This window comes from Hydra vulgaris, chromosome 03 (assembly GCF_038396675.1).
Source record: "Hydra vulgaris chromosome 03, alternate assembly HydraT2T_AEP".
Classification (NCBI taxonomy): domain Eukaryota; kingdom Metazoa; phylum Cnidaria; class Hydrozoa; order Anthoathecata; family Hydridae; genus Hydra; species Hydra vulgaris.
The window spans coordinates 55962153-56106331 of record NC_088922.1 but is presented as its reverse complement, the minus strand read 5'-3'; the positions used below and the strand labels follow the sequence as shown (position 1 = coordinate 56106331).

General features: G+C 28.0%; 6 protein-coding genes and 2 long non-coding RNA genes across 11 annotated transcripts in view; 4 read left to right on the top strand and 4 right to left on the bottom strand.

Moving 5' to 3' along the window:
- LOC101235228 (uncharacterized) overlaps positions 1-2211 on the bottom strand; it is a 23258-nt gene extending 21047 nt beyond the window's left edge. Inside the window, exons 1-3 of one of the 2 annotated variants that reach the window (XM_065793748.1) lie at positions 1944-2211; positions 1262-1366; positions 896-1167 (exon numbers count right to left, since the gene is read on the bottom strand). In XM_065793748.1, the coding sequence (XP_065649820.1) occupies positions 1099-1167; positions 1262-1366; positions 1944-2015 (246 nt within the window). In that variant the 5' untranslated portion in view covers positions 2016-2211 and the 3' untranslated portion in view covers positions 896-1098. Of the gene's footprint in view, positions 1-895; positions 1168-1261; positions 1367-1943 lie in introns of those variants that run through there. The other variant, XM_065793747.1, reaches the window with a different exon arrangement.
- Positions 2212-9531: 7320 nt separating this feature from the next.
- Positions 9532-10064, top strand: LOC136077783 (uncharacterized). The gene is made up of 3 exons (XR_010637275.1): positions 9532-9658; positions 9790-9849; positions 9942-10064. It is a non-coding gene; the product is annotated as an uncharacterized LOC136077783 (long non-coding RNA).
- Positions 10065-20560: 10496 nt separating this feature from the next.
- LOC136078782 (uncharacterized) lies at positions 20561-21412 on the top strand. The gene is made up of 2 exons (XM_065794589.1): positions 20561-21037; positions 21137-21412. Exons 1-2 carry the CDS (start codon positions 20561-20563, stop codon positions 21371-21373), a joined length of 714 nt encoding a protein of 237 aa, XP_065650661.1. The 3' UTR covers positions 21374-21412.
- A 30135-nt stretch (positions 21413-51547) lies between these two features.
- On the bottom strand, positions 51548-66177 carry LOC100207279 (ADP-ribosylation factor-like protein 13B). The gene is made up of 13 exons (XM_065793746.1): positions 66065-66177; positions 58426-58496; positions 57638-57771; positions 56874-56989; positions 56494-56599; positions 56214-56271; positions 56030-56109; positions 55889-55953; positions 55709-55808; positions 54759-54812; positions 53814-54636; positions 53633-53655; positions 51548-52011 (listed from the first exon to the last, which is right to left on the bottom strand). Exons 1-13 carry the CDS (start codon positions 66121-66123, stop codon positions 51946-51948), a joined length of 1755 nt encoding a protein of 584 aa, XP_065649818.1. The 5' UTR covers positions 66124-66177; the 3' UTR covers positions 51548-51945.
- Positions 66178-75288: 9111 nt separating this feature from the next.
- Positions 75289-78409, bottom strand: LOC136078283 (uncharacterized). Its single transcript, XM_065793745.1, has 2 exons — positions 78271-78409; positions 75289-77411 (listed from the first exon to the last, which is right to left on the bottom strand). Exon 2 carries the CDS (start codon positions 77402-77404, stop codon positions 75359-75361), a length of 2046 nt encoding a protein of 681 aa, XP_065649817.1. The 5' UTR covers positions 77405-77411; positions 78271-78409; the 3' UTR covers positions 75289-75358.
- A 7900-nt stretch (positions 78410-86309) lies between these two features.
- Positions 86310-100358, top strand: LOC101235134 (biorientation of chromosomes in cell division protein 1-like 1). 2 transcript variants are annotated; one of them, XM_065793743.1, is made up of 4 exons: positions 86310-86355; positions 86732-86856; positions 86976-87100; positions 99188-100358. In XM_065793743.1, the coding sequence occupies exons 2-4, from the start codon at positions 86746-86748 to the stop codon at positions 100296-100298; spliced, it is 1347 nt and encodes a 448-aa protein (XP_065649815.1). In that variant the 5' UTR covers positions 86310-86355; positions 86732-86745; the 3' UTR covers positions 100299-100358. The 2 variants fall into 2 exon arrangements, with proteins under 2 accessions (XP_065649815.1, XP_065649816.1); XM_065793744.1 differs by having other exon boundaries at positions 86348-86506.
- Positions 100351-130204, bottom strand: LOC105847406 (uncharacterized). Of its 2 annotated transcripts, XM_065793742.1 has the most exons (8): positions 128337-129944; positions 127951-128182; positions 115871-116214; positions 114040-114225; positions 104579-104760; positions 103708-103849; positions 103564-103620; positions 100351-100802 (listed from the first exon to the last, which is right to left on the bottom strand). In XM_065793742.1, exons 1-8 carry the CDS (start codon positions 129805-129807, stop codon positions 100381-100383), a joined length of 3036 nt encoding a protein of 1011 aa, XP_065649814.1. In that variant the 5' UTR covers positions 129808-129944; the 3' UTR covers positions 100351-100380. The 2 variants fall into 2 exon arrangements, with proteins under 2 accessions (XP_065649814.1, XP_065649813.1); XM_065793741.1 differs by having other exon boundaries at positions 103564-103849; positions 128337-130204.
- LOC136078282 (uncharacterized) lies at positions 123280-139161 on the top strand. Its single transcript, XR_010637691.1, has 3 exons — positions 123280-123431; positions 123874-123973; positions 138975-139161. It is a non-coding gene; the product is annotated as an uncharacterized LOC136078282 (long non-coding RNA).
- The last annotated feature ends 5018 nt before the right edge of the window (positions 139162-144179 follow it).

Genomic DNA, 144179 nt, shown 5'->3' with positions numbered 1-144179 from the left:
AGCATTATGATCATATGTAAATGAATATAGACCGCCAGCTAACATAAGTTATAAAAATATATTTTTGCTCTTTTCTTATCTAAAATAATAAAAATAACTGTATATATTAGAAAATATGTTTTGTACAATTAAATCGCGTTTAAAGTTTTGGACCTTAATCCTAATTATTTCATGTAAGTAGCATCTAACTAAAGAAAATATGTGACTTTATCTAAATAGTTATAATAACTGATTTTATTGAAAAAAATTAGTAATACTGAGTATCGTAACTTTAATACACAAGTCTTTGCAAGATTGTAAGGATTGATTTTTCTAGTTTTTTTTTAGACAATTAGGATTGATTACAAAATAATTAGATTTTTTTTATTGATATAAAATGGACCAAAAGTTTCTATATAATATATAACAAGCTAAAATATTAAAAAGGGTTCAAACATTGCATGATTTTTTAATAATAACATTTTGGTCAAAGGAACAACGCGCATCGGTCAAAGGTACAACGTACGTGTTGTACCTTTGACCAATAGACTTCTTTATTTAAAACGCGGGAAAAAGATACTTCTTGGTCAAATGAAAAAAAAGTTCTAAGTATAATTTTTGGGCAAAATATAAGAGAATATTATAAAGTTTGAATGGTTTGGATTTACTCAATAGGCTACGCAAAAAACGCCTTAAAGCAAAAAGTGGTCAAAGGTACAACAGGTTCCCCTAAATTGCAAAATTTTCAATCGTAAAAAGTTACTTAAATTGCAAATTTGTGTAAAACTATTAATTGTTTTCAAGAAAAATAACTTTAAGATAAGGAATTATTAATATTCTTTTTTTTGTTTTGTTTCAACGAACTGCTAATTTTAAATTTGACAACCCATATAAAACTCAGTTTTTAAAGTTTTCTATGAATCTTAATCTTTAACTGTCGTTGCATACTCCATAACTTACTCCATTTTTTTGTCACTTATTCCATCAATAACTCCATTATTCCTTGCAATCTTCTAGTTAGTTAATAGCATTCTTGGTAGGAGTTTTTGGGTACTTTTTCAAAAACAATTTCAAAAAGTTTATAGCACTATAAGAACTCCAGCCCGATAATATTTACTACTACAACTTCAAGTTATAAGTTTTACTACAACGCAATAAGTACTCTTGCTCCAGCGTTATGAGTTTTTGCTAAAATATTTTTAGTCAACTTGTAATAATTAAAATTTCAGCTATATTTGCTTAATTAGATAATCAAAAATATATAAATATTTCTTAATTTTACCTTGATTAAAATATTGGTACCACAATTTGTAGACTGAAATCGATAAGTAACAGCGTCGTATATATCCAAACAATGAATGGTTCGATTGAACAGTTCTTCTTTTACCTAAATTTGAAATTATATTTTGTAAACTAAAAAGTTTTACGATGTCCTTTAAATTTTATATAGTTTTTGGCAAATTTTGATAAATAGTATTTCAAAGTTATGTCAAATGATATTGTTACGTTTCATGTAATTTTTTGTTTCTTTGCTGAGATATTAATACAACCTTGAAAAGTAGTCGAAATAACGGAAGAGTAGTAAAACGTTAACCCGTTTATGTTAACGGAAAATCAAAACGTTAACCCGTTTATGTTAACGGAAAATCAAAACGTTAACCCGTTTATGTTAACGGAAAATCAAAACGTTAACCCGTTTATGTTAACGGAAAATCAAAACGTTAACCCGTTTATGTTAACGGAAAATCAAAACGTTAACACGTTCAAATTAATTACTTTTTTTCATACATAAAAATTATTATTAAATGCGAATATAATACCAAGCCACGCACAAAGCAAAATGTCACCGTATACATTGCTAAGTAAGATTCTAGATATAACATGAAATCATCTTACATCTAACAATGTCATTAGATTTATAATGGATGATATTATAATAATGCCATGAAAAAAAAGAAACTAACCAAGTTTATTATATCTTGAACTTCAGCCGTTGCAGCTAGCCTTTCGGACAAAGCGTAATTTGGTTTGTCCATCGCGTCATAAAAAAATTTAAAATATGCTGTAATAAGTTATATTATAAAAATGGTATATTATTAGCAAACACTGATCATATATTTTATATATGTATATATATATATATATATTTTTTTTGATCTACTAAACTTAATAATAAAATTTTGCTCAAGTCTGTTTGACTTTAAATTAATAGAAGCACATTAAAGTTTAAATTTTTAGACAGTGTGAATAGAACCACGTGTATGCAGCCGTGTGAATGAAGCGATAATTCATTAGATTTTTTGAATAAATGTGGTTTTATACTCATAAAAGATTAAATTTATTTTGCTTCAAGTAATTGAAAAAGTCTTATTAAAATGTGTTTGTGTAGATAAAGTGTGAGGTGTGGATGGTGTATGCTTAATAATGCATTAATTTGATTTACATTTATCTCACCTAATTTAATTCGTTCTAAAGTACACATGCACCATTGATACACTTCATTCGAATACAAGACAATATGAACAAAATTTTTTGTTTGTTTATTTATTTTGCCGTTTAATAACATCTACAATTTAAAAGTATATAAATAAAAACACTGGCGGGGCAAGTAAAGACATTATTTTGTATTATCACCGAGCCCATATTTATAATAATCGTATTATATATGTATACTTTACAAATATTTATTGAAAATTATAAATGTAAAATAAATAACAACTAGTTTAGGAAATGCTTCAAGAACAATAATTATGTTAAAAGTAATACAAGAAAAATTGAAAGAAAAAAATAAACAAGGAAAATTGAAAGAAAAAAATAAATAAATGAATTATTTATTCATTATTAATTAATTAAAAAGCGCATATATACAAGAGCCGTAATATATAAATATACTTTACAACTTATTTATTGAAAAATATAAAAGTAAAATATATAACAGTTTGTAATAAAGTAATATAGAACGTAATAAAGTAATATAGATAATAAAGAACAAAAAATTGAATAAGTTGAACAAAAAATTGAATAATTGAATAATTTGTAATAAAGTAATATAGATAATAAAGAACAAAAAATTGAAAATAAAAGACTTTAATTACAATATATATATATCCCAGCCGGCAAATAACGTTGAAATATCGTTGAACTTACGTTGAAACCTTTCGTTAAATTTACGTTGAAACAACGTTAAGAATGACAGTTTTTTTAACGTTGATTTATCAACGTTAAACCGGCTGTTAAAAAACGTTTTGTTATCACAGAAACGGTGGCCAAGCTTCAAATAGACACAGTACAGAGGACTGCAATGTTATTAACATGTTTTCTGAAGGTTCTATGTGCTTGGCGGACAGAGGTTTTAATATCCAAGATTTGCTTTTGGAAAAAAAAGTGGTATTAGTTTGCCCACCTTTTAAAAAAAAAGGACAACATTTTACACAAGCGAAAATTCTATCAGCCAAAGAAATTGCTCAATCACGTGTCCATTTAGAACGCTCAATTTGTTGACTTAAAGAGTTTAGGATTTGTAAGAACGAGTTATCATTAACAATGCTAGACCTCATTGATCACATTTATGTTATTTGTGGGGCTTTAAGTAATTTACAACCACCAATTGTAAAAGAATTTATTTGACATAAATTAAATCTTAATAAATATATATATATATATAAAAGATTTGGTTTATAATGTAACTTTTTTATAAAAAAAAAGTTACATTATAAACCATGAAAAATATTAAGAATAATGTTTTCAAAATGTGTTCAGATCGTTATCACATATTTTCTGTTGCTTAAGATTTATGATGTCATTATTGAATGTTTCATTAAGTTGTTTACATTCTAAATCATTAACACACTTCTTAATGAGATCATATAAAATCAATTTAACCATTTCCTTTTTTTCGAGTTTCTTTATAAATAATTCAGGCAAAATAAATTCTGTAAAAAATATTTGAAACTTTTGTACATTTTTAATATAGCTAAGATCAGAATTCTTTCACGGTTTTGATCACTGGCTAAACATACATAGAAATCAGCATGTGGATAGCCACTAATAAATAACTGATGTTGTATTTGCGTACTGTATCTATGACTAGTTTTTAGTGTGTATGTGTTTGCACAAGATTTGTTTTCTAGGAAACTTTGCGCACTTAGAGCATATTCAGAGATTTTTTTTTTCCTAAATGTCCATGGGCATTTAATTTCAAGCAAACCAAAACCACAGCATGTACAACTTATAATACCATCTGGACTTGCTACAAGATAAGGTGTTTCAATTGATATTATTAGGCCGGTTTGATAACATTTAAAGTTTTTATGATTTTTTTCATTTTCTTAATATATCTTTTTCTGGCATAAGACTCAAACATGTTACCCCATTGAATTGACTTACTCTCTGCTTTTTTTTTATAGCCTAAAAGTTGAGCACAAATGCTGCTTTTTTGTTTTTCCCTATCAAGTCAACGTCAAATTTTTTCAAAACATCATGAGCGATCGATGACGATATTCTTCCAACTCTATATTTTTTCCAAAGTAAACTTTTTGATTGAGGTATTGTAGATTCTTTTATAAGTTCTTCTAGAGATTGTGTTATTAAAAACGTCCTTAAAAATTGTTCACATTTAAATGCTAAACATTCATTTCCATAACAACATTCTATTTGAGCTACTAATTGGTCTATGGTGGGTTATAGTGTTTCATTTTTAGTTGTGCTTGCAGAAGGTAGTTTTTTTTTTAAATATTCTGACTGTATATTTGGCTTTAGGCAAATTACAGCACTTTTTTCATCGGTGGCTTCTGCAACTGCTTCCCAATCTTCCAATGTAAAATCTGACTGCCTTAATGATAAGGACGAGGATTGTATAAAGATGGACTGAGTTTAAGATATTTATTTTTAATACTAGGTTTGACTTTTTTAATAGAAATATTTTGTAATATATCTGGCTCATGTAATTTTCTTTTTTAAGTTCTAGTCCCCCACTTTTGTTTTACTGACGTACAAGTTACATTTTCTCCTAATCGCACATGCTCTTCAACAAACAATAACAAAGCAAATATATGTTTGCAGCTTTCTCCATAACCGGCTATGTATTTGCATTCTGCAGATAATATACTTCCATTTTTATTTAAACATACCCATGATTTTCACCAAGAAGAATACTTCTTGCTTGAAGAAATTCTTTTTATTTTTCTACTTTCCAACTTTTTATTTTATCCATAAAGGCCTTATTTTTTTCATCATCAGAGAAAGAATCAGACATAATTTTAAGTGACTTTCTTGTTAATAATGTTTGTTGTTATTGTTTGCGCCTTGATTATCCCATAATGCTTTACGCAGAAGTTCGCGCAAAATTAATAGCGAAATGGTCTATAAAGTTTTTTTTTCAGCGTTGATTTATCGTTGAAACAACGTTAAATAAACAACGTTTAAATTGTAACGTTGTTTTAACGTTGAGACATAGTTGAACAACGTTGAAACAACGCTTCAACCAAATTTCAACGTTGAAACAACGTAGAGATGCCGGCTGGGATATATATATATATATATATATATATATATATATATATATATATATATATATATATATATATATATATATATATATATATATATATATATTTTCGCTATTGAGGGAGAAACGTATTTTGAGGTTTTTATTTAGACTTATATATTAGTATAGATTTTTTTAAAAACTAGAGTAATTAAACTTTATAAATTTGTACCTTTTTATTACAATAAAAACTTTTTTAAGTAGATTTTTAAATGACAAAAACTTAGTTATACTTTGTGCAATTAGTAAACGTTGAAGAAATGCTTGTTTTTTTTACACAATTTCTTTGCACCTGCTAAATTTCATTGATTTATTTCATGCAGCACATACTCTATTTTGTGCAGCACTTTTGATACTTAAATTTTGATTTTCCGCTTTTATTTTGAGACATGTGGAGTGCAAGGGCGGATGAAGAGGAACTTCAATCTGCTTTTAAAATTATAATAATTGGTTCAGATTTAACTAAAAAGAAAAATGAATAAAAAAAAAAAAAAATTTTTTTTGTGGTAATCAAACGTTCTCCTCAATAATCCTCTTATGGCAATCAAAGTAGTGGTAAAATCATTTTACCACTACTTTTTGTTGAATGGTATTTTATTTGAATCATATTAAGTATGATTCAAATAAATGATTTACCTAGGTTCAATTTTTATAAGTTTTTATGCTAAGTATTGAGGCAGTTCAATTATAAAACTCTAATACTTTAAATAACAGTTCAACTGTAGATAAAGTTCTTAAAATTGATAAAGAAGTATAATTAACTTTATTATTAGCACATAATTTTTTTTAACTTAATAAAAGTTAATACTCCTACAGAAATATGACAGAAGGCACTGTTAAAATGATAAAAAAAAGTTACAATACGTATCTATTATTCAGTTACGACTTTGGTTTCATTTATTTAAACTTGAAAAGTTTATAATTGTATTTTAAAAAAAAAAATTTCATTATATATTTTCATTTCTTTTATAATTTGCTATTAATTAATAATTTTTCAATTAAAACAGTTAATTTGCAATTTTAAATAGTTCTTTAACCAATTTTTGTTTAACTTTTTTTTAATATGCAGTTAATAAGATAAAAATTTGTTTTACTGAAATTGAAAACATTAGCATTGTACTTAGCATTGGTTGAAGAAGGTATTTATGCTATTGTTTGCACTTACTTTTTCTTTTATCCATTTATATTTTCTTTTTATAGTATTTCTTCTATTGCATAGTATTTACCCAATTGACTAAGTTGGTATAATTTTAAAGATAAAATGGGCCCAAAAAGAAATTTACATATATTTCGTGGCAAGTTTAAAAAGTTTTTGCTTGCTAACTTTACATTACCTTGCGAAACAAACAATCAATGTAGGGTAGGGCATATAATTTTTTGTTTTACTTTAAATAGTGAGTTGTTTATTGAAACTGTCAAACAATTCAAAGAGTATTTTGGCTTCAGCATTAACAAAAATGATATTCAGACCCTTGTTAATAAAGCAAAAAAATGGGTTTACAACTTTAAAAGAGACTCTAAACATTTTATTACATTTTGCAGTGAGACCTATGCATTCCAAAAGCCACTATTGACCAATTCATTGCAAGGTAACTCTAATAGCATAAACCTTGTATCAACTTCTTCAGTTGTGTCATCATTGGAAAACATTACTATGTTATCTTTAATAAGTAGTGAATCTTTATGTTCACAAGGTCAAATTATAAATTTTTAAAGTAGGCACAGTTCAAGAGAAAAATTAACTCCAAAGAAAATAAAATTAAAGAATAGGTTGTCTCATTTGTCTTCAAAGTTAGCTAGCTCTTCTAAAGAATACCAAAATAAGATAGCATAATAAGACACAAATGAATCTCAAACATAATGATGTCATAAGGGAAAACAAAATGGCGTTATCTAGATTAGAAAATGATATGATCCAGATGGAGGAGGACAATATTGCACTTTCAGATACACCAGAAGATAATAAGGCTCATGCATTACAAACAAGAATGATTATTTACAGCATGTTGTTGTCTAATGTCCCAACATGTAACATTCGATTCTTATTGCAGAAAATTGCACAATATTTAGGTGTTAAATTTTTATATATTCCTCAGCGTATTACAGTTGAGCAAATGGCTCGTGAACTAGGCAGTATATCTGAATTGCAAGCAGCAGAATGGGCTTTCAATAATAATAATCTAACTCTTGGGTTTGATGCAACAACGCTATAGGGTGTTCATATCAATAGCATCCACTTGACTTCAAAGAATAAATGTCAAGTCATTGCCCTTGACCAATTATGTATATATATGTATACAATTATGTAATATGTGTAATGCAGTGGATCATATGGCTTTAGTTTATTCAGATTATTTCTCACTTTCCTTCGACGAATATCGTTATTTCAAAAATATCAAACACAATGACAGACAGAGTTGCAGCAAATCATCTTATTATTACCAAAGTTTGTGCAACCTGGGGTAAGAATTTAAATGAGCTGAATTGCCATTTGCACCTGCTTGATACAATAACTATTTCATGTCGTTCAGCATTACAGTCGTTGGAAAAGGAAAGTTGCCTATTATTTGGACACAACTGTATGGAAGTTTAAATTGTTTTGGCAATCAACAAAATGAGATTTAAAGATGGCAAAGGTGATCCGGCAGGATTCGTAAATTTTTTAGACAAAAATTGCCACAAGGTACAATTCCAAGATATCGTGGCAATTGTCTTCATATACTCTTCCGTACTTGTTTCATCTTTATGAAACACTACAATGCTTTTAAGCAATTTTTGACCATTGAAACAGTAAAGTGTGGCACTTTACAAACAGTTCTGCGATCAACATTTTGTAATACAACTGCCATAAAACAAATGTGTGTGCTAGCAATATTTGGAAAACTTCTTACTGGACCCTGGATAAAAATTTTTTATGTATCAGCTGAAAAAGCAAGTTTTGATCATATTGCAGGTATCCAAGTAGTTAAAAATGTTTTGCAAACAATTAAAAATTGCAAATCTAATCCAGGTGCACTGATAAACAGTAAAAAGGATTTTTTCAAAAATCCCTTAATATGTTTTAGAACCTGTCAAAAATTTATGCTCCATCGATGAGAAGGTTATCAACATGATTTTGGCTTGTCTTATTGCGGTGGAAGATGTTTTGAACCGTCAATATGAGCGATATTTCTCACTTTCTATTAAAGAGACACTTAAGGAGGAGACAGCTAGTGCAAGGCTTCACAACATAGATAGTGAAGAGTTAATGGGTATGTTTAGTGAAGCTAAACGAAGATCTCCAAATGCAACAGTTTGTTATATATCTTGCAAAATAAGATCAAAAATGAGTAGAACTATAGATTACATAGATAGTCTTGACCAAATATCTAGGGAAAATATAGTTAAGTGGTCAATACAAGCAGCTCGTGCATTACGTTCAGAGATTTCAAAAAGACGGACATGCAATAGACAAAAAATAGATGAAACAGAAAAAAGAAAGCTGGAGTGAGAGCTGGGTGTTCTATCTTTTAATGATATGAAATTTTTATATTAGCACTTATCTATTAAACAACTTGATGACTTATATGATGTAATGTAATAAAGAATTGTTGGAAGAGAACTCTGTCATGAATGGTTTAATACAGATAATAACAAATCTGTCATGTATGATGGGCAAGTAGAAAAATTAAATAAGAGAAGAGAAGACGAAATCTATACCATTTCTTACAGGAAAAAGGATGAATCTGATTCAGAAGCTGTTAACCATCTCATAAAAAAAAATCCAGCTTGCTGCTGATGTTATTGTAGGAGAGTTGATTTTTTTATAATTTTGTTGTTTTTTTATGTGGTTTAATGTTATTTATGTAATAGTAGGAACCAATATTATTATTACTTATGTGATTTAAGTATTATAAATATATACATAAAAGTTATTATCAGTATATGTATAAATAAATTACAGCAAGTGGTGTGACTTGCAAGAAAAGTACAGCAAGTGTTATGACTTGCAAAAAAGTACAGCAAGTGTTGTGACTTGTAAAAAAGTACAGCAAGTGTTGTGACTTGCAAAAAAGTACAGCAAGTGGTGTGACTTGCAATTTTTTTCATAGACGGCTCTGGCTTACGTTCTCGTTGTGTCTATCGTTAAAAATGGTTATTATTTTTTTTCATGGATTGATTTTTTTATTGATGGAATTTAAAATTTTAATCATTTACTAAAAGCCAAGACAAAAATTAATAATTGGTTAAGTTCAAAATAATTTAGTTTCAAATTATATTTTTAGGTTGGGAAGAGGGATTTAAATGCTCTTTTTATAGAAAGAATGGATCCTCTGATGCGCCTTGTAATTTTGTTAATGTTGTTTTATTTTATTTTAAATAAAAGTAATTTAAATCTTTTTCTAAATTGCATATAAAAATTTGATTCTACTTTTAGGTTGGAGGGACGTGGTGGCACACGCCCCCTGTTTCACTGAATCAATGTGTGCATCGCTAATAGTAGTAAAATAAAGTTTTTGTATTTAATACTAATTTTTTTTTTTATTAAAAAAAAAAAATTTTATAAAAAATATTTTTTCATTTTAGGGTGTGTTTACACCTTTACACCCACTGACATCCTTACATCCACCCTAAGTCTCATATTTTGCAGTGGTCTGGAAGTAAATAATAACTACTTCTAAAAAATAATATGAAAATCAACTACTTTATCAAAAAAAACTTTTTTGTAAATAAAATTTGCATTCATTTGCGGTGTAGGTGTTGGTTTGGTACCCCTCTAGCCTCCCATATACGCCTGATGGCTAGAAACCAACATGAATTTGTAGCCCACTCTTATACCTATCTTTTGATACCAAGTTATAGGCGTTTTATATAAATTTTAGCTAAGACAAGTTTCTTCAACAAATCCATATATCAAAAAATCGGAGTTTAAAACGTTATAACTTTTTGTCAAATCGTTTGATTTTGATAATTTTTTCACTTTTAAAATACTGTAATAAAACTCATTCCAAAGATATATAACAATCTAATATCTGATCAATTAAAAATTTTTACTTAATATACCTAATATATATATATATATATATATATATATATATATATATATATATATATATATATATATATATATATATATATATATATATAAATTAGTAAAAAACACTTATCTAACTTTTATCTTCTACTTTAGGTTTCACCATTGGTGAAACTTAAAGTAGAAGATAAAAGTTAGATAAGTGTTTTTTACTAATTTATTATTGCTCTGTTCTTTAAGAACTTTTTGAGCTTTTTGAGAAAAAGTTTTTTGAGAAGAACTTTTTGAACTTTTTGAGAAAAAGTTCTTTTTAAGCATAATTTCTTCATGAACAGACGTGTTTTGCAGCGTAAAATTTAAACGAAAAAACTACTTAGTATTTTTAAGTTTTTATATAATTAATCAGTATTTATATAATTAATAATTATAAATACTATATTTCTTTATTAATAACATGGATGCAATTAAAGACTCCGAAATCTCAATTAAGTTAGTACGAGAAATTTTTCAAGAGATGTTTAAGAAACAGCAAAAAGATATTTTTAAACTGATAAGCGGTAATTTAAAAATTACAAACGATAGAATGTCAATTCTATTATATGACGTATTACAAAAAGATATTAGGAGAGATGGGGGCGCATTGATCGCCGTAGCAGTGTTTTGAAAATTGCGCAGAACCTGAAAGAGATGTAAAAACTTATTAACTACGAAACACATGTAGAACTATCTGGCTTTTGGAATATATAAATATTTTGATTTAAAAAAATGATAAACATGAATAATTTTAACTTTTAAACAACCCTCTCAAAAGATCAATGTACCCCAAACTATGGGGTACTATGATCTCCGACTTGGGGCACATTGATCTTATATGCGTAATATTATCTAAACGTTTAACACTTCTATAACTAAATCTTGTAAATAATTTAGTCAAAGGGTAATATTGTATAACATATAATACATCTAAATTTTTTAATTATTTTTTAAATATAGCAGTTAAACCCACTAGTCTAATTTTTAATTAAAAAATGTATAAATCACAGCAGCTATAAGCTACCCACTTTATATACGTTTAAAACTTTACAACAACTTGAAATTTATAAGAACTGAAATATAAAGACTGAAATAAGAATACAACTTTTAAGTTTACAAAACTTGTTAAAAGTACAATATTTTGATTAAGAATATTTCATCATTTGTGAAAGTCAAGTTGTGAAGGAGCTTTTGGTTTACATTGTTTTTTATTCCTAAGCAAGTAATTCTTAGTTTCTTTCTTATCTTTTGTGGAGACTTTTTGTTGATTTTTGGTTTGCTTCAAAATTTTCTTTTCTTTTGACAAACGAATTTCATTTCTGACAGGAGTATCAGTCAAGATCCTTGTTTTTAACTGCCTACTTTTAACACTTTTTTTTCTGGCAGATGCTTTTGGGTAAAGTTTTAAAACCTCAGGTGAGATTATAGAAGCAAAACTTGTTGACACTTTGTTTAAAATACTTGTTTCAATATTTACTATAGTTATTTTAGACTCTATGTGATTAACATATGCTGGTATCATTTCAGATTCCATGTTGTTGACAGGAGTGATAGTAACTGTATCTGGAGCAGCTCTATCTGTAACTGATGATGGTAAATATTCGTCATCTTTGAAAATTTCAGAATTGAATGGCTCAATGCCAGCTACTCTAAATCCTGTCTGTATATTAGATGGTGAGAAAGCTTTTGTATACGGTTCTCGAACTATTGAAACAATATCATAAATGGTCATTGGTCTTGGGTTTGAAACCATCCAATTATCACATGCAGAATTGTAAAACCTTTTCAATGGTCCAAAAACAGTTCTATCTAATGGCTGCAATGGGGAGGAAAACTTATCATTGTAATTCCGTGTTGAATTGCAAGCTCCAAGCCTTTAACAGAAATATGACTTTCATGACTGTCGAGAAGTAACAAAACTGGAGATTCCTGAGAACAGTTTGAATATTTAACAAAATGTTTAATCCATTCTATGAAAATTTCTGAGTTCATCCAACCAGAAGGATTTGCAAATCCCACACATCCAGGAGGTCCTTCCTTAATCATGTAATCATGAAACTTTACCCTAGGAAAAATAAATAATGGAGGAATGGAATTTCCAATAGCATTAGAGGCACAACTTGCAGTTACCAATGTTCCTCGTTCTGCAGATGTGATTCTTCCAACTTGTTTGCTTCCTCTACCAGCTAAAACCTTTACCGGCTTTTGAACGGTTGTTAAACCAGTTTCATCAACATTATATATACAGTTAGGATTATATTTATATCGATTTCTTACTGTTTTAAGATTTTGAAAAAACTCTCTTACAGTGTGTTTGTTAAAAGCTGTTGATCAAGCGAAGCTCGTTGCTTCAGGTGTTCGTAGAGACAACTCTGGTTGTCTTTTCATAAAACCTTGCAACCAATCAATGCCTGCAATTTTATTTTTGATCCATGATGATGGGCATATCTTATTGTTTTTTAAAGCAAATTCATATGCCAATAATCGCGTTGACCTAGTTGAAAGGCCATAGTTCATTTTTGATGCAATTAGTAAATAACTTGATAAACTTTTTTCATCTTCTGCTGTAAAAACTTGTCTATTGTTGTAGTTAGGCTTGAAAGCTTCATTTGGATTAAGCCTCATTTTACGACAATATCTTTTTAAAGTCATTCTATCTATGTTAAACTGACGTGCTACAACATTCAGTTGTGTTCCTTCTAAAACTTTATTAACAGCTACTTTCATTGTTTCACTTGGTATAGCAACTTAATTTGTTTTTTTAATTCTATTTCTAACCATTTTAAGATCTGTAAAAAAATATATCAATAAAAACATATGTTTTTAATAAATGCTAATATTTAACATAATAATATTATGTTAAATATTTTTTAATTATTATGTTAAATATTATTCTTTTGATATTATAAAATAATAGTATTATTATTACTAGCTTATAACATAAGTAGATTTAAAAAATGAAATGCTAAAAAGCTATTGTTTGTTTATATATAGTTTTTTTTTAAATTATAAATACAATTCCATTCGTTTAACTGTATTGCTTATAAACAAAAACATGGGGCACTTTGTCTTCTATGGGGCACTTTGATCCTCCGATCAATGGGCCCCGCATAGTCAAAGATCAATGTACCCCAATAGGTATAGGTAACATATTGATAGCAATATCTACTGTATAAATTGCAGCCAAATAAAAATTATATATTATATTATACACCTAACACTTACAAATTTAAAATAAAATTGTTGTTAACCCATACAGACATCTAAATAAAAATATATTTGAATTATAGTACGATTTAAAAAAATCACTTTTTATGACGAAAAACAATATTTTCTTTATTTTTTTTGACGCTGATAACCTTATGAAAAAATATTACGAATAATCAATTAGGGAAGCATAATGGTTAATTAAATTGCAACCTCACTTCTAGTAAGGCAAAAATGAACGAGTAAAAGCCAAAAGATCATACTGCCCCGGCGATCAATGCGCCCCCATCTCCCCTACTTTACTAAAAAACACTTGCGAATCTCTAACAAAAGAAAATGAAAACAGGAAAGTGGAACTTATTTTGACAAAGAAGCAGTTGATGAATTATGAAAAAGTTCAAAAAGACATGGAAGAAAGTTTATCGTTTACACAAGATTGCCATGATAAAAAGGTTATCGACCTAGAGAAAAAGATTTCTTTGAATTCTAATTTAGGAAATGAAGATAAAACTAAAATTCGACAGCTTGAAGATCGCCAAAGAAGAAACAATTTACGTTTCGAAGAAATTTTGGAAAACGATTCAGAAAGTTGGGATGATTCTGAAACAAAAATACAAAACTTACTAGAAAATAAACTTAATGTAACTGGAGTAAATATAGAAAGAGCCCATCGGATAGGTAAACCTGATTTAAATAAGCCAAGAACAATTGTGATAAAATTACTTGACTATAAAGATAAGATAAAAATACTAAAAAATGCGAACAAACTTAAAGGCTCCGGAATATTTATTAACGAAAATTATTCAATTGAAACAGCGTTGATACGGAAAAAGCTTTTTGAAGAGAGAAAGTTGCACAGGACAAACGGTAAATATTGTATTGTTGTATATGATAAATTAATTATGAAGGAATTTAGGAAAACGAGTGCCATCAATAAAATTCTTTAAATTTTTATATTTTTTGTTCTTAAAATTACTCTTATTTAAAATGGCTGAGGAAACTGATTTGTCAAACTTTGAATTTAAAACATTTAAAATTAAAAATTCAATCCTTTTAAATCGCAATTCTGATCCTGATATTAATTTCTATAATGACGATGAACTAATTAAAAATATTAGCCCATTATATTATAACCCATACTCAAATGACATTATCAAAGGAATGGATGATAACTCATTTTCAATTCTTCATATTAATATTAGGAGTTTAAAAAAAATTTTTGAATCATTAAAACAGTTTCTATATAAAATTAAAATTAATTTTCAAATTATTTGTCTTAGTGAAACATGGTGTCAAGACAAAAATGTTGAGAACGATTTATATTTCCAAATACCCAATTACAATGTAGTCCACCAAATTAGAGACCTGGGCAAGGAAGGCGAGGGTTTATGTATGTTTATTAAGAATTCATTATTATTCAAATTTAATTCAAATTTAAGTTCAATCACAAATGATTAGGGGTCGTCCATAAAGTACGTACGCTCATAGGGGGGAGGGGGGAGGTCTTCAAAAAGCGTACGAAAGCGTATGGGAGGGGGGGGGGAGGGTTCAATTTAAAAGTACGTACTTCGATTTTCTAATTTATCACAATTAACCAGCTAATCAATAGAAAAGTTACATTTTGACTAAAGATTCTAGTTTGCCAACATAAAAATATGTATGGTATATGTAGTAGAGGGTATAGTTTTCCTCTATGCACACACATGTATGGGTCCCTCAGAATTTTTTGATGTTCCAGATAGGACACTTTCATGCATCGTGCAAACTCATAACTTAAGTTTGTTTATACCTATGCCAAATGAGGAGTCCTTGCAAAATATCATGATGGCGGAGGCCTGTGAACAAAAGCCTTAAAACGCTTACCCTCTCGACCCCCAAAATGAGAGGGGTGTAAATTTTGCATGGTCATAACTTTTTTGTAATTTACAATATTTTTCTACAAAAATTAAAATCTGTCGATAAATTTAAATTTAGTTTTAGATGTTAAAGTTAAAAATTTTTCTATTTATTTCCCTCACGTTTGGGCAGGGAAGGGAGGAGCAAACGCTTAAGGGCTTTTTCTTCCCAGGCCTCCGCCATCCAAATTTTTTGCAAGGCCACCTCATTTGGCATATTAACAAACTTAAGTTTGCATGATGCGTAAAAGTGTTCTATCTGGAACATCAAAAAATCCTGAGGGGGCCCATGCACAGATGCCACCCCTTATATACCTATTTCAATACTACCTACAGACCTATTTCAATACTACCATGTTTTTCAAAAATACTAGAACATATTATGTATAAAAGATTGTACCATTTCTTAGATATTAATAACATCCTTTATAATAAACAATTCGGATTCAAAAACGGTCACTCCACTGATCAGGCAATTGCCTATCTTGTTCACGATATTCTGAAATCTTTTGATGAAAATAAATATACTTTAGGCGTGTTTATTGATCTCAGTAAGGCTTTTGACACTGTAAATCATAATATTTTATTAACCAAACTAAAAAACTATGGTATTAAACACTCGAACTTTAAATGGTTTAAAAGCTACCTGTCAAATAGACAGCAATACATTTCTCATAATTGCAGTAAAACTAACAATATGAATATAACTTGTGGAGTACCTCAAGGCTCTATATTAGGACCGCTCTTATTTCTAATATATATCAACGACTTAAGTAAATCTTGTAATATATTAGACTCAATCTTGTTTGCAGATGATACTAATCTATTTTATGCTCACAATGACATAAAAATCTTATTTAAAACTGTAAACATAGAACTTCAATATCTTTCTAAATGGTTTAGAGCAAACAAATTATCTCTAAATGTAATAAAAACAAAATATACTTTTTTCCATCGCTATCATGAAAAAGACAAAATTCCATTAAAACTTCCAAATCTTTGTATTAACAATTATGAAATAAAAAGAGAGGTATCATTAAAATTTCTAGGCGTACTCCTGGACGAAAATGTAACTTGGAGATGTCAGATAAAATATATTGAAGGTAAAATATCAAGGAACATCGGCATGCTGTATAGGGCAAAACCATATTTAAATCTAAGTTGTTTAAAACTCTTATATTTCTCCTTTATTCATTCCTATCTTAATTACGCTAGCATTGCATGGTGTAGTACCAATAAAAATAAATTGAAAAAACTCTTTAATATGCAAAAACATGCTATCAGAATTATATCCAATAAAAGCCGCTATACACCCTCTCGACCCTTATTTATTAACTTAAATATACTAAATATCTACCAAATAAATATTTATCATCTCCTAATTTTTATGTTCAAAATTAATAAAAGTATCATTCCAAAAATATTTAACCCGTTATTCAAAAGAAAGGAAAACAAATATCTAACTAGATATTCAAATAACAGATATATACAGCCCAAAAGTTATTATGCAGCAACTGATTTTTCAATTTCAATAAGAGGACCAAAGGCATGGAATAAAATACTTAAAACTCTAACAATGCTTAATGAGTTTAAGACAAAACTAAGACAGCTATTAATAAAGAATGATTTACCACAAAACTATTTCTGAAATTACATTATGATTTATCTATCAAATACATGAAAAGTATATTAATTTTAGAAAAAGACTGAGTTAAATTTATTTATATCCTAATATATATATTTTTATTGTTTTTGTTTTTTGCTAAGCCTATAGCGCTTATAGCTAATTTTTCACTTTTTATTTATTTATTTTTTTTTTATTAATAGATGTTTTATTTATTATTTTACCACTTTTGTACATTTGTTTATTTTATAAATTTAACGAAGTTTCTTATTTTAAAATTAAACTTTATATTTACGGAATTTATAAAGGGGCTTGGTGATAAGACATATTAGTCTTCTTCTCGCCCCTGTTATATTTATATTTTGTTAGTAAATTACAGAATGTATATTTTTAAACGGCAAAAAAAAAATATATATATATATATACTGGCCCTGAGTAAGACCTGAGGGCCGTGGTTGATGGGACGGAGTCACCCCCCAAAAAAACGTGTCAATGGCGTCTCAAAATCTTCCAAATTTGACCGCTAGGTTTTGCTAAAATAAAAAGCAAAAGGGCACAAAATTTGCTGTTGCCCCCTCCCACTGGGTTTTACCCTTTGTTTTCAATATTACTAATCTCACGTAAGACTCGTTTTATTTTTTACTAAAGAGGGGTGCCTGAAAAAAACGTCCATCTTAAGTATAGTTTAGTTACATTTGATTCGTTATTAAAACAAAAAAAAAGTTGTTATAAAATTCATCGGGAATGGAACCTGGATCTCCGTCGACAATTTCCGCCGCATTAACCTCTCACCCACTTCTCATTGTAAAATTTTAAATTTATTTAAATTATTATTTGCATATATACTTAAAGACGTTTTCAAAATGCGCAAACAAAGAGCTTTGAGGTCGTATAAAGTATCTAAGGTACCCTCCGGCTTTTTTTTTTTAAATAAACTTTTTTATTGAGAAAAAAAAATTAAGGAGGGATGGGGGGAGGGTATTTGAGGGGGGGGGGGGATTTGAGAAACGTACGTACTTTTAAGGGGGGGGGGGGGGGACATAAAAGTACGCATGGCAACAGGGGGAGGGGGGGGTCAAATTTCAAAATTTTTGGCGTACGTACTTTATGGACGACCCCTTATGAGTCATTATGTGTGGAAATCATTAATAAAGCCTCAAAAAACATTGTCGTGCATGCATTATACAGACCACCATCAGGAAATATTAATGCGTTTAAAGATCACATTAAAAATTTAATTGAAAATAAATTGAACTTGAATAAAAGTGTTTATTTCGTGGGTGACATTAACCTTAATATTTTGGATTATGACGTAACTAAACAAACGAATAAATTCTTTAATGTCATTTTTCAAAGTGGATACATTCCAATAATAAATAAACCTACGCGTGTGACTAGCGGTAGTGCAACGTCAATAGACCAAATTATAACTAATGAATTTATCAATACAAAAATTAAAACTGGAATATTTAAAACGGACATTTCGGATCATTTTCCGATTTTTATAATATTAAATAAATGCATTCAGCCTGATGCTTATAAAAAAAAAGTTACAACACGAATTATAAATGATACATCCATAAAATATTTTCATTATCTTATATCGTGTGTAAATTGGAACGAGACGCTAAAAAATCAAAATGCCAATGAAGCCTACGATATCTTCTTAACTGAATTTCTTACTCATTATAATGAAGCATTCCCTAAAATTACTAAATTAGTCAAATCGAAAACGCTTTTAAACCCATGGATAATGAAGGGAATCCTTAAATCTTCCAAAATTAAACAACGATTATATTGTAAGTTTCTTAAAAAAAGAACTTTGGTAAATGAAACTACTTATAAAAGTTATAAACGTTTATTAGTCCGGTAGAATTTCACCAAAAAAGGGGTCAACCAAGAAAAAATTATTATAAAGACATGTTATATATCGTTGGAAAGCTTATTATTTCCTCTTTAAAATGGGTAATTGGTATTTTTTTTTAATTTGGGGAAAAAAAGTTATGACGTCACAAAGATTAGGAGTAAAATACGAAATTTTAAACGTTGCTGATAAATTTTAAGTATGCTGTACAATAAGTTGCGTTGTAACTATAATAACACTTATATTTAAATAATATAAAAGTGTTGAGTATATATATATATTTTTTGTTACTAGAAACATAACTTTCGGAGCCGCGAGGGCCACAGCCCCCCAAAGGACCTTTTTTGAATTTTGCAAGAGGAATTTTTTTGATTTTTTGTTTGTTTTTGTCAAATATTTTTGTTAAACTTTGTTTCTGTAAGTAAAAATGGGTAGAGGGAATAAAAATTTCTTGTTCTACATTTCGAATTTTAAAGTTATTAAAATGTAATATTCTTTTTGTATTCGAAATGTAATCGAATTTTTTTGGCAATATTTATCAAAAACTTTTTAATAAATTATTTATCTTAGTGTTTATAATTATGTAATGATTTGCTATTTTCAGATTTTAATATAAATTATCTGATCTTGTAAGTGATAATAAAACTAGTTCTGAAACTGAAAAATTATGGACTTAAAAAATGAATCCTCTGTATGTGCATTGTGTGGTAAAATGAAATTAGAAGGAGATTCGTTGAGCCAAGTGGGGGCAAGATTTGGAAGGAATGTTGATAACCAAGGAGCTCTTGGAAAATTAATTGAATGTGTTTTAAAATTGGATTTAAATGTATTGGTAAATGAACTGAATAAAAAACAAGAGACAGGAGAAAAGGTTTTTATTCACTCATCGTGTCGAACTAAATTAAGAAACCAATCAAAATCAATTAAACGATCACAAGCATCGATGGAAACTCCTATTGAAAGAAAACGTTCAACTCGATCAGAACAGATTTTTTTTAATTTTAAAGAGCAATGTTTTTATTGTGGAAATATGTGCACACTTGACAGTCGCCATCCTGAGAGAAATAATTTCATAGAAGTAAGAACAAAATCATCAAAAATTTATCATGCAACTCTAGAATTATGCAACGAACGTAACGATTTTTTATCTAAAACAGTTGAAGCTAGACTTTTGAATATAAATGATCTTGTAGCTGTTGAAGCACGATATCACATCTATTGTCGTGCAAAGTTTGAAAAACCTATTACTACATCAAGCTGTGGAAGACCAACATCAACAGAAAAGCTTACTGTCTTTAATGCAGCATGCATAAAACTTAAGGAAGATATTGACCTATACACAGTCTCTGAGTTTTACGAGATGATGCAAACATTAGGAGAATAAATATATTCCCTTAAAATGACGCAAAATAAATTAAAAGAAAAATACGGAGATTCTATGCATTTAGTCTCGCGACAAGGTAAAAGTAATGTAATTATACTGGACAGATTTAGACATATATTATGCGAAAACTGGTACACCAGAAAAAAACACAATGCAGAGGACGAACAAATCAGAGTTATAACTGCAGCAGCAAAATTATTGAGTGATTGTATAAAGAATTTTGACCATGATGTAAAAACGTATCCTTTAATAGAAGATGTAACTAACAATGAAAACACCTGCATACCCTTATTGCTGAAGGTGTTTATCAGAGAACTAATTCCTGTGCCATTAAAACAAACGTCAATTTCACAAGCATTGTTTTCTGCAGTGAGGCCACAATCAATAATGCCAATGCAGTTAGGAGTAGCCGTTACCGTTGATAATGTACTTTCTTCCAAGTGGCTAAATGTTCTACTTGCTAAACTGGGTTTTGCATCAAGTTACGACGAGGTTTGTTTATTAAGTGATAATTTTATTTGTATTTGTTTTTAAAAAAATTTTTTACACATAACAATATAGAATACAAGAAAAACTAAATTTATTTAACAGGTCATTCGTTACAAGCAGAACATAGTGAAACACGATAAAATTAACGATATACTTTGCCCTGAAGGTACAACTTCTATTCAGTTTGTTGGGGATAACACAGATCATGATTTAGCAACAATTGATGGTAAAAATACACATCACGGATTAGGTTCCATATCAATTGCAAATGGAAATTTTATTGAGAACTCAAATAAGAAAAGATTGCCTAGGGATAAAAAGATTATTGGTCCAACATAAACTTTGACAACCAGATTACATTTTCTCAGTTTTACAGCTCTGACGTTCCGGTTTTATCTCAAATAAAATTTCAAGAATTTACAAAGGTATTTACTTGACTGGGGTTAAGAGGGATAGCGTTTCAAAAAATTAGTGTTTCAATTTCATGTACAGCTTTAAAATATAATAAAAACTTCTATAGATACAATTTATTTTGAGATTTTTGATGATATGAGACAATCATTAACTTTTAACTTTCTTTTATTTAAGGTTACTTTAAAGCCAAACCTTGTCGATATACTTTGGAACATGTCGCATATCTTTGAATTACAATGTCCAAGTTGGGCTGCCTACATGAGTCGTCAAGTTAATAATGCTCTTCCTATTTCTAAAGTATCCATGCTTCCAGTAATCAACTTACCGGCAACTGATTTTAATGCTTTATATTCTTTGTTAAGTTTCGTTGTAATACAATCAGAAAAGCTAAAACTTGGAATGCCATGTATTACATTTGATCAACAGCTTTATGTGAAAGCCTATGAAATTGCGGCTTCAAAGAAAATGAAAGTTTTTAATAGAATTGGTGGATTTCATCAGCTAATGAGTTTTCTTGGAGCTATTGGAACATTGATGGAAGGAAGTGGATTAAAAACTGCTCTTGAAACTGTTTACGCTTCCGCTTCAGTCAACCACATGTTTTCTGGAAAAGCAATTTCTCGAAGTCTTCGAGGCCATATGTTTGCTGCATCTTCTATCTTATCTATATTGCTGGAGGAAGTTTGGGTTGAACTAAGCGATGAAGAAAAAACTGAAATTAAATTAATGTACAGCTCAAATATGCATAACAAAAACGGCGACACTGACCTTGAAAAGAAGTTAATTCTATTATTTGAAGAAAAGCAAGAAGAATACATGGCAAAATCACGAACTGCAAAATTATGGCTAAACTATGTTCACTATATATTTATTGTACAAGAGTTTATTCGAGCGGAAAGAACTAGTAACTGGAACCTACATATTGCTACAACAAAATGTATGCTAAAACTACTTGCCTCAACAGGGCACAATAATTATACAAAATCATTACGTTTATATTTACAATCAGTGGATGAATTAGCATGCACTCACCCAGAAGTATATAAACAGTTTCTCAATGGAGAACATACAGTAAGTCGCACTTCAAAGAGTTGGTCTGGAATATGGACTGATTTATCAATAGAACAGATATTAATGAAATCGTTAAAGGGCAAAGGAGAAGTAGTTGGCAGAGGAATTACTGAAAATGTTTTACATGTTTGGACAAGTACAATGCATAGGTAAAAATAAAATTAAATGTTTATTGTTTCGTTTACTTGGAATTTGCTAATAAAATAGATATTTCCAGCAAAAACTAAATGGGGCAAATATTTACAAATATAGAAATAATATTTTTTATCAAGGTGCGCTGAAATGACAGAAGCAATAAATTCATTAACCTCGCCAAGAAACTCAAGTAAAGAACACAAAGAACTTTGTGCGGGAAGGATTAGACGTGACTCTGAAGATTTTCAAAAAATTAAATCATGGTTTGATTCTCAAAGCTTTGATGTAAGAGAACAACATGAGGCTCTGGACTCAGGACTTGTAGATGAGTTTAATCAGGTGACTTATGATTGTTCGGAAAGCATTGGTGCATCAATACTGGCACAAATGAATGATATGACATACACAGAAGTATCCTTCAAAAGGAGTAATCAACTCAAAAATCTTCAAGGACTGTACTCAAATATTAAAGTCAACAATGAAAATATATCAGTTGATCCCTTGACATTGTTTTTGCGTTTATCAGTTATCGTTGAGAAAAAACCAGAAAAAGAAATTGAAGACTACTTTTACTATGAACTAACTTCGTTCCCTATGTCACTTTTTAAAGATGGTCTTATGCGCAGTGCTCAAAAACACAAGCTGAAAAATTACCTAACAAAGCCAGTTATATCTATGCCATTTGCTCCTCATTCTTTAAAAGTTGCCGATGGTGGCGCTCTTTTATACTGCTGCGATTGGAACAAGGGTGAAATATTTGACAATATTTTTGAAAAGTACATCCAATTTCTTAATTACCTTAAAGTTAGTGTAGTAGTATTCGATGGATATGAAAATTCTACAAAAGACGCTACGCGTATAAAGCGTGGATCTTTATCACAATTTGCAGTTGAAATACATAAAAGCAATCCTTGTCCGTCTGATAGAAGTAAATTTTTCTCTAACTACGCCAACAAAAAATCATTTATCCGAATTCTAGAAGTTAGATTAAGAGAAAGAGGTTTTACTGTGTATGTGTGTCATTCTGACGCAGATACTACAATCGTTAAAATTGCACTTAACTTTTCCAAAACAGAGCCCGTCACAATATTTGCTGATGACAGCGATATTCTTTGCCTCTTATTACACCACTGTAAATCAGTTGAATCTTTACACAAAATATATTTAACAAGTATGACAAAAAGAGTTGATTGCCAGCGTGAATGTTATGACATTGATCAGATTATTGGCAGTACAGCAGAACATGTCATTAACAATATTCTTTTTGCGCACGTATTTACAGGTTGTGATACAACATCAGCAATTCACAATTTTGGAAAGACTTCAATTTTTAGAAAGCTTGAAGCCAAAGACTTGTGCAATGCAGCAAATATTTTTTACCATGATGATAAATCGCCTGATGAGATTGGAAATGGATCAATTCGTTTCTTTCAGCTGCTACATTCCTCAACATCAAATCTACAACAAATACGAAAGCAAAAGTACGAGGAAATGATAAACTCAGATCGAGCTCACATAGACCCTTCTGTTCTTCCACCATCTCCTAGAGCTGCTTACTACCATGGATTGAGAGTATATCATCAAGTGCGTATTTGGAGATGTCTAAGTGAAATTGATCTTGACCCACTTAATTGGGGATGGAAATTAAATGGCTTTATGTACTCACCAATAGCGACAGATGAAAACGCAGGTCCAGAGGATATCCTAAAGGTTGTTCGATGTGGGTGTAAAAACTCCTGTTCGAGTCGATGTTCCTGCAGAAAGATGGGACTTCACTGCACTTCATCGTGTGCTACCTGTCACGGGATTAACTGTACAAATATTGAAAAAGTTGACGAAGAAAATGAACCAGCCCATGACCGTCACTTCTCAGATGTTTTTACATAAATTTTAATTTAATCAGAATAAGTAAGATAAACTTAATGCATAAAGATAAACTTCTTTGTAAATATTTTTTAACATGCTCTTGGTAACATTACAGAATAATTACGTTTAACAGTATTTTATATATTTTGAATATATTTGTTTTGTAAACACATCTTTAAGTCAAATTTTCAAAAAATTGGCTAAAGTAGCGTCCCCCTCTGCCTTTATACCGTACTTTTAGTTATTATTATTTCGCTTTCAGTTCATTAAACCAACTACTAACACTTAGGAGTAATAAATATAAAAATATATTACATTTACTTGCTTAAATTATAAATTCTTTTAGTAAAAAAAACGTCAATTTTGGTGCTTTTCTGCTAATCTTTATGACGTCACAACTTTTTTTCCCCAAAATAAAAAAAATTACCAATTACTCATTTAAAAGAGGAAAAAATAGGCTTTCCAACGATATATAACATGTCTTTATACTAATTTTTTCTAGGTTAAGACTAAATTCTACCGGACTATATTTGAATCTGTTCTAAAACGCTCAAAAAAAAACTATTACTCTGAAAAATTAAAGAAAAACAACAGTACACAAAAAACATGGAACATTATTAAAGAGGTAATTGGCAAGAAAAATCTGGACCGAAATGCACTTCCAACTAATCTTAAAATTAATAATAACTTAATTGTAAATAAATCATTAGTTGCAGAAACACTTAATAACATTTTTGTTAATGTAGGTTTGAAATTAGCCTCTAAAATAGGACTATCTCAGACAAACTTTCGTTCATACCTTACACCAAATAAATCTGTCATGTCAAATCATGAACTTACAGAAGATGAATTATTAAACTCAGTTTCTTTACTAAAACCTAATAAAAGTTCGGGTGCTGATGATGTCAGTAGTATTGTCATTGTTAAATCAATAAGTTTTATAAAAATACCACTTTTACATATTTTTAATTTATCTTTAAAGCACGGAGTTTTTCCTGAAAACTTAAAATGTGCAAAGGTTACACCAATCTATAAAACAGGTGATCCTTCTGATGTCTCAAACTACAGACCAATCTCAATTCTTACCTGCTTTTCAAAGATTTTAGAACGTGTTATGTATAACAGACTGTTTTCTTTTTTAACTAATAATAAAATTCTTTACGATAAACAATTTGGGTTTAAATCTGGCCATTCAACCGATCATGCAATCATTCATCTAGTACACGAAATATTTAAAGCTTTTGATGAAAACAAATTTACTTTAGGCGTCTTTATTGATCAAAGTAAGGCTTTTGATACGGTGGATCATAATATTCTCCTGCACAAACTTAAAAATTATGGTATCATAAGTTATAACTTAGCATGGTTTAAAAGTTATCTAGATAACAGGAAACAGTACATCTCGTTTAATGATAGTAAAACTGATTTAGCGACAATTTCCTGCGGCGTCCCACAAGGATCAATTTTAGGGCCTCTTTTATTCCTCATTTATATAAATGACTTAAATAAATTTTCAAGTATCTTAAATTCAATCCTATTTGCAGACGTTTGTCTATTTCTTTATAAATATGATTTAAATATATATTCTATATACATTTCAATTTGTACATTACGACCTTGTTTTTTATCTGATATAATAAACTTTACATTTATATAAGACACATTAAGATACTAAAAATGTTTTTAAAAATGTTTTTTTGTTTTTGTTTGTTTGTTTGTTTGTTGTTCGTGTATTATCTGTTATTTTATGATTTAAATTCAAAAGGTTTATAAATCTATAACCAGTTAGGAAAAAAAATAATTTAATTAAAATAATTAACTAAAAAATCTTTGTATACTTTTGGATATATTACACTGTAATATAGCGTAAAATGTTTTTTAGTTTTTATTTATCGTTATTCTATTTTAACGCAACGTTTTGTTTAACGTTTATTTAACGAGTTACTTTGTTATGTATTTTAATTATTGACATTTTTATTTAAAGGGGCTTGGTGATAAGACAGAACTTGTCTTCTTCTTGCCCCAGCCATGTATTTATATATTTGTATTGTATAAACTTGTAAACTTTTCTTATCGGCGAAATACATAATAATAATAATAATAATAATAAGAACATTGAGCACTCTATTTGTAAAATACACTAACATAATTTACATATATATATATATATATATGTAGATGTATATAAATATATATAAATTAGTAAAAAACACTTATCTAACTTTTTTCTTCAACTTTAAGTTTCACCATTGCTGGATCATCAGGAAGAGTTACTAAACCTCAAAAAAAATTCAATTTATAGAAAAAAATATTTTACAGGAAATTATAAGTTATTATAACTAAAAATAAAAATAAAATTTTTTTTTAATTACGATATTTTTTTGGTTAACGGGAAGTTACAGAAAGTAATTATTAAATAAATTTCTTTGAAATGGGGATAATTTAATTTGGTCATTTGTTTTTATAATTTTTTTAAGAGGAGTTTATTTTCGTGCCTACATTTAGAAATTAATTCAGATTTTTTATTTAATAAATTTTCCTGACTTAAATGAGTAATTATTTCAAAATTAGCATACGTTTTTTGGAAATGTTATAATAGGCAGGGACAGATTTTAGAAGAGACCATTGTAAATTAAAATTTCTATTTTTTTCTTTTAAATCCCAAATGTATTTTGACACCATAGTCTCTTTTGAATATTTTTTGTGTATAAATGATTGTTTGTGGTTGACATAACGTTTTTTCCATTCCCCCTCAGTTAAGCCAATATATTGTTTATCAGGGTTATTTTGTGAAGAAACAATGCACTTGTAAATTACATTTTTCAAAAGGCATTTTGAAGTGAATAAGAAATAGTTGACTGACAGTAAAATTAGATCAGTTGCAGTTTATTTATAATGAAATATCTTGCATTGCAAATTGGAGAGATTTAGTTATGTCCTAAACCAATAGAACGACAAAAAGTAAGCACTTGTTTACAAGTATTCAGTGAAGAGACAGTTGCAGCTTTAAAAACTCATCCTAAAATAGGTCAAGAAAGTGTCAATGCTACTATCATTTTTTTGGAGTTGATTATATATTTTTGGAAAATAGTGAATGTTAAATGTGCTGGTGCAAATCTTATATTTAGGGATAAGTTCCGTAATATAACCAGATCTTCAGATGACATTAACTTAAAAAAATTGTTTGCTATTGCAACAATGGCTAAAAATATGAAACCTACTTCTGGTAAACGAGTTCACCAGCTTACAAACGATAAAAGTAATGCACTTTCACATACTTGTTGTGGCCTAATTGGTTTGTCTTACCATTTTTTATCAAGTGGAAATGAATATGTAATTTTAGATTGGTTTTCTTCTGATCTGATTGAGAAATGCTTTGGAAAATTACGTCAAGGATCAGGTGGTACTTAATTTATAACCGCTAAATCAGTTATTGAAAAAGTATTCAACATGCGAAGCTGGTGCTGCAGCTAAATATTGATGTAGAAGGAAATGATGACCATGACTGTCTTTTATGTTTTGAAGATTTAGATGATGGGAAAATTGATATTATTTAAAATTTAGCAGATCTAAATATTTTATTTCTATATTCTATTGTCTATATTGCTGGTTATGTTCAAAAGTATTCTACTGAAGAAATTGAAGATGATACAATTACATATTATGAAAAATACGGAACTTATTTAAATACTTTAAATAGGGGAAGGCTTACTATTACTCAATGAGCCTTATTTTTCTATATATTTTTTTTCTTTATTAGATAAAAAAGTTTGCAGAACATTTCTGATTCGACAGTTTACATTTATTGCAGAGTTGTATAGATTTTCTATTTTAAAGAAGCTATGTCAAACACTGGCAAATATTTTTTTAAAGAACTTTGCATTACTTTACACTCCCAAAAGTAATAAAGAAACTAAACTCAAAGAAATAAAGTTTATATAAACGTTTTTTTTCCTATTTAGTACAAAAATAAATTTTTTGTATTTTTTTTATATTTCTTACTATACCTTTTAAAAATTACAATTTATAACATTTTTATTTAACTTTACTTGTAAAAGTTGTTAATTAACCTCAATAAACTATTTTTACAATAAGAAATTAAGAATTTTTCTGGACTGTTATCTATTTGTATATTTAATCTTAGCAAAGCTATATAACTTTTACTAATCCGCCATTTTTTTTTAATCAGCCTTCCTTCAGTTAAAAAATTTCCCGCACGGTGTCGAGGCCTTCTATAAAGAAGACCTTGTATTATACTCAAAACAATTTTTAAAATTTTAAATGAGAGTATTACAAATATGTTTTATTAAATGGTTTTGAATGTGATAAATATTTATTTTTTATGTTTTTTTCACCACCTTTTTATCAGAAAAATCTTGATGGATTAAATTCATCATAGTTGTTGGACTTTTAGAGAGATGATTTTCTCTTTGTTGAATCGATGAGCGAATAAATTTGTTGTTTGTTATCGTATTAATCGGAACACCGTCTGTAGCTAAAACAGCTGCAATTTCTTTAAGGTTTGCTTTTAGTAAATAACTGTCCATGCTTTTAATTTTTTTTTCCGGAGGTGAATTTGAGCTGCTGCTTGATTCTCCAGTCGAAGGGGAATTGATAGTAATTCTATGACGCAAAATATGATTCCGCAAATTAGTTGTGGATTCACCGGAGCATGTTACAACAGAAATGCATCTATAACAGATGCCTTTAACATCTCTTGAATTTGGAATTTTACACCGGGCAGCCAATTTCTATACTGATGACACGATTTATCTGGAAGATATAATTTTAAAATAAATTTTCATCAAATATATTATCAAAAAATTAAACAATTGATAGAAACATTATCGTGAGTTATTTTTATTACGTATCTATACGTTAGTATTTTATTGAACCAAAATATACACTAAAAATATCCGAATGTTTTTTAAAGGAATAAAATTCTTTAATATAAAGAATTATTTGAGTATTTGAATACTTTATATTCGAATATATTTGCGTGTTTTATTCAACTTTCTTCATAGTTATCTTAATTTACACATTTTGACAAGTAAATATGCTGACTTACATTGCTTTTTTGGCATTTTAGCACCTCAAAAAAGAATATTAAGCTTATTAAATAATAGTATTTGATAATTTTTATAATCATTTGCTTTTTATACCTGGACTTATCAATTTACACTTTCCATCAGTTTTTCAATCTTTTCCTAGACGCCATTATGGTATTTTGTTTAACCTACATAGTTAGTTATCTACATGCATATTTAGAAAGCGCTTATTAATGTGACTGATATATATTTAGTTTTTTATGTCTAGCTGTTTGAAATGCAAAATAGAGATCTGTATTTCTGGTATCAAAATTTAGAAGACAAAAGCTTAGCCAATGTGTGCACAGTTTTTAAACAACACTTTTTTTCCAATTTCCAAATTGCTAAAAATGACCTTACTTTGTTTTCGAAAATAAAAAGAGTGATTCAAAAAGTTAGGTTGCTCACTAAAAAAAAGAAAGAAGAATTTTTGCTTTTAAATTTTATATCACCATTATGTGAAACAAATGTTTAACCATTCTTACAATCAACGTCATCTGAAAAAGAAAAAAATCTTGTGAAAGACCTACATCTCAAAATCAAAAATAAAACTCTAAAGCGCAAAGTTGAAGAAATCGACAGTTTTAAAAAGTTTCTGAAAACTACTGTAACCAGTTAAATGGTCTTGAAAGTGAAAAAAAAAACAACTTAAATTAGCTGTAAAAACCAGAAATGGAGAGAAATTAAAAATTGTAAGACAAGCCATGCAGTGTAAAGCACTATATACAGCAACAAACAAAAGCCTGTTGAGTCTAGAAAAAAAGTTTACCACATTGAAACTAAAGAATAAAACAAACAAAATTCGAAATTTAAACAAGAAGATTATTTATCGAGATATAAAGTTGAAAAAACAAGAAAGAGAAATTGATGCATTAAAAGCACAATTTGAAAATCTCAAACTTTAAATATGGAATTCAATAACCTTAATTATAGGTACGTGACAATTGCATTTTACGGAACCGGACTTTGTGCTAAAATTTTGTACCACGATTTTCGCAGTCTCTTCAAAGTTAGCGTGCTTGAGGAAGGCTTTCTGAAATAACTTTTTAGTATTCGTTATCAACATAGATTATTTTTAGAAAGAAGAATAGCTGAAGCTTATTTTCGATTTGGTTTTAATTATACTCAATTGATATATTACCGAGTTTATTGATGTCAAAGTTTTAGTTGTACTTCTGTGGTGAAATTAATGTCCAGGATATAGTCTATATTTTATCTATTCAATTTTTATTTTCAGGCTATTCATTTATCTATGCACCTGCCAAATTTCGTTGAAAAATATTATGTAGCAGTCACCCTATTTCTTGCTGCACTTTTGTTACCTAATTTACATTTTCCCTGATGTTAGCGCGGGAGACAGAGGGGTCTATTGATTATTTGTATATATATATTTTTTATATATAACATTCATATTACTAATATTATTAGCAATATTTAACTTATTTCATAAATTGATATTATAAACCTAGATACTTTATACTGAAAATACGATTTAAAAATTTCTAAATTTAAACGAAATTGTTTTATTAAGAGGATTTTCAGTAAATAATAAAATAAGACTTAAATTTTATATTTCATTTAGAAACAAAATGGAAAAAGAAAATAAAGGTTATGTTGTGTATTGCATTTTTTATTTTTTAGTATCAATGTATTTTAGTACGATGAAACAGATAATGAAGCTGTTGATTATTGCATGAAAAAAATCCAGCTTGCTGCTGATGTTGTTTCCAGTGAGTTACAATTTAATTAATTTAATGACGCTGCAAGTGTTGTGACTTGCCAAAAATGTATTGCAAATGTTGTGACTTGCATAAATAATACAGCAAGTGTTGTGACTTGCATAAATTATATAGCAAGTGTTGTGACTTGCCTAAATAATATAGCAAGTGTTGTGACTTGCCTAAGTTACATAGCAAGTGTTGTGACTTGCCTAAATAATACAGCAAGTGTAGTGACTTGCCTAAATATTACAGCAAGTGTTGTGACTTGCCTAAATAATACAGCAAGTGTTGTGACTTGTTAAATTTTTTGATAGACGGCTCTGGCTTACCTTCACGTGGTGTCTATCGTTAAAAATGATTAAAATAGTTTCATTTTTGGAATTAATTATTTTAATCATTCACTAAAAGCCAAGCCAAAAATATAATATATTATCTTTAAAATAGTTATATATTATTATTATTTTTTATTATTTTATTTATTATTTATTTTGAAACAGGAAATTTGTTTGTTAACCAAACAAAATGACTAGCTCGTTGACTATACTGTATGGTCCTTACTTCTGTTAATGTAATAATCACATGAAAGACTTTATTATAGGTTTTTGCTATACTTGGTTAGAAAGATGACATGTTTTTTACAGTCAATTGACTTATAGCCCCACATTAGTAGTTGTATAATTTTTTTTGTAATATATATCCAATTAAATAATAATTTTTGGTTAGAAGTGGAAGGGGCATTAGAATACCCCTTTCTTATGACATATTTGGATATGCCCTCCCTTATACTCCACTCTCTTATGACCATGGATGCACCACTAATGTATCTTTTAATCTAGTGGAATATGTTTTTTACTTCCTTGTTGTTGTACTTTAAATATTCAATCAGATATTTTAAGAATTGAAACATTTTTTGATATTATAGTACTAATACATCATCAACATATCTACTGTGAGTTTTACATTCACCTCCCATATTTGGTGGTTGTCTGGTATGAATTTATTTTCAATTTTATAATTTATTTTTTAAATTTATTGTTAAAATTTTAAAAATAATTTTTTTTTTTTAGGTTGGGTTGATAGGTGGGGGGGGGGGGAGGCAGGTGGTGGGCATACGTTCCTTCGTAACAGAAACACCACTTTTATACGTAAGATTGTATAATATAGTTTTATATTGTGTACTAATTTTACTCATTTTAGTAAAGATATAAATATTTATAAAATCAAGTCGTTTTTGATCCTAGGGTGTGATACACCCATCGCCACCACATCCACCTCTATTGCTAACAATCACCTCTCGTATATTTTGGTGGTTTACTATAAATTTAAAACAACTTTTTTGTGTATTTATATTGCTTATACATTTAAAAAAAAAATTTTTTTCTGAAAAAAGTGTTCAGTTTTATACGGGCGAGGTGGTGGTTTGGTGCCCCTTCTGTCCATCCGATACACCCGGTGGTTAGAGTTTAACATAAAGTTGTAATCCACTCTTACACCTATCTTTTGACACCAAGATATTTGTATTTCGATAAGAATTGGCAAAGTTATGACAATTTAAGTGAAGAAAAACATTATTTTGTCCACAGTTTCTTCAACAATATATAGATATTTTTCTATATATAAATCCATATATAGAAAAATCGCTACTTAAACCGTCATAACTTTTGGACCAATTGTTCGATTTTGATAATTTTTTCACCTTTAAAATACTGTAACAATCTTTTTTCTAATGATATATAACATTATAGTATTCAAACAATTCGAAATTTTTTACTCACGTACCTATTAATTAAATGCTAGAAAATAGTAATGCAAAAGTTGAAATGTTGTTTCAACAAAAAAGAAATCTCAAAAAGAAATTAAGCCGTGTGAAAAATAATTTAAGTAAAACAAAGGAAACAATTTCCTTCTTGTCAATTAAAAAACTCACTTTTTTAAAGTCAGAAGTTAAAGAACTTAGTGAAAAAGTTGAATCATTAAGCAAAGAAAACATTTATTTAAATGGTCTTTTAGAATTGTTGGAAGATGAGAAAATTGTAACATTTGAAAGAGGACGTTATTCAAATGATATTCGAGAAGTTATCATGGAGCTGTTATCATTAAATGTCAGTATGAACAGGGTCAATGATGTTATTAAATTTGTTTTAAAGAAAATTGCAAAAAAAAGAATTACAAAACTTCGCTCAGTAGGTACAAGATCTAGATTTATGTCAGAAGCTTTAATTCTTGCACAGCTTCAAGTATCAGAAGAGATGTTACATAATATTGAAAAAGACACAGGAAACTGTTTACATGGAGATGGAACAACCAAATATTACAGACATTATCAAAACTTTCAGTTGACTACCAAAAGCGATAGAATGCTATCATTTGGACTATCAGCCTCTGGAGATGCTGCATCAATTTTGAGTTCTTTAACAGAAATGTTATATGATATTTGTGATATTCTTGACACAAAGAACAGGGAAAAAAACTTTACAAAGTTAATTTGTTCATTCAAAACAACTATGTCAGATTTAGGTTCTGTCAATCCACTATTTAACAGTAAGTTCATAGAAATGAAGGAGCTATTGTAATCAAAAGTTATAGAACATTGGGATAGTTTAACAATTGAACAGAAAAATGAATTTAAGGATATGTCAAACTTTTTTTGCAAGTTACATCTTTTAGCAAACTTTGCAACTGAGACAGATAAAGTAATAGATTCATTTGAAAAAATTGCTCTGAGTAATGCTCATGAAAACACTTTTGCATTTAAAACTTTTGAATCTGGGGTTGCTAGACTGATACGCACTGCATGTAAAACATTCCATAAACGAGGTAGCGATGAAGCAGGTGTGGCAGGATATTTCAATTCTTTTCTCATTGGAAAAGGTGAAGATAAGTGTATGTTTGCTTCTTTTTTAGGCAACAGATTTAACATTTTGTTTTATCATGGGGCTGCACTGTATTATCATTCTAAATCTATTAAAGAATTTTTGTGTCAATGGCCAAATCTCCTAATAATCTACTGAAGGCAGTTGAAGAAGATATATCAAATATATTATTTTTAGCTGAATTCTTACAATCTTATCAAAAATACCTAGTGCACGAGGCACTAGGTATTTTTGATAAGCTTATTACTGGTCCTCTTTGGAGACTTATTGAAGAAAAGAAAAACATTCTTAGCATGAATAAGTATTTATTTTGTTTAAAAATGAAGTTGTCAGATCTTTGCAAAGATGCTTCTCCAATGCTCAATGCAACACCTGTATTTGACCCAAGAGATGTTAAAATACATAAAGATAAACTTTATGAAAAACTATTTGAGGATACAGACAATATAGAATTTGATGTCTTGGTGCAACAGTCATTAGAAACAATTTCCCATGCAAGACAAGCAATTGATCAGCTTCCAGGTGGTAAATATTGGAACTCAGATGATCAAATTCAAAAGGCTGCTGAAAATCTACCAACGACTAACAAAGCTTCAGAAAGTGATTTTGCAATTCTGGATCTACTTATTCGAACTAAACCAAATGCCAAAATGCAAACAATTCAAGCATATACTATGTGGTACCAAAACAAAACCTTAGCATGGCTGGATGCAAAATCAGAAGAAAAGCGTAACATTTTAATTGAAACAGCTTCTCATAGTGTTAAAAAAATGAATTTAAAGTATAAAGAGCGACAAGTAGAGTTAGTTTCAAAGAAAATGTCAATGTTGAGAATAAAAAAGCAACTCAAAGCAGACGCAGAAAAGAAGCATCACTAAAAAAAGAAAATATAGTAAATGTGCTTATTCAATTGAAATCACAAATTTGGCTAACAGTAGAAGAAGCAGAAGATAAATCTTCAAAAATTGATAATAGTACTTTAAGGAAGCAAGTTATTAGAAGTCAATTAGATTTTTATCGTTATGTAATGGGAGCAAAATGTTTATTGAAGCTGTTTTTTAAAACTAAAGTTTCTGGAAATAAACGTATTGACTTAAATTCAAGTGAGCTGATGGAGAACTTGGTAACTATCATTCGCACATGCAACTTGCCTCCACCAGAGCAAAGGAACAATACACTAAAAAAAAAAAAAATCCAACGCAATGACTTGATTAAGAAAGAAAAAGAAGAGTTGTTTAGAAAGTAAAAGGATTCTTGTCTTGCAAGACAAAAAAAGGTCCAGTTTTTACCGACTTTATTAGATGTTCCAGGTAGTTTAGTTGGGCGAGTTGTTCTTCATAAAATAAAAGAAGTTGATGAAGAAGAGTATTTTTGGTGCAAAGCAGATGTTGTTAGAATAGCGGAAGTCGGAAAAAAAATCAAGCAAACATTATATGATGTTATTTATGAATCAGAAGCTGGAAGTATTTACACATTTCCACTGTTATATGACTTTGATAAAGGAGATATGATCTTGTTATAAAAGGTATAATCACTGAAATTTTTTTTCAGTATTTATTAGTTTAAAATCTTGTGATTGTTATTTCATATCCTACTATTTAAATGTAAACAAAGATAAATCTATTATATTTTTTTAATGATAATCGAATTTATTATTAACATATTACTTTCAGGACCATATGAACTCTATGAAATGCTTTAAAGATTGAAAAAGCTCTTGTTTTCAACTAAAGTTTTTTTTTATGGTTTCCACAGAGATTTTATTGCTTATGACCCACTTACATATTTTCTTCACTTTCATAAGTGTATATGAGTATGTTCACTCTAATAATAAAAAAATAATAGAAAAAACTCTTGTTTTTTACAGCTTTCACAGAAATTGTGTTTTGTTTGTCCCAATTCCCCCAAATGGGGAAACGAGCCCTAGGATTCTTAGATATTTATAGAATTTTCATAAATTTTTATGAATTTGTTCACTCTTATAGGATGAAAAGATATTATTTTTAAACGAAAGTTAATTTTTATACTTTTTAATTAGAAATTGTTACTTTTAACCCAAATTGGAATGCCCCAAATGGGGAAAAAAAAAATCCCTTGGATTCTTAGATATTTTTAGGATTTTCATAAATTTATGAATTTGTTCACACTTACAGTTTGAAAAGGCTCTTGTTTTTAATTAAAGTTGATATTTATGCTTTTTACAGAGTTTTTGTTGCTTTTGGCCCATTTACCCCAAATGGGGGAAACGAGCCCTGGGATTCCAATATAATTTCTAGATTTTCATAAATTTATATTAATTAGTTAACTCTGACAATTAAAAAAGCTCTTTTTTCTTAACTAAAGTTAATTTTTATTACTTTTACGGTGACTTTATAGCTCTTGACCCATATGCCCCAAAAGGGAAAAACAACCCCTGCTCCAACTATATCACAAAAAGAATTTGTATAATTTAGTACATTGATTCCTTTAATTTAAAAAAAAAATAGAATGAGTATACTTAATTAATTCTGCTCAAATGTTAGTCTTTTCGTCGATGTCAATTGAAAAGTAAATAAAATTTTTAATTTCGGTGCCATAAATACTTAAGAAAAACTTAAGCAGTACATAAATCGTCATAACTCGGGAACCAATTATCCGAATTTAAAAAATGAACTCATTTTGAAATCGTCTATACTTTTCACATATTTTGGTAATAATTATAGCTAAAGATAATATAGATATTAAAATCATGTGAAGTGCCTACTATTGGTCAAATAGCTTTTGAACCAAAATAAGTTATTTTTTACTCCGTAATATTCAAGTTTTTTTATTAGTATGTTGTGGTTTACAGTATCAAAAGCTTTTGTACATGTAAATGTGGATAAAAATTGTTAGCTATATCTACTTTTTCAGCTTGTAATAAATTTGAACCGTGAATAACATTTTTTGAATTTTTCACAAGTAATTTTTACATCAAGTAGAAATGTAGTCTGAGACGCAGTTTAAAGCGTCTCATACAATACTATTAGCTCTTAAGCGTCTATACAATACTATTACCTTTTAAGCGTCTATACAATTATATTATTAGTTCTTAAGCGTTTTTACAATACTATTAGCTCAAACTAAATTTCAGTTTTTCCAATTTTAATTTTCTTAGATTCGTCTTAAGAAATCAACATATACTACAAGCGCAAACCAGTTAACTGGTGGCTGATGCAACCAAATTAAATATCAAATTCAATACCTCGATTATTGTTTATAACCCATTCAATTCCTAATGGACTTGCACTTAGATCAGCTTTTGCTTGCTGCTGACATTTAAGAAATTCTTCATAGCATATAATGCTTTGAATTTCAACCCTGTTACATATAACTTTAAGTATTTCTATTAAGTGTGACCTGTCTTTTTTTAGATTTAACCAGTCTTTAATAACATGCATACATTTATTATGGGATTCTGAAATGCAAACTTTGAGCAGATGGGTAGGCAATTGCTGAGGGCTAGTTGTCTTTATTTTATGGTAGGCCGAAGCTTAAATCACTCGCTCTATAGCTTATGGTACATTTTTTCTCAATAATTTTGAAGCGTCACCGTTCAAAACCAGTGACAGCATCACATAAAAAAAACGATGGTATCAATTTATCCTGCCTCTAAGTGCAAGTTATGTTTATCTAGATCCCATCACCTTCGTGGTTAAGCTTTGCCATAAAAATGGTTGTCACTAGAGTCCATACAAAGAAACTGCTGTGTACCACCGTAAAACTCATTGGGTGCGACAACTTGATGGTAGTTTTCAGAATTAACCATGTTAACTTTTGTTCGCAACAAAACGGTTTGTTCCACCAAGGCACTCATATGACTCTTTGACAAAGTGGTAAAGAAGCAGTATAAACGTTTTGGCTGTCTGTTGATAATTATATCGATTTTATATTCATAATATTTGTCTTTAATAAAAAAAAAAAATTATTTTCATATTAACTAAAATTTATTTTGACATAATTCATGCTGATTTCTTGGTTATTCTATAGAAACTGCCTCTTTGACATTGGTTTCAAAGTTTTCAATTGGATTGAGATTTCATGACTGTGCAGGCCAGTTCATAACTTCAATCCCCGCCTACACAAACCAATTTATTACCCTAGGAATGGTAGTTTTGGGCCGTTGTCTTGCACGAAGACCCATTTTAGAGGGATATCTTTTTCTGCATAAGGCAACATGGTGCTTTGTAAAGTTTCCAGATAAATATATGTTGGTCCATAGTTCTATCAACCTTATAAATAGGCCCTACACCGTGATAGGAAAAACAACCCCAAATAAGTTGCGTAATTTATGGACTTAACCTTAGCTTTTTTTACTAATTGTTTTTCTTTTTTGTTTTATGTTTTTGTTGATATTTATTAATTAACCCTAAATACTTATTTATATTGCATTATTTTTAATAAAACTTAACGCAATTTATTTGTGATCGATAGTTTTTATGATTATCTCACTTTTGTCTTATTTTATATTTTTTTTAAATTACTCCGTTGGAAGATTGTTAGCAAAAATTTATTTTATTGCTAAAGTTTTGTATGTACTTGCTTTATTTATCACTTATTAGTTATGTAAATTTTTAAAACGCGTGAAAACACTAATGTAACGGGGCTTGGTGATAAAACAAGTCTGTCTTATTCTTGCTCCGGCTAGGATTTTCTATTATTGTAATTTCTTTTTTTCAATTTTTATCAAAGTCGAAATGAAAAACAAAAAAATAAAAAATTCTTTGGCCCTTTAATTCATCAACTTTTTTTTATTTTGATACATTTTTAATCATCATAAAAGAACAATCTAATGTTTTTCGAATAAATTCATGTTTTCCTTCTCGTTTTAATTTTTCAATGAGTTTTCTTTTTTCTTCACTACAATGCCCATAATTTCTGTTTAAATCAAATAAAACTTATCAACTTTTTTTTTTGTTAATTCACCTCCCCAAGGTCGAGAAGGCCACTACAGACGAGGAGACTACTTAATTGTGGTTGTAACCCTCTCTCAACTCTATAACTTCGAAACACGCTTGACGAACAAGGCCGCTGCGCGGAGAAACAAGTTAAGCGCGGAGGTTCGGAGTTCGATCTCCACCACATCACTACCAGTGATGTGGTGGAATCAAACTCGGAACCTCTCGCTTATGAAGCGAGCGCTCTACCACTACACCACTTCCGCATAATAATACCAGATAAGCAGCTAATAAAGATATTTCATTGAACTAACACTAACAATCTTTGATAAATGTCAATAAACTCCTATTAACAAAAAATTTTTTATCTTTGATAAGGTAAAGTGGTGTAACTTTGACACATCTTTAGAAAAAAAAGTTTTTTCAAGCATGCGACAAAAAAAATTTGGTATCCAATATTTCTAAGTGTGTACCAATGATATTGCTGTCATAAACTGTTAAAAAATTTATTTTTTTGTGTAGTATTATTGATAGATAATTATTTTTATTGCGGTAGTACCACTATCAATGTTACCCTCTATCTGGGGTAACTTTGATAGTAGAAATGTTTTATGCTTTAAATGTTAAAAATACCTTATAAGGTTAACACAATAATTGGAATTTCGACAAATAAAATACAGAAAACATTTGAAATATATACTAGCACCAGTTTACTGTTTCTTTTTAAATATTACAACTTTTAAAAAAAACGTAAAATAGTGCTGAAAATATAACAAAAAAATGTTATTTAAAAGATATCAAATAGATTCAGTTATGATATTTTCTACTTGAATATATAAAAAAGTCATTTTTTTTAAGGTTTGCTTTTTTTGGTTGATTCCATTTCATTTAATCTTGCATGAGATTTATCAAATGTCAGACATTCTGCCAATGTTCTTTTGATTCTTTTTCTTTTTTCATCGCTTTTCACACGTTGCGTGTGTCGAAGATGTTTCAAAAGTACCGCTTCTAGTTGTTTTCATAGAGTCAGAACTTCCTGTATTTCATCTGAGCTAGTGTCTCGAATTGGTATGCAGCTTATATTTTTCATGTCACTAATTGCCGGTGTAATTTTATTTTGGTTTACATTAATACTTGCGCTAATAATTACACCCGATGTCAGAAGCTTTGCCGTTGATAATTTCTCACTGGTTACTCACTGGTTATTTTACTTCGTTTAAGCGGAAAAATTTAATAAGTTTCAAAAGTCGGAAACCAATTTCAGCAACTGTGGAAAAGTAGCTTTATCTACATTTTGTATTGTATCATAAAAGCTTTTCGAACCAAGATGTTTTGACTGTCTTGAAAACACTTACATCAAAAGGCTGTAAAAGACTCGCATGAGCAGGTAAACAAAGTAGCTTAATTTTGTTTGCAATAGCTAATTTTACCACAGTTTTTGATATGTGAGAGTTGTGTCCGTCAAATGTTAACTTCAATCTTTCTAATTAGTTTGTTTCGGCAATAAATATCTTTTCAAACCATTCAATAAATCAGGGGAATCCATCCAACCAGAAGGAGAACAGTTGTAACGTGCATTGTCCGGACTGCCATTTCACCAGGTACTGTAAAGGTGAAGATCTTTATAAATAATGTATGGTGATAAAAATTGACAAATTGCAGAACAGCATACCTAAACTGTGAACATTATTTTAGTTAAAGTAACGACCGTCTTATGTGGATTCTTTAATCCGCGTTTGCAAAGAAATCTTCTGCTTGCCTATGTCGGTTTGATATCCTGTTTCATCTACATTGAATACATTTTGTGGCTTATTCTGTAGATGAATTTTTTCAATAAAAACTGCTAGTTTTTCAAAAAATTCATCGTAACATTGCATACATGCGAACGGTTAGAAGGAAGAGATTGTCCAATCCGACGTGTAAATTCGTTTTTCCAACTCTCCTCAAAACCACGCATTCAATCAATTCCAGGCTTGCCATTCTTAAAGAAATCGGCTCTACCACTACTGTTTATGTACTCTTGCACAATACTCGCAACATTGCAACGATCTATCCCAACGACCCAGTCTCCAAGTTTCTGAATTGTATGAACAATTAACGTTTCTTCTTCTCTTGTCAAAGTAGTTGGGCGTCCAATTTGTTTACAATGCACTTTCTTAAGATAATTAATTAATGTTGTTTTATTGATATTGCACATGAATGACGCTTATGCTGACATTGTTTTCACTCACATAATTAATGGCTTTCTTCATGTCTTCCCGATCATACAATCTGTATGCTGAACTTGGTTTATTTATGTAGATGCGAGGCATGATATCATGTGGTCATAAACTCTATAAAAAAAAACAATCATTTACTTATTTACACTTTAGGCGTAATGACAATAATCACACATTATGAGTAAACTTTGACAGATTTTTGGGGTAACTTTGACAATCCTGTCAATGTTACCTCAAAACCGAAATAAGCGTTTTAAACAAAAAATACTATGAAATCATTTTAAATGCTTACCATTTAGAAATAACATCATAAAAATGCATTTAAAATTGTATTATGGTATGGTTTAACTTACCTTATAACTAAAGTTTTTCAACATTATAAAAATTAAGAATAAGTTTAGTTTGTGTTCGCCGTATTGTATGGTTATATATGTTTACAATTATGTGGATAAAAATAGCTATATTTGTTAATTCAACTATTACTGTCGTGTCGGTTAAAATAATTTAAACAATATTCAACTGGTGACTGGTAAAATAATTTAAAATAACACCTGTCAATGTAACCTCGCGTTATCTTAAATGTCAAGAAATCGCAAGTTGCGAAAAGTTAATACAAATAAAACGACGGCAAACAACCGGTATGTTATTTTAACTAATCAGATCTAAATATAAAAATCGTGGTAATCCCAAGTAGTTTGAACAATGCTACCAATATTATAACTCACGATGCTACCAATCAATGTTATAATTTCACTATGCTACCAATCAATACCAAAAAGTTTCCTTATTCAACGTACGCACCACAGTTATGGAAAAAATTATTGCTTTATCTTCAAGACAAGATTTTTATTATAAGTAACTATTTTGTCAGCAACTGTAAATGTTTTAGGATCATGTTTTTTAAATTAATAACTCTGGGCAACAAAAAAAAGTTGTTTTTTTTTCGTATCTTTAGCAATTTTATTCAAATTATACTAATTTTGGGCTGAGAAAAAAGAAATTGACAACGAAAATTTTTTATTAGCTCTAGTTTCTGAGATATACAATAGCAATAAATCTTTATTTCAGTTAATTTGCAACATAACAATATGACATATAATTTACATATTCTAATAACATTTAAAGTACATTTGGTTTTTTTTATTTCAGGTATATTCTAACAGTTTTAAACAATTAAATCATGATCATCAAGTTAATAGGTTTAAAGATGATTATAGGGTATCGTCACGAGATCGTGATCTTTTTGCTTTCCTTTTTTGACTAGTTCTGGAGCATCCCTACACACAAACCAACAGTAATCTGCAAGCATAGTCTCATTCCAACGACCCTGATATCTTTGTTCCATTACAGAAATAACTTGGAGAAACCTTTTCCCATGTTCATTACTAACAGCTCCACAATTGAGGGGGGGGGGGTCTAAGTATGAATGGAGGAAATGAATCTCGAGGGACATGTTAAATCCAAGTTGATGGTATTTTTGCAAAGTACTGTTACCAATTGAATGTAGTTATAATCTCGTTTGTTGCCTAAAAATCCACAAATCGCTCCCTTAAGAGCTTCCCAAGTTTCCTTTTTTGGCCCCTTCAAAGCTTCGTCAAATGCAGGATCCTTCATAAGTTGACGTATTTGTGGCCCAACAAAAATACCCTCTTTATCTTTTGCATCACTTATTTTTGGAAATTTGTTTCTTAAATATCTAAAAGCCTGTCCTTCTTTCTTCATACCTTTGACAAAATTTTTCGTTAAACCCAACTTAATATGTAATGGTGGAAGAAGATCTTTTAGATCCACAAGTGGTTCAGCAATAACATTTCTTCTGCATTTCTTGCAGGCCAGTCTTCTTTTATATAATGTGAACTTCTGTCTCTACTGTCCCACATACACAAAAAGCAGCAGTATTTAGTATATATATATGGTTTTTAGGCTCTCTCCATACCATAGGAACAGCAAAAGCCAAAGATCTTTTTTTATTTTTCAACCATTCTCGTAGTGTAACCGAAAAAGAGCTACAGCATATATGTGGAGCCCATGACTTATCCTGGTCCCCTACTTTCATATTGAAGTAATGCAGGTAAGAGTCTGCACAAGAGGTGTCATAGTTCTTTTCCGTGAGGAAAATGTTATTTTACCACAAATGTAACAACAATTGTCCACTAAATTTACACACTTCCTTGGCATGCTGATTTGTAAATTTTTACACTAGTAAATGAAAAAAAACAAAAAACTAATAGATTAGACCAAAAACTTTAGCAAACACACATAACTAGTATCACAAGTTTTAAACATGAATAAAACATTATGGATAGTCAAAAACAAAAATTTTTTTAAAAAAAAATGGAAATTTACACCCTTGCAAAGGTTGAATTAAGCGATCGCAATTTGCAAAATCTGGAAAAATATCTGGTCTTCAAAATTTTAGTTTATGCAAAGCCGTTTACTTTGTTTTCAAGGAGCAAATTATTTTAAGTTTGTTAGCGAAAAAACAAGTTTATTGTTTTAGTTATAAAAACCAAATCAAAAAACGATTACAAATGTAATAACACTCCAGTAACTAACTGCATTATATAAGTAATAAAACTATAATAGTATTATTACTTTTATAAAGCACTTAAAACTTTTAAGGTGGTAACCCTAGAAATAATTTATTTTTTGAGTTTAAGCTATTTATTGATATTTTGTAGTAAAACTTGACTCTATTTCAAAAAATTAAAAAAAAAAATCATTTAAAATTTTTTTTTGCCTTGATTATCCAAAAATAAATTAGTTAAACCTCAAACAATGGGGTATATTTGAAAACATAATATCTCACTATATAATAACTCTACAGCTTTGACATTTTGCAGAAATGCTTATTACATATAATATTTTCATTTGTCATAGGATTTTTTGATTTGCCTCGATAATTCCAAAGTTATGCAAAATGTTTCAGAATTTATTTATTTAGTCACTCAAATAAATACTAAATTTCATATAAATCTGAAATTTGCTCTTAATATTACAAAATCCTATGAGAAATGATTTATCTATGTCTTATGAAAATGTTCTGAAAATTTCAGTTCATAAATCCATACCATTTTTAAATAACCATGTTTTAAAATGTGTAATGTCTCGAAAATTATTAAACCTGGGAAACGAGACTTTTAATAAAGTATTTCAAAAATAATGTTTAAAAACCACCAGGTATATATGAAGTTTGTTTTTCATTTGAAACCTCAACATCCACTATGCCTTTTTTAATTTTTCTTAGTTTTTTACGCTGTTTTAACATCATATTAGAAGATTTGTGCTTCATATGTTCAACACGTTTATTATCAGCCTCCATTAGTTTCTTGGAAGTTATTTGTCCTTTAATTCCAAAACTTTCCAAAACAGATTTTACTCCTTCACCACCATCATTGAAATGAACTGCAGAATTAATTGCCAATTCAAACGTTCCTCTGGATAAGAATACATTTTTAGGACAGCGAGTCCATATTATTGCGTTAAATGCTTCGTTTGCATTTTGGGTTTGTCCATGGAGGCATTTGGTCAATAATTTATCATCAGATAAATCTTGAAAAATTGGTTTCAGCTTTAAATAGATCCATATTGGTAAATTAATTTTATCTTTATGAAACTTAGTACCATTTAGTTGATCAAGTTGCCACTTACACCAAGAATTTTTATCTCTGGGACACATAGCATGGCGACCTGCAGGATCATTAAGTGCGGTGCAATGGTAGAGAATGGCTCCTATAGCTTTCTTCATTGCATATACATTATCAGAGTTTCTCCGAATAGCAAGACCATAGTAGTTTTGCATGGAATTAATAATAGTATCAGTAAGTTTCCCTTTACCATGTATTGGAGTTTTTGTCCCTTTAAAGTTTTTCACTAAATTTCGAACTCTAGTACCAAGTCGCTTTTGCACATGGCCAATACACTCTAATTTCTCAATGTTAATTCCATTCTCCTTGTAAGGATTAGATTCAACAACTTCTTTAAAAGAAGAAGTATCTCCATCTCCTAAATATTGGGAATAAATTATATTGTTTTTCTGGATGGAACGTGCAAAAATTTGAATAGCACCAGCAGCTTCCATGGCACCAGAGGATTTAGTATGGTTTATATGACAATTATGATTTACTTTCCATCTATCATGTTCAGGTGTACCTTCCTTGGATCTCCACATTGTACAACCTTTACAGTGTTTTGAGAAAGCCTGATAATCTAAAACTTTATCACCAACAACAGCTGTAACTACACCATTCAATGATGCATGACCTCTCTTCTGCCAAGAACCATCTATTGTAACGCGTTTGCAGACTGGCTGATTACTCGCTTGAGAAAATTCACTGGCAGCTCTTTTCATTGATACTTCAGCTAATTTAGCATATGCAGTTGAAATACAGTTGTCATTTAAGTTGTCAAAAGCTGATTCACCAATACCATACATGTTAAAACAGTTAGTAAACATTTTCAATGCTGCCTTGCCCCGACCAATCTCACGAAAACTAATGACTGCTCGAACATTTGACTCATACAATTTGCGACCACGTTTAGTTTTTCGATGAGAATCATGGCACTCTTTACTTGTGAAACAGGAATTAATCCAACCACAGCTCATACATTTCAATTCTAATAAATGAGCAAATCCCATTCTTCTTTTCAGGTTATCAATAAATTCTATCGGTTGTTTGTTATCACATTTAGGACAGTACATAATTGGTAAAATTAACTTTTTCATTTGCTCAATATCCATAAACATAAAATATTTACTATCATCATTATTACTAGATTCAGTAACAAAACCTGCAGTTTTAAGTTTCCTGGAGCTTGCACATTCAGTTTCTAAATCTGCTTTAGTTTTGTTGTTGTTAAAGTTTTTTTCTTTGGTTTTAACCATGTGGCGATTCTTTGGTGGTATTTTTTTTATTTTTCTTTGTAAATTTTGTTTTGTTGAAATCATTTTTACTAACTAAAATCTAAAAAATAAAAAATTCAAATAAATAGACTTCAAAACAAAAAAGAAATTTGCCTTCGATAAGCAATTCATGTCACCAGACAAACTTCATGCTTATCCTTTTAACTTTAACAAGTGTTTTAGTTTTTAAAGTATAGCTTATAGTCACTATATAGTTTTAAAGTATAGCCATAAAAATGTTTCAAAAATAGTATTCTGCTGCATTTTTTAGGGCATTTACATGTTGCTAGCGCGTTGCTAGGGAAAAGTAACAGGAACCAATTCACAATTATATCAATATATTGACAATCATATTAAAAAAACCTATTCATGTTATACATTTTTGTAAAGGTATTAAAATTCTTAATTAAATACAATAGAAATATTTTTTTTGAAAATTTCATCAAAAATCAACTTTTATTTCTAGGGTTACCACCTTAAGGTGGTTTACCAGGAAATAAATTTTTTTTGTCAAATAGAATTTTTTTTTTCAGAATATTAAATAAAATAGTTCCAATAGCGAAATTTAGTTACTAGTTATGAAAAAAAATTTGAATTTCTGAAATTTTTTATAAAAAACATCAAATTTTAGCCGAAAAAGGCATTAAACTGTACACATGGATGAAACAAGAAAACTCAAAGATAAATTATCTTTTTCTTTCGAAATTTTGCACAAATAATCTTGCTTATATTATATAGTTCCTAACTAAAATGAAGTTCATTGCATAAGTAGAAAGGCCAATTATTAAAATTTGCTATAACTTATACCACTTTTCAGGGGGTCTACATGAAAAAATCATGAACAATGAGTAATAACACTGTAAATAGAGCACCTTATGTCTTGATTTTAGTTCAGTCTCCAGATCTAAGTTATAACTGCAAATGCTGAAAATTTCAGCTCCATATCTTAAACCGATCTGGAAATATCTTGTTCCACGTAAAGGTAAATAGCAAAAAATGACATATTGAGAAAACAGCATTCTAAAAATATAAAGATAAAAAACAGTCTAAAAACTTCCAGAAGCATACGATTTTTTAGATTCAAGTTCTTGTTCTTTATCAAACCAGCCTTTAGATAATCCCCTTAATTGAAAGACCAAATGTTCCTTCATTAAAACTCAATATAGCTGAATTCTCTCCAATTTCAAGGGTAGCTTTCTTCACAAACACATTTTTGGGAAACCTAGACCAAATTACATTGATCCCTTCATTGCAATTTTGTGTTTCTCCATGAACACACTTTTTCAATAATTGGTCATCACTTAAATCATTGAAATCACTTAATATAATATCATAAACCCATATAGGTAGATTAACTTTTTGGTTTATAATTTTTATTTCCCTGGTCATCTTCTGATTTTTTCCACTTACACCAACTTTCAGGTCCTACAGGACATAAAACATGGCGTTGTGATTGACTGTTGAAATTGGTACAGTGAAAAAGTACTGCTCTAATGTTCTTTTTCATTTGGTATATCTTTTGTGTATCATTTAATTTGCAATTTTTAGCAGTTTGGCGAATAGCCAGTCCAAAATAGTTCTGGATGATATTCACTGCCCTTTCTGTCAGATTATTTATTCCAGTTAACTTTAATCCTCCATGATCACTTGCTACTACATAATTAAAAGAAGAGGAGTCCCCATCTCCAAGATAGTACTTATATATGAGTCCATACAATTCCAATGAGCATTGAAAGATATTAAGTGCACCAATCCTTTCCATTGCCCCTGACAAGTTTGTGTGGTTTAAAGAATAATTGTGATTTGTTTTCCAGTTTTCATATTTAGAATGTTGTTTTCTGTTGAACCAAATTTGACACCCTAAGCAATACTTGCTTAATACATCTGCATCAACACATCGACCGCTACTTATAGCAGTAACTACACCATTAAGAGAAGAATGTCCTCGTTTCTGCCAAGTACCATCAAGAGAAACCTGGATTAATGGAACACCGGTAGTGGATTTTTCAACAGCATTTGCTTTAAGTTCATTTGCAGCAAACTTCATACAATCTTTAGCAGCAGAATCATAAGCAGCTTGAATCAGTTTATGATTATGTTGAAAAGCATTTATATTCATGCAACTCATATTTGTAATATAAGCGAAATGACTCATAGGTTCATGCCTTTGACTAATCTCATGAAAAGCAATAATCATTCTTAAGTTAATATCAAATGCACTCCTGCCTTTACTTTGTGTGCTTTTGCCGCAGTATTACTTGTAAAAGTGTACCATTCATATGAACATGATGTGCATTTGATTTTCAAACTTTGTGAAAATCCCATTCTCTTTGAATCATCATTTTGTATGGTTACTCCATTTTGACAATCTGGGCAGCTACCAACTTGCATTAATATTTCTTTGAGAATAGGAAAATACATAATTAAACTAAAATCATCTGAACACTGTTTTTCATTCAATCTAAATTTGCTAAGCTTTTTAGCACTACATGATTTTTTTAGAAAAGTTGTTGCTACTATTTCGGTTTTACTTGCTTTTTGGAACTTGTTCTCAGCGAATGTCCTCTTCACTTTTCTTAAATGATTTTTTTTATTTCCCATTACTTTTTATATTAGCTATATTTAAATAATAAAAGAACTAAAATCCATAAACAACTTCATTAGTAAAGGTAAACATAAATATAAAGTTTTGTCATTTATTCATCTCTTATATAACACTGAAAATAAATTTAGTTTTTTTTTTTTTTTTAATCTACGGTATAGAACAGACTTAACCATCATACTAAAATTCAATTTTTTGAAAAGTATGTCAAGTATACAAAAATTAGTCCAAAACAAGAAAGAAAAGTGTGTTGATAGGGGCCGTTGCTATGGAAAACCACCTCGTTTAAATCTTAAAATAAACCTTTTGTGTTTATTTTTCTGAAAAACAGATTTTAGAAATGAATTCAGGGATAATTAATTATCTTAAAACAATCTAAACTGAAAATTTGAAAAATTTGAAAAATATAAACTTTATTTCCTGGTAAACCACCTTAAAGTTCATTCATTGTTAAAACAACATTAGTATTTCCAAACTTTAATCAAAGTAAAAAAACATCTAAAAAAATAAAGTGGATAATCAAATATTATTAAAAACTTCATGAACTTTTACAAATACACCTAAACAACTTTACAAAAACATACTTTATAAAAAGTTTAGCATTATGAAAACGAGACTTACAGTCCGTAAAAATCCGCGCTTATTTAAAAATCAACTAATAAAAAGTTTTTTTTTGGTTTATTTCAAAATTAACGCACGTTTTTACGGACCATTAGTAACGCTTTTCGTGATGCTAAACTTTTTATTGAAGTACGTTTTTATAAAGTTTTTTAAGTTCTTTAATACGTTTTAAATTTTATTTGAATATCCACTCTATTTTTCTAGATGCTTTTCTACTTCAATTAAAATTTGGGATTACTTATGTTGTTTGAACTAAGAATAAATTATAAAAGTTATAAATGCGTTATAAAAGTAATTACACTATTATCATGTTATTACTTTTATAATGCAGTTAGTTACTAGAGTGTTATTTCTTTTGTAGTCGTAAGTTTATTATTTAATATTTTATAACTTTTTCGCTAACAAGTTTAAGTTGATTTGCCCCTTGAAAACAAAGTACACGGTTTTGCATAAACTAAAGTTTTGAAGACCAGATATTTTTCCGGATTTTTCATTTCGCGATCACTTAATTCAACCCTTGCCTTGAGAAAAAATCTTTGCTTTTATTTCTTAAACTTGAGCTAATATGTCATTTTCAATATCATTTTCAAATTCAGCAGATGGAAATACATAAGAAATAACTAATTTTGGTTCCGAAACAAAATCACTGTTGGGTAGTGTAAATACTGTCAATTGCTCAAAAAATCTGTTGTTTTTTTTTAGTTTAATTTTTGTTTTTAAAATTATTATTTTTTCGTTATTAAAAAAATTAATTGCGGTATTAGATCAATCAATCAATATATTTCTGAAATATTTGGTATTACATTTCAAGGTTATTTACAAATAGTATAAACTACTAATATAAAGTAAACACCTAATGACAATGATTAAAATAGTAATGGTAATAATAATAAAAATAATATTTATAATAATAATAGTTATAATAATAAATAATAATAATAATAATAATAATAATAATAATAACAATAATAATAATAGTAATAATAATAATAAATAATAATAATAATATGTTATTTTAACAATAGTAATAATAATAATATAGTAATTATAATAATTTAAATAAATCGGTATAACTTTCCATACATCAATCGTTTATACATACAAAGTTACAGTTACAAACAGTAATAAACTGACAAAACGTAACAACTAACGATGACATAAAAACGACAATTGCTAAAAAAATTATAAAGATTTAGTAAATGTTCTTATAATATAATAACCAAAATATATTGCAAATAATATGACTAAATAAATAAATAAATAAAATATAAACAGAATAACACTGAGAAAATCAAAATAAAAGTTACAACAAACATTACAAACAAAACAAAAGATTACCTTATATACTTTTGGCAAAAAAAAAAAAAATTGAAAAGAAAACAACAAAAAAACGACAAAATAAAATGAAAAACAATAAAAATAAAGAGAAACAAAATAATGATAATACACGTATATTAAAACATATATAATAAATGGCTAAAATGAAAATAAAAACAAATAATATATAACTGTATAAAAAATTTATATATCACTATTTAAAAATAATTAATAAAACAAAAAATAAAAATAAACTACTAAAAAATAAAACTAAACTAAACTAAAAAATAAAACAATAAATGACTAACAAAAAATAATAAGTAAAACTTTATACGCGAAAAAACTAAAGAAAAATCATTTCTATAAGACTGCATAACAGCATAACTAATAAATAAATCGTAAATAAAAAATCCTAAAAAGTATATGAAATAAAACTAAAGAAATATATGAAAAAATAATAAAATCTTGATTTGTTGTTCTTTTTTCGATGTATAAATACTTTTTTGTTCTTTCTTTTCCATTCTTTTTATTTATTTCACTCATTAACTTTTTTAACTTATATTTTCAATACTTCTTTACTTATTTTCTTTCAGATATTTCTTTTTCTTTCCTTCTTTTATAACATTTATTTATTCTTCTTTTTAGTTGATTTTATTTTTCGTTTAATTTATACATTTTTTCTTTTCCTTTGTTCTTTTTTCCTCTTATCTTTGTAATCTTTATCCGTTAGAAAAAAGCGTCCACCATTTCACCAAAAAAAACTTTGCGTGCCATAATTTAAATTAGTATTCACATGTTTCTCAAAATTCTTTAAAAATAAATATATCTTCTGTCATTTTTATTTACGATAACAAAAGATTACTTTTCACAGAGAACAACACAAAATTACAGCTATTTATAGAATATGTTATTTATTTATTTATATAAAATATATTACATATTATTGAGTGTACTGTAAAATATAATACATATTTTTAAGTGTACAGCAAATACACATTTAAAACCGTTGCTGTATTCAAATTCTTGAAATCTGGCAATAATTTCACTTTAAAAATCTTATAGTTCTATGCCAGAATATCATGTTAATATTAAATCTAACAAATCTAGATTACATTTAGTTTGAAACATTTTTTCCGAACCAGAGAAATAAACTTCCTGTTAAAATTTCATGTGATAGCCTCTTGTTCTTCACAATTGGGACGAGGACGTGCCCAAGAAGGAATACTTGCACTCTGAAGCCGTATATAAAAGCAAGAAAAAATTAAAAATACTCAAAAATTTTCTTCTTTTTTATTATATATATATATATATATATATATCTATATATATATATATATATATATATATATATATATATATATATATATATATATATATATATATATATATATATATATATATATATATATATATATATATATATACCGTTAAAAATACAAATTAAGCAATGCAATGAGATCCGACGTCAAAAAATCGATTAAATGAAGTCTAACAGGAAACTCATTTTGGACATCTGTGGTTTTTCCGTTGTAAACTTATCAACTCATAAACCACGTTAGCTTGTAACCTTTTAGAGCACTTATTTTACAACCACAACGTACTAAGTATGTGATGAGATAATAAAGCTACCCCCTCCCCCTCTTTTCATAAAAAAATTAAAATAAAAAATTATATGAAATACTTTTTTTAAACTTTATTCAAAATAGCATTGCAACCTTATCTCTTCCCCAACCTCATCTATTTACCATAGATGATTCCATGTCTTTGTTCGATCACTTTATATCAAGTTTGTATAAACCATACTAAAACCAATTGTGAACACACCGTTAATAAAAATGTGTTTTTTTAATTTAAAAGAAAAATATAATAAATTTTTCAAAAATAACTCTTATTTTGTCCAGTTAGAAAATGTTTAGCTTCAATGAGTCTTAAAATTTTTAACAAAAAATATAAAATATAAAATTTAATTATATGGAAAATTTAATTTTCCATATAGTTAAATTTTAACTAGCCTTTAATTTTTTAATTTCTCTAAATGAACATGTCTTAAATGAACAAACAACCAGGAAGTTTGGCTTTGAAACTCTGAAAATTTCAGAAACTTTTCTTGTATCATGTTTATATATAATATTGAAAAGTTATGGTTTTTTGTAATCTCATCAAGTGTTTTTGCCAGAAACTTTTGATTTGCGATGGCCATGTTTCTGTCACATTCTATAAAGGTGTCATGCCTATACAGAATGTTACAGAGTTCTAATTGGTAGTAAAACAGTAATGCTATAAAGTTTTACAGTTTTATGAACTAGATAATAAATTATAAAATATTTCATCCTATATTTTGCCTAGCACATAAGTTGCAAATCAATTTAATATCCTTTACATTTAAGAAAACTGATAATTTAAAATCATGCAGCATAGAACATACATCATCAGACCATCTGTTTCCAACAGTTTCATCATAGCAATAAAAATATAATTTTTGAGTTGAAAGTAAACTAGCATTTAATAAATAAAACATCAGTTGCCTGAAATAGTATACATATTGGTTTCAAACGTTTCGGCATTTTTTTTTTGGGAAATCCAAACAAATTACTTCACAATTAAAAGCATAATGAGTTGGAAGACATATTATTGTTAGCTACTAGGGTAGACATACCAAAAAATATATAAAATTATCATCATTATCAACATCGCCATCATCATCATCATCATCATCATCATCATCATCATCATCATCATCATCATCATCATCATCATCATCATCATCATCATCATCATCATTATCTTCATCATCATAATTATTACCATCATCATCATCATCATCATCCTGATCATGATATCAATAAAACTTACATCATTCTGGAAACTTGGTATTCCTAAAAAAAGAATATTTGAAATGATTTTTCTAATTAACTAAAAATTTTTGAAAACATTTAAAAACAGATAAAACTTTTTTGGTTTTGCATTAACCAATGGTCAATACAGTATGGTTAATAACCATGCTGGTCTAAAAAATAAAGTTAAAATAACTTACTTCCTTTCTGCTTGATTGGTTCTAACTTAAATGCATGACCATTTTGTTTTGATTCAAATAAATCTGGACAATCTTGAACTTCATTTGGACTACTGCAAGCGATTGGGGCAGTTCTGTTTTTTTTTTTCTTTTTTTTTAACTGCCTATTAGCGTCTATTTCAATTTTTTTTGTTTTTTTCTTGCATTCAACACGAGATGAGTTTCCTAAAGACTCATTGGAAGATCGAGCAAGAAAAAGATGCACACGAGAACCATTAATTGCATCAACCACAGGTTTCTCTTTGGCAATAATAGAGTCTAAATTTAGTTTATTATAACTTTTATTAGATTGTAAAATTGGAACTTCATTTATATTAGGTCCATTTATACGATCAGTACTACTGCAACTATCATTTTCATTGTAGTAAACTTTTTTAGAAAACTTTTTAGTTTTTCCAGAATGTTTCAAGTCATCAGAACTATTTATAATTTGACTACTTTGAAAGTTCGTATAGTTTGTATTTGAAATATCATTTTTATTTATAAAGTTTTCTTTAGGAATATTTTTTTTATTTGTTACTTTCTTGCAACTTTTTTCATTTTTATTATCATTGCTCACTTCACATGGAGGTGAAGGAGGAGTAACAATTTTCTTTTTGACCTTCTTTTTCTTTAAATTTCTTTTTTTATTATGCACGGGATTATCATCTAATGTATTTTTCAAAATTTCTTCATGTTTCTCACTTTCTTCAACAATATTTTTGTTTGTTTTGCTTTTTAAATTAATTGAAGAATCTTCATCAACACAAGAGTTTTTTTTTTCGATTATCTTCGCCTGAAAATCCTAAATTTAGAAATTTTAAAGCTGCAATAATAAATATAATAGAATAAAAATACAATAAAATAAAATATGATAAAAATGTAGTAAAAACACATTTTCTTCTTGTACAAAATATTAAAAAAAACCTTTATTTTACGATCTCTTTCTTTTGATTTCTTTTCTCTTTTTTCAGTGACTTTCTAAAAAGTTAAAATTTATGTCAAATTAAATTTTTTTACATTTTGATAAAATAAAAAAAAATCCTAAATCTGTTTAATTATTTACTATAACAACATTTTTAATATTACATTAGGTATCTGAATAACAAACATTAACAAATAACAATAAAAAAGTTTTAAAAAATCAGGTTACCAAAATTCAAATTTAATATAAATATAAAATACATTGTTTTTTTTTTGGTTTACTATGTTACTTTGGTTCTAACAAGTATTTATTTGGTTGTAATAAACAGTAGAATTTTTTAAATGCTTATGTCAGCACAACTTTTTATTGAAAACTTATATATAATTTTTTAGTTAATTAGTATTTATTTAATAGATTTTTATCTCTGTATTTTATTTATTCAATAGGTTTTTATCTCTGTATTTTATTTATTTAATAGCCTTTTATCTCTGTATTTTATTTATTTAATAAATTTTTATCTCTGTATTTTATTTATTCAATAGATTTTTATCTCTGTATTTTATTTATTTAATAGATTTTTATCTCTGTATTTTATTTATTCAATAGGTTTTTATCTCTGTATTTTATTTATTTAATAGCCTTTTATCTCTGTATTTTATTTATTTAATAGATTTTTATCTCTGTATTTTATTTATTCAATAGATTTTTATCTCTGTATTTTATTTATTTGAATTTCTAAACAAAAAGGTAAAAGTTTACATTAGCAAATTTTTTTTTTCAACTTACTTACACATGTGACCAAAACCAAAAACTTAACTAAATAATTAATGTATAATCATGTTTGGCTTTACAAACAAGTAAAAAATATAAATATATATTATAATGCAGTATTTATTATAATGTAATAATATAGATTTATAATAGAAAAAAATGACTTCAATTTATTTCTTACTATTTGTTCCTTAATATTTCTGAATGGATTTCCAGAAACTACATCATCTTCAGAATCTTCTGCATCAATATCAATACCTGCTTCTAATGCAGCTTTTTCCCTGTCTCATATAATAAACAAAGTTAATTAAAAAAATATGCAATGTTAATGACAACATTAACATTGACTATATAACATTACCTTTCCTCTCTTAGTTTTTTAATTCTTTCCATTCGTTCCGTTTTCTCTTTTGCTTCTATTTCTCTCTAACAAAATAGACTTTTATTTTTTAAATATGTTTTTAAAGAACAACTCAATATTATATTACTAATATTTTTACACCTGTATAGCAGATTCTTTTTCTACTTTTTGATGAATTTTTTGGTGGTCATTTTTTATACATTCTAGCAACCAATTAAGTCCTAAGAGAACCAAACAAATTTGAAAAATTTATTTACAGTATCTTAAATTTTTTAAGAATTATGCGCAAAATCCTTAAAAAACTACCCAAACTTAGACATATTACCTAAATTTATACTTTGATCTGTATTTTTACCATAACCTTTAGTAGCAGAACATAAAAACTAATGTAAAAAATAGTAATAAATTTAAATATAATAATGCAAAATACAGCATAGAAATATGTGTATAATTATTTATAAAATTACTAATACAAATAATGGTATAATGTATAATATTAAACAAATAACATATACCTCAAATTAAAAAAAATATAACAAAAATATTTTATCATTAAAAAAAAATTAAAAAATATAGATTAGAATTAAATTTTTAAACTTCCTTACTACATTAAACTTAAAGTCATGTGCTTTAGAAAGTTCATTTAAATGAAGTCTTTGAATAATCTTCTCTTTCCCTAATGCACCTTCTTTGTCTTGCTTATTTCCTAATCTAAAAAACAACAATTAAAATTTTGAATTTAATTGCAAATAAAACAAATAAAACCAATATACATGTTTTATAAATGAATATTTTCATTGCAAATTTTATGAAAATATTTTACAATGTAATAAAAATTTTAAAAGATTTATTAAGTTTTATAGTTAAAAAAAAAAAAAAAACCATACAATACGACAATTAATTTTTAAGCTTTATATTAATACTATTTTTGTTGATAAAAACTGATAAATTATTTATTTTTGCACAAAAATTATTAACAACTCACATTAAAATAGGTTTCCCATCCACTTTTGAATCATTACAAATTTTCTCTAGCACATCACTTGACTCATCGATGCGACTTTCATTTACAGAATCAACAACAAATATTATACCATAAATCTAAAAGATTATTTTATTTCACTAATTTATGAACAAAAATTTATTAATTTCTTTTTCTCATCACACTCTAACCTCTTAATTGCTCACGCTCTCAATCAACCATCTATAACCTTCTCTAAATTTTTCAATTTGTCATCCTTTTTTCAAATCTCTACCAACTGACTTTTTAACTAACAACCCTCAACTGTTTCTTAACTTTTCTCCAAAACACCCTCTTAAACACCCAACCTCGCCTTTCTCTAGAATTTTAAAAACACAAACATTGATAAAACCACTTCACTATAAAATCTGAGTGCAGCTAGGAGATACTGTGGACTTTACCTAAAAATCTTTTTAAAATAAGATTCTGTTGCTGTAGTAACACCCCTTATACTAATTTTTACATTACATATAACAATAGTTTGTGTTATTGTGAAAATGTCATGACTTATTGAAAATTGCAAGCTATGATGTAAAATCTCTTAATCAATAAGTGCTACGATTAAATAACATGTAATGTAAAAAGATTCATATTTTTTCAAGTTTGATATATCTTTAAAGAAATTTTTCTGACAACAACAACAACAACAAAAAAAAACATCAAAAAATAATTCACTAATAAATTCAAAACAAATACAAAAATTAAAAAAAAAACAAAAAAAAACATACCTCTGCATAGTATTTTTCCCAAACTGATCGCACACCATATCCACCTCCAAGATCAAACAAAGTTATATTCCACCTGCTAATGTTTAAATTAGCATTAGCAAATCCAACTGTAGGAGTTATTCCATCGGGTGGTTCTATTTATTTTAAAACTCAATTTAACAAAATCAAAACTTAAAGTAAATTCAAAAAAACTAAAAAAAATTATACTAAATTATCCCATTTAAAAGCATTTGAAACTTGAAATTTAGAATATGGCTCTTGGTTTTGGAAGTGAGAGTGGTTTGGTTTAAAAACAAGAACCAAGGTAGTTTGGTTTAAAACTAAGAACCAAAGTGATTTGGTTTAAAACCAAGAACCAGAGTGATTTGGTTTGAAACCAAGAGCCAAATCACTTTGGCTCTTGGTTTTAAACCAAACCACTCCGGTTCTTGGTTTTAAACCAAAAAAATCTGGTTTTTTGGTATCAAACTAAATCACTCTGGTTCTGACTGATTTATTTTGACAAAATCAAAATAGATATTTTTGCTTTCCTATAACACAAACAAAAATAACACGAACAAAAGTAATAAACCAAATACCATGCATATCTGCCATGGTCAACACACAAATGGTATTTTGTGAGAACTGATGTAGGATATTTTGATTTTTTAAATAAATAAAAACGCCAAAACTTTAAAATATTTAAAAAATAATTTATAGTTTCAGTCTTGAGTAAAAAAACATTTTTTTTTTTTTGTAAAAAATATTAGCAATTTAGTAATATTTGAATGAAAATAATAAAAAATAACCTCCTTGTAGACTTGCAAGCATTGTTGTTTTTCCTGCATCATCTAGGCCAATCATCATTAGCTTAACATCTCTGCATAAACAAAAAATTTTTTGTAAATATACTGTATTTGGTAAGTTAGCAATTATTATTATATACTTAGGTCATTAGAATAGTTAGTAAAGTTACAATAAGACAGGAAATAATTAAATATTTATTTATTAAACACGCTTAAAAGAAAAACTTAAAAATGGAAAAATTTGAATATTGAGTATATATTAAAACCTGTTTCAGAACAAGCCATAACCAATGAATTGGTTCACGGTGATTAAGCACCAAAATATAGTTAAGCTACCAAGTGGGCTACTTTATATAAAGGTGGTAGAGAGAGTCTCAAAGATAATCCTTGCTCAGGGCACCCTCAAACCATGTATACAACTGAGAATATTGAATGTGTGCAAGCCGTTATTGAGGAAAATCCTTCTGCAACACATGATGTAATCAAAGCCTTGACATCAATTAATCATTTTACAATCAACAAAATCAACAATGTTCTTATAAAAAGAAAGCTAACATTACGTAGTAAACTTTAACTTAATATTTGACCAGGGCCAAGTTTGATAAAATATAGCCAGGGTCGGGGACGGGGCTGGGTTTGTGACCAGGGCTGCATAAGCATTTATACATCCTAAAGTATATTTTTTTATTCAAAATTCATGTTTTATTTTGTATATATATGCACATGTAAAGACCATTACAATCAACATATTCAGCATAATCATCATTACCATTATCATCATCATCATTACCATCATATTCATCACCATCATCATCGTCATCATCATCATCATCATCATCATCATCATCATCATCATCATCATCATCATCATCATCATCATCATCATCATCATCATCATCATCATCATCATCATCATCATCATCATCATCATCATCATCATCATCATCATCATCATCATCATCATCATCATCATCATCATCATCATCATCATCATCATCATCATCATCAGGCTTTAGCCTTCCTCTCTTATGCTGTTTTTCTAATCATAGTCAATGCTTAAACGAGCTATCATCTCTATTACGATAAACCAAAACTTATTCTTGTTTGGCTTGTTATTCAACAAGTTGCATCATTGTATCTGTCCCTTCATGCTAAAAAAACTTTTATTAATCCATTTTTTCTTTGAACATTGAAAAAACTATATAACTCTTACCCATCTTCATATTTTTTTTTTTTTTTTATACAACCTACAACTTTTTAAGTCTTCATTTTACTATTTCCAAGCTTTTTTATCAATTGTCTATTTTAAAAGTAAATCATAACTTAATAGTGGTTGCTTGCAATCTTGTTGGAAGTAAATTAGAGTTTAAAAATTTATAAATATATGTCAGTATTTAATAAATAGTAAATATAAGTATAAAATTATAATATACAAAGTATTATAAATTTTTTTCTAGTCCTTACTATCAACCCCTGCTAAATCTTATAACTTTACTGGGACTGGGTTTGCAAAAAGTCTCATTTTAGCCGGGGCTCAGTTACTTCCTAGCATTACGATGGATACCCCACAAGTTAACCTATCAAAATTGCAAGAATAGAGTTGAGGTAAAGAAAATTTAGTCCTTTTCAGAAACAGCCCATGGAAGCTATGCGATATTATTACAGGGGATCGTTTTAGGGGGTCGTGGTTTTATTCGAGACAAGTTGGACACAAATCGGCTAATGCTAGTTGAGTCAGTGAAGGTGAAAGTCCATGAACTATTGTAAGATGCGAGAGATTTAGGTAAAAAAAAGTTCTAAAAATTTTAAACTTCTCAATGATAACGCTCAACCTCATGTAACTCAAACCATCACAAATTGTCTTAACCAAGCTGGAATCACAATAATTTGCCAACCGCCATACTCACCAGACTTAGCTTTATCCAATTATTGGCTATTTGATTTGATAAAAAAAAATCTTGATGGTGATACTGACGTTGAAAGTCAAAAAACGGCATAGAAAAGCTACTTCAAAGTATGCCGAAAGAAGAGTATAAAAAACGTTTGACAAATGGCTTGAAAGGATGCTAATTTGTATAGATAATTATGAAAACTATTACAAACATTTAATAAAATTAAATTAAAAAAAAAAAATTTATCTTTATTTTATAGGGGAGTTCTATGAACTTTCCTAACGACCTAAGTAATTAATCTATTTTGTATCATACTATTAAATAAAGTGTCTTTTGCATATTAAATTATATGCTTTTGTCAAACTAATTTGAACTTTTTTTCATAGTAAACAAAATAAAACTTTATTAACAAACAGTATAAATATTTTATAACAGACTTTACAAAACAATTTAAACTTCACTGGATCAAATGATGTCATCATTCTATAAATCCATTAATTTGACAGCTTAGGAGTTATTTCTTGAGATATAAGGCATTATTTTAAATTCCTTTAACATTTAAACATAAATCATTTGAGAATGAAAACTGGCCATAATATCTCCAATGTCAATATAATATATGTCAACTGTCAACAGAAAAATAACTTTATTTTAAAAACTAACTCACTTTCAACCAAGCTGCAAGCAACCACTATTTAAGTTGGAAATTACCAGAAAACAAAGAAAATTGTTAAAGAAGGAAAACAGTTGACAGAAGACATAAAACAGGGTGTTATCCAGCCCAATGGCACCATGTATACCACAGAATTCCCAATGGGTTTAAAATTCCCAAAATTAAATGACCTTCTTTTTTTTAAAGTAATAGGACAATATAAATAAAAATTTAGAACAACAAATATTTATTTTATTGTTCGGCAAAATAAATATTTTGTAGAACAATAACAACAAATATTCCCAATATTGCAAAAATGCAGTAAAAAATATATTCCTGGCCAACACCCTGTAGAAGAACGTAAACTGTATGAGTCCGGAAAACATGATGTTAAAAGAGAGTTTTAAAGCATTAATGTATAAGGAAAGAAACTAGAAGGATGCAACTTTGCTGAATAATGAGTAAAGCGAGAATGAGTTTTGAATGATGGAGCTAGAGATAATAGCTTATTTGAGCAGCAACAATGATTTATGTAAAAAAGAGAACGAAATGCAATCTTATGACAATGGGGTAGTGATAGTGACAATAATAGTGTAATGGTGGTAATAATAACAATAATAGACAATAGTGGTAAAGACAGTAGTAGACAATAATAGACAATTGATAGTGACAATAAGAGCAGGTTTAACTATATTTACAATATGATTTTAGACTTTTTCAAAAAGAAAGTATAGAATGTAAAAATAAGAATTAGCCCAAATATGACAATAGTATTCCATACAGAGACAAATAAAAGATTTGTAGAGGTAGAGAATGGAATTGGGAGCAAGAAAAAGGATATTGCAAGCAAAATGTTTGTAGAGAAGAAATAAAGTAGAGGACTCAGTGAGACCGTTGCCATTCATCAATATAGGATTATCAACATAGGATTATCAACACTCTCGCTTCATAAGCGAGACGTTCCGAGTTTGATCCCCACTATGTCCCTGGTAGTACCGCGCTCAACTTGTTTCTCCACGCAGCGGCCTTGTTCGTCAAGGTTCGTGTTTCGGAGTTATAGAGTTGAGAGAGGGTTATAACCACTATTTAATAACCTCCTCATCTGTAGTGGCCTTCTCAGCCTTGAGAAGGTGAATAACAAAAAAAAAAAAAAAAAAAAAAAAAATATTGTAATAACTATTTGGAGTAAATAATTGGGTTTTGTTGGAGTTAAAATTTACAACCCGCTACAGGCCCCAAGCTGTTACAGATAAGAGATCAAATTCAAGATTGGCTGCCTGTTCCAAGGGATCAAAAAGTGATGACTTTTTGTCAAGACAGGACACAGTGGGCCAGGTGGTAGACAAAACCTACAAAATAAATATTTATTATATTCAAAACCATATAATAAAGCATATTTGTAATACTCCATTTAAAATTTTGAAAATTGTTTTGAGTATAATAGTATCTTTTAAAACCACAAAAATCAGTTGCGGTTTCATATATAATGAAAAAAAAATTAATTTTTAATTTTTTTTTTTAAAAAAAGCCTGAAATTTTTATTTTTATGCATAGCTATACTAAACAGTAACTTTTAATATTTTTTGAGCTTATGGGATTATTTTATATATTTAAACTATTTAACAGTAAAGGGAAAAAAATGTAAGTAAAGATCAGCCTTTATAATACACTTATAATCTAAAATAATGAGGTAAATTTTTAACATTTAATACTTTTTGTATTAAATGTTAAAAATTTTTGACACGTTTTGTACAAAAAGTGTCACATAATTTAGAGAACCTACGAGAACTTATATTAAATACTTGAATTAGTAAATGCAATATGTATACAACCTATTTGAACTATATACATTGCCCCTAACTTCCCCTTTTGGGTTTCTTTAACATTTTAAAATAATGACTTGTAACTTATGTTATTTGCTTGAAATCAACTTTTACTTCTCGTAAACAAAAATACATGTTATTTTGTTTGATTCAATACAAATTGTATTGATTCAATACAAACTGTTTACCTAACAATTTTTTTGTTTTTTTGTATAGTAATAATATAAAAATTAGTGCCAATTAGGAACTTATATGACAAAATAAACTAGTTCCTAATGATACACCATTCTTTTCATCGAAATTAGTTGTTCTAGTTTCTGCAAATATTAAACTGGAGGATTCTGAGTGAAAAATTTTATAAAATTATAATGTAAAAGCTGCTAACAATAATAATACTCAGTTTGAGAGTAATGAAAATTGGCTAGCTCAAGATTTTCAATACACCTACGGTACATTAAATGCTACATCATCAGTTAATGAAGTTGGGAAACCATGTCGCTCTTTTGAAAAAGCTTATAACAGAACAAAAAGTATAAGCTTAATGTTATTAATATTTTATTCAACCATAAATTACTTCATGCAACAAAATTGAAACTAAGAAATGTGTTTAAGTACAAAACTGGCACAAAAATTTCTGAAATTTGAAATAAAACCCCCATTAAATGTGCTTAGATATATTCACCTGATAAAGCTTTAGCATTAATTATTAATGGTGATATATCAAAATCAACATACCAGCTTCTAAGAAATAGTGCTGAAACAAATGGCTGCCAAATGTATCTTTTTTGTATAATGGTATAAGATCTTCAAAAGCTAAATGCTATCCCAAGAACATTCAAATAGACGGCTATTCAGTACAAACACTGCTAAAAGACTTTTTAAAACACACCCTTAAAAAACTATGTGGTATACAAACTGTGCTAATCACAATGCTAAGGAATTAACTAAACTGATGTTTAGATGCAAGGCTGGTTTTGATGGTGCTACAGGATATAGTGTTTACAAACAGGTAAGTTAAAATGAAAATAGTGACAAATGAAGAGTGCCTGTTGATTATTTGCATAGTACCTTTAGAACTCAGTAGACTTTATAATTAAAAAAACGTTGTAATACTATTCATCCAGAATGTGCGGCCAATAGAATACAAATAAAATAAAATACATTATTACATATAGAGATGATAAATAATCTACAGACTTATTCAAATGTCGTGGACATATAATAATATCAATAATAGAGTTTCAAATCTAGTGATAAATTTTTATTTTTTCTGAAGTGCACATTTTTATTTTTAAAGTTTGTTGCATCAATTTTTTTTTAAGTTTATTCCACAAAAAGAGTTTGTTATTCAGTTTAACGATTTTAAGAAGTTATAGGATTTCAAATTAAAAAATTATAAACCCACACTTTTAAAGTTTTATAAAGTTTGTTAAATAATTTTTATTATTAGCAACCATTTAACTTAAAATTATAATAAAAGTAAGTATATCTTAATACAAAGTGATTCTTTGGAGATATAAAAGGGTTTTAGTAAAAAAAAAAAGATCAAAATAATTTTGTCCACCATTTGTCTAATATCCAGCCCACTGTGCAGGAGTATATAGTTGTGTTGTCAGCAAACAGACCCAATTTAGATGTAAGTTTGTCAAGAAGATTAATATAGATGAGAAACAATACCAAGGATAGAACCTTGTGGTACCCCAGAAGTTACTGGAAATGAAGAAGATTGATAGCTTTTGGGGACAAAATTAATAATAAACACGACTTTAATGCTTTCAAGCCTATTAAATATGACTGCCAATCATATATGACTGCACTTTTTTTACAAATACTTTTGTGTTTATATACAATACAATTTACTAGAAAAACATTATTTTTTTAACTCTTAAATGTCTGAGCTAAAGACTAGCTTGATTCATATTTTAAATAAAAACATTTTATTTTAACATTTTGAAAATTGAAGCAACAATTGTAACAATTAAAAAAATATATTCTAAGGTATTTTAAAAATATTTAACAAAGATTATATCATTAGACAGAAAAAATATATAAAATTACATGTAAAACATTAGAACTAAAATTTATATATAGTCAAAAAATTTCAACGCAGTCAAACTTACTATCCTTAAATTAATATGTGCAGAGTCATGCATAGTGAAATCCTTAAGTAAAGATTCAGTGAAGTATTTTAAGGATCTGTGATTGAATTATTTGTGGTTTTTAGAAATAAAATGCCAGACACTTTTGACTAACAACCTTAAAAATAAGAAAGAAGGTGATATGTTGCAAGTATTTAAGATAATACATAATCTTTGAAAAAATAGAACTTGTAAACAAACTTGTTGTTGAGACAAGAGTCTTTTACACAAGGTCACATGTTGAAATATATATATATATATATATATATATATATATATATATATATATATATATATATATATATATATATATATATATATATATATATATATATATATATATATATATATATATGTATATTTATATATATATATATATATATATATATATATATATATATATATATATATAAATATATCTTAGATGGGAACTGAATAAGGTATGCCAAATCTAAATACACCAGTTAATATATATTAATGCTTCATAGTTAACAAAATGCCTTATTTTAGATATAGGTATTCAATTCACTTGATTTAGCTTGCCTAATTACTGATTTTTTTGTTGTTGACAAAAGCAAGAGATGTTCATTTAATACAATGCCTAAATATTCAATCTTATTTTTATTATTTATTTTTTTCCTCTTATTCTGAAGTTAATTTTTTTTTTTGATTTGCTACCTTGATATTTAATGATAAATATTTAAGTTTATTTTTGTATTTAAGGAAATACAATGGTTAACAGTATTGAATGCCTTCTGCAAATCAACAAGCATTCCTGCAACAAACTGTTTTTGATCAGGATCATTTATTTTATCTGTTATTTTAAGAAAGCTAAATTGAAAGCTGTATAGGTTTTTATGTTGATTTTAAAAGTCTCTTATGCATAAATAAATAAATATATAGATATAGATCAATAGATAAAATTATCAGTTATGGATTCACTTTTCAAATTGGTACAACTTCAGTAAGTAAGTCAGGAAGGTCTCAAGGCACAACATCAAAAAAAAAATAACAACAACTAGTTTAACTCAATTTTCAAATAGTTATGCAACTGTTACAAAGCTAATAGTAGTCTAATGTGTAAAATATAGCTCGAAAAAAGGTCATTTACAACTTAAGTAAATAAAAATTCATTACCTTGGTGAACTGTTCCATGTTTTGATCCATGCAAAGCAGTTTGCCATTAATTTAAACATTTATGTATGTTCATAATTAACTCAAATGTTACAGTACATATAAAAATTTTACTTTAATGAAATGATCAAAAAATTTCAATTACATTATAACAAATAATTATGGACAACTTGCTGTGCATTAAAATTAGGAAAACAGAATAATAAAATAAGTAAAATTTTATTTAATTTTTAAATTTAAACTAAAAATCAAGTCCATTAATTTTTACAAAGTTTATAATGTTAAAAACAACTGTTCTATAAAACAGAATTTTTTTAAAATGAAGTCTAGCTCCTGTTATATTAGACTTAATAGATACTTCCATAAAAATACTATTAGTAATAGTATTTTTATGGAAGTCTAATATAATATTCTAATATAATAGGAGCTAGATCAAGACTTTATTTTTAAAATACCCTGTTCTATATATAGAGAATAAAAACAACGTTTATAAATATAAATGTTGTTTTTAACATTATAATAGTCTATTATAGCAGCAAATAAAAAAAAAAAAATTAATCCAAAATTATCTATATAACAAAATTCATACATACATACACACACACACACACACACACACATATATATATATATATATATATATATATATATATATATATATATATATATATATATATATATATATATATATATATATATATATATATATATATATATATATATATATATATATATATATATACATATAGATATATAATCTGATAATTAAGTTATATAAACTAATAACTTTTTTTAAAACTTTTTTTTGCTGACTCATTATTTAAATTTTCGTAGAAAAAATTATAGAGTTAAAGAGAGAAAGAACTTCAGAACATATTGCAAATCTAACCATATTGAACCATTTTTATAAACAATACCACGTGATACATAATATTTTTTTGGCTATGACAACGAGATTAACAAAGCATTGATAGTTGCAATAACTTAAAAAGATAATATATTCTATACACGGATTACATATAACTTTCTAAATCCAATTGATAAAATTTTCATTTTATTCTTGTATCTCTTGTTTTATAGTCTTACAAAAAAATATTACAAAAGCAATTGCGACATAAGTACATAAGTGTAAATAATCCTAATAAGTTATAGAAATTATAAGATAAGGGTCTGTAAAAATCCGCCCTAATTAAAAGTTTTCTGTATATTAAAACCTATTATCTAAATGAGTATTTTTTTTTTAAAGTCCAAATTCACTCGCAATAAGGTTGCAAGCAACCACTAATTAAGTTGGAAGTTAATAGATAACAAAGCGAATAAAAGTTTTTAAGCAGCTAGATCAGGTCTAATAACATTTACAATGCGTTTTAAGGTATTGTCTACAAGGGAGTTGGAATCATTAAAAGAATAAGCTCAAATAAGACAATAGCGTTCCATAAAATTAAGAACAAAAGGTTTTTAGCGGCACGAAAGAAAATCAGAAGTAAACCACTGCAAAGTACATATAAGATTGCTAAGCTTTAGATGACTTTGTTAGTTAAAAATGGCAATCACAACAGGGCCGTTCCGAGGAAGAAGGGGGGGGGGGGTCTAGCCCCCTACAAAATTATGGACAACTTTAGTTTTAATTATGGCAAATTAGACACTGAAGTCGGCAAAATTGGATCTAGAATTGGCAGTCTGTAAATGTATGCTATCGAGGACTGGCTTATTATTCAGCAAAAAACGGAAATGTCACCCCCTCCTCTTATAATCTCTTCGGGACGGCCCTAAATCACAATAATAAGAGGCAACCTTAGCAGATACAAACTTTGCAATTTATTCTATATGGCTTCTAAAAGAATTCATTAGTGAAAGAATCCAAGAGGTTGTTAAGTAGAGAACTCATTTAGAGTGTTGCTATTTATTATTAAATTGTATTGTTGTTTTATCAACAAACAGAGCTACTTTTGAGGTACTGTTATCAAGAAGATCATTAATATAGATGAAATACAACACAGAAACAAGAGTAGACCTTTTTAGCACCTCAGAAAGTACTGGATAAAAAGAAAAGTGATATCCATCAAATACAACTTGAATACATTCTATTATTGTTATTATTAAATAAAAATTGAAAACATCAAGTTGACAAGCAACCTATATATTTTTATTAAAATTTTTTCAAATAATAATAGTTGTTGTAGAAATATTTCAGCTCCTAATTGTTGGAGTCATTTTTAGTATTAATGCTGATTCATACTTGGTTTTATTAAACAGCCTTTTTTACTGATGTATTTTATTGGGCGTTTACATAAGTAAGACTCCTGGATTACTATTCTTTTTGATTTTGTTATATTGTTATTTTTTTATAATTATTATTCTGTTTTTTAAAAAGGTCTTGTGTTATTTTTTAACTTGTTTCTGTTAAAACTATTTTCAACAAAAATTAACTTAAGACACTTAATATCTTGTTGAACGCTTTGCGGTGAGTATATTTGTTTTGCTCGCGTTAAAAATCTTTTGAACACATTATAAATAAAATATGGTAACACGAATGAGTGAGGTTTAATTTATACGTTGTTATAACCTCTTTTCTAAAAATTTTAAATAAGTAACTACCATTTTTATTATTACGTAATATCCCAAAAAATCTTTAGCTTTTTATTGTTATTTTCCATTTCGATTGTAAAAATGAAGAAACCAGAAGCATCATTGATATTATTAAAATATGCATAGCTATCAAAAATACTTGTAAGATGTAGATTTGCAATTGTTAAAGTACCAAAAAGGATTTTTGAAATATGGTAAAGAATTTTTTTTTTAATATTTTTGTAATTATTACTGTTTGAAAAAATTTTAATAAAAATATGCACCTTACTTTGTCAACTTGTTTATACCTTACGTATAAATTATGACCTTTTAAAAATTCATTATTGTAATTAGGGGAAAGTCGGGATGCCCTGGACGGCGGCGAACTCCGGACACTTGATGTACTGCTTAAACTAAAGAAGTGATGTGACTTTAAATGCTGTAAAAACATTTGAGTGAAATTATGGCATATGCAAAATATCGATCATAATATGCCGAAGCGATTTGCTGTGAGTGCAAAATATTGTTTCCAACCACTATATCATTATATATTTTGATTCATATATTAATATACCTAACTTTTATGTAAACTAATAACTCATTATTGATTAAAGATACATTGACAAATGTATATAAAAAAATTCGTTTAGTACTTTAACTCGTTATCGTTTAGTACTTTAACTAAAAAAAGGTTTTAAAACTAGTTTTTGTGAATGAGGTATGATCGGGTTGTGTCGGATAAATGTTTGGAGGGCGGTTCTGGACAACTTAATCCATTTACATATTAAAAATGAGCAACTTTTTATTTAATTAATAATACATTCAATATAATACACAAACCCATAATAGTAATTCATTTAATTCCAATAAAAAAAATTTGAAAAAAATGTTTTTAAAGTGTTTAAATGATGACATTTTTATTCTCCTTCCTTGTATATCAGAGGCAATTTTTAAAGGCGATTTTTTTTTTAAATGTGTTGAGAATAGTCTATTGCTAACTAATTATATACTATATTTGTGTTACACGGGTGAAAAAAAAAAAGGTAAAATTAAGGTCCGGGGCTACCTTTCAATTTCGAAACATTTTTTCTTTTATGTTTTGTATATTATTAAGGTACACAATAAATATATTTTTATCTAACTCGATTGATAAATGTTTATACTTTAAAAAAGTCTTTTGACACTTTGTTTTTTGTTAACACATTGGCACAATCTATTTTTTTCTTAAGTATCCGTGGCTACCCAACTTTCCCTTATTATTTTTATTATTATTATTTTTGTTATTGTTATTATTATTGTTGTTGTTGTTGTTGTTGTTGTTGTTGTTGTGGTTGTTGTTGTTGTTGTTGTTGTTGTTGTTGTTGTTGTTGTTGTTGTTGTTGTTGTTGTTGTTGTTGTTGTTGTTGTTGTTGTTCTTACTACAATTATTATCATTATTATTATATTGTTTTTATTATTATTACTATTACTGTTTTAAATGATTATGATATCGAAAAGATCTAGTTGCTGTTGTTTAAGTTAAGATCTGTTACTTTCAAATTTCTAAATATGATATTTTATCTTAAATGTTAGATTATAAAGACTTTTGGAACGTTAATGGTGATAAATAATTATTGACAAAGATTAGTCTTTCCATATCTTGTGTGTGGGTCTTATTTATAACATCTCTCATAGAAAGACAAAAGTATATGCAAAGAAAATTCTAACCGTAGTAATAAGATTATTCTTAATGGTAAACGCCATTCTACATTTCCATTAACTTTTGAAGTACTACAAGTTTCCCAGTGGTTATAGTGTTCTAGACATCTAAAAACGTTTTAAAAGATTTTTTAAACTCATAAAACACGTTTTATGACCACTGCGTCCCATTTTAGGTTCAATATTGTTTTTTATCTATATTAAATATATTTGTGATATGTTTGTTCTATTTGAAAATGACAAATACTCTAAAGAATATCTGTCATCTTCAAAATGAATATATTCTTCTGTCCCAATAAAAAGTCATTTCTTAGATTAAGCATACCGCTGTTGACCATGTCATCATTAGAAGAACAACCCTAAATATGATAACATCATATTTAGGGTTGTTCTTCTAATGATGACATGTTGTAAAAAAGCATCGTAAATTTAGCATAACCTGCTTATGTTGCCAAACCCAAGCCTCTGTCTCATTGCTGTATATGTCCCATCGTTTGCAATTTCCTCGAGGACTGGAACTATATTTCATCTTAAAAAATATTTAACTAAACTTATTTAAATAATTGTTTTATAAATTAATGTTTCATGTATAATATCTAGTTTACCGGTTGTTTTTGGATTTCAACGGGCGGACATACTCTTACGGCTAACCTATGTTTACGGGCGGACATACTCTTACGGCTCCTCCTGTCCGCGGATATATTCTTACGACTCCTACGGGCGGACATACTATTACGGCTAACCTATGTTTAAATAATTTTAAGTAGTTTTTCCTAGAACATTAATAACTATGTCAAATCTCAAAAAATAAAATAAAAAAACTCGTTAAAAGTTAAAAAAAGAAATTATCTCTTACAATAATTTTTTTCATCATACTTTCACACGCATTTTAAATTTAAAAAAATGTCGTGAGTTTTATTATATGCTATGTTAAAAAAAATTAATTAATTTACCATAGGTTTTTTTATCATAAGAAGTTCGCTTTATTCACTTTATTCGCTAAGTTTGCTAAAGCGCTCTGCTAAAACGCTTCACAAGAAAGTTCCAATGTTAATGTTATGATAGTTTACATATTTGAAAAATTCCTATTTCAGCTAATTTCAGTTTTATTTTGAATTTTAATTCGCTTTCATTTTACTCACAAATCATTTTAAAACTACTCTTTTTAAAATGTTTTGGCTAAGAAAAATATGGCTTTTATTGCTCTCTGTTAAAAAAGAAAATAAAAAAACCAATCGTGCTTTAAAAAATAATTGGAAGCGGTGTCCAAAAAAGTTATAGAACGTTTTTAGAAAAAAGGGTTTTTTTATTTAACTTTCAATGAAGTTTATAAAATTTGGCTGGGGTTTTCTTACACTGTTTTTACAATAAAGATTTTTTTTAATTTTTAATTTTTATTTCTTACAAATCTTTGTAAAGTGGTTTTATTAAACCACTAAACAAAAATTTTTAAATTAAAAACTCGTGCTTGCCAGTTGCTCATTATTCCGTCAACCTTTAAGAAAACTCTTTAATTGTCAGGTTTAAGCATAAAATCAAATACGATTATACTTTATAGGGATAACTATGTAAAGTTTAGCGTAAAATTGAATAAAATAAACCTGAAAATAGAGTTTTCATAATCAATTGTTGTTCAATATTACAAAAAGAATTAGTATTTAAAATTTTCAAAAACGTTGGGTGGATTTAAACCTCTAACTTCTTGATTTTAAGCCAAATTTCATACAAATAATCTACTATTATTATTAATTATCAATGTGCAATAAGTCATTGAGAAATTAAAAATTTAAAGAGTCAAACGAATTTGCCATATTTGCATAGACACTAATTCTTTCACAGCATACCTGCGAAAAATGTACTTTCTTAACAGCATTGTTATTGATATATTTCACTTGCTTGAGCTGAGAAGTTTGTTCAAATAGGGGAAACCGGGGTAAGATGGCTTTTTATTTAACAACTCGACGAAAAAATTTAAAAATGGGTGGAAATAAAACTGTATTTATATCTTGATTTCTAAAACACCGTTTGAATTTTTTAAAAATATCTATTGGCAATAAACGAAACCAAGGCTTAAAAAAAATACCTTGGTTTCGTTTATTGCAATGGATGGTGTCCTTTAGGAGTCACTTTTTAAGGAATATTCTTTTGCGGTGCGTGTTTTTGTGTTACTTTAGTTAGAGTAGTTGGTAGTTTTTAAAATGTTACAAAACATGAAACAAAAAACACATTATAAGTTATCTTGCCCCGGTCAAGTGACAAGATGACAAATTTATGGCATTTACATTTTAGTTTTTATTTTAAATTTATCTACTTGCAAACTGAAAGGTTTATGCAGGCAATCAAACATTAACATAAAACAAACATACTGACAAAGTATTATTGTTTCATGACTGCAAAGTTTTGCAATAATTCAGAGTTTTTAAAACGTTCTCCATTGTGTCCCGGCTTCCCCTAGGTACAAGAGTAGATTAGAATATTTTGTACAAAATGAAATTAAAGAGCAAAAAAAAGCTAAATATTTTAATGAAGAATTTTGCGGTGAACCTGCAGAATTAAATTGTTTTAATTCTGCTTTATATGCACCAAGGTTATCTAAAGAACCACAGTAAAAGATTTTTAGAATTTCAAATTTTATAAAATTTCCTTTTATGTTACTTATATTTTCTGCTTGCTTTGTGATTTTGGTAAAAACAATTACCACTTTAATAACTTTAGGTTACGTGCGTATCATTTACAACACCGATTTGAAAGAAAAGATTTGATCTTTTTTTTGTTGCGTTCTTGGCGTGGGTGTTGTAAACGTGAGTTTTTTCATCTTATTTTTAAAATATTTAGTATTTAAACTTTATTATTAATGATTAAAGTTTTTATTATATGCAGGGCCAGCCCGAACAAATGCAGGGCCCGGTGCAGGATAACCTTGCGAGGCCTTAATATTATTATAGTACATATATGTACACATATATGATTTTTTACACATATTATTTACATATGGACTATATTTTTATACACGTTAAACATTGGCACTAAAAATAGTAATAATTACACCAAAAATATTATAAATACATAAACTAACATTTTAGTCATCAAAATTTTCTTTAACAAATCAAATAACAAAAAATAGAATTAAATTGAAAAAATATAGATATATTTATACAAAGAATTCCAAATTTATCTCCTTGCGTGTTTATGGCAAGTTCGGAGATGATATCATCGTAACTTAGTTTTTTAAATTTTTAAAAATTTTAAAACGTTTAAAAAATAGAGTGTTTTTTTTATCGTAAATTATAAAAATAGAACGTTTTTTCATTTATTTATAAAAACAGAATACTTTTAGTCGAAACTTATAAAAATAAAACATTTGTATCACAAGTTATAAAATTAGTACAATTTTAGAGGAATGTCAAGAAGCTTGTTTTTTAATCAAAAGTATAAGGTTTTCTTTTATTCCATTGTATATGAAATACACAATATGGTTCAAACAACATATATAGTGTGCATTAAACATTGTTACTTTGTTAATGATATACATGTTTTTCACATAAAACGAAAAAATAAGCCAACTTTATTATGCCTGATTTTAAGTCCAAATGTAAAGGACCTTTCAAAGGGCGGGACCGTCGGAATCGCGGGGCCTTGTGTGACTGCACCGCTCGCACCGTCCTCCGGCCGGCTCTGATTATATGCTCTTATTTATTTTTCCAATTCCTTTTTCATTGGTATTAAGATTTTTTTTTTTTTGTGGAAGTGCATTGATATTGAAGGCATGTTGACTTACTCTTCTAATATATTCGTTTAATTTTTTACATCTATTTTCTACATACCTGTCAAGTTTCATAGAAAAAACATTTACTCTCTCATACTTTTCGAACTCCCGGTATTTACCCAATATTATGTTTTCTCACTTTAACAAAAACCATAAATTAACAATTTGTGTTAATCTGATGTATTACGGGCTGTTCTTGATAAACTCACCCAACGTTTCGAGGCTTGTCATTATCAGCTTAGCGAACTTTGATAGGATCATGTCACTTGTTATCGCTTCAATTCTGCTTTTATATGAAAAGTTATGATTTATAAAAATTCTGACGTGTACTCCAGATTTTCAAGGTATTTACTGGTTTAAAAGGAAAGCTTCGGGATGATACGTGTTGGCTAGCGTGCTTTTAACAAAATAGTTTTTATGATGCTACATTTTATCTTTGTATTTAAATCTTTTTATAAGCAATACTTAAAAACAAAAATGTTTTGAAAATTGTTTAACTAAGTTAAATTAGGACATTAGGACCTTTAAAATTTTATTTATAAAGTCTTTATAAAAGCGTTTATGTAATATTGTGTTACGATTTCTTAATTTTTTTTGTTTTACATTTAGGGGAGAGTGGTACTGAATGGACCACAAAATTCGCCTTTTTTATAAACTCGATATTTTCTTATATTGTCAATAACTATGGCGAATGTATTAAATCAAAAGACAAGATTGATATCTTAACGAACTATCCTTAAAGGCTGTAACCCTTTGCGCTAACAGAACATAGTTAAAATGTGCAATAAATGTGACCCGTACCAAATTGTTTAGTGGTCCATTCAGTACTTTTGATTGTACTGAATGGACCGGCCCTTGTACTGAATGGACCACAAAATAAGCCTTTTTTTATAAATAAGATAAATATCTATATTTTTAAAACTATGGTAGATAAATTAATTTATAAGGAAAGATTGATATTTTAACTAACTATCCTTGTATATTGAATACTATTTTGGAAGTTGTAAGCCAGTGCGCAAACAGAACATAGTTAAAATATACTATAAATGTGACTCATACCAAACTATTTAGTGGTCCATTTACTGCCCTTGCACTGAATGGACTAGCATTTTAGTTGATTTATTTAATGAATAGCAAGTTACACTATGCAAAGTAATTAGGGTGATAAATGGAGCTTAAAAACAAGAAAACGGTATGTTGAGACATTGATATTTCTGACAAAAAAATTAAAATAAGTTGAATTACTTAATACAATTTTAGAACAATCAGATAGTCAAAGTACAATAGTCACAAACATATTGGCTGGCATTATCTGCACTTGTGCAAGCTTTATGTGCCCAGCTTGCACACTGTCTGCAACGGTACCACACTTCGTTGTCTTGACCCATTTCTTCACATATAGCACAAAAATCATTATTTGATATAATACCTTCACAAATATTTAAACAATCTTTAACACCGTTGTCACTTCTTTCAACACAAATATCATCAGCCTCATCATTATTATATGTCATTAATGGAAACTTCAGAGATTTAGAGTTATTTGATTTCTTTTTTGGTTTCCTTTGGCGCTTATTTGTACTATCTCTTTGTTTTTCAGAAAGGTTTTGTTTTTTTAAATTTCGCTGAAGTTGTTGATTTCGAAGAGCCTCTTTAATTGGAGTATCAGTTAGAATCGAAGAGGAGAGCTTTTTACGAGCACCTTTAGATTTTTCTAAACGAGCTTTTGCAGAAGGATAAGGGCGTATACTTTCTACATTCAGGGTATTGCTTACATTTTTGTTGTCTTTAACATTTCTATTTATTTCTATTAAAACTGTATTGATGTTGAGTGTTTCAGGATTGGATTTGTTTATTTCTACTGAAACTGAATTGATGTTAAGTGTTTCAGGATTGGATTTGTTTATTTCAACTGAAACTGGATTGATGTTGAATGATTCTGGATTGGATCTGTTTATTTCTACTGAAACTGGATCGATGTTGAGTGCTTCAGAATTAGGTTTATTAATTTCTATTGAAACTGGAATAATGTTGAGTCTTTCAGGATTGGGTCTGTTTGCAACCTGAGATAAAAAAAAATCCTCATCCTTCCATCGATCAGGTTGAAATGGACTTATACCAGATGCTGAAAAACCACTAATGATGTTAGCTGGCATTGATACTTTTGCCCAAGCCTTTCCAGAAATTTCTGCAATGTCATAGATCGAGACAGTTTTTCCTGGATGTGATACTAACCAGCTATCAATTTCACGATTATAATGGCATTTGAATGGTCCATAAACTGCTATATCTAGTGGTTGCAGTTTGTGTGATGTATGGGGTGGGATTGTCAAAACAATTACACCATTATCTGATGATAAGTCAATGAAGTTAATGGACATATGTGTCTCATGATTATCTAGTATCAATAGCACAGGGTTTGCCTTAGATGGTCGAACACTTTTTTTAAAATGATTAAACCACTCCATAAACGTTGATTCCACCATCCACCCAGATTTGTTGGCAGTGCCAACAGAACCAGGAATTGAATTTCGCAGAAAATAATCTTTAAAATAAACACGTGGAAAAATGTAGAATGGTGTTATCGATGATCCACTTGCATTTATTGCATTGCACATTGTTACCAAGATACCTCGTTCTGCACTTGTAACAGACGCAACTTGCCGCTCTCCTCTCTTTGCTAAAACATGCTCTGGCACTTGTACAGTAGTAACACCAGTCTCATCAACATTCCATATATCATTCAGTGAAAACTTGTATTTAATCAAAACTTTATGCAGATTATTATAAAATATTTCGACATTATGTTTGTTGAATGCTGACATTCGACCAATAGATGTTGCCTCTGGTTTTCTTATAACCAGTTCTGGATGACGCTTTAAAAATGCTCTAAACCAATCTACACCAGCATGTTTCTTTGTTTCCCAAGGTTTAGCAGAACCTAGACGGGAATGTGGTAATTTCTTCTCAAGTTTGAGAGCATATTCAAACGTTAGTGCTCTTAGCTTAATTGGACTTAAACCATATCCCATTTTTGCAGAAACTAAACAATATTGAACCAGCTCGTGTTCCTCTGATACTGAAAAATTTTTCATAGAACTGTTACTATATGGAACACACTGCAATTTATTTAAACCGTCTGGTGATAGTTGAGCTTCTTTAATTCTCCTTTTAAGAGTTGAACGTTTGACTCCAAATATCTCAACAGCTTTTCTTTCAGATAAAGTTTTTGTCAAAACATTCTCAACTGCTTGGATCATATTAATGGGATCCCAATCACCTTTTACTGCTGTTACTTTACGATGTCTCATAATTGTTCTGAAATGAATAAAACTTGCTTATAACCGTATTATAAAAAAAAATCATCAGTGCTATTATATATATATATATATATATATATATATATATATATATATATATATATATATATATATATATATATATATATATATATATATATAATAGTAGTGTGTGCTATATTAGTATAATAGTGTGTGCTATATATATATATATATATATATATATATATATATATATATATATATATATATATATATATATATATATATATATATATATATATATATATAATAGTAGTGTGTGCTATATTAGTATTATATATATATATATATATATATATTTATATATATATATATATATATATATATATATATACATATAACATAGACAAAATTCTATATTTTATAAAAGTTTGAATGTAGAATAATTTGTATACGATGATCAACAAGCTTAAGCGATATAAATAGAATAAATAATTTGCAATATTTAAGTATTGCAATTTAAACAATTGCACTTAAACTAAGTCTTAGTTTAGTCTAAGTCTTAGTCTAAGAATAATTAATTATTATTGGTTTTATTATTTTGTTTTTTATATTATTGTAGAAGCTACTGATAATTTGATATACAAGATATTTTCTATTACAAGAAACTTAGACATTTGATTAAGTCTCATTACATTCGTAATGTTTCTCGATGTTTTTTAAAAATTTTGATACTCAATTTTTTTACTTATCCTTACTTCTTGTTCGTAATAATTATCCTTCATTCAATCTAAGAAGTTAAATAATAACAACATAAATAATTTAATATATCGTAATAATATTACGACATATCAAATTATTCAAATAATGAAATAAACTGCAGATTAAATTATTACCAAGGTATGTAAATAAGTAGTATGCTAAAGTCTTTATTTTTTTATTTCCTAGTTCACACTTCCATTGTTTGTTTAAATTAAAAAATTTTGTATTTTGTTTTAGTAAGTAACATACTGAAGCGCCATAAATACTCTTACAGAAAGATGAACCGGTCCATTCAGTACCATCAATGGTGGTTCATCCAGTACACTTATTAAAATGCACATATTACCCATTTAATTAAAGCAATCAGTTAATCATATAACCTTCAATCTAATGTTATATAAAGTAAAAAATATATATCTATAACATCATTATTAATCATAGTTAACTTTACCTTAAAAATTTATTGTAAATTGAAATAAATTGAAAAGATAAAAAATTACTTTTGAGTTAAAAAAAATACAAAATAGAAATATAAATGCATTATTACGAAAAAAGTTAAACAAAAAATACTAAAGAGACTTTGGGTATATAAAATGTATATGCAATGAAAAAAAAGTAATTTACCGCTTGTTAAGTTCTTATTTTTCAAATAGTCCATTCAGTACAAGGTCCATTCAGTACCACTCTCCCCTACAGTCTAGATTATAGGGCTTGGCAATAAGACAATATTTTTATATATTTAGTTTTTATTATATATTAAATTTTCATAAATGTATTTATTATATAAATTTTATGTTTATTTAAGCTTTACGGTTCGAATAAATTTATGTGGTTTAAAAAAAATGTTTTAAATGAGCATAACTTTTTGTAGAATCATTCGTTTTTTATGAACTTTCCACCGTTGTAATACTAATTAAAAGCTCTCTTTTTAACGATATACAATAATTAAATATATATAAATAGTTTGAAATTTTTACTCGCGTGCCCAATAGCTTGGAAAATTTAAAAAAAACTTATTTACAAACTACTAAATGTATTTACTAGTTACTAAATGTGTCAAATTTATATTTTGTCAAAACTTCAGAAATAAACCTAGGTATAATTGTTATGTTTCTTATATTATTATATTTTATATACTATCTATGATTGTAAGATTTTCTAAATCGCAATCTATATTTTGTTTAAAATCTGATATTTTGTACACAAAACATATTTTTTATATTACAACCTATGATTGTATAATTTGTAAAGGTTTTAACACCATTTTGCTGGGAAACGTTATTTTAGATTTTGTTTTTTAGGCAAAGCTTTATAGCTAGAGAATGTGTATGTATTTTTGTGGCAAGTTTGTTGTTTTTCATTGCATCGAATATTAGATCTTTTCATTCCAAAGCTTGATGCTTTGGAATCAAAAGATCTAATATTCAATGATTCAATGAAGGTATTAGATCTTTTCATTCCAAAGCTTGAGGCTTTGGAATCAAAAAATCTAATATTCAATGCCTACTTTTGTAGGCTCCATTGTCAAACTATAGGAAAATAAAATTTTAATGTACCATATAAAAAAATAAAACTATCAATATTCTCTATTTCATAACGCGGCCTTTATCTTAACAACAAACTAATATTTCAAAACGCGTCCCTTATCTTTACAACAAACTAATATGTAAAAATGCTACAATTACAAAAATTAGATAACCTGTAAATATTATTGATAAAACTCGTTGTTAACATGAACAATTTTACGAACGTATTATAAACCAAAACCTTAAAAAACTTTTTTTGATAGTTTACTTATATTGCTGTACATTTATAATTATGACAATTACAAAAACTTATGATTTCAAATTTTAAAAAATCAACATTAAAAATTATTTTTCTATATCTTTTTTTAATGAAATCATTTATGATATCATCAAAATTGATGTTAGAATAAAAATTAACCAATTAGACTACTTCTGTCGATAAAAATTATATGAAAGTTTAAAAAGGGACTGATTCTTCTCAAACAGTGACGGATCCAAGGGGGTGGGGGTGGGTGGGGGTATGGGGGTATGCACCCCCCCCCACCAGAAAATACATACCCTGAAATAATCAAAATATTGAAACTATTGAAATAATCTGCGCTCTTGATCTTAAATTCTACCATAAGAAATGCCTAATGTTTCATTCATTTTTTTTTCACTTTGATTTAACCATGATTGATTTTTTGATTTAACCATACACCTTGATATAACCTTTGATACACCTGATATAACCTTTGATTTAACCATACAAAAAAGATACCATTGCGCCGAACAATTTTACTTTCTGGTACTTTATTTTTTTTCGCACTCAAAAATTTTAGAAAACATTTAAATTTTAAGGTAAGTTTAAACAATATTACATATATATATATATATATATATATATATATATATATATATATATATATATATATATATATATATATATATATATATATATATATATATATTTATGTATATATATACAGACACTTCTTTGGATTTTCTCTACCATTCCAATCACAACATGTACAGCTGAACGGAGCTTTAGCGCCATGAATATTTTAAAAAGTCCTTTGCGTAACCAAACAAATGATGAGCGTTTAACTGGCTTGGCATTATTATATATTTATAATACCATGCCTTTAGAAGTAAACAATGTAATTGATAAATTTGCAGCTAGTAAGAAGAGACGCTCCGATTTTGCATTGTAGATTTTGTACTTAATTTATTTATTACACAAAATCCTATTAGTCTAAAAAAGAAATTGTGTAATTATTTCCCGAGGAAATGTAACTATATATATAAGAAACTAACTCCCCATAGTACAACTCAAATACTATCAGTCGAATTGAAACTGAGTCGATATCTTTTGATTCGTAATTTCCAAAAAAATTACGCTAACCACTTTTGGTATCAACATCCCCCCCCCCCCCCCACTAAAAAATCCTGTATCCGTCACTGTTCTCAAATGATGATTTGAGAAGAATCAGCCCCTTGAGTATCACTTGAACATCATCAAAAAACGTAGTTGGACCTGCTTTTCTATCAAGCTTGAGCCTCTTTCCCATCGTCGTTAGATTGCATCCCTTTCTCTTTTCGTTATATACACAGCTATATTAGATTCGACTTTGTCACTTGCATCTCTTGTTATACTTCTCTTGTTATACATTGTCGTAAGACAGATCTTTACTATTTTCAAAATCAAAGTGACAAATCTTGCCTTAAAATTTAAAAAACCTGTTTTGCAATGACTGTACTAAAATGACTTTTCATAATTAAAAATGTTTATAATCGTTTGTGAGCTATATCTGGAGTTAAATCGACTGAAACACTAAAATACTAGGATTGCAGTATTACGATGTACAGAAATATCTCAAATATTTTTATATAAATTAAGTAGAAAAATAATAAATATAAATGTATAAATCATATTATTTGCATTAGTGATTAATTTACAACAATTCACAAAAATTTTAACATGTAATTTTTGTGAGCCCTTTATTAAGGACCCCAGGCCATGGCCTAATCTGACCTATTTGGTAATCTAGCATTGGTACTATGAGATCAAAAAATTATTTTAGTTGAATGAAAGGCATTGTTTATAGGTAAGCTATTAAAAACCGTAACGCTTACCGTAGAGACTTTTATTTTTCATTTTTAGATTTATTTGTTTGCATCGTTAGATTTTTATATCATAAAAAAACTAACAATTATATATGTATCGATAACAACAGAAACTACTACTAATTTTTGTTGTCATTATTTGGATGCAGGATTAGAGTTGTATGTGAGTCTATATTAAATGTCACAACAGTTACTCATATTTTTCTCAGTAATGTTTCTTCTGACGCACTCGTACATGTAGGATTGTTTCGATTCTGTGGCGTTGTTAAACATGGTCTTAAAAAAGTTGAAGTTGATTTTCAATACAATTCAGAACTTTCAGTGAATTATTATCATCGCAAGATGAATATTGGAGAAATCTTTGAAAGAACATAACATTATTTAAATTGGGATAAAAGTATTTTGCTTCAGTTGCAAACTTTTTGGGACAACTTAGTCACCATTTAGAAATGAAATGATTGCTTAAAGAATAGGAAACATTGAGTGCAGTTTTCAAGTGCTTTGAACTCTGGATGACATGAAAAAAAGGTTTTTTGACATTTCTTTTAACTTGTTTGTTAGTTTTTTATTGTTAGTTTATCATTTTTTTCCAAATTTTGTTATTGCAGGCATAGCAAATTAAGCTAGCAACAACAAAGTTTGCTTCATAAAGAACTGATATTTTGGAGAGCTGTGTTGGAAAAAAATTCTAAACGAGGCTATAGGTTTCAAGAGCAATAGAAATTTTCTTGAGGTGTTTGAGTTATTAGCTAAGTTTTATACCGTCCAGGACAAAGAAATCAAGGACCACTATTTGACACAGAATAAGTTGTTTAGATTTTTAGTCCAGGAGACTGAGTTCGAATACCTTTCACGGTAAAAAAAGGCGTTCTATTATTTTATACTTTTTGATTATTTTAACTTGTACGATTGACGTTTTGCTGTTGTTTTTTTTGGATATCTCTCAGTACCATTAAAAAAGGGCTTTTGGATAGATTTTTAAATTGGAAAAAATGGAATCTAAATATTCTTGACAGTTGAGATCAACTGTATGAAAAAAGTGCATAAAAGTAAAAGGTAGCTTGGCTTTTCGAAATGAATCTTAAGACTTTATGTGTTCTTTGTGTAAACCACTCTCTCAATTTTGTTTTTGTTGGTCTGGCACTATCATCCAATAATACGAGTTCTTATTTTAGAACTTTTTTTTCCAATTATATTTGCTCTTTTTATTGTCTTTTCCTCAAAAAGAGAGATTTCGCAAAACTGGGTTTACTGAGACGCATATTAAGGCCTCAGAAATTGCAGAAGTATTGGGTGCTGAGAAGATTTTTCCGATGGTGCGTTCAGGAAAAAAAAGCCAATTTCTTCATACAAATGTCTTGATCACACTCGGCAACTTGAAAACGGCCATGGCGCAGTGGTTAGAGCGCTTGCTTTATAAGCAGGAGATCCAGGCTCGAAACGAGCTCTGGACATATTTTCGCGTCACGGTAAGGAAAGAGGCGTGAACTTCCTGGTTAAATGTACTTCCGCGGTACTCTGTGGCAAGACCGATAGGACTTCTTGGGGCACCAAAAAAAAAAAAAAAACCCACTATAAATTAGATTTCTTTTTCCTACAAATGTCGATTGCATTAGTGAAGGAGCGTTTTGAACAGGGTGTCACAGAGCTTTATGACTTTCTTTTACGTTAAAACGTCTTTTATTATACAAAAAATAACTTAAAATTAAAAGGAGCGTATATATAATCTAAAAAAGTTTCTCAAATAAGAACTTGCATTATATTATATTTATTAACTTGCATTATTTTATTATTATGCCAGACCAACAATAACAAAATTGAGTTAATGGTTAAAACAAAGAACACATAAAGTCTTATGATTCATTTCGAAAAGCCTAGCTAGACCACCTTTTACTTTTACTGTTAGCATTTTTGTCATACTTTTGTAAATTTTGTGTGTTTATTACAAAACATGTTAAAATAAATCAAAGACACCCAGCCAAACCTGCATCTTTTTAGCCTGGAACGCTTTTTAAATAATGAAATTTTTACAAAAATAAATATTTCCTTAAAATCTTTAAAAAAAGATGTCTTCTTAAATATCTTTTGGAATCTTTTGCTATATTTTTGTAGATTCTGTGGATTTATTGCAAAAAATATAAAATAAACAGGAGGGAACCAAATGAACCTAGGTTTTGTACGTCAAAATGCCTCTTACTGTACAATAGTTATGCTTAAAAGTTACATAAAATCAAAAAAGTACGACAAAATCTTCAAAAAAACAGGTTTTCAATTAATTTCAAAATTTGCAAACTAAGCTCAGTCTATGAAAGTTGCTATATACAACATACATTAGACCATATTTAAAATTTGCAACTCAATCATGGTCACCATATCAAGCAAGAGACACATGGTCACCATATCAAGCAAGAGACACATGGTCACCATATCAAGCAAGAGACACATGGTCACCATATCAAGCGAGAGACACATGGTCACCATATCAAGCAAGTGACACACAGATTTGAGAAAAGATTCAACAAAAAACTACAAAAGTAGTATCAATATCAAAACTGCCAAAACAAAGATAGACTAAAAGCAATAGAACTTACCACTCTGACTGAGAAAAGGATCAGAAGTATACAATACAACATTTTAAAATAATACATCAGGTTGATCTCATTAACTGTCATCACCCACCAAAGACCCTTTCCTCCTTTCTTTGCAATAGACCTGCTGGTGGTACTCGTGGTCATGCTATGCAAATATAAACTGGTAAAAGTGTAAACTAGTAAACCATTGCAAACAAATGCAAAATTTCTTTACCAATCGTGTAGTCAAATGCTGGAACTCTTTGCCAGGGCAAATCATTGATGCTCCAGAATTAAGAAGTATTAGGGAGCATTATGACTATCACGTTGTGAGGAGAAACATTACAACCTGAGTTAATATTATTCATGAACATTATGGTTTCCATTCGTAGTATTTGCTTGTCTTAGAATTTGAAAATAATACTTGACCTTTTATTAATGTACTATGTACATAAATAACTTTGGGTTCTGCACAGGAATGTTGATACCATTCCTTTACATATCTTTTTTGTAAAATAACTTGTTCAGAAAATATCTATATTTAGATATAACCCTCATAATCTATATAAATATAGATTCTGAGGGTTTGGAAATGGAATTAAAAAAATATGTCAGAGTTGTACGGGAGAAAAAAAAAAATACTAGCCTGAAATCGGCAAATGAGGAAATTAACTGCATCTACAAAAAAAGAGCAGCAAAAAACTTATACTAATTTAGTTATTGCGTTATAAATCATTCTAGCTTCACCAGTAACTGTTGCAAGTGTAGAACGTAGCTTTAATAAGTTAAAATTAGATAAGACTTTAAAAGTTAGTATAAATAGGTAAATACACATGACTACATTTCTTTGTATTTTGAATAAGTCAAAAATGGTTGATGAACGTTTGTCTTCCCTAGCAATTCTGTCAGTTGAGAACGAGGTTGCATGGAAATTAAGCTATGATGAAATAATAATTTTAAAAGCATTGAAAATACGTTGTAAACCATATTTTTGACATGCGAATGCGTAATACATTTACAGTAATTAAAGAAACTCTTGGTTAGTAAGCTCTTTTAGTAATATCAATTTAACAATTGAAGACATGTGGATAAAGGTAGATGAAAGATTTGTCTAACCCTCTTTTAAATAAATACTTGCATATCTTTGCCATAGAACAAAATATATTCAAAAATTCAATTCCAGATTTCTCAGTTCCATAGAAATTAGAGTAACGTAACGCTTTTCACTTATGTCTTGAACTATTTAAAAAAACTCTTGGTTAGTAAATGCTTTTAGTGATATAATGGGAGGGAGGGGGTGAGGGAATTCGTTTTGCACTGAAAATCACAACTTAAGCTGTCCAGACTTTTTAAGATTAGAATATTTGCGAAGACATCATGTTATGCTTTCTTTCACTTAGTTTTAAATTTAATTTATGATACTTTTTGGGTGCGATTATATATATTTTAAGCTTTCTTAAAAATTTAATTCGAATGTTTTCATGTCTGAATTCAAATATAAAGATATCTCACTATGTATGCGTGGCAACATACCGTGTTTAGGGACAACTGAATTAGCGCGAATTTCATAATTGCAAACTAGATTGGTGTAAGTGCGAACTGGCATTAGTGCGTACTGGCATTAGTGCGAACTGGCATTAGTGCGAACTGGCATTAGTGCGAACTGGCATTAGTGCGAACTGGCATTAGTGCGAACTGGCATTAGTGCGAACTGGCATTAGTGCGAACTGGCATTAGTGCGAACTGGCATTAGTGCGAACTGGCATTAGTGCGAACTGGCATTAGTGCGAACTGGCATTAGTGCGAACTGGCATTAGTGCGAACTGGCATTAGTGCGAACTGGCATTAGTGCGAACTTTCGCACTTAAGAAATTCGCACTTATTCACCCGCGTGTTTGTAGTGTTTATAGTTGAACATTTTTATATTTTATATTTTTATTAAGCGATGAAAACTTGACCACGTTTGTTATTTAAAACAATAAGTACCGTTTAGGCTGTTGTAATCCGGTGAGGTCCGGTGAGTTATTTCACAGTACCGTTTTATAAAGAAAATAACAATAACAAAATAAAATAACGACCTAAATATTATTTATAATCTGTACTCTGGCACTATAAATACAGTTTAAAAAAACTATCCAAACATGGTTTGCTACGACAGATTTATACAAGTAGTTTAATTTGTCAAAAATATATATTCAATCATATTTTTCCCTTTTTTATATATATAGTTGTTGACTTATTTTTAGTTTTATCATGTTTATTATAAAAATTACCAGCCAGTTATCTACTTTAATATCCAACTTTACATAATCAACAATAATAAAATAAGTTTTATGAAATAATATAGTTCTTTAAAGTTTTGTATATTTTATGTTAAATTAAAATTGTTATAGTGTTGCGGGATAATATGGAAGTTTCAGAGCCTCAAAAAAGTATAAATGATGTTGTAAGCAGTGTTAAATCAGAAGGATTGTTTGATCAGTTTCGCAAAGAATGTTTGGAGGAGTTTGATAATATGGTATAATACAAGTTCTTCTTTATTTTTTTTAACTAAAAGATTTATTTAACTTTTAGTTTTAACAAAAAGCAGAATTTTTCATATTTCTATGTTAACTATTTGTATTATAATTATGTTAGGATAATTATAGACAGTTAAAGCAACAAGTAGAAAATCATGTTGCTTCATTTCTTTCCAAGCATAAATATGATATCAGTCTTCAAAAGAATATGTTGCGAAATGAGCTAAGAAATCATATTACCAAGTAAGAACTCTATGATTATCTAACATTTCTTATAAAAAATAAATAAATGCATAATCATTTTTAACACATTTAGAAAATAAACTAAAAAGAAATATTTGTAAATAAAAAAGTTTTTTTTTTAAACAAGTTTATCAACTTGTTTAAAAATTTTTATTTGATAATTTTGTTTATCAAAAACCACTTGTAAAAACATATTCTGTTTACTTTAATTTTTATGATGCTGATTTTAATCCAGACACTTTTTTGGACAAAAAAAAAAATAATTTGTAAGATGTCTTTGCAGATAGTAAGTGAACAGAGTTGATGTTTGACCAGGGCTGAGTTAAGGACCGGGTTTGATAAAAAATAGCTGAGACTGGGGTCAAGTTTGTGACTGTGGCTGCATAGATAATAATACATTAGAAAATTATATTTGTTCAAAATTCATGTTATATATATATATATATATATATATATATATATATATATATATATATATATATATATGTATATATATATAACTCTTATATGTTATCCGAAAGTTTTTTCCATATTTTGTTGACAAAACGTAAAAATTGAAATGCAAGACCAGAATTTTTTTTTTTTATTAATTGATAGACTGCCTGCCCCAACCAAACCCTCAGTCGATGTAGCAGCACTCCCTTGCGGGTCAGGCTAAAAGATAGTAGAAATAGCGTTTTTGTGGTTTTTTTAAAAAAAATAATTAATTTGTAATTAAATTAATGGTTTTGACTTTCGTCCAACACGCAAATGTTGGACGTAAGTCAAAAGTAATTAAAAGTGACGTATATATTGGCGTAAGAATCACTTTTTTCCTTCCATGCTTCCCAAATAAAATTTGGGAAGCACGGATATATATACATACATTTGGGAATTTATTCCCAAATGTATGTATATATATATATATATAAACTGGTTGTTTGCAGGCAACTCAACTTTATACTCCTGTCTTGACAAAAAGTCTTCTCTCTTGGATTATTTAGAACTTAATCTTAATTCTGATCTCAGCTTCTGTAACATGGTTTTGTAGTGGCTTGTGAATTTTAACTTGAACAAAACTTAGTTATTTACTGTAAACAACTAGCGCAATACTATTGGCATTCCTATATTAATAAATGGTAACCTGCTTACTGAGTCCTCTTCTTTACATCTTGGTCTACCATTTACTACTGACCTTTCATGTAAACCATATATGCAATCAATTGCAAAGTTAGCATCTGCTAAGTTCTTTATTGTGATTGCCATTGTTACTTATGATTCCATTCTCTACCTCTACAAATTTGTTATTCATCCCTGTATGGAATGCTGTTGTCATATTTGGATTGATTCGTTTAATGATACTCTTTGTATTCTAGACGAAAACGCATTGTTAAGGTAGTTGGATCTGGTCTGTTTGCCAAGCTTGAGCCACTTTTCCATCGTTGTAAAGTTGCATCACTTGTTTTTTTTACAGATACTATCATGGTTGCTGCTCAAAGGAGCTATCAGCTCTAGTATAATCAACAAAAACTCATTTGCCCTTGACTTGTCATTTGTTAAGTTGTATCTATTTGCTTTATTTGCCCCTTCATGCTCTAAAAACCTTTATTCGTTTAGTTTTTTTCCCCACACTTTAATGCTTTGAAACTCTCCTATCTTCATGTTTTTCTAACTCATACAACATTTAACTTTTTAAGTTTTCTGTCAATTGCTTCCTTGTTCTTTAACTCTATTCTTTTTCTAGTAACTCTCAACTTAATAGTGGTTGCTTTCAGCCTTGTTGAGTGAATTAGCTTTATAACCACCTAGGGAGTAAATTAGATTTGAAAAAAAGAAAATAATGACAAAAAAATGATAGCATTAATTTCATCTTATTTGTCTTAATAAACTGGGTTTTTGATTTTGTTTTTATCAGCGAGTGTTCTAATTTTTAGGGCCAATTTTCATTTATTTATTTTTTTAGTTTTGAAAGGTGAGAGATTTGAGACTTTCTTAGGTGATAGCAAGTAAAAATTAATTAATGTTGGGGGAGAAGGGGTGTGGAAGATCTTAATAAGCTTAAGGTAGGAGGGAAAATTTTTAAAAAAATTAAATGTTCCCTCTTGTATATTAGGCACCTGAAAGTGTGCATAATGAACTATAAAATCTATTTAATTTAGTAAAAGTTATAAAAAATGGACATATACATTTTGTATTGCTAATTCTTTTACTTTCATTATATACATTCATAAATCTTCTTTTCAAAAGATTATTTTTACAGAAGACTTTGCAGAGAAATATTAATGGACAAAAATAAATTTAATAAACCAATAAAATAATTACATTATGACTCAGTAAACAACCAATCAATATAATCAAAATAAAATGATGCTCATCAATTTAATAAATTCAAAGTGTTCATTAATTCTAGTTGTTAAATGTTTTTCAGACATTTAATAACTAAAATTAATGAGCATCTTGGGACAAATCCCATATATATATAAACATTTAATTACATTCCTTAATTGTAAAAACCTGTCTAATTGTAATTCATTTGATGGAAACATTAAATGAAACATCCCTTACTTAATAAACAAACTTTCCATTATAACATTATCCTATCTATTTAATTAAAATGACAGTTTATTTTTTAGCAATTCTAGGGTACCTTTATTTGAAATTATTAAAATTTAATAATTTCATGAAAAGGTACCCCAAAATATCATAGTACCACTACAATAAATTGTTTTGAAAGTTTCAATTATAAACCATGTCTGAAAAAGAGCTCTTTCGAAAACGTGTGTACAGGTTTTATGAAAAGCTTCAATTTGCAGCTGAAAGAGCAAGTAAATCACCCATTTACGATATAATCAAGTGTTATGAGGATTGCAGGCAAACCAGCAGTTATTTTTGATAAACAAGGTTTAAATTGATTGAGACAATCGACAAACAATAAAAGTGGTTTATCACAAAGAATAATTTTTAAAGAACTAACACATTTAACTATTAATGGAAATAGGTTCTATTATACTGGTGATAAAACAAATGCTCCTCTATCAATAAGAGGGCTGAGTTTTTACTAAAAAACACTGTTTCATGAGTTTCTGGTAAACAAGCTCTGCAGTCCATAATGTACAATTAAAGTTATGTGGAAAATGTTTTCGAAAAATGTCTAAAGCTCAGATGTAATAAAGTTTAACTTTCTGATCCATTTGGATATAGCTCAAACTGTCTTTTTGTGTTGAATAAATGCATTGTTTTTTACGATGCAAGTCTTGCGCGAATGAAGCCATCTATTAGCCTATTCGCAAACTTGATCTGAAGCTTTGGTTACAAGTTTGATGCATCTCTCTACTCCTTGATTATGGCATGGTAAATGCTGCACATCTGGAAGATAAACATTTGTTAACATTTCAATTAGATTTTCATCTGAAATGTGAGTGGTAATCGGAGGTTCATTTAATTCACATTTTTTCCAATCAATTAGATCTATATAGTCTTTTGCTTCAAAATTGATTTCTGGTATAGAGAACTTTCGAACTTTGTTCTTTTTCATCAATCTTGCATTCATTATTTTTTGTAATGCCAATTTCCTCACATTTGGGCGAGTATCCGATATTTTAGCAAGAAGTATGTTTTCTGGATGCGCAAAAAAACCATTCCTTTGTATAGCTGGATTGATGATACTTTTTGTTTCACAACTAGCATAACTGGATAAATTGATCGTTAGTCATAAATGTTTAGCACCTTCTGTGCATGAGGGATTATATCTTATATTGAACCAAATTTGGCAGTAAACTTTAATAACAAACTCAACCATTTCTCTTAGCCTGTGTGACGGTTCGCTATATCCAACATAATACCTCAATATTCTGTTTGCAGTGGTCACCCACCTGACATGGTTAAGTTTTCCAGGATTTCGGTTAGCCAAAGCGTTTGGACAATAACGTGTAGATATTGCTTTGCAAATATCAAGTAAGTATTTTTGGTCAAAACTTAGAGATTTTTTGTCTATTTTTGGCAATGTGACATTAACAGGAATGTAGTTGACTATTGGCAAGGTATCACACAGTTTAGTTTCTCTTTCGATTGGTTCAGACCATCCATTAGGTCCTAATGTAGGTCCATCTAGTTTTTGAATTAGATGCCTTAGAGGCAGTTCATTAGCATGTATTTGACAGATAAACCAGTGGACAGGTCTTTTTAGTTTTAACTCGAACAAAGCAATAACACCATTAAGAAATTCGGTATTGACAGCTGTTCCGTCACAGCCTATGGCAACTAATTTAGATGTATCGATGTTGTTTAAATTTTAAAATTTTTTTATACTTGTCTTAATGCTGTATCCATGCCTTGATGCAGTCTCTACATGCCCTAGACTTTGAACCTGGTTCTTGTACTAAAATGCATGTTCTTCTTTGATAGTTTTTCGTACATTTTTCTCCTTGTTTGTATCAATAATTAATGTTGTATCTTTTCTTCCATCAAAATACAAACCTTTAAACATTTGTATATTTTCATTGTCTAAATGTTGCAATTTAAGTCTTTTTCATTTGTTCTTTTTGAATCTTGTTTTTATCAATTACTTTAGATAGGTCTCCTTTTGAAATTATGTTCATATCTTCCAGCACAGCACATGCTATAAATGCAGCACCTCTGCTTAAAACACCTATTTTATCGCAGGTTTGTGCTAAGGATAGTAACGGTGATCTCATTTGTTCAGTTTTATTTTTTCTGTTCCATTTTTGCTTGAGGCTTTCAGCTGTGTCTAAACAATCAGCATCTGATTCTGAGTCAGTATTCCAAATCACAGTGTCATCAGAGTCAGAACCTTGAGATATAGAATAAAAACTTGAGTTTTGAATGCGGCTTGATGATATTGCTTGAGCTTCAATACCTGTAATAACTCAAGATTGTGTTGATGGGTTAGACAGTAAGAGACTATTTACTCTGTTCTTTCTTGCTTCTTTTCACCGTAATCTTATAGTACTTTGAATATCGAGTCCTTTCATATACATAATCCTCATAAATCTCTGATCGCTGAGAAAATCATTTTCCTTGTTGTCACTGCAGCAGAAGCATTTTTGCCATTAAAATTTTTTTTGATTTCAATTTATTTTAGTAATAAACAGATGTTAAATTAGAACTAATGAATTAAAACCTGTGCTTTTTGCTATCTGAATATTTATTAAATGTTTTGATTATAGACATAATTTGAGGTAAATAATACTGATGGTGATGGTAATAAATGACGTAATTAGTGACATTTTACATACTTTAATGTCATTTAAAATCACCGGTGTAACTGTTGGCATAGGATGTTTAGTTAATTACATTTTAATTACTTTTATTCCATTATCGTGACAGTGACGACAAGTGAAAGCATCAACAACATATATAAAATTACTTTGTTTTAAATAAAAATTGTGTTTTTTTTTTAAAAACTCAGCGGCAACTAAAGAAATTAAACTATTTTTTTAAAAATTACAACCATTTCTAACTTAGTCATTGTGTAATGTTTAAACTCTATTACAACTCTAGTAAATGCATAGAATTGGTTATTTTTATTTTGTAAAAAGGTCAGAAAACGTGTTTTTGTAAGAAAAATAAAACTCTAGCGCGAACTGAAGACATAAAAAGTATACAAAAAATTTGGCACAATTACTTTTTATAGTATTATGCAACTTTTCCGCTCTATTACAATTTCAAATTCAAAAAAAAGTTGTTTTTCGATACACTCTACTAATCAATTCAGAAGGAGAATAAAAAAGCGTTTAATTGAATTTAATATAGAATGAGTGAAAACTAAATAATTATTAAGATATATTTCATTTACATAACTAAAAGTTTCACGCAATAGCGGTCATCAGATATAACAACAATTGTATACAAAAAATGCTATGGAGTGTCCTCTTTGATGAAAGTCACCATGGGTAGTTTTGATGGAGTTAAATTGTGCAAATTAGTTGGCCTCTATATCTTATCACTCTTGCTAAAGAATATTGTCTTAATACTATTAGAAAAATCTAATCAAAATTTTTAAAGACAATTTTAATCTTAACATTACTCTCAGACCAAACTTAAAAACTGTAAATTTTTTTGGTATAACATTTAACCTTTCTGAAAACTTTTTTAAACCTTATAGAAAACCAGGAGATAATCCTTTTTACATCAAAATCAATTCCAATCATCCACCAAGCTTCATTAAATCGATACCAAAAATGATCACTAACCGCATCCGTAATATCTCTTCAAGTAAAGAGGCTTTTAATAAAGCAGCACCATTTTATAATAACACTTTCAATTCAAATTAATTGAAAGTGTTATAAAATTGTGGATTCAAAGGTAAGATCAATTTCATTCCAAATATCCAAAATTAAAATACAAAATCTCAAATAAAAAACATCTGGTTTAACCCACTTTATTCACTCGATGTTAAAATAAACGTAGCAAAAACATTTTTTAGTACAATTGATAAATATTTCCCTAAAGGCCACAAATTTCACAAACTTTTTAACCAGAACAACTTAAAGGTTAATTATAACTGCTTTTCAAACATTAAGGAGTATTATTACTTCTCATAATAAAAATATACTATTTAATTCTCATGAAAATGCCAATCAGTTATGCAATTGCTGACAAACCAACTTATGCCCACTCAATGGAAAATGCCTTACAAAAAACCTTATTTATATTTGCAATGTAAAAACTTACCAAGAAGAAGAAGGGTGCTATTACATTGGGCTTACTGAGAAAACTTTCAAAGACAGGTGGTATAAACATAAAAGCTCTTTTGCTTATGAAAGTAAGGCCAAATCCACTGAACTTAACAAATTTGTGTTGGAATGCAAAAATAAAGGTTTAGAACCTATACTGAAACAAAATATTTTCGATCGTGCTGAGCCATTCAAACTTGGTGGTAAATTTTGCAATTTATGCTTGACAGAAAAATACCACATTTTTATGTCACCATTAAATTTGCGTAATAAACGAACCGTAATAAATGTATATATTTTCCAAGTTAGTTCGTCTTTTGAACTTATGTATAACATATTTCTAGCTTTTACTTCTCTCCATGGCTGTCGACACCAGGGATAAAGGAGGAGGGGGGCATGATTCCCCCCTCCCCCAACCACTATTTTTCTGGGCAATGTTTTTGAAAAAAACAACATCAGCAATAGGAAAAGTGTACCAAAAGTAATTATTTGATGCTGGTCTTAATCTACTAAAGGCAGTTAGCATAAAAATAAAACTCAAATACAGTGTCGCACTAATCTAAAAAAAAAAAAATTAATTTTTTTTTTACATTACGAAGTAAAAATTTAAGTTATATAATTTGAAAGCATGCTTGAAGCTATTAGAGTGCAAGTTAATAAATTATAATTTATTTGAAACTAGTAATGCCATATGTAAACCTATAGGAAGTTATTTTTAAAATAAATTCAAAAATTACTTCAGTATTGTCGTTTTGTAATAAAATTACAGCAAATATAATTTTTTCTGAAATATCCACAAAGAACAAAAGTTTGCCTTTGGAAATTACAAATCAAAGTATATAAAAAGTGTCAACTCTTTTGATCATAATGACTTCAAAAATAGTTATGTCTTTTTATAAGAAGAAAGCTGTAAATGCTGATGTATATAGCAATGGTGTAAATACCAATGTTGTAAATAATAATGCTGTGAATAAAGATACAAAAAACGATGCTATAGATACTGCAGAGAATGTAAGTAGCAGTTAAATTGAAATTAAAGGCAAGTCGGAGGGTCTGATGTCTCCAAAAAAAGCAAAAAGTTGCTTAAAAAGCCCTATCATCTCTCTAAAGCAGTAATGGAGTGCATCAAATATCTTGTTTGCCAAGGGCTTCCTTTCCAAGGATCTGATCATATTAATGATAACCTAATGCAATTGTTAATATTGATATATAAAGATAACCCATTGGTTTTTGAAAGAATTTATTCTAACTCAAATTGCAACAGAAGAAAGTTCATCCATCAAGACTACCAAAATGAATTTCTTAATCTTCCCCAACATATTACTTGCTCCATATGATGGAGCAAGCAATATGTTGGGGAAGATAAATGGAGTAGTACAACATACTTTAAAAGAACAACCAAAAGCCCTTGTTGCTCACTGTCATGGTCATTCACTAAGTTTAGCCATAAAAGATGCAAATAAACTATGCAGAACTCTCAATAAAGTCATGGGGAATGTAGGGGAGATTGTAGTTTTCATTAAATTTTCCCCTAAAAGAGAAAGAATGCTTGGAGAAATCAATGAAAATATTGAAGTATTAAAGCAACTTCTCTATCAAAACTATCAGTTACTTGTTGGATAATTCGTGCAACTGTTTATAAAAAGGTGGGTTTTTATTAATCCAATTATCAAGGAAAATTTAAGATTTAGATAAGGAAAATTAAAATCTTTAGTTTATAATAAATAAAAAGAATATTTTAGCCCAAATTATGATTGTGTTAATCAGGTTTGCTTAATTTTAAATAAGTTCTTAAATACAGGTTTTACAGAACTACATGCAACTGATGAAAGTTTGGCATAACTGTCTTGAAGGAAATATCCAAGTTGATGTAAAATCTAGAATACTGGGATGCAAAGCTCAAATCGAGTCATTTAAATTTTTTTTATGGTATTAATCTATGCTTCACAATTTATTCAATTTCAGATAACCTATCAAAAACAGTCCAAGCAGAAAATATTTCAGCAATTGAAAGTCAAGAAGTAGCTTAACTGACAATCAATACACTTAAACGAATGAGATCAGAAAGTCAAGCAAAGCTGATGCTTTTTATGAAACAACGAAGTTTAAAGCTGAAAAATATCACTTTGTTAATTCACCTTCTATTCCAAGAAAAAGGAAAATGCCAAACTACAAAAATTTGGTGCAATATTTTAACGTAGATTAATTATCCAAAGCTGAAGCACGTCACCCATGATGCCCTAAGAAAATGAAGAGTACCCCCCCCCCCACTCACTTTAAAGCCGTGTCGACAGCTCTGCTCTTAACTATGATGTAAAATATTCACGAAATACAAAAAGTAAAATCTTTTTTAGATTTTTATTGTGTATTATTTTTGTAGAGTGTTTTACAAAAAAACAAAGATTTTTTATGAGTAAAGATTGCATAAAAAGGTGAGATTGAAAAATACCCATCCCCTTTAGGGATGGGGGTGCCACTTATATTCAGCCTTCAACAAAGTTTGCTATGGCAATAAACAACAATATGCTTAAGATAACAGGATAAAACAGTTTTATAAAATTTTGAAAACAAATTATCATAGTTGCTACTTATAGTTATAATAAAAAAACTCAACAAAATAACAAAATACTAAAAAAAGTGTTTTACAAAGGGGGCGAAACTATGATTAAAGAAAAAAAAAATTTCTAAAATTTTTGATTAACTCAATAATTATTATATTGAATTTTAAGAAAATTAATTATTTAGGTCAAAAAGTCATAAAAATAAGCACAGAAAAGGAGTTTTTGTGAAGGGTATTTTTACAAAAATCAGGCACTTTTTTCATAATTTAAACAAAGAATGTTTAGGTAAAGGTATTGTTTTTTTCCTATTTTTATCAAACTTTAAAAGTAAGGGGAGTTCATTTTTGAGGGGAATTTTATGGGGAATCTAAATCTAAAAAAAAAAAAAATAAATAAAATATGTCTTGTTAGGGGAACGCTTAGTTTTCAATGAGAAAATGACTAAAAAAAATTAAAGAGAAAAATCTATAAATTAAAAAAAAAGACATTTTTTAATTATTTAATGAACTCAATATATACTATGTTAAACTTTATGAGAATGTCATTTTGTTAAAAAGTCAAAAAGATAAACACTTAGTGGGGGCTTTTGTGAAAGTTGTTTTTAGAAAAATTAGTTGATTTTTTCATATTTTAGACAGTGAATTTTATCTTAGGGTGCACTATCTTTTCTAAAACTGATAATAAGTCAAACACTTTTGTTATAACAAGCAGTATATTATATACAAATTTTATAGTATATATTATATAATACTGATATCTTTATTAAAATTTACATATAATTAGCAAAAATAGTTTATAAATTTTATTTAAAATTTGTGAGTCCAACTAAGTTAGATATTTAGCACTTTTTGTGCTTATAAAACCCCTACTGATTTCTTTTGCTCTTTTATATTCTACTCGCTTCTCATGGGAATATATTTTTGCACAAGCCTCGGTAACTTATATTAAAAATAATTTAGTCATTAAAAAATTTTAAATAAGTTATTATATTCTTGTAATTGTATAAAAAAGAAACCTGCTTAACACAACGTTTGACAGATTGGGAATGGCATGGCCAATCTGGAACAACCATAGGCTTGTGAAAACATTTTCTGACTTAGGTTGTGAGTGTCATGGTAAGTAGTGGTTCATTTATTGAATCTTTCCACTGAATTAGATTGGTCAATTTATCAGCATCAGTATTTATGCATGGGGTTTTGTGAATTCTTACTAAAACTCTCCGAACTGAGTATTATCATCTCCTTTCTTTCTAATCTCTAGCACCTTTTGCAATTTGTAACTTTCATTCCTCTTCATTTTGGAACTTTGGAGTCTGAATAATGCATTCACTAAATGCAAACTATGCAGATCTCTTTACAGTTTTCATTCTATTGCAACAACCTCTTTTTTTTTTTTTTTTTTTGATATTTTAGTTGTTTCAATTAGAATAAAATATGTCGAGGTCCATCTAACTAGGAATGTTTTACCTTTATTTGAAACCAGCAAGGAAAATACACACCAACTATAAATTCAATAGTTAAATGAAGATTTCTAAAATTTTTTTCTGTTAGAAAATGAATTGAAACCTACAATCTACAAAAATGGTTGGCTGTAATGAGCCGTCTGGAATGAGAAACAGGACCTTTTTCAAGGTTTATTAAATCTTCAGGTTTTACTCTAGATCTTATTGCTGTTACAATTCTGTATTGTAACAGCAATAAGATCTGTGTTGGACTCACAAATTTTAAATAAAATGTATAAACTATTAATTGTTAATTATGTTTAAATTTTAATAAAGATATCAGTATTATATAAAATATATTATAAAATGTATTAGTATATTATATCGAGGGTATACTGCCAGAACGCACTAAGTCATTTTTCATTGTTTTGAGATAATGACAGTTTAATGAATAATTTTTTTTTCATGCAATGGTGTATATTCTGATTGTATATTTGAGAATAATCAATAACTTGGTATTTTATAGAATATAAGGTCTGGTGCGTTTTGGAAGTGATAAAGCATATAATAATGAGTTGATATAACTCAAAACCAACAAAAAATGACTTAGTGCATTCTGGCAGTATACCCTCGATATACTGTTTGTTATAGCAAAAGTGTTTGACTTATTATTATTTTTAGAAAAGGCAGCACACCCTACGATACAAAAACATTCACTGTCTAAAATATGAAAAAATTGACTAATTTTTCTCAAAACAATCTTCACAAAAGCCCCCATTGTGTGTTTATTTTTTTGACTTTTTAACAAAATGTGATATTTTCATAAAGTTCAACATAGTTAATATTGAGTTTATCAAATAATTGAAAATTTTTTTATTTTTTGAATTTATAATTTTTCTCTTTAATTATTCATATTTAAAAATTAAGCGTTTTCCGCCAACAAGACATTTTTTTTTTCAGATTCAGATTCCCCATAAAATATCCCACAAAAATGAACTCCCCTTATTTTTAAAGTTTGATAAACATAGGAAAAAAACAACACCTTGACCATAACATTCTTTGTCTAAAATATAAAAAAAGTGCCTGATTTTTGTAAAAATACCTTTTGCAAAAACTCTTCTGTGTTTATTTTTATGACTTCTTATATATATATATATATATATATATATATATATATATATATATATATATATATATATATATATATATATATATATATATATATATATATATATATATATATATATATATATATATATATATATATATATATATATATATATATATATATATATATATATATATATATACATATATATATGTGTTGATGTAAGATATTTGAAAACTTTTTTTTAAACCTTAAATTATTTTTTATATAAAAAACTGCAACTGGTTAACACTTTTATTTTAGATCCGAAGTTATATTGAACAGTGTCAAGCATTTAGTGGATGAAGTATTGAGTGCAAAAGGACACAGTTTTTGTTTAATAATTGATAAGCAGGTGGATAAATATTTAAATAAAGATAAACAGTCTCAAACTACTGCCGACACAACTTTTAAAGAAGAAACTGAGGTAACTGAAATAGAAGAAGTTCAAATGGAACTCAACGATAAAGTTGAAATTGAAGTTGATGTGAATAATGTAACTAATAATGAGAAACAAATAAACAGATGCACAGAGGAGAATAGTACTAATGAACAAATAAATGGAACCTCAGAAGAAGGAAAACATAGACCTGAAAAGCGTATGGATACTAACATACATTGTTCTACGAGTTTACCAACTAATAAATTAACTTTAGATAACAGAAAAGATGACGCTTCAGATATTTATAAAGCTAACAATCAATTGGAATCGAATAGTTTTGTTGAAAATGCAAAAATTTCTGTAGCTACTAGTTCAAACGAAAATAAAACCTTTGATAAGATGTCGATTGATATGGGTAGTAAAAATGTAAAAGAAAAAGAAAAAAACTTACGTCGGCGTTCTTCTCGAACAAGAATTGTTCCATTGAAGTACCGTGATGAAGGTGAATCTGATTCGGGAAATGAAGGTAGAAAAAAGCATAGGCGTTCGCGCAAAATGTTAGATGATACGGAATCGATATCCAGTAACGATGTTGATGATAATCAAGATAGAAGTATTGTGATTACTATTAAATCAAAAAAACATGATAACGATACTGACTCAATTTCGAGTAATGATGCAGATATGGATAGCAAACCGAACAAGCTTATCATTAAAATAGATGATTCTTTGCAAAAAAATACAGAGTCTTTAAATAAAAACTTAAAGTTAAATGATGGAACCGTAGCTCTTGGTTCGAACAAAGATTCGTCTAAGTTTTTTGATGAAAATTCAAAAATAAAACGAGGAAGACCACGTAAAAGAAACAGCACTAGCGAATATAGAAAACGTAAACATTCTTCTGTAACAAATGAAAACGAATCTGATGACGAAAGTATTGTCTCTAAAAGAGGTAGGCGTTCGTTCAGAAGGCAATGTTACTCACCTTCATAGCTTTGTACAGTTTGCAATGATAATAATTATAATAACAAAAGAAAAACAATACTTTATTTATTTTATCAATTCTTTTCCAAATTTAAGTGTTAAGTTTACTGTTAATAATTGAGCGTATCCATATAGTGAAGTTGTATACTTTTGTATAGACGCTAAACATTCCGGCATTTCCACATGTTGTGTATCCCCATGAAACAATACCTTGGAGTGTCCACTTTTTTTTAGAGCTATCTCGGAATATATAGCCTCCGCCACTGTCTCCTTTACAAGTGTCTTCATTTGTTAATTTATTGCCAGCGCAAAACATACTTTCCGTTATATTATATTTATTTTTGTATGCGTTTATGCAATCATTTTTAGAAACCACCGGAATGTTAAGCTCTTTCAGTATTTCTGACGGTTCACCACTTGATGTTTTGCCCCAACCAATAACGGTTCCAATTTTTCCGATTCCTGATAAAAATCTTTGTTCGCTTGTTGGAAGACAAATTGGAAGAACTTTGTCTAAATATAAACATTTTAAATGCTATAACAATTTTCTTATGCGCTAATTTTTTTTATAATTCAGATAGCCAATTTCATGAAGGCAAATATACCAGTGTCTACCATATTAAAGTCTGCATTTAGGTGTAATTTTTGCATTTTGGAATTGTTCTTAAACTTCCTGCTTTTTGTTACAATAAGAAAATATATAGTATTTTTTGTAACCAGTAAAAACTTTTGAAGCTCTTTGTCAAATTTTTTACAAATTATTTGTTAATAAAAAGTAAAGTTGTTAACAAATAAATGGATAGCTAAAGTGAAAACCCGAAAAATTTGGAAATGAAACATCATGCAGTAGAATCCCGTTAACTCGGACTCTGAATGGGTATATATATTTTGTCCGACTTAGCGAATGTCCGAGTTAAGCGAAGCTTTTGGTATGTATAGAGAATTCAAGGGGAATCGAAAGTTTGTCCGACTTATCCAGGGTCTATCGGGATTTTACTGTATATATTAATAAATTTTCACGGCGCGATAAAGGACGCTCGTTATGCATATATACTTGTAACATGAACGTTGCAAGCATATGTTTGTGACAAGTATAAAATCAAATTTTGTATTTAATAATCAATTTTCTTTATAAATAAACAGAAAGCTCGCGTAAAAAGTTACTTAGAGGAGCAGCTCGCATGGTTCGCCATGTTCAATATAGAAAAGTATTTCTCTGCTCTCGCATTCTTTTACTCTAGCCGAGGCCTGATAGCATAACATTTATTAAACGATCTTACATTTCTCCGTGAGCAACTCGTCAGCTCTCTTTTCTGTCATCAACTTGCAGAATTATTTGTCTATTATATTTATAATGCATATCCATAAAAAAACAACCTTAATCTTACAATTTAAATGTTTTAAATTGTAAGATTAATCGTATAACTATAAATTGAAGAGCGTTTTTTAAAAGGGAGTTTTTTTCAAAATTGAGTTTTTTTAACATTTGGATTCTTTATTGAAAAGGTTTTTAGCTATGTTAGTACGAATAAAAAATGGTTCATTATTTTTATTTATGATTACGAAATTATTGAAAATCAAAATTTTTTGCCATACAACTATTTTTTTATATTTCTCAAAACAATAAAAATATCATTTTCAGAAAAATGCTCTTCAATTATAATTAGATTAATGTCACATTAATACAAAATAACAACAAATAGTGGTAAATATCACTTTGGATTCTATAAATGACTCTAAGGTTTTGTAAACGGTGCAAGTTTTTTTTCATTAAATTGCTGCTAGAAAATTTTACATTTGAAATTGGCAATCATAGTAATAATGTAATTTTTTTGTGCTATGGTAACATAATGTCATAAAACCAGATTTTGTAAAAATTGTAGTATTTTTAAGTTTGAAATACCTAAGTAAATACAAAAATTTCCAAACCATTTCGTTAGAAGTGAAGTTCTTTTTTTTGTTTGTTTGTTTGTTTGCTTATTTTTGAAATACTAATAAGTATTAAATATCAATCTGATATAAGAAAATATTCTAAAATAATATTCGAAAATACTTTCTAAAAAAATAACTTTTTAATGCCAACATTTCATTTACCCGGTATATATTTTTTCTTCTTTAAATATTTAAGTTTTTTTTTTTTTAAGTATTTAGAAAATGATTTTATTTACAACTTAAACACTATGGTTCACAGAGCGTAACTAATATAAGTCAAGATTTCAAATTAAGTTAATTCAAATTAAGTGAATTCACTATAGTTAACTAAACATGCTTTATTAAAATAAATAGTGTCTTATTATAAAATTAACAATTAAACATCTAGTTTAATTAATGTCAAACTAGACATGACTAAAGTTAGTTTAAATAAAATTTTCTGATAAGAAATTAGTTAGATTAATAAAATAATCCCTCCTCCGTTCCGAAATTCCGATTGCATTCAATTTAAAGACTTATTGAAAGTAAATAATGTTAGCAATTTTTAAAATTATTTATATAAAATTTGGATGTTTTTCTATAATGTAATAAACATTTTTATGCCAATAATATAGTTTACTACCGTATATCATTCTTTTTAAAAAAGTCGTTTTTTTAATCAAAATTTTTATAATCAAGTAATTTTGTAATGGAGTAATTTATTATTAATTTCAATAATTCTTTACGTTAAATGCAAATCGGAACAATATTTCAGAACAGAGGGAGTAGGTAATTGAAATTAAAAAATTAAAAAAAAAAAGATCTTAAAAAAGAATTTAGACAGGAATTTATCGAAACATTTCGACAGGTTTTTATTAAAATATTTAGATTGGTTTTATTTGAAATATTTGTACAGGTTTAAGTAATTAGATAGCTTTTAATGAAATAACTAAATAAAATTGAGAAATAAAAATAAAAAAAGACACGTTTTATTAAGATAGCTAAAAATATAATTTAAAGTCTTCACATTTTTTAAATAGATAATAATATTAGACTCGAAGACAAATTAAAATTGAATAAACACTTGAAAGGCAAAAATAGGTAAAATTGACTTTATAATTTTTTGCTTTAAAACATATCAACTGTAATTTCATATTGTAACACGCAGAGTAAAAAAAAAAGATAAAAAAATAAACAGAAATTATTGCATTTTTTGCATTCAGAGTACATTAAATTACACACTTCTACTGATTTTTCTATTTTTTTCAGTAGTGTTTTATCACTTATATTATATTATCAAAGAGTAAATTGCAAACAGTTTTTGCGACGTTTGAGGTTCCTTTACACGCATGCAATTTCTTACCTGATAGTTTAGCCTTTTTTTCTAACTCAATCAAACCAATATCGTTTTCCAAAGAATCTAAATTAAATTTTGGATGAACTTCTGTATATCGAACGTTAAAAATAAGGTCAGTATCTTCACATCTTTTAGAAATATTATGAATACCAAGAAAAACTCGAAGCTCAGTGTTTTTATATTGTCTTCTAGTGATTTCATCAAATAAACAATGCCCTGCAGTTACAATCCACTTGTCATTAAGCAGACTTCCACCACAATAAAATTTCCAATCAAGTTTTGGCGGTTGAACCTAAATTAGGTTTATCATAAACAGTAATAATTTTAAAATCAGAATGTTCACTTTAAGGACAGTGTTTAAAGATCAAGAGATAGAACATATTGCTATCGAAAGTTAGACTTAAAGTTAGTTTTTTCAAAAAATAATTTAGATTACAAAGATGGAGAGTGAAAATAAAGAGGTGTTTTTAGGCGTAAAAACGTTTTGTTTTTTATATCTAAAAACGTTTTAAATTGTTAATGATTATACGGGTTCAATCTTTTTTTGTTTAGTTGCCAATTTTAGTACTACTATTTTTATTATCCTTGAAAACTTTGTCTATCTTAAAATGATAATTTTGTTGTTTATTAGTTTTTCTTTTAAGTTAAATTTAATATTTTTAATCTTAAGTATAAAATCTTATATTATCAAAATATGTTTTATATATATATATATATATATATATATATATATATATATATATATATATATATATATATATATATATATATATATAATTTTCAAATAAATAACAACTTTTTTAAAACTTTTTGACAACATGTTTCATCAATATTAATTGACATCATCAGGTATAAAAAATTAACAACAATTTTTGCATATAGACAATCTTTTTGGTTACATTAAAAATTTAATTATATATATATATATATATATATATATATATATATATATATATATATATATATATATATATATATATATATATATATATATATATATATATGACTAATTATAAAGTACCTCTATAGCAACTTGCCATGGCCAGCTATGTGCAGCGGAAGGTAAACCACCAAGAAGTCTGGCTCGTTCAATCGAGTTTCTATTCGGTTTATGTTGTGGTTTGCCACATATAGGTACGCAGTATGGTGAATCATTTTCTTCCCAACCTATTCCATTAATACAGCTCATTTCAGACTTGTCACCTACAAATTCATTATGTGAATTATTTTAACTACATGGTGTACTTATACTGCATAAATATTAACAAAATTTTTATTTTACGTTTGTGTATTTAAAAGAAAAAACATTAAAAGGTATTTATTTAGTGAATAATTTCAAGCTCATTTGAAATGTTAATAAGATAAAATTCATAAAAACACTTCAAATTTGTGCCTCTAAGATTTCATTTTTTTTTTTTTTGTGTTGCAAATTGTTTTCAATATAAAAGGTTTATAATAGATTTTTTTAATTTAAGAATTATGTAAATGTAGCTTGGTTTAACTTGTAATGGAAATGTTTAACTTGTAATGGAAATTTAATTTGGTTGTACTTGTAATGTAAATGTAATTTAATGTACAAAAATGCTGCACGTAATTGAAAAAAAAACAGGAGAAAGAAAAATTTGAGCTTGTGATATTTAAATTGCGCCAACATAAGCGTTTTCCATATTTAAAAGAGTGATTAGTGGAGGTGTGCTTTAATGTATTTTTAGCTGTAATGATAATATTTTCTCTATATTAAATCCGATATTTATATAAGCCAAAAAAATCATATTGTCACTAAAAAACGGCTTATATCAAATTTTATGTGTATAAGTCGAATAAGATTTATATCGCATGTTTTTTTTTGTAATTTATTCGTTGAATATTGCGGGGTTGTGTTTCAGATTCACTACCTTTTCGTCATTTATATTTAAATTCTGTAGACAATCCTTTGACAGCTAAACGAAAACAAATTAGAATAGTCAGCAGTAGCGTTTTTAAAAGTTGCCATGGTAATTGCCATGTAATTAAATTTATGTTAAAAATATTATTCTACTTTTATCTAAACCTTTTTTCTGTAGAAATTTTTCTATGCAATGTTTGGCATTCATAAAAAATCAAGTGTTATTAAGTTATTTTTCATACAGTTGAACAAATGGTGTCCGACTCAACAAAATTTATAATAAAGTAATGGGTAACGCAATAGATTTTATATAATAAGATAGACTGCGAGACCTACGTTAATACATAAAAACAAAAATTTTCCCAGCGCTATTAAATCAAGTCGAAACGTTTATTAACTATGTACTCTTTTTCAATATATATATATATATATATATATATATATATATATATATATATATATATATATATATATATATATATATATATATATATATATATATATATATATATATATATATATTTGCATTTTATTTCAAGTTGTCTGAATATATTCTATATTACCATCAATGTCTTTGGAACTTTGATTGTAACACATATACAAACATTTTGTTATAAAATATAGTATTATAACATAAGTTTTATAACATACTGTAGTTTCAATAATAAATGTACTTTATATTTCAAAAAAATATATTATTGTGATTTTTAAAAAATCGTTTTAGTAATAAAAATGGTTAATTAATGTGTTGTTACAAATAAAATTGGTCAAATGGCCCAAAAAAGGTTTTATTTGAAGAATGTGATTTAGCAGAACGGTAGATGCTCAAAAAAAAAAACTCGAAAATGTTGGGAAGAAATCCATCGAGATTTACAGTTAAGAAACCATATGGTTTATTGTAAACTATATTTATTATATTTATTATATAAGATGTTATATTAGATGTTTATTATAAACTATATTTATATAAACCATCAAGTATAACAGTTTATTTACACATTCTACCAATTTTAATGTATTTAATGCAGTCAAACTCTATCAAGAATGAAAATTCTAAAAAAAAGTGCAAAAAGCAAAAAAGTAACAACCTAACTAAATAAACAAACAAACAATAAAACTAACAAATATTCTGAAGTATAGTAATTTGATCAGGTTACCATGGAAAAACAAACAAGATGTCATTTTGCATTAGCAATACTTGACAAAGCAAAAACAGCTGTAATATTAGGCTATTCTCCTGAAGAATAATGCAGTACAATTTTTATCATTGTTCCATAAGTTATTTCTCACACTTATTTCAAAGTAGGAATTCAATATATTCAATCAGCCATGTAATGCGATGATAACAAACCCATATTTTATGGATGAATTCAAATTGGTTTAAAATTTTGTTAACATGTTAATGTTTTACCTTGACCAAGTTTGGTACTGCAATATTACTGCAATGTTTTACCTTGACCAAGTTTTTTCTGCAATATTACTGCAAGTAATATTGCAGAAAAAACTTTGCAAGTTTTTTCTGCAATATTACTTGTAACTGTACCTGTCATTGATGATTTGCCTAAAGTAGACTATACAATTGTTCTTTTCCAAGTTACAAAGTATTTTTTTAGAGCTATAAAAAGCTAAGTATAGCCTGATTTATTTCTTGTGAGTCTTTTAAAAGTACGGAACAGTAAATAGATTTTGGAAGTAAATCTGATAAAGGAAAATATTAATTTTTTAGAAGAAAATATTTATCAGATATTTAAAAATATTACTTTAGAAAATTTAGGAGGAGGGGGGGGAGAAATAGGGGTAATTGCCCTCCCCCTTCTTCGAGTTTTTGAAAATAATTTTTATTTATATTTATGTATTTAACTCACCATGTTATTTAAAAAAGTAGTAAATTGGGTCTAATAAGCAGACTGTTTGAAAATGATATGAAATCATAAAAAAATTTGCGCCATTATCTGCCCACAAATCCTATAATCTGAAAATCTCACTCTTACTATATGGTCAAGATCCACTAAGTCAAAAAAATATTGAATCCCCCCCCCCCATCCCTTAAGGGACGGTCTGGATCCGCCCCAATTACAGGGTCAGATGGTAAAAAATTAAAAAAGATACTTAAAAGTAATAAACAACTATATTTTTATTTAGTTCGCATATTTTGGACTTCATGTTTATGATATATTTATGTTTGTATACCTTTACCGCTAATCTGTGATTGGTTACTCGTAAATACTTAATAGTTATAAAATAAACATGTATAAAAAAAATAAAAAAATAATTAAAAAAATTTCAAACTTGTGGTAAAAAATGATTTTTATAAACCTAGGTGGGCTTTTACGCAGTGGGCACAGTACGTTTTTAAACGTTCTTTGGACGTTTTTATTGGGTTTAAACCTAAAAACGTACAAAAAACGTACTGTGCCCACTGGGTAATAACGAATACGTAAAAATATTATCCAGAGTTTGACTTTATATGCTCAATGCGACCTCTGTCTAATTTTTTTTTTATCTTTTTATTATTTCAGATATTATTTCTCCTACTCTAGTAGAGAGTTTTAAAAATGTTGCGATGAACAGATTCAGAACATTGATCTGCAAGCAATCCTAATGGCGTCATAGTTTTGTTTAAAAAAACAAGGAGATGGTGTGTAATAAAATAAATTTTCCATCCAATCGAAAGATTTTGGTTGGAATTAATCTTTACATAAGTTTCAGTTTCATAAATCAACCTAAAAACTAAAAACGAAATAGTTAGTACGTCTATTACATTAAAATGTTTGTAAAAAGAATTGCTTTCATATTTTATTCAACTTCATATTCAATAATTCTTTTCCTAAAAATTCTTCTAATTTAAATTAACCTTCAATTTTTTAATATACTTTACAATAGTATTTTTGTAACCTTCATGAAGTTAAATCCCAAAGCACTTATTAACTAATAAAGGTTGAAGTTTAGATTATGTAATAATTTCATGTTATATTAAGTAATAATGATAAATTGGGGAGCAGAAGCTTCTGTATTTTACTTGCATTTCTAGCAACCAATCTGCCTCCAAAATATCTATGCCAAATAATCATATGATTATGTAGCGAGACATCGATAACAAATACCTTGCACAATATATTTGAAATCACTGTCACAATCTTTATCAGCAAATGAAGCTCTGGTGGAGGAATTACACCAAGAACATTCTTATATCGAGCTACATCAAGTAGACATGAAAGTATAACATTTTTGTAGATTCAAAAAAACATTTTTAAAATCCATTTTTAGAAAAGCTTTAATACAGCAACTTTAACTTATTGAAATTTCTTTTTTCTACCAGATTTGACTTTTCGCTTTTACAAGAGTATTTAATCCATAGCCTAACTAAGTTGCTAAACACAATTACCTGCAATTATGTTTAGCAGCTGATAATTAAAATTTTAAATAGTTGAGTATCTTATGCATCAGATTTGCATTATTTTCAATAACGTTTTTGATAAAAGCCAATACAAGAACTTTATTAACACCAGTACTATTGGACTCTTGACAGTCAGCATCTGTTTCCATACTAAAAACATTCATTACAATTTTCAAGTATTCTCAACCACCATCTATACCCATATGAATAATTCCTTTATCCGTATCTAATCATCTAACAGTGCAAATCTGATAATATTATTTATATTTGTTAAAAAATTTGATTTAATGAATTATAATATATTATTGCTCAAAAAAGTCATTTATAAATTTCCTTCTTGTTTAAGAAAGTAAAACAAGAAAAAATCATGCAAAAAATTGCACACATCGGTTTTAAAGGCAAAGGGACAAATTTTCCCCTAAATTCCTAAGAAGTTGATTATCTTGTCAGGATATACACCAAACAATTCGTTCTATAGATCAGCCTCTTTTTTAATCCTTAATAATTTGAAGTAAACAATTTTTTAACCTAAACTGCATTTGATGAGTAAGTGAGGCTATAAAAGTTATTGAAACGAAAACTTTCAAATAAATTTCTGAAAAATTTTTTTGGTTGTTGAAAAAATGGTATTAAAATGATTTAGTTAAATTACTTTTTCTATAATTTAATTATATTAATTTGACAAGAACTTTCATTTAAAAACGCTGGGATTTTAAATATGGAAAATGTCCAAGTGGTTTTTATTGTTTCTTAAAAAACTAATTAAATATTTCGGATATTTTTCTCAAATAAATTAGTCAGAATACATTGTACACTGCCTCAGCTAGTGTAGCAGTTAGTTGTCTAAGTTGCATAATTTTTGTTTATAAATTTATAAAGCTTGTAAAATCTAACGAAGTTTGTTAGCCTACTATAGTTATGTTCCATTGCTATTGCATAACATACTTTATTGTATACATTTTTTCGCATATGGGGTAACTTTGAATAAGGTTTAAATAACCCCACTATATAAATAGTCAAAAACATGAAACAACTTAAAAAATTCCTTTGTCATACATGTATAATATATAATATATAATATTTTGTCATACATGTATAATATATAATATTATTATGAGTAAAAATTAAAATATCATTTTTATAAACAGTAAGTCACACATACATACACATTGTTTCTGCATGTGAACACATATAGATATATAAACATTTATATATGTGTGTGTATAAACATAAACGCGTACACATATATAAACATATATATGTATACACAAACAGACACACACACATATATATACACACATACACATATATAAACATATATATGTATACACAAACAGACACACACACATATATATACACACATACACATATATAAACACATATATATAAACATAAGCACATACACATATATAAACATATATATATATACACACACACACATATATATATAAACACACACATATACACACAGATATATATATATATATATATATATATATATATATATATATATATATATATATATATATATATATATATATACATATATATATATATATATATATATATATATATATATATATATATATATATATATATATATATATATATATGTTTGTCTGTGTGTGTCTGTGTATCTAAATACTTTTGTTGCAAAACACTAATAAATTTTAAATCTTGTATGAGAAATATGTCATATAATATGTGTATGTACATTCGATATTGTGTTGAATTAAGTTTGTTGAAAGTACTGTTATTTATTTTTAAATTTGATTTTGTTTAACATTTCATAGCAGTACTATCCCACTTTTATACGAAAAAAAAAATTGACATAAGGCAGTATAAAAATTATACTTGGTGCCAGTTTTCAAATTTTATGGTAACAATAAACATTATAAGATGAAAGCATTAGATGTTCATTAGGTGCAAGTGACCACCTTGTATAATAAAGTTTAAAAACTTAATCCGAAAATACATAAAAATCCATAGTATACAAATATACAAAAATGCGCTTCTAGTCGATTTGTCTCTGGTTATGTTTATAAAGCTGACCATTTATGGACAACAAGGACCAAAAGTGGACCACCTAATGTAAAATACAATTAAAGTTGTGACTGTTTGATTCTATTCACTTTTTTGACTGGTTTGTTATTGTTTTTTTTTCAAATTGTAGGAGTCCTATTAGTTATAATCTAAGCAATCTTTACAGTGAAAAGGTACTTGAATTTACTAAAGAAAATAGTATCTTGTTGCGAAGAAAACAGTATCTTGTTATATAACTGGTAACTCTACCAATCAAAATCAATCGAAAACCTCTTGTTTCAAAAAAAGCACAGACAATTACAAAAAAAAATCTCCTTTGTTCTTTCTTTACTTATAAACATATTTTTTCAGATCAAAAGGTAATCAGAAACGTAGTAGCTAAGTGGTTTTGAAAGAAATATGGGGTTTACCCATTAGATATAAGTATAATCTTCGATCATTTGCCAGATGGTAGTTGTAATTTTAGTAAGCCAAGCCAGTAATTAATGTACTTAACAATTGTTTTATGTTGATGTCAAGGAAAAAGCAGGCTCAAAGGGAAGAAAAAAAAATTACTTTTGCCCTTTTTAAAAGTATTTCTTTTTTGAGGATTTCTTGGCAAAATGTAAAGATGTTCCACTTGTATTGTCTGTTCGTAAAACTGATGTAAATGAGACTTTTTTTATGCTAGTCTACTTAAAATTTACCCATTAAAGCAAAATAAAATACTAAATGGGTGTTTGTTATGAAATAATATTATTTTATTTTAGCAAAAGTAAATTAATGTGAAACTAGACTGTTGTTTTTATTAAATATTAAAACAAAGCAGTGCGTTTTTGAATAGGTTTTGCTTTTAGAAAATAACGCATTCAAAGTTACCCCATTTGTGAGGTAACTTTGAATGACTATTTAAATTAATATTATACAAAATCCTTTTATATAAATATTATTTTGAATTTGAGTTATGTAAGAGTCAATCTTAGTCCCTATATTCATTTTGTTAAATTTCAAATGTTGTCAATTGTGAAGGAAGAGCGAGTAAAAATATCTCAAAAACGTTCAAAGGGGTATGGTAACTATTTATTTTTTATATACGTACCAAATACGTAACAAATACTTTTTATATTTAGTATTTATAGTAAAATGTTTTACACCTTAATTATTTTCTGTTTTTTACATAAAACGTCTTATTTTTTTTAAGTTAAAAAAAATATGATCTGATTATCAGCAAAATAAAATTTGCTGGATCTATTACCTTTTTTTAAAAAAACTCTAGATCTTTGATAATTTCTAGATCTTTGGTTATCTTTTGATCAACAGTTTAACTATTATTACTTCTACCATTAGCAGGTTTTTTCAAAGAACATTTTAGCAGTTATTTCAGCAATATTTTTAGCAAAATAAGGTTTAAATTTTCTTATTTTACTGTCAATTTTTGATATAAATAATTTATATAAAAAATTACCGTTCGTTAGATGTAAAAGGTAAGACAAGGAACACTGCTCTTTCTTTAAAAATCAAAAGCTTTCTATATGGTCCGACAATCTGATTTTCTCTACAAATTATATTTGTATGAAAGTCTTTAAATAGTCTTTATTATTCATTTGCAGATTAAAGTTATCTTTAATAGACGACATTTTTTTGCAAACTTTTAAGGTTTCTTACCAAATCCTTTCTTTATTAACAATACTTTTCATAGTTTTAAAGTGCTTTTTTTTTTGCTAATGATGCAACATTATATAAAAGTTTTGGTTATAAGTCATCACTTTTCAATGGTTTAAAACAAGAAGCCTAAGAACCTTTACAAAAAATCAGAACCTCTCATGGGAATCTCTCGTGGAAACTATATATTTAATCCATTTCAAAATTGTTATCTTACTATAGCTATTTCCTAACTCGTATTTGTCCTTGCTTTTTTTAAGCAGGATTTTTTTATTGTTTTTTTTAGAAACACTACAATGGTTTTAACTCTAATGAATTAAAATATTTTCTTTTTCGTTTTGTAAAAACTAATTTTAAGCGTGTTACGCATGCGTGACCATAGTTGCGCATAAAACTATAGTTATTCCGTTAAACTATAAACTAGAGTTATTCAGTTAAACTATATCTACAGAGATTGTACTAAAAACGCATTTGAAAAAAAAAAATGCCCACCAGAAACGATTGCATTTTTAAAACTACGTTACCTTGAACAATTATATCATAAATTTTAAAAATATTCTGTCAATGTCTTTTCAAAAAAAAGGAGTTATACGGGCAGGTTATGTATCAAGATACATACTTTTGGAGAGTGTGCAAACTTTAAATTTTGTTGTATTAATACTGATGTAAAATAAGAAAGTTTTACAAAAAATTAGGGCAATCGGGTCTCACTGTCCTAAATATGAAAAAAGAAAGAAAATCTTTTTGGGGTATTTTAAACTATATTAAAACTCAACGGAAAGATTGATTTATTTTAAAAAAATTTCTTTTAATTTTTTTGGCGACATGAAAAATTAAAACCTCTCAAATTTAAGGGTAATATTGCTCCTAGAAAATGATTAAAAACAAACAAAGACTCGTAAACAATTTTTTTTTTTTTTCAAATATATTATTTCCGGTACGGTATGTCAAACAATAGTTATTTAAACATTTTTATGTAGCATATACGTTTTGAGGCACGATTCACGCCTTTGATGTCATACACGCCCACGTCATCATACCATTTTATTTCATTTTTTGCTGGTTATTTAACATTATTTTTGGTCGCTTGAGATAAAATGTTTTGAATCATTTTTTAACTAATGTTTAACACTGATTTTTTTATTCATTATTCACCTAAACAGTCAATACAAACAAAATATAAGCAGCTTTGACTTCAAACTGATTTATTTAGACATTACTAATGTTGGAAAGAGAAAAAGAGGTTATTCACAAGCACGTTGACGCAATAGGCTCTGTCATCATACGATCGACAAAGTTTAACAGGTTTTAGCAATATTAATTTATATCCAATTTTTTTATTTTTAAAAGCATAAAGAAATTTTTCTGCATTAAAAGTTTCTACGACATTTTTATGCAATAGAGATCATCTTTACTATTTTTAAATGCAACACTAATTATGTTTATAAATAATCAAAATAGTTACAAACCTTTTAATTTATAATTGTGTTTATAAATAATTTAAATAATAGCATACCTTTTAATCTGTAATATTTATTGCATGAATAAATAGCTTTTATTCCGTTTGGAATTGTTTTAACAATTTCTTTCCCATTTGGAATGCTGTATCTTGGTATACATTTTGTTTTCTTCGTAATTACCATTTCTTTTTGTTTGCTCTCGACTCTTTCAAACTTACAAGGTCGCTTTTCTTTTTCTGGTCCTTAAATAAAATTTCAATTAAAAAGTAAAATAATTTAATTTAAAAGTAAAATATTTTGTCAACAAATTTCTTCTTTTTTTTTTGTCATTTTTTAACATATGTAATAATACTATACATTTTTTTTACCAATTTAAGCTTAATTTTTTAATGACTATACTTTTAACTACTTGAATATTGGGATCAGTAGCGTAGCGCTAAAAATTGGGGCCTGTCCGCAATAATTTCATCCGGGCCCCTAAACTACTTTTCCCCCTCCCCTCCTCCTTGACAAACAAATTATAAATGAAAAAAAACCCTTATTCTTAAACACAAGTTTTATTTGATGACATAGAAACCAGTATGTAAGTCTGGCATGTAGATAATTTAATAAAAGTGTTTTATCTTGCCTCTAATGGAATTTCAAGATTATTAGGGATCATCCATAATGTACGTACGCTCGGATGAGGGAAAGAGGGTCTGCAAATGGTGTATATGAGTTGGGGGACACGTGGTCAATTATAAAAGAAAGGATACACTAAATAAAGAAAATATCAAAAAATGTTGGATAGGTAGGTTAAAAGCATAATTTATAGGGAGTTGGAGGGTACTTAAAAAAGCGTACAGCAAATTACAGGAAGGGGGGGGGGTCGAAATAAAGCGTAGGTACTTTATGGACGACCCCTTATTAAAGCTAAAAAAATAGTCTGAACAAAAATTGAACTTTTTAGCAACATAGAATAGTAGTACTAGTTGTTAATGTTGGCATGTTTATGTACATGCATTTTACTTTTTAGAGTGACAACTTTTGAATTTTATTACTTTTAAAGTTGATTGGCTCAGGCCCCTAATAACTTTTGAACTACCCTCTTTCTTCCTTCCCAATGCTTTACTGATTGAGATGAGGAGTTTTAAACAAAAATTATTTCTTTTTTAATCACTTATCTAAAAAATTGATTACTCTGCTGAACTTTGATAATAAATCTACTTAAAAATATAACTGGAACCATGGTTCCAGTTATATTTTTAATTTTTAATTTGCGCTACCAGATAAGTTTAAACAAGTCAATTTAAGTTCTATGTTAAACTAAATACTTTGTGGGTCTAGGAATTGTTTGAAATTCTATGACTTCTGGTGTATAATTATTTAAAATTCTGGTATGACTCTGGTATGTAAAATTATTTGAAATTCTGGTGACTCTGGTATGTAAAAGGATCCCAAGTTTGATAAGTTTATTTTATAATAAAAAAGAAAGGTTATATATTATTTAAACTTATCATATATAGTAGTTTATCTAAGTTCTGAAAAAAAACGTCAACACTTCAACCCCAATTACCAATGTTGCGTCTTTCAATGCTATCTGTTGAAAAAAGTAAATAAAAATAAGTTACTTTTTAAAAAAAAGTAGATTTTTATAATGTAGATCTGAATATTTCTAATAGACTTTTAAGCGTTAAGGTTCATATTTTAGATCTGTATATTTCTATGGTTCATATCTCGAAACCATTCTAATAGACTTTTAAACGTTATCATTTATGTGGAATAAATTGCTTTTGTATTTAGTTACCTGTATTGCAGAATTATATGTTTTTACCCGGGTGAAAATAAAGAACCTCAAAAATCGTCCTATAAAAATTGACTCAACGCTACTAAAATATATTTTCTTACCTTCACATTGGCTAAAATCATTTTCTTCTAAACATTGTCGCGTTCTTGACTCTCTGCCTCGAGATGTACACTCTGTCCAATTTCCCCATGTTCCCCATTTCGCTACAAAACATTTAGGTAGTTTACATTCCTCAATTTCTTCATTCTTTTCTTCAGTTAACTTAACACCTTCTTCTATGCATTTTAAGTTAATAGCATTCAGATTAATGCACAACCTTTTCCTTTTTCTGTATCCTAAATCGCATGAATGCGAACATTGTGACCACTGCTGCCAAACATTCCATGCAGAGCAAGGGGAAAGTGAAGCACATGTCTGTTCTTCTTCATAATCTCCACTGCAATTTCTTAAAAGATATATATATATATATATATATATATATATATATATATATATATATATATATATATATATATATATATATATATATATATATATTTATATATACAGTGGTGTACTCTGGATTTTTAGATGTTTGTGTTTTGACACTTACAGGCATTGTGCAAACTCCAAACTTTTGTATGTTTATGCTTATATCAAAAAAGAATATTTTGCAAAGTATTGGGGTGATTGGAGCTTGGGAACAAAAAAGCCCTAATTTTTTGGCCCACCCAGCTCTTAACGTGGGAGCAACGAGTTTATAAAATATTTTCTCTACTATTTTTTATCTAAATTCATATTCATCATCAAATTTCAAGTTTCATGCAATAATCTCTTAGTGTTCAGTTTTTATGACCCTGCAACGTTTACAGCCCCCTCAAATTGAGGGGGGTTAAGACTTTATATGGTCATAGTTTTTGAAAAATAAGAGATTATTGCATGAAGTTTGAAATTTGTTGATGAATATAAATTTAGATAAAAATAGTAAAGAAAATATTTGCTCTAAAAAATCGTAAAAAAATCGTTGCTCCCACGTTAAGGGCTGGGTGGGCCCAAAAATTAGGGTTTTTTTGTTCCCAAGCTCCAATTACCCCAATACTTTGCAAAACATTATTTTTTGATATAAGCATAAACATACAAAAGTTTGGAATTTTCACAATGCCTTTAAGTGTCAAAACTCAAACATCTAAAAATCCAGTGTACACCACTAATATATATATATATAGATTGGTTGTTTATGTATTATATTATATCAAAATAATACAAAAACTCTTGAACGTAAAACAGTGCTTAATATTACTATAATAGAGCAATAAATATTTAATGTACATTTATCATTAAGTTTAATTGGGTACTGATTTTTTATTAAGACAGTTTTGAGGTTATAAATATCGGTATAAACCTCAAAATTGTATTAACAAAAAACCAGTACCCAATTAAACTTAGTGATTGAACAACTATTTAAATAAAAAATTTTGTTCACTTGAATTTAACAATTACAAATACCTTTAACTACAAATATTTTCAGTTACCGTATATAGGTGATGGTTCTAGAAATATTCAAAACAAAATTAATGATTTAACAAAACAATTATGTAAAAAAGATTTAGTTATCAAATTATAATTTTTTTTTCTTAAAATTGAGCAGAGTTTCTCATTAAAAGATTTACTTCCAAGAATTAATAAACCTAACTTTGTATACAAATTCAAATGTGCTCAGGTCCTTCGAGAGCGTCAATGGCACCCGGGTCAAAAATGGAGAACTATGCCCCTATTTTAAATCAAGAAAATAAAAAATTTAAAGCTTTATGAACGCAGCAACTAACTATTTTTGATACAACACATTGTATTTTTTTGTTGCTATTAGTTCTCTGGATTGAGAAACGGTTAGTTTTAAAACCAATAAACAAAAAGTCAATCAAAAAATTCTTCGAGAAAGATAAAGGCGCTTAAAAATAGATTTTTCGAGCTTTTCTGGCAGCCCAAATATCGATGACATCGTTTTAGCCAAATCTTCTTCAATCGAAATAATCAAAAGATCAGTAACGCAATCCTTGCACGTGGTCAAACGTAGAGAGTGAAGGCGCTTCGGTTTAAGTTAATAGCATTCAGATTAATGCACAACCTTTTCCTTTTTCTGTATCCTAAATCGCACGAATGCGAACATTTAAACCACTGCTGCCAAGCATTCCATGCTGAGCAAGGGAAAAGTGTAGCACAAGTCTATTCTTCTTCATAATCTCCACTGCAAATTATGCTTTCTTTTTGTGACGAGTTCAGTGACGAATCCTAACGGTCTAGCTACAGTCTTTTAGAAAAGTTGCAACCCAGAGCCCCTAATTTTAGTTTAAAATCTTCCAGCAGCTGTCCAAGTCAGGTCGGTTTAGTCAGATCCAGGTTTCCAATGGCATGTTTAAGAGCTGCTAGCATTTCTTTTGGCCTCTTGGCAAGTGATTTATTCGTCAGTACTAGAGCTTTATCTTATCATAGAAAGTCTATGCAATAAAATTTCTGCCACTTCAGTAAGGATATTTTATCGAGCAGAACTTGCACTAAAAAGTACGTACAAAGGTTCAAAAATTCCAAAGAATATTTTGATCTTGTGGAATCTCAAAAAATACGTACAAAGGTTCGACAATTCACAAACAGTACTTTTGATTCCACTGCGTGCGCGCCAGCCAAATTCAGACTGTGAGCGCTACAGGAAATGTACAAGACTTCCAAATAATTTTGCCTTGTTAAAGCTTAAGCTCCCTTGTAAGCACCTGACATATTTAATCCATTACCGTATTCCTGACCGCGACAGTTTTGAATATCCAATCCTAGCCTTGCAATCACATCAGTGATAAGCTTGGCTGTATCAACTCCTTTCTTTTTCTTGAGTGTCAACTCACAAGAATTGTTTTTTGATTTGCCAGCATTATTTTATAGAAAAGAAAATGGGTATTAAAGGTTATCTAATTAGTGTGAGATGTATTGGGCGTACCATCGACTGTGATTGTGAAGTGGATACCATCATGGATTCCTTTGACAGCTACACTTCGGATGACACCACCACATTCTCTGATAAACTCATTTCGAGACAACTGAGAGAGGTAATTGGCACTCATTCTTGAGCCTTCTTTTTGATGGCGATTCTCTCTCTCTCTCTCTCTCTCTCTCTCTCTCTCTCTCTCTCTCTCTCTCTCTCTCTCTCTCTCTCTCTCTATATATATATATATATATATATATATATATATATATATATATATCTTTCAAGTGGGATGCAATGACAGGGTTGTGACGACTAATAAGCCCCATACAGGCAAGAAAGTTTCCATTTTCTTTCGCATTTACGTGCGTTGTTTCATCTGAAAACATAAATATAATTAAACTATTACAATAAATATATAAATAATTAAAACTGATGTTGAGAAAATCTTATAATAAGTAACCTAAAAAAGCTAAATTCCTAACAGCCTCGAAAAAAGTTAAATCCAAAATTCCACGAATAATTATCTTTTATTTAGTTGTCTCAAAATCAATTCTCTTTTGGAGCACTGAATCTATTTCAGTGGAGAAATCTATATCATAGATCGCGTTAAGTAGCATCAACCCAGCCCATTGCACTAAAACTAGAACTTTAAGTGCAATGGGGTGTATTAATGCTATTTAACGCAATCTATGAGTTTTTTCCATTGATTTCAAGCTCCTCCGTTTCAATAAAGAAGGGACAACTCTCCATTTTTGAATGTTGCATTCGTGTCTAAGAGAGAGCAAGGAAAACAGTATGGAGCCTTAGTGGTTGAGCTCCATACCAAAAAATATCTTTCTATTTTTACTTATTAGGCAAAGACTGATAAAACACATTTAAAATAAAGATTCTCTTCTTAGAATCACGGGGATAATCTCGTTGCTTCAAAAAATGTAAAGGGGATTCCTTTGAAATATTTACACCTCAATTTTTTTGACTTAAAATAACTGACTGCAAAGAAGGGTCATCATTAGTTATTATCAAGACACATTAAGCATCACATTTTCTTTTGTTGGATAAAGTTCTTTCTTCTGACTCTGATGAGTCACTTTGAAATTCATTTGGCTTCAGGTGAATTGTTTGAGGCCCTCACTGATCCACACTTCTTCGAATCACACATTTTGAGTGCAGCAGGTGATCTTGAAAGAGGAGGAGAGCTCATTGGCTCTTCTTAGCTCTCACGGACTGATTGTGTGTTATGGTCATGATCATATGGAAATATATATACATATATATACATATATATATATATATATATATATATATATATATATATATATATATATATATATATATATATATATATTTATATAGGTATCCTAAAGGAAAAGAAGTTATAACAAAGATTTTAATACCAGAGGTTGTTAAAAGAAAAAAAAAACACGATACAAAAAAATAGTTAACTTATTGGAGGGCTTAAATGAGTGTTCGGACGAGAGACATTTTCTATGGTCTGTGTTTTAATGATAAATTCCATATCCTCTAAAGTCTGTCTAGTTATTGCTTTTTCTACTGCTTTTTTAATAGTTTTAGTACGGTTTTGAGCATCTGAAGAATGCTTTCGACCCATGTTTTAGAAACACCTAAAATGTTTTTTAATTTATAACTAGTTTATAAATTAAGTAATTATATTTCCGCAATTATACGGACCGCAAGTTTTATTCGAAAAACTTTCTTAATAGAAATATTCGATAAAGGAACATAAATTAGTTGTATTTTCCTTACGGTTTTCGTGTCGGAGTGTGGTTGGAACAGTCCTGCTTCTTATGTATTTGTTTTCTTTCGTTTAAAAACTATTCTATTGTCTTGTTTTTTATTGTTGACGATACTGTTTAAAATATTTTTTATTTCCAGCGAATTTGTTTTATTCAATACATTAAAATACGTCCACAATAAACCATTACATCAACTACCAAAGGACTCCCAGTGAAACAAATTGTTTGCTTGTTTTTTGTTTTTTTCCTAACTTGGTAAAAATGTAAAAATGACAATATAAATCAAAAATAATATTATTTTTTTAATTTTTTGAAGTGCCCCAAGAAATCCATACGGTCTTATTACAGAGTACTTCTTTCCTAATCGACCTCGCAAAACTTACCCAGAGATGGCTTTGAACCACCGATCACATGCTTCTGAGGTAAGCGCGCTACCAATATCTAAAAATATATATATGTATAAAATATTCAAAACCCTTTTTAAATTATCAACCAACTTATATAACCTTTAGTTTTCAACAATTAAACAAAATAGAACTTATTATTTATCAAACTTATTTAACCAAATACTTATTTAATCAACACTTATGCTAATTGTAAACTAAAAGCCGCAATTCAGCAAGTTTTACCAACGCATTAAATCAAAATTACGATATTTTCATCAACGATTTGAGCAAAAAAATTTTTTTTTTCCTATTAATAGGAAAAAAACAAGCATTAAACCTAATATTGGGTTTAAAGTAAGCATTTCCTTTTCTTTAAACCCGATGCAAAAACTCAAATACTTGATAACTGGCTGGGTCCTGGTAAAGATAAGGCGGCTTACTTATCTAAAAAACGCGACGCTATGGTTCTATCTTTTGCTTTAACAGTTAAATACTACTTAAAAAAGTAGCGCTTCTATCGGAAAATTGTCAACAAATGTCTCGTTTGCTTCAATTTCTTTAACAATCGCGTTGCTCACCAATGGAACGCACTACCTAACGAAGTTGTCAGTGCTATCAGTTTCGACTGCTTCAAAGCAAAATTTCATCAGCTTCCATTATAATTACAACTGTGCATTATTTTCCGCGCAATCAAGCACGAGCTAGCATGGCTAACTGTTCAGGGGGTTAAGTCCAGTTTCGTCTAATTCAACTACAACTAAATCTATTTTTTTTTGTAAAATATAGTTTATAATTATTTATACTAATAAAATTTAAATTATTTTCATATGTATTAATCTTCCAAATACTAGAGTTTCAACCTCAAATAGAAAAACTAAACAGATTTCACATTGTCAGTCATTAAAATATTTTTTATTAATTATAAAAAAAAAATAAAAAATAAAAAATTTGTCCAACGCCCCTTCAAGCTTAGCGCTCGGGTTAATTTTCCCCCTCTCCCCTCCCTCTCAAAGGCCCTTAATGTGCTAACTGTTATGATTGCTTCACAACGCATTGTCAAACATTTCAAGGAAGATAAAAAGTCTCACATTTTTCATAATTTAATGAGTAACATATAGTGTCAAAGTATTTAATGAGTAACATATAGTGTCAAAGTATTTAATGAGTAACATATAGTGTCAAAGTATTTAATGAGTAACATATAGTGTCAAAGTATTTAATGAGTAACATATAGTGTCAAAGTATTTAATGAGTAACATATAGTGTCAAAGTATTGAGTAGTATTAAAAATACTTGAGTGTTAAAAGAAAGCTTTCTCTAATTGCTTTCTTATTTTGGATTTTGCTCAAAGTTAGTATGAATTAGAAATTAAGGAAAGCTTCTATATAAAGTGGCAAAGGCCCAGTTTAAATAAACAAGTTAAACATAGAATTCTTGAACTATTTAAAAAAGTTTTTCGATTACAATTGGTTGGTTTTACTTATTGGGGTTTTTTTTGTTAGTTTTTTTTTTTGACGTTGATGTAATAATTTTTTTTTTAACTATTTGAAACCTTTTGTATTTTTATATTGAGTTCTGAGACGTATTTGATATCGTATTTTAATGGTCTTTATAACCCTTGTAATAGTTTTTATAATAGAGTAAATAATTTTGAAACCCATGGCTTTTTATTCATTTTTGTAAATTTTACTGATGATGAACTATGTAGTTAGAAACATGCCTAATAAACATTTTAAAAGTGTTATTAATTTTATACAAATATTTATTTCAATTATGTTTATCAGATCATTTGGCAATATATATATATATATATATATATATATATATATATATATATATATATATATATATATATATATATATATATATATATATATATATATATATATATATGTGTATATATATATTAAATTATATATATTATGAAATTTTTCTAGCGGGTTTAGACACCTCCATACGCTTTCCCCTACTTCTTCCCCTCGGGACGACTCTGTATACTATATTTAAAATTTTTAAGTGCACAGGGCACCGATTACTTTTTTCGTTTGGTATAGCTGCTTTTGTTGAAAACTTTTAAACTTTGTGTCCAATTATCTTATTTCAACATATTCGTTGTATAGACTGGTTTGGCGCTATGTCAACTGTTATTTATTATTTTAACCGTTTATTATAGATTTCGCTTAACAAAACAAAAAAATATTAAAGTAAATTGATATCTCTAAATAAAGTCATACTAATCGGAATTGTTCCAAGCAGAGAAAAAAGCTTTGAATTGTAAACAAATATGGAAAAAAAAAGTTGGTTTATCTAAAATATCATATAAACTGATTTTAAGCTACTTAACATAATTCTAGGACAACAAACACTCAATATACTGTTTTTATAACTTTTATATCGTGCTTTTATTTGGACAAATTAGAAATCTTGAGTTTATAAATAAAAATAACTTAGTCTGGATAGCTGCTGGTAAAAGAGGCATGGGCTAATCTCAAAGATTTTTAAAATTTTAAAAATACTCGTAAAAATCAACGAGGTTTAAGATATTTGCAACATTTCGGAATTTTAAAAGGTTTCATTCAACAATCTATTTTTATAAACTTATCTAACACACGAGTGACATCAGATATCAGATATATATAAGTATATAAAAAATAGATTATTGAACTTTTTTTTTTTTTTTACTTTAAAATTAAAACGCGTTTTTTCGCGTTTGCGTTTTCTCAGTTTGCGTTTGGAAAAAATTAACAGTGCATTAAAATAAAGGTAAAAACAGTTTTTTTGTACTTTAAATCTACCAACTAAGTTAAAAAAAATTTAATATTTTTTCAGCCATATAACATTATAATGCGTTTAGGTAGTGCATAGGTAATGCTTTCGGATTCACTGGCGAGCAAGATGGAAAGACTCTTTATCTAAATTTCTAAGAAGTTTAAAATTTAATATTTTTTTGATTAAAATTTTTTAGAGATTTTAAACTTCATTAAAATCTTTTAAAGATTTAAAATTTTTAGAGATTTCAGTTTGCACAAAAGTTATCGTCGTGACTATTAAAAAAAAAACTTGCGAATGTTGTTACCTCGCACAATAACGAAAAGATTAAACAATTTAATGGTATGTAATTTAAATATTTGAAACTGTGGTTGCATATAACATAATCATTATTATACTATGTGCTGCATTACCTTTGTCATTGTTATCATTATTTTATTGTTATTAGTATTAATAACGAAATGATGAAATTAGTTATAGAGAAAGATGTAATTTGTTTGCGACACTATTGTTTCTGTTGTTTTGTACTTTTTTTTTGATAACGTTTCAACAACTCTTTTATGAAATAATATATATATATATATATATATATATATATATATATATATATATATATATATATATATATATATATATATATATATACATATATATATATATATATATATATATATATATATATATATATATATATATATATATATATATATATATATATATATATATATATATATATATATATATATATACATACAGTGGCGGATCCAGCATTTTTTGATCTTTGAGGTAGCTAACTTCCAGACATGGAGCTAACTTCAAACATTTACATGTTTATACTTATGTCAACTAATGAGGGTTTGCAAAAAATTGCGATGATTGGAGGCTGGGAACAAAAAAGCCCAAAAATTTTTGCTACACCTGCCCCAAACGTGAGAGCAACAAGTTGATGAAATATTTTTTGTATTATTCACAACTAGACTTATATTCATCGACAATTTTTAAGTTTCATAGTATTATCTTTCAGCGTTCAAAAATTATGACCATACAAAGTTCAAATCCCCCTCAATTTGAGGGGGCTGTAATTCTCAAAAAAAAAAAAAATCCAGCATTTTTTGATCTTTGAGATTTACAGCCCCCTCAATTTGAGGGGGCTGAAAATCTCAAAGATCATAGTTGTAAAGGTTGAATGACTTGATTTCTCATTAATGCTGTGTTTTTAAATCAACAAAACACAAATTGATGTTGTCTTTTGTAAGCGTAATTTTTTAACTTTAATTTTAGTTTATAATTTGAAAATTACAAATACATGTTAAATTAAAATCTTTAATAAATATACAATTATTATTAACAAAATATTATTATTCAAATGTTATTATTATTAAAAAAGTGTTATAATTCGTAAACTTTAATTTGTATTACTTATTCATTAATTCTGTATAAATAATAAAAGAGTTAAATTTGAATTTCTGTAATACAAAATATGAGTTCTCTCCATAAATCTGGATATTATAAACGAAATAAGTGACAAAAAAGAGATGAAGAAAATTCTAGAGGTATGAGACACTAGAAAATTTGGGGTTTACAATTTCTTATAAAACACAGAACAATGTCATTGTTCTGATAATATCATTACGATAATGGAAACATTGTCGAGGACTCTTTAAGTGCAAGTAATGAAACGGAGTTTGTTGGAATTTCTGTGCTCGAAGTGGAATCTGATATTTCGACAATTCCTTTCCTTACCGACTGTGCAAACATCGATAATGGAGTGTTAAAATTAAATTTAGCACCAAAAGACGAAGAAAATGCCATTCTAAGAGGTCCAGAACACCACCCAACAATATTCCCAGTAGATAAACACGGTTAGTCAGTTTGAAAAAGAATTTTTATCATGCTGTGCTGATTGAGAACTTGTACTTTAAAAAAAAGAGAAACTGAAATATTGTTCCCTTATTGTAGACTCAACTCCCGATTCTGCGCATATAGAACAAACTACATTCACTTTACGGTACGTTACTATTAATTTCAACAAATTCGTAATTATGGAAAGATTGCATTTGTTAACTGCAATAAGAAGACTGGAGAATGTTTTGCTAATATAATTCTTGAAACGCTACAAAAGTATAATATGCTTATAAGTGACTGTCGCGTACAAAGATATGATAACGGATCCAACATGAGTGGTTATATAAAAGTGCACGAGCTTTCATTTTGCAAATTATTCGATTGGCGATATTTTCTTCTTGTGCATGTCATAGTTTAGATTTACGCGGTGTTCATCCAGCAGAATCTTGTATTAAAGTTGTAAGACTTTTCGGCACTATACAAAAATTATTCAATATATTTAGTAGCAGCCCATAAAGATGGGAAATATTAAAAAATAATACTGGACGTTTTTGGCACACTATGTCAAATATACGCTGGTTTGCAAGAATTGAAAGTGTTAAACCATTTGCTGAAAAAATTAATGAAATTAAAAATGCAATAGCCTCTGCTTTGGATTTAAACTTAAAGTCGGAAACTTGATAAGATCTTAACGAAATAAAAAAACATATGGAATCTTTTGAATGCCTAGTACTGGTAAAAGTATGGCACAAAGTTCTTGCAGCTATAAATTGCAGAAGTACTGTTTTAGAAACTCGCAATGCAACAATTTATGTAGAAATAACTAATTTTTTAAGACTTCTTGTTGAATTAAATGCAATAAAAAATAGTTGGGACACTATTTTAAATGAATGTAGATTGTTATGCACATCTTTACAGATAAACACAGGTTTTTCAGGAAAAAAAAATTATAATTAAAAGAAAAAACACGAGCTAAAAATGACGCTGGCAGAAAAATTTAGAAATAATATTTTCAATGTTTTCATGGATAACATCATTGGAAATAGGACAAGGAGATTCAATCTAATTCAGCAAATAAAGTAGACTCTTTATTCAATACGGTGTTTCTGTGACTTAAATGATCAAGAAATACAAAATAAGTCTAAAAAGTTACAAAAAATGTATGAAAATGATATTGGTGATAATCTTATAGATGAAAAACTACATTTAAAATTAATTTATGATTATATAATTGCATAAAGCTGTCCAGTGACAGCTGCCCAAGCAGAAAGATTGTTTAGTGTGTTGAAAAGAATAAAAAGCATATTAAGACCAACAATGACACAAAATTGTTTAAATGATTCAGGACCTTGTATTGAAGCCAAAATGGCTATGAGAATTAATTTTGAAGAAGTTATAATTTTTTTTTTTGTTGCTAATTGGAAGGCTTGCAAAGCTCTATTATAAAACTGTTTAACATTTTTTGTATATTTTTTCCTAACTTTAACTTTTAAAAGATTCAGTTAATTTTTATTATTAATTTTTAGAGGCTAGAGAACGCTTCTAGTGGTCCTGGGTATAAGATAGATATAGAAAAAATGTACAACAATAATAAATAAGCATGCAAGAATTATAAAACATAGCAGAAATATGCTTCTTTACAACTATAGCACATCAATGAAAAAATTAAATCAATCATTAAATCATAACATGGCCTACTATAATTATATGTAGTTATCATAATTACTGTAATTATAGTATGTTACTGCTAAGTAATAGTATGTAACAACTATGTAACTAAATATAGTATGTAACTGCTGTAGTAACCCATGGTCATAACATTTATGATTTGGCTTAACATACTAAAAACACTTGACCTTTGGTTACCATAAAAAATGCAGAATCACAAAGGTGGGTTTTAGATAATAAAAAGTTATGCCGCGTATACAGATTTAGAAATATCATAATTGATCATAAAAGACTTAGAATCAGTTGACTTAGTTGATATAGCTTAAGCGAAAGCACTCATAAACCTTTTAAAAAACATGACAACTTTTAATTTTCAACTTTAAATACTTCTTATATATAACCATCAGCTCTTAGACATTTACCTAAATAAATTTGTGTCAGGCTTTCGAAAAAACAAACTAATCTCGCTAAGAACAAATCACTTAAAAACAGCATTCTAAAATATAACATCAAACAAAAATCTTGCAAAATAATTTAAAAACGCTTTCACATATAATTTAACAAAAAATCCTCCACAAAAAAAACTCTCTAAAACCTTTAAAAAAAAAAAACTAGAATAAACTTCCTTAAAAACCAAGTTATATATAATCCTACATTGAAATATTGTAAAAGTTGTAAAAGTAAATATAGCTGTACTAAGAGATATATGTATATGTCCAAAACGTAGTTTATTATTATATATTTTTTTATTATTATTATTTTATATTATTTGTTTTTAAGTAAATATAATTATAAACGCAACTTACTGCACATCATTCCCATCAAAATGGGAATAGCACTTTCTTGATCTGTACTGTTTGCAAGAAAAAATATCACATGTACTCCATAAAGACCATTGCGACCAACTGCCTTTCAATGTGCATAGTTCATGACTACTGTAGCATTCGACAAATTTGTAGTTTTCACCAAGACAAAAGTTTTGTGCATTAACGGTTATATTCAAATAATTTTGACAATTGCGAGTTTTTTTAAGAATTCCTAAAAATTAAAAAAAGGTTCTATTTCTCTTTTTTTTTTTTGAACAATACAATAAATATCCAATGCTAAACCGTATATACACGCAGTTTTAACTCAAGTATATAAAATTTGCGTAGACACATATATGTTCACACACATTGATCTAAACTGTTACCTTTTCCACATGTAGCAGAACAATTAGAAATAGAGTACCATTCTGTCCACTGTGTCATCGTAGGGCACAAAGCATTAAAACATATATTTTCTTCTACCTGCACTTCATTTTCGTTGCACATGCGTTTTTTAGTCCTTAAAACAGATCTTACACATACGCGTTCTCTTGTTTTTATTCCTAATCCGCATTCTTTATTACAAGTTGACCAAGAACTCCAATTGTTCCACGAGGTTTCTTCAAAAGACAAAGTTTTAATGCATAGTCGTTTTTCAACAAGAGGCTCTGTGCATCCTGTTGTTTCAAAGTTAGTCAAAGGGTCAAAGCAAAATCTTTTTCGGATTTGATAAACATTTTTTGAGCATTCATTCCATTCTTCCCAATTTGTTAAAACTCCATATGTACAAGATGAAGCGCATCTTTCTAATTCTGTAGCATCTCCTTCGCACAGTCCTGTGTAATCGGATCTCTCATTTGTATAGCATAATCGCGTTCTGTACCTCATTTGATTACTACAAGGTTTATTACAGCTAGACCAATTTTCCCAGACACCCCAAGAACCATGGCAGGTAAATTGTTCACTTTTAAGTTCAATTATATTTTTAGTTTTGTTTTCCCAAGAGTGGTTGCAAGTTAGTTTTTCTGGACTTATAATATTAGACCAGCCATTGCTTACAGCTTCGTACATCCAATAAATTTTGCAATTACATTGAAAAGGGTTATTAAAGAAGCTTACTTTACTTAGTTTTTTTTTGGTAATAAAATGATTTACATTAAGTGTTGTTAGTGAATTATTTTCCAGCGAAACTTCCAGCAACTCTAAAAGATCATAAAAAGCCTCTGGCTCGATATTTCTTATTGCATTGTTGTCTAAAAAAAGTGACTTTAATTTTATCATATTTTTAAACATATGATTATTGATTTCTTTAAGTTTGTTGTGAGACAAATTTATTAGTTCTAAACTCGAACTATGTAAAAATGTGTTGTGGTCTGTAGTCTGTAAATTGTTCCACTGTAAGTATAATCTTTTCAAACTCGAAAGATTTGAAAAATGTTCATTAGTTAAAATTTGTAATAAATTATTGTTTAAATAAAGTTCCTCTAACGATATAAGATTTCGAAAAACTTTTGGAGATAATACTTTTATACTATTATGTCCCAAATTTAGAGACCGGAGGTGTCTTTGGTGCGCAAAAGCGTCATCAGATATATGTTCAATGTGATTGAACTGTAAATTAAGTCTTTTTAAGCGAGGTAAATGTTTAAAATCAAGATCGGTTATTGTTTTAATTTCATTTAATTGAAGCGATAATATTTCTGTATCTCCGGCAATGTTCTTAGCAACAGCCTTAAGCTTCCCTCCGTTACAATATGATGATGGCAAAATTGTAGTTATACACAAGCAGTTTTTAGGACAACACCGGACGCATAGAAATAGTGCTGCGATTAGATATATATTATGGAAAAATTCCATAACTCTTTTTGTTCCTCAACTACATATGACTATTTTTTCTGTTTATTTGATTGTGTTTTCTCTTTTTTTATATTTAGTTTATAAACATATATACATTTCAATTTTTTCTAACTTAAAAAATAAATAAATAATGTGTAAATTACATAAATATTGATACAAATTTGTAAACAAAATGCAAAAAAAGAAACTACTTAAATTAGTAATATTTACGGCTGAAATTGCTTTCCAAGATAACTGCATCGTTTTACTTTAAGGTTTTTTTAGAATAATACTTATTATTATTATTTATTATTTAAACTCAATTGCAGTTGAACAGTACTTCACTAGTGTTGATGTACAAAAAACTTAAAAACATGGCGGAAAATACGGTAACAAGTTCTTAGTTTATTATTTTTGGTGCATAATTATATGAAAACGATTTTTTCAAATAAAAGTTAATACTATTTGTTACTAAATGCGGCCCAGTGAAAAAAATATATAAAGATTCTTTAAATTATTGAAAAACAACTTTCAAAAATTCTTATCTAATAAATATATTTAAAGGTATTAGGTTCCTAATTACATTTACAAAATCATAGTTTAAGTTCTTTCATAGCTTAAAAATAAGAAATAAATGCTTTGCTGATAATCTTTTTTTTTTTTTTTTTTTTGCTGATAATCATAATTTTTTTATATTGTCTTTGGTAAAAGTATAATTGGTGATAAAAAAAAGTTCACAAAGAATATTCATTTTATACTGAGTTACTCCACACATGTGCTAATTGGTTGTGGAAATTTGAAAATCTCAAAAATTTATCCGTTATTTCTGAGTCCTCAACAAAATAAAGTTTTCGCTGTTCTTGCAGCAGTGTCTTCAATTGTTAAATTATTATTACAAACGAAACTTTTCAGCATAATTACGACTAAATCAAAAATTCGTAGGCTATTTTAATTTTTAAAACTTGTTTAAAATAAACATTTTTTTAAAATTCAGGAGAAGGCATAGGTTGCAATAAACTGACTTTCTGGCAAGTTATTAAAGTTTAAACTCCAGTTTAAAATCAAGTTTTCATTGTTTTTGAACAATCTTTTGAAGTTATTTAATGTTTTTTTGGATATTATTAAGGTCAAACCAAACCTTTAATCAACACTTAGCCTGTCGCTGACATCAAGCCTCTAGTCTTCACCACAGCCCAGTATAATCTGGAACTTTTTCCAAAAGAATAATAGAAATAAAGTTAAGAAGTCAGCAGCCTGGTGGTACTTGACATGCATTATTTGTTGATAAGAAGTCAGCAACCTGCTGATACTTGATATGCATTACTTGTTAATAAGATATGTTTACGGTTATTTGTTATTAACATGACGATTATTTTAGTGTTTGTAAACTGTTAAGATCATTATGCACGCATAACATATAATTAGGGTAACAATAATAATGTAGCTATAAGTATAATTGATAATGAGCTAAAAGTGCGGTGATACAAGTACTCTTTTATCACTTTAAGAAGATATAAACTATTGTTAATATAGAGTTACGATTAACTATCTGCATTACTCGCATTATTTTTTTAAACCTTATAGCGACGGAGTTATACGACAGGATAGCGTTAAGGAAGCAATAGAGATTATTTTTCCTCTAAACATAAGATATAGCTTTGTCAAAATTAAGTTTAAATCATGTATATTTTATTGATTTATTATGTTTAATAAATATAATATTATGACTTTTGCTAAAATTTTGTTTTACAATTTTTAGTTTGTATAGCTTTTAATATGTTAAACTAGAAAATTAAGTAAATGATTAACGAAGAGCTTAATTGATATTATAACATGCTTTAACTTACTTTCTGCTGCATGAAGTTAATATGATAAAGTTTATAATCTTTTGAGTAAAATTATACTTTCATTTTATTTTTTCTTAAAAAAAGTACGATAAATAACTGCTTATAGTCAGTTGTTTACTTTTGTGCTTTTCACAAATATATAACTATGTTGGCTAATTGCCAATGAACTATTTGCGTTCTTGTGGTAAATGAAGTAATTAAAAACAGTTTGTTTAATTACTTCATGCAATGACGTTATAAAGATTAGTAAAATTACTAACTTTTAGCTTCTAATCAGTGCCGTGGCTAGAGATGCATAGCCACGGCCCGGCTCCAACTTTGACTAGATTCTTCCTAAATGAAATTATTAAGAAGATTTATCAGGAAAGAAAATGCAAGTTTAAGATAACTGTTTTTTTTTTTTTTTTTACTAATCTATATTTGCATTGTTTTTAGGAGCTTCGAGTTTTTTGTATTTTATTTACAATTATATAAAACTAAATATTCTGTTTTTTAAAATAAAACAAAGGTTACGATAACACCAGCTTTTTTGAAGCAGAACTTAATTTATTTCAATATAGCTAAAAAGCCTTGAGAACCAAATAGTTCATGGAGTTATAAAACAAATTTAAGAGATGTCCTGATTTAAAATAAAGTTCATAATATTTTTCAAATAATATAAATCATAAATTAAAAACTATTTGGGATTCTGACTAACCTTGGCTTGGTTGAGTGCTAAAGAAATTTATTAAATAAGAATACAAGCATTACCTGATAATTTCAATAAAATGAAATAAACGAACGTGAAAAACAGTAGCAACATTAATATGGTAAAAGTAAAATTTGTAGAAAGGTCTAACCAAAGTGAGTATATTTTCCCAAATGTATTTTCATTTTTTATGAAAGAACCAAGAGTTATAAAAGAGAGACCTTTTGTATCACAATGCAAACAACCTGTTGAGATCAATAAAGGTTTCACTAATCTGTCTTCTACAATAAAGAAATAAATATTTGTAAATCTACATGTCTTTGTTTTAGTGTCTCAATTTATTAAAAATTATCTGCATTGCATCAGTTGTCAACATTAAACAAAGTTTTCAAAATCCTTCAAAATTGGAAAACATCGTTATTTTATCAACTTCAAGTTTTAATGACAAAAAAAAAAATATTTTAATACACTGAAAGAATTAATTTATGTCACTAATATGGTATCAACTCTGATTGGTGTTAAATTTTTTTAAAAATATATTTCAGAAAATTGAGATTGAGATTGAGATTTTATTTTTATTTACAAAAAGTATTTATATCTTATACTGAAATTAATTATACAAAAATTAAAAACTTATTATTCTTGCTAAAGTTTATCATTTAACTTAAGTTCCTAGGGCGCTTGTTATTAAAAGTTTTAAAATGTTTAAACAGTCTTAATACTCTTTTCAAAAGTCTTAAGGCATATCAATATAATCCTATTAATTTTTCAAAGTGATGTTATTTTACTATCCATACTTACTATGCATACTTCTACGTCTACAAACATTTTTTACGTAAACGTTTTTTTTTATTTTAAACTGAACCTAATGGCTATATAAAATTAAGGTTACTGTACCAAAACTTGTTACCGTCTTATTTGACGCAATTAAAAGCCACAATCAATGCTACAATAATAAGAAAAAGTAAATTAAAATTATTAATCATAAATTAAAATATTAACCATAAACTCGTCATGATATTAATAAATGTTAAAGTAATGTATGTATGTATGTATGTATGTATGTATGTATGTATGTATGTATGTATGTATGTATGTATGTATGTATGTATGTATGTATGTATCTATCTATCTATCTATCTATCTATCTATCTATCTATCTATCTATATATATATATATATATATATATATATATATATATATATATATATATATATATATATATATATATATATATATATATATATATATATATATATAGATACATATACATGTGTATATATATACATACATGTATATATACATGTATGCATATATACATGTATGTATATATATATATACATACAGAGGCGTAGAAAGAATTTTTTGGTGTTCGAGATAGGTAACTTTCAGACATGGAGCAAACTCCAAACATTTATATGTTTATACTTATGTCAAATAATGAGGGTTTGCAAAAAATTGCGATGATTGGTGATTGGAGGCTGGGAACAAAAAAGCCCCAAAATTTTCGCCCCCCAGCTCCGAACGTGAGAGCAACAAGTTGATGAAGTATTTTTTGTACTATTCTTAACTAGACTTATATTCATCAATAAATTTTAAGTTTCATAGTATTATCTAATAGCGTTTAAAAATTATTACCATATAAAATTTGCAACCCCCTCAAATTGAGGGGGGTTTAAACTTTATATGGTCATAATTTTTGAACGCTAAAATATTTTAAAATGAAATCTGAAATTTATCGATGAATATAAGTCTAGCTAAGAATAGTACAAAAAATACTTCATCAACTTGTTGCTCTAACGTTTGGGGCAGGGGGGCGAAAATTTTGGGGCTTTTTTGTTCCCAGCCTCCAATCATCGCAATATTTTGCAAACTCTTATTATTTGACATAAGTATAAACATATAAATGTTTGGAGTTTGCTCCATGTCTGGAAGTTACCTATCTCGAACACCAAAAAATTCTTTCTACGCCTCTGTATACATATATATATATATACATGTACATGTATGTATATATATATATACATATATATATATATATATATATATATACATGTATGTATATATATATATACATGTATGTATATATATATATACATGTATATATATACATGTATATATATACATGTATATATATATATATATATATATATATATATATATATATATATATATATATATATATATATATATATATATATATATATATATATATATATACATTATGTATAGAGGAAAGGGTTCATATTAAGCTGCTGTCTTACTCAAAATTTCTAAAGATTTATTTTTATGAAACCTGCCACATATTATATTTTTTTATGAAATCTGCCACATAATGTTTATTTTTTGCATGAAAAATTACACTAAAGCTATACTTTCTACTCCATAAAAATATTTATAGACACCCTACTGACTGACTAATAATTTTTCGTTTTTCTTGTATTTGTGAATTATTTTATTTTGTTTAATTGTACGGTTCTTTTTCAAAAAGCAAATGGCTGCTCAAAATTTTTTTTATTTTAACACATCGTTAACTTTAACTTGCATTTAACAGTGTACTAAATTGAATCAAATATTACAATAATAATATTAAAAAAAAAATTTTAACTAATATAAATTTGAAAAATAATCTTTGCATTTTATAACTCACGTCACAAGTTCATATATATTTACGACCAGCGTCATGTCATAACTTTGCGTCATAGTTTTATATTTTTTCATTCATTAAAAACAATTTTAATTTGCTTTAATCAACAAATAAATTCCATGTTGCGCAAAATCAAATATTATCCTAAACTTTAGAGCATTTTACAGAATGCTGTTCAAGTTAATTAGCAATCATGACATTTTTAATATAGTAACCGCTTTAAAGTTTGATAACTAACTGCTTATTTTAAAATACGCACTTCATTTTTGCAACGTTATATATCGGATATTGATCAAAGCCGTAAGCAAAAGAAAGGATTGAAATCTAAGTATATCATTATCTAAATCCTTTAACATTTTAATCTTTATACTAAAAAAATCGGTTAGACACGCCCGTGTCTAAACAATTTTGTAGTAAAAAGATTAAAACTCCTCAAATAAAAAAAATATTAGCATTTAAAAAAAGTAATATTTAGAATGTGTTTTTTAGATTTCTTTTCTAAATTATCTGTTATATACATATAGATACGATACTTATATATACAAAAAACATATCTATAAATCAAATGTTATACATTTGTATACATACATACACACACATACATACTTACTTACATACATACATACATACATACATACATACATACATACATACATACATACATACATACATACATACATACATACATACATACATACATACATACATACATACATACATACATACATACATACATACATACATACATACATACATACATACATACATACATACATACATACATACATACATACATACATACATACATACATACATACATACATACATACATACATACATATATACATACATACATACATTCATACATACATACATACATACATATATATATATATATATATATATATATATATATATATATATATATATATATATATACATATATATATATATATATATGTATATATATATATATATATATATATATATTTATATATATATGTATATGTATATATATATATATATATGTATATGTATATATATATATATATATATATATATATATATATATATATATATATATGTATATATATATATATATGTATGTATGTAAATATATATATATATATGTATATATATACGTATATATATATATATATATATATATATATCCGATGAATAATCATGTTATTCCTGTACAAGCTAAAACATTTAATTAAAATTTTAAAATTTAGCTGGTTTATAGTAATAAACGCCAACCTGACTGGTCAATCCAGTTGCATTCTCTGGTCTAAGACTTTAACAAGTTTAACAGGAGTAATGTTGCCAAGTGTTTTTTTGTTGTAAAAAATTTATTATTGGACAGTCAAACGCTCTGAAATTTTAGTGTCACAGAAAAATATTAAATATAACATTAAAAAGCATTATAAGTTCAAACGGTTGCGGTATTTGTAACTTTTGTTTTATAAATTAATAAATACAAAATGTTTTTAATAATTAATGATGCTACTATAATTACAAAGTTATCATTAAATGTTTGTTTTAATAATTTGCTTAAATTTTTTGTCTTTTTGGATTTAATCTTTTTATTTTATTGTTGTCATAAAGATTTTAGATTTACATCGTCATGGCAACTAGTCGCCCGTTAATTAGTTATTACGTGACAAACTTCAACTACAACTTTGTTAAAAACAAAATGAATGAGTTTATTATAAAAACTAAATTTTGGTATCTTATATCGGAAGTTTATTAACTTATATTGCATTAAATGATTCAATACGTTCCAATTCTTTCACAATCTTAGTTTGAGAGTTTGGTTTTTGATTCATATAAAAATAGTTATCAAAAATGAAAATGTCTGGAGTCGAAGTTCAAAGTTCTATAACCGGAAAACTGAAGTTAAGAAACGGAATTGTAAAAAAAATATGCTTTTGTCCATTTAATCAAATAAGTTACCCAATGGCGTTTCATGGACTCTAGAGTCATCCATAAAGTGATGGCCTAAAATTTTAAAAAACAAAGTATTCATGAAGTTTTTTTTATGATAATAATTTTTAAATGAATGGAGATTAACGAGCGTAGAGCTATGATCGGATTCATGATGGAGAGCTAATGGAACATAAGTTAGATGTTTAGACAAAATATGGAAATTTAAAATTATTATATTCTATTATTTTTTAATTAAATGTGTTGTGATTCAAAAAAATAAACGCGTCTTTAAATAATAGTAAGCAAGTATTAGGGTCCAAAAATAGATGTTTTTGAACGTACAGTTTTTTAAGTGTTTAAAATACGCCCTAAGAGTCGTCCATTAATTACATCTCGCAATTTTTTTTCTAATTTTGAACCACCCTCAACCCCTCGTCACAACATCGTAACAAGTCCCGTACGAATCGTCACAAAACCACTCTCTCCCCCCCCCCCCACCTTCCGAGAGCGTGATAATTTATGGACAACCTCTTGTTCAGATGTTGCTGAATAATTCTATGCAACATGATTTGCTCATAATTGTACGTGTTACTGAAAATCATTGTTGTCAACGTACAAGAAAATTTTGTAATGCTTCTGGTGAAAAAATATCAAATAACTTTTCTCTTCATTTTTATTAGTCAAACTCAAAGGACGTTTAAATTTTTTAGTTTTAGATTTACAAACACAACATAAAATTACTTTGACGTTTACCGCTTGATAAATTTCCATCTGCCTTAATCATTTTTTTCTGATCAAAAATTAGGCTGCAAATCCAAGAAGATCAATTACAAATAACAACAAAAATAAGACAATGACCTTCAAGAAAACTAGAAAAACTAAGGTTTACAAGCTTCTCTGACCAATACCAGCTAAAAAGATGTACTAATAAATAGTCTTGGGTAGAGATTGTCAACAACAAAATTGAACTAACTTAAAAGACAAGTTTAACTGTCTTAAAATACATAAGTAAAATATATCAAGCCACAAAAACAAATTCACGATTGTTAAATAAATTAAAAGTTTTGTGGATAATTTAATGTAAAAAAACTTTTAATTGATAATTTAATCGGTACCGTAAAAATGTCTTCCTTTGCTCAAAAATGTGCATTACTTTCAGTTTTTCTCTCTATTTAAAGGCTCAATATGTAAACTTATTAAACATTGTCTTAAGATAAACTCTATTTTAATATGTTTATGCAAATATATAATTTATACAAAAGTATATAAAAATGTATATTTAAATGTAAAAATATATAATTTATGTATATCGTTTTAACTTAAAAATGTAATAGATTAGTTTCTCGAGCGTCTAATAATAAATTCCACTATACTAAGTATTTTTCTTAAAAAAAAAGAAACAATTTCTTACTTTTGCTTTCTTAATTTCAAATTGTTCAATGAGTTTTGCATTTTACATTAATTAAAAAAGAATTTAACTTTATGCTATCAAGTGCCAACCTAGCCAAAGATATTTTATAATAAATAAAGTGCTAAGCTTGCCAAACCTAGTCAACGTTGGCAATAAAGCTCTCATAAAATATTTTTTGTGTTATTATAATAAACGTCGTTATAATAAGTGTCGTCTTAATAAGGGTTGTTATAACAAGTGTCGTTATATAATATATAACGATAATAAGAGATAAAATGGCCATATTAATATTAAACATTTTAGATCATTAAGAATAATAAGCGAATGAAAATACAACATGCTCATTTCTCAAAGTTTTAGTTGCATTTTGTTTTTGTTAATCGACACAACTTTTTTGTTATTTTGAATGTCCAAAATATTTCATGTTTGTATGAATTTTAACGTATAGACTATTATACTATCTTGACGAATTTCATTTATAATGTTTATAGCATTTATAATATTTGTAGCATTTATGATATTTATAACATTTATAATATTTATAACATTTATAATATTTATAGCATTATAGTATAACAGAGAAATTCGATGCGACAAAAACCAGAAACACATTTGGGAGTTTCAAACGTTTTAATAAATTAATGCTTTTTCTTGTTTTTTACTAGAATGGTTTATACCTTATCATAGAGCCACTGCATATATTCTCAAAGTATAAAAAACATAGAAAATTAGAACAAAAAACTGTCTGCATTCAATTAAAACAGCTAAAACATATGAAGCCGGTTGAACTTGAAAATCTCTAAAATCAGAAGAAGCTGAAGTTGGTTGAAAATGTAAATTTGAAAAATTTAAACAAAAGTTAAAATATAATTTAAAATTATTTTTTAAATAAGTTTATATATATATATGTATATATATATATATATATATATATATATATATATATATATATATATATTATATATATATATATATATATATATATATATATATATATATATATATATATATATATATATATATATATATATATATATATATATATATATATATATAATTGAGTCATAGTTTTAAAAAAACTACCTGACTATACATTTTGCTTTTTTTTTTTTTTTTATTTTTTTTTTTCAATAGGTTTGATCTTTCAAAAATTAATTTTTCCTTAGGCATTTGTTATGTTATTGACATCGATTTGTTGACTGTTTATAGCGTTTATTAAATACATTTGTAAATAACTTTATAAAACGTTGTAATGCGTTATGTTAACACTTCAACTCTGTGTATCAATTTGATGGTAATATATTAATTTTAATTATAATATGAAACTATACTTTAAATTTATTGACCTTTAATTCTTTAAAGTTGCAGTCGTTACCATAGTAACATAGTACCATAAGCTTTTCCTAGTTGAATACATTGATTATTAATGCATTTGCAAAATTATTTGATGAAATAAATGAAATACAAACCCATGGAACTTATTTTTAGCGCGTTGTTGGATCAATGAGGGACTGTTTTAAAGGGTATATGGAGGGTATTAAACCTTCTCAAAGAAGGTCATATTTAATTTGTAGTCGGTTTTATAAAAAATATAGTCGGCCAGTAGTCATTTGACACATTTCAGTAAGTTTTGATTAGCTTTTTTTATTTTTAAGAAGGCAGTCGGCACTTTTTGAGGATTCTTCCCTCAGCTTTCATTTCAATCTTAAGGTCGTCCCTGCTTTTGATAAGAATTCAAATAACTAATTTTTATAACAAAATGACATAATAATTAATACCAAAAATACTAAGCATCAATTATGATATTGATAACAAAAATTTTTATACCCGGCATAACCGATTAAATATATAGAAAGTATATCCGGCCAGATATATTTTATTTAGTATAGTTATAAACCGAACTGAATATTCAGTGTAGTTAAAACTGTAGTGAACCGTTTCACAGCAACGTAATGGCATAATTATCAGGATTTTGATGAAAAAAATTTTGCTTTTACAGACATACTGCAATTGTAAACAAAAGCACTGTCTATACAATTTTAAACATTTTTTGTCTACATCTATTATAAATAAGGTCATTGTTATTTGTCGCTATATGATTTTTGTTGATTTTTTTACACCACATTTTCACGTATCAGCTCAACAACATTTAGTTATGATTTGCACGAAATGAAAATTTTGTAGTTTTTTCTATTAGGGCAGTATAATGAGAAGCTTACTCTATTATTATTATTATTTTGCTTTTTGGGTTGGTCGTATTTAGTAATATATATTTTTTATTATATATATATATATATATATATATATATATATATATATATATATATATATATATATATATATATATATATATATATATATATATTATACTTTGATATATCATTTTAAAATTATTTAAAATATTTTTTTTATTGTTATTTTGTTATTTATTTAGGTGCTCCAAGAAAACGTTGTCTTGTCGTAGAGCACCGCGGAGAAGCATATAACCAGGAAGTTCACGCCTTCTTCATTTACAGTGTTGCTTATTGAGTTAAAGCCTGCATCGAACCTAAAACCTTTTGTTTCTGAGCCAGAATTCTAACCACTGCGCCACGCCGCGGCACGGCTGCTTTTAAATATTTGCTATTCATTAAAAACAAAGTTTAACCCTTAACTTGGCAAATTATTGAAAAATCTTAAAAAAATATATTTTCGCTGTTTATGAGCTGATTTGGATGTAAAAATAAAGTTATTTATGTAAAAAAAAATTAGAAAAATTTAGACCCAAATTTGAAATGACTCCATGTAGAATCAGTGCCAAGTAACGGTAAATCCAATCATAACGAAATCAAACACTTTTAAAAATGTAATCTTTTATTTTTTTAAATGAAAGTCTCAAAAACATTTTCGATCAGCTACTAAACATAAATAAACTTTACATTTTTTACACTTAATTCTAACATAAGCTTTACAGACATGACAACGTTGTTTCGTTTCTGAAGGCAACGGCTAATGGCCTGTTTGATCCTATCTTGATTCATCATAAGGTGTTGCAACTGCAGGCTTTCTTCCACTTACTATTGGTTCCATACTTTTTCGATTTGCTGGACGACCTGGAACCATGTACAAATTTACTTGATCATGTTTGATAAGAGCGTCTGCTAGTTCAAGTGAAAATAATTGCAAATAAATGTTGATCTTGATGACAACGGTACAAAATCCAACCATTAACCTTGGCAACATCCATTAAATGCAAGAAAATTTTTATGTACCAACTACGTGTTTTTACTTTTATTCTGTAGAGTGATATCGACATGTTTACTAAGTCAACACCACCCACACTCTGATTGTAAGACTTCACAATATAAGGACAAGGGAAATCTGTTCTATCCATTTTTTCTTTGTTCCATCTTTTAATCGTACTCATTGGCTCAATACCAATATAACTTAACTGCAGTTGCAACGTGCTATTGTCTACCCATTTCACTATAATAATGCCAGAGTTATTATCAAAACGAAAATCTAATGCACCACAACCTTCTTTTTCGATAACTTTATTTGACGTAACCGGACATCCAGCTATACAATTTCCCCTAATAATTTCTGCAGCAAGAATTCTATTTTGTTTTAAATATCTTAATCTTAATATAACCTTAATATCAAATCTTAATCTTTAATTCCACCTCTCTTTTATGGTTCAGACTTTGTCACCTCACCCAAAGACAAAGCTGAATTATTTGCTAAAAACTTTTCATCAATATCATCTCTTGATTTCACTAGTTACATTCTACCTGATATTGCCAACAAACAGGTTGATCCATTGCTTGACATTCGTATCACTTTAGCATCTGTAACTAAAGTAATTTCCTGATTAGACTCTTTTACAGTTTAAGGTCCGGACAACATATCTGTTATTGTCTTACAGAAGTGTTCTCCGGAGCAGTCGTCTATACTCTCAAAACTATTCAACAAGTGCTTATCAGAGTCTTGTTTCCAGCCTGCTAGAAAGCAACATCTGTTATCCCTATCTTAAAAAATTCTGGAGAGCGATCTGATTTGTCTAACTACAGTCCCATTAGTCTTCTTCCTTTCATAAGCAAGGTTTTTGAATCTTTAATTAATAAACACTTAAATTCTCATCTTGAATCTAATAACTTACTTTCTGACCATCAATATGGATTTCGATCTTTTCGTTCTACAGCTGATTTGCTTACAGTAATAACCAATAAGTTTTATCGTGCATTAGATAAAGGTGGAGAGGTTAAGGCCATTGCTCTTGACATTTCAAAAGCTTTTGATAAAGTTTGGCATGCTGGTCTTCTCCATAAGCTTTCTTCTTATGGTGTATCTGGCAACATCTTTAAGATTATTGAATCCTTCCTTTCCAATCGTAGCATAAAAGTTGTCCTCGATAGACAGCACTCTTCTTTTTATATGTAACTTCAGGGGTTCCTCAAGGTTCTATCCTTGGCCCTATACTCTTTTTAATTTACATTAACGATCTTCCAGATATACTCACATCTAAGGTGGCATTGTTTGCTGATGATACTACCATTTATTCTTGTCCTGATGAGAAACCAACGCTCTCTGATTGCTTGGAGGGGGCATTTGTGCTTGAAAAGGATTTCGCTTCTGCTACAGCATGGGGCTCACAGCGGCAGGTGAACTTCAATACAGATAAAACTCAATATTTTTCAGCCAATCGTTATCGCATTAGTTTAGATCTTCCTATATTTATGAATGATGATGTACTCGATGAGTCATCCACTCTTCATCTTCTAGGATTAACTCTTACTTCTTTCTTCGAAACCACATATCAAATCAGTTGCAAAATTAGCATCTGCTAAGGTTGCATCTCTTTATCGAGCTTGACACTTTCTTACTTCGGATTCTATTCTCTATCTCTATAAATCTCAAATTCGACCTTGTATGGAATACTGTTGCCATATCTGGGGCAAATCTTTTAATGATGCCCTTTCTCTTTTAGACAAGGTATAAAAACGCATTGTAAACATAGTTGGACCTGCTCTTGCAGCTAACCTCCAACCATTATCACATCGTCGTAATGTTGCTTCTCTTTCTCTTTTCTACAAATACTATAATGTGCACTGCTCTAAAGAGCTAGCGTCTCTTGTGCCATCTACTAAAATTCATTCTCGTGTTACTCGTCATTCAATTAAGTCTCATCTTTTTTCTGTGACTGTTCCTAAGTGCTTCAAAAACTCTTATTTGTCTAGTTTTTTCCCTCGAACATCAGCTCTTTGGAATTCGCTTCCTTCATCTTGCTTTCCTGATCCATATAATTTCCAATCCTTTAAGTCGTTTGTCAATCGTTATCTTGTTCTACAATCTTCTACAATATTGTGTTTTTATACTAATAGAGTGTTATTATTCATATTTATGAAGCTTTAAAAGTTTTAAAATGTATCTTTAAAACTTTTATAATGAAGTTAAAATAAGATTTTCATTCAAAGATATTAAAGATGCACGAGGTGATCATTTTTATTATTTTTAGCAGTTTTCTTTTGTTATTTTAATCCACGATGGCAGAAAGAAAAAATTGTCTCGTGCGCAATATTGTAAACGACGGGCTGCAAATGAAGGGTTTATAACAAAACAGTCTGGTTTTTTGTTAAAGTATCTATGTTCACTGCAGAGAAATTAAAATGGTACAGATGAGTTAAAAAATCAAGCTAACTATAGCGATGCGGCTACTTGGGTCGTATTTGATAATGAAATGCGACAACTTTTGATAGAACATGGATTAAAACAAGTTAATCAGTTTGACTTTCATTTTGACAGTATGCAAAGAAAAATTTTAAAAAACCATTACAACCACCGGCTTATCATTGGAAATGAATTTCGCAGTCATTGGCTACAGTATTCTGTAA

What these genes read in the sequence shown, in the direction of transcription:
- LOC136078782 (XM_065794589.1), top strand. Translation starts at nt 20,561, where the DNA reads ATGACGCAAAATAAATTAAAAGAAAAATACGGAGATTCTATGCATTTA. An exon ending in TTGCATCAAGTTACGACGAG is followed by an intron (nt 21,038 to 21,136) that starts GTTTGTTTATTA and finishes TTTATTTAACAG; the next exon opens with GTCATTCGTTACAAGCAGAA.
- LOC100207279 (XM_065793746.1), bottom strand. Translation starts at nt 66,123, where the DNA reads ATGTTTAAATTAATGGCAAACTGCTTTGCATGGATCAAAACATGGAAC. An exon ending in GATGGGAAACCTATTTTAAT is followed by an intron (nt 56,600 to 56,873) that starts GTGAGTTGTTAA and finishes GTTGTTTTTTAG; the next exon opens with ATTAGGAAATAAGCAAGACA. An exon ending in AAAGAGATCGTAAAATAAAG is followed by an intron (nt 54,637 to 54,758) that starts GTTTTTTTTAAT and finishes TTCTAAATTTAG; the next exon opens with GATTTTCAGGCGAAGATAAT.
- LOC136078283 (XM_065793745.1), bottom strand. Translation starts at nt 77,404, where the DNA reads ATGAGACATCGTAAAGTAACAGCAGTAAAAGGTGATTGGGATCCCATT.
- LOC101235134 (XM_065793744.1), top strand. An exon ending in TGGAGGAGTTTGATAATATG is followed by an intron (nt 86,857 to 86,975) that starts GTATAATACAAG and finishes TAATTATGTTAG; the next exon opens with GATAATTATAGACAGTTAAA. An exon ending in CTAAGAAATCATATTACCAA is followed by an intron (nt 87,101 to 99,187) that starts GTAAGAACTCTA and finishes CTTTTATTTTAG; the next exon opens with ATCCGAAGTTATATTGAACA.
- LOC105847406 (XM_065793741.1), bottom strand. Translation starts at nt 129,807, where the DNA reads ATGGAATTTTTCCATAATATATATCTAATCGCAGCACTATTTCTATGC. An exon ending in TAAATATTACAGATTAAAAG is followed by an intron (nt 104,761 to 114,039) that starts GTATGCTATTAT and finishes ATGAATTTGTAG; the next exon opens with GTGACAAGTCTGAAATGAGC. An exon ending in CATGGCAAGTTGCTATAGAG is followed by an intron (nt 103,850 to 104,578) that starts GTACTTTATAAT and finishes AACCTAATTTAG; the next exon opens with GTTCAACCGCCAAAACTTGA.